General features: G+C 41.5%; 2 protein-coding genes across 2 annotated transcripts; one reads left to right on the top strand and one right to left on the bottom strand.

The window, feature by feature from the left end:
* Nucleotides 1-716: 716 nt before the first annotated feature.
* SGTB (small glutamine rich tetratricopeptide repeat co-chaperone beta) lies at nt 717-32,204 on the bottom strand. The gene is made up of 11 exons (XM_060235902.1): nt 31,972-32,204; nt 22,944-23,064; nt 16,033-16,136; nt 13,194-13,263; nt 11,075-11,174; nt 7,375-7,479; nt 4,815-4,953; nt 4,663-4,725; nt 4,283-4,320; nt 3,658-3,741; nt 717-1,078 (listed from the first exon to the last, which is right to left on the bottom strand). Exons 1-11 carry the CDS (start codon nt 32,053-32,055, stop codon nt 967-969), a joined length of 1,020 nt encoding a protein of 339 aa, XP_060091885.1. The 5' UTR covers nt 32,056-32,204; the 3' UTR covers nt 717-966.
* On the top strand, nt 32,187-95,511 carry NLN (neurolysin). The gene is made up of 13 exons (XM_060235901.1): nt 32,187-32,403; nt 45,387-45,643; nt 47,799-47,947; nt 65,028-65,135; nt 67,117-67,219; nt 68,311-68,471; nt 70,262-70,397; nt 73,027-73,393; nt 78,323-78,524; nt 79,545-79,731; nt 89,147-89,275; nt 91,203-91,339; nt 95,077-95,511. The coding sequence occupies exons 1-13, from the start codon at nt 32,222-32,224 to the stop codon at nt 95,206-95,208; spliced, it is 2,250 nt and encodes a 749-aa protein (XP_060091884.1). The 5' UTR covers nt 32,187-32,221; the 3' UTR covers nt 95,209-95,511.
* Nucleotides 95,512-121,896: the final 26,385 nt, after the last annotated feature.

Here is a 121,896-nt window from a genome sequence, read left to right as displayed (position 1 = left end):
TTTTCCATCAGCCATACACACCAAGCTGCTCTGGTACTGTGAATCCTCCAGTGTTCAATCACATTAAAATACGATCTGCCACTTTCTTGCCATTTTCTCGACCCCACTCCTGACATACAGCAGAGCAGAGTCTTTTTAACATCTGCAACAGCTGTAGGGAAACCAGGCCATGCACTCCCTGAATGACACAAGCTATTGCTTCTCTCAAGTAGCTCACTCTTTGAAAATGCAGTTGGCAGTCTATACTCACCAAACCTCTTTGGCTATATCCATCTCCAGACTCTGCACAACTTCACCTTTCCTATCTAGCACTGACCCACTCCACACCCAGTACCTGTTTGCTGAAACACACCTTCCCCACATCTCTCCTATGATATCTCAAGCTGAGGTAACTCCACCACACGTATTCCTTTTTCCTTCACAAGTAGTCACTATAAAGTGATAATTCACTTTGGGGGGGAAAGACAGAGTTGAGCCTTTATAGGCTCATTTCCAATAAGGCATGCACAATTGTTAGTATTTCCCATAGACTTGCATAGGGCTAGTCCTCTGATCTGAGAGAGGCTGCCTTATAGCACATTAAACAATTTCTGTACAAGATTACATGGTCCATCGGCACTATCTGCTCTACTCCTCTCCCACTTGGTGATCTTGGTGTATCAACAAAATCCACTCTCTCCAAGAGAGAATGAACCATCGTCCACTTGCTATGAAAATGCTCCCATGTACATAGAGATTTTAATAAGTCACCAGCTCTATTTATATTCCATTTACAAAGGCATTGATATACATACATGATATGTTCAGATCTGTGTGCAATGAATCTGTTTTCAACAGACAATAAGGAATACACACAAAATATTTCCTGTCTCATGTCTGAGAAGAATTACAATGGTGATATTTGCTACAAGCTACAGTATGCCTTTTGGAGTTAGTAGAACAATGTTCTAACACGTGCCTCTTAAATCAGGAGTGTTCCTCTGTGCTGCCACTGAAAGATCTGCTTCTGACGTGGTTTCGTAGCTGCTCTATAAGTTCTGGGTTTTGCTGCTGTATTTGCTGTGCAAACTGCTGTCCCCTGTAAAGTATTTTTTATAAAGATCAGTAAACAAGAGGAAAACCTATAGTGTACAGTACTCAAAACATGGGAAACCAAGTTCTTAACTAAAGCAAGGCCTTGGGTCCAAAGCACCTAAAGGACTATCTCCATCTGGCTCTACAGCTGTTCTCTCAAGAGCTCTCAGCCCCACCTCACAGGGTATCTGTTGTGGAATGGAGGGGAAGGGGAGGGAACGGAGATTGTAAGCCGTTCTGAGACTCCGAATGAAGGGCGGGGTATAAATTCTCCTCCTTCATCTGTCTGTTCCTGCCCATGCTCATCTGAGGGCAGTTTGCTATAGAAACCCAAACTAACAAGTACACATTCAGAGAGAATCTGAGCAATGGCCTGTTTGGCTGCCACCTTCAAACTGTGGTACTCACTGGCTGAACACAGAACAGTTTGACCCCACTGTTGCATGTCTACTGGTGTCCACTGAAGACCTATCTATTCCAAAGCCCTCTGAGTAAACATTTGATCCTTGGATTTCAGTTTTAACTGTTACAATTATGAAACCTCACAAAGGTTGTAATCAGGAGTCATTTTGTAGAAAAATAGGTGGTGGAGCCCATCCAGGGATTGTTATGCAGCTGCACATACTATTCAATGGACAAGGAGGTGGAACTCTCTGAAAGGTTCAGGAGCTGTGCTCCTGTGAGCTCCCACTGAATCTGAGGCCTGGTTGTAATTAATTGTTTTTAATGTTTTGTGAACTGCCTTGGGCTTGTCTGGCATGGAAAAGTAGCATGTCAGTATAATAAAGCAAAGAGCTGAAGTCTTTCTCTGTCACTGATCATGAGAGGCCCCAAACTACCCCTAGCCAGAGAAGACAAACATTTACAAAAGTGACCCTTACTGTGAAGGAAAACCGTTGGATAGCAAAGGCAAATGTCCACCAGTGAAAGTAGCAAAATAGTAAATAGAAATGCAGATGACTCCATATTACAGCCCAGGAAAAATGCATAGAACATTTTTTTCCCTTTAAAAAATCGTGAAATTTCAAGACATTATCTCATTTTAATCCTTGCTTAGCACATAGGAGAGCTTCCTGTAGGCTCCTATGCTTTTAATGTACATTATACATTTTACAAAACGTATACCCCTTTCCTGCAATCGTAAGGGCTACCAAGGTGGCTAACAAATTAAAACAAATAAAAAACCACAACTTTAAAATCAACTTTTAAAATGTAAAAACTTTATTCCATGACTCATTACTTGAGAGCAAATGAATCTTTTTTTTGCTGTTTGAAGGGGGAAGTGGTGAATTGCTTTTTGTAAATTAAGAGTGTCCTGCTGACTCACAAACAAAGGATTTTGTTTATAGGCAGTATCACAGCTTGGCTTTTTTGCTGCCTTTTTAAAAAATTCATTATATTTGTATGTTGCCCTCCTTCCAAAGAGCTGAAAGCAGTTTTTAGCCTCAGAACAAGCCTGTGAGGCTGAAAAGAAGGCCCAAGGCCACTCACACTGAGCAAACCCTGTACTTTACTAATGTTATTAATAACTAGTAGATTTTTTTAAAATCCCACCCTTGCTCCAAGGAGCTCAGGACAGCATGAGGGAAGGGCTGTGGCTCAGTGGCACAGCATCCACTTGTCATGCGAAAGGTCCCATGTTCAATCCCTGGCATCTCCAGTAAGAAGATCATACAGTAGGTGATGTGAAAGACCTCCACCTGAGGCTGTGAAGAGCTGCTGTCTGAGTAGACAACACTGACCGTGGTGGACCAATTATTTGATACTGTATAAGGTAGCTTCATGTGTTTATGTATTCCCATTCTCTGTGCTGTCCTCACAATCCACTCTGAGGGTAGGTTAGGCTGTGAGAATGTGTGAATTGTGACTGGCCCGAGAGAACCCAGCAAGATTCATGGGAAAATGGGAGTGTGAACCTGGGTCTTCCAGATCCTAGTCAGTCATAACAGGGTAACATGGACACAGTCACCAGTCACAGGCATACACTGTCAAAACAGATTCTTTTTGGAAAGATGCCACACACTGCCAGGTGAGCTGTGCAGTCAAAACACACCTGCAGTGTGAGCAGTTCCCTGCTACTTGGGTAAGGAGAAAAGAACAACCCACATTACCCTAGTTGAAGGCTTAGAACAAGGGCCTAAAATGTACAGCAGTGATAAGGTTGGCAATTCTGATCAGCCAGTTTGTTGGCACATTCTTTTCCCCACCAGGTCAAGTGCGGGGGGGGGGGGGCAGGGATGTGATAGGCTCTACTTTTTGTGATTCCTTCTCTCCCAAGAGAGTCGCCAGTGGAAACCAATTGTGACCACAATGCGTCAAAGACTCCCATTTGCAAGGTGGAGATATCAGAGCAAAAAGTAGCTAAGTTCCCCTTTCGCAGACCAACCACCTACTTCCGCAACATCTTTTGCTCCCAACCAGGAAAGATACAGAGATGCAATCCTCCTTTTTTCCTTCTAAGCAAGCATTCCTGTAGTTTTTGATCAATGTTGCCCCACCACCCCAAAGGCCACAACATGGCCACTTTTAAAACAACAGTTTCCACAAACAGTAGCCTCCAAAGGCAGTATGTAACATACTTACGCATGTATGAGGCTTGACAAATCTGTGAGGCCACCAACACCAGCAGCAGGGCCCCCAATAGCATTTGACATCATACCAGACATCCTATGAAATAGATATTGCAAAGTAATATAGAGATTTTCTTAATGATAATTGCTCTTTACTGTATTATAAGCACTGAAATGCAAGTAAACTTAAGGGTCACCATAGCTAAATTACAGGAGAAAGGAGAATTCAAGAATACCATTCACTTAATTTTTTCCCCGGTGCAAAACTGGAAATTGCACAACAGACAGCTGTCCTCTTGTGCTACCTTCATGAACTGCAGTGGGATTTATACCTAAGAATTTCCCAATGCATTAGGTTGCATAATAAAACACTGGCTCAAGCTTGGTTTGCGTTGTATGTTGTTCTCCTAGATCCCAGCCTAAACTCAGAAAATAGTCTATTTCTCCCCCGCCCCTCCACTACCATACTATCTACCCTTGGTGGGCAAATCAAAAAGCGTTAACTAACATTCAAACTCCAGGATTCTAACACTGAAAAAAAATGAATACTCAGGCCCACATGGTGGTCAATGTTCTCAGAATAACTTAATACTTTGGTATGCACAAAACTATGAATTCCATGTACCGTATATACTTACAGTTGTTGAACTTGTGGATTCTGCATTAAACTTGCTGCCTGAAATAGAGGAGATGAGTTGTAACACAACCAGTGTTTCACTGGACCATTTTGACCACTCTCTGGCAGCATTATGGGGAAAGGGTTACATTTTAATGTACCATAAAATTAACTATTTGCTACAAAAATGTTTTCCAAATATATTGTTATAGTACAACACTGTCAATTAAAATATACTGTGGGACCTGGACAATATTAAAAACAAAGATTATTAGATCAACAGTACTGCTCAAAATCATCATATAGGTGAAGAGAAAGGATGGGTTTGGAGCTAACATAAAACAGTTGCTCAAACAAGATATGAAACAGATGTAGCAAATAATGCATTTTAAATGCACTCACCATACTAATGAAGGCAGGGTTGTTTATCAAGCTTGCCATATCAAAACTCAATCCAGTTCCAGTCTGAAATCAAAGAATGTACATCAACTACCTTAAATGTTTTGAGTTACTAAATTGTCTGAATAGTGAAACAGATGTTAAGGATAACTTACAGGACTGGCCACATCTCTTAATTTTTGCTCAGCTACTTTCAGATTCGATTTATATGAGTCGTTTTCTGGATCAAGGTCCAGTGCTTTTTGGTAACTGTTGATTGCTTCTTGGTATTTGTTCATTGATGTCAGAGCCAATCTAAAAATGAATAAAGGCAGCCAACATGAGTACAAAGTAAGTCTCTCCTTTTCTCTTCTGATCTAATTAACATTAGTTTAAATGAAACATTTTAATCTCAGTTACAGTATTTGCTTACTATTGGGGTGGAGACAAAGCTTCTTGTAATGTGTTGTAATCACACAATAAACTGGCAGTCTGCAGCATCTGATCAAGTGGTAAGGACAATTTTTAATCACACATCTGCACCCAGTCTGAGAGCTATAGTAAAATTTGACACCCCTTGGCAGAATGCTATCAATATTGGCCATGTGGTTACATGCATGCACCATGGTAAGCTTTTTAGTCTGTAAATTTCAAGGGGAAATTACAACACAAAATTGTTCAGAACAGTGAATCCCACCCCCTGGGGCTGAATAGGGACAAAGGATTCTTATCTCCCTACAGGTGCTAATTTTTCTGCCCCCAAGCATTTCTCTCTGCTCTAATCAAGCTAATAGCAATATTTTTGCATCATTTCCAACACCCTCCCATCTTCTGATTAGGATAAAAGAACCAGCCATGTTTGACAAAAGGCGCTTTGACTATCCAAAGTTTATACTCTGAAACTCTTGTTGGTCTCTTTCATGCTTTTAGGCCTAGTGCAGCCTAGAAGGCAGGGAGAAGGCTACACTGGAGTTACTGGTGGGCCTACATCTCCCAGGATCCCTTCTGTCCCTCTGATTGGATGAAAGCAGTTTTGGAGGGAAAACTGGCCAAGGAGGGGTGGGACCTTGGAGGAAAGCATAAAGGACAAGCCACAGACAGGGTGTGTTCAGGGAGGCCCTGAACCCTTTGGCACCCTAGGCAAGGCTAACTACTTGTGCTCCTGCCTTGTCTTAGGTCGCTGCAGACAGGTCTCTCTATTCTATCATATGGACTCATATGCCCCTGGTGCCCACACCTTTTGGAAACTCTGAGAGACCCACATAGAGGGAACAGAAAATAGTAATGAAGGTAAGTTTTGTTTCAGAAGCATTTAAGTGGGCTTGTAGTGGTTTCTTTTCTTGTCCGGTCCTGCTCTGCTAAGGCCATATTGTATTGAACGTAATTATATGAAAATGGTTTTCAAAGCACAAAGGATTTCCTAGGCTTTTGGAAATATACTTTATATTTCAGCATCAGTGGCTTCTACAGACAACTAATTGGACTTCCCTGTTGGCCAGAGAAATTACTATTGTAAGTCCAGTTATAGAAAGGGAAGTGAATTGAAAATACAAATAAAATAACATGCATTTATTCTTGTATATAAATCATTTGGATTCACACAACATAGTTTTAACAGTCAAAGAGCAAAATTAAATTGCTAGGGCTTAAAGTTGTGTTAAAATGCATGAAGCAGCATTAGGAATTCGGTTCTAAGTCATGGAAGATCCTGACAGCGAAGTCCTAAACAGAGTTGTACCTTCCTTCATCCCTTGACTTCAATATTTGTTCTGCGAATAGTAGTTTGACCTAAAGAATGTTTAATTGAAATATAGACTACTGTGCCAAAGAAAGACAATCTCCATTTCTTTGGATCACAGAAATTAACAATACATTCTTACTCAACAAATATGCTTCTCTGTTCTAATTGTAACTGTAATGGTACATTAAGCACTCTAAAATCCAAATGCGTTTTTATTACATCCCAGTAACAGTTGAAAAACTGGCAGAGTTATGAGGAATCTTGAATCTTGATTTCCAAAAGATGGTTGCTATTGCTGCTGTATCATTCTGACCAGAATATTAACTACAGCTTGATTCCTCAAGACTGAGCTTTTGAGAGTTGGTGTATAAGAAAAGACACTTACAGAATGACTAAAACTCATAGGCTGTTGCTAAGAGATCAGCAGTTCTCATGTTCTAAGATATGGTGAGACAGTTTTATATCTCCAACATTTAACTGTTTTAAAACAATACACTTAAATCAGTTAGGTTTTATTCTGATCATAATTGTAATCCATTCAGAAGCAGGAAAAAAAAGATGATTATGATGACGACAACGACGATATTGGATTTATATTGAATCTCAGAATAACAGAGCAGCTTACAGTCTCCTTTACCTTCCTTACCCACAACAGACACCCTGTGAGGTAGGTAGAGCTCTCCCAGAAGCTGCCTTTTCAAGGACAGCTCTGCAAGAGCTATGGCTAACCCAAGGCCATTTCAGCAGCTGCAAATGGAGGAGTGGAGAATCAAACCCAGTTCTCCCAGATAAGAGTCCATGCACTTAACTACTACACCAAACTGGTTAGAACCTGAGTCAAATATTCACAGGATGTTATCTTGGCCCATATTTTCATCAGAAGGAACAGAAACTTCGCTACAGACACAGTAGTTTTGGGGTCAGACCCTGCCAATAGGATTTTGAAAGTCTTCTGCTGCATTTAAATCTGTTATTCAGACAACTGGCTCACTTACCCCATTCTCCCATATGCTTTGCTGTATTTTGGATCTATTGCTATTGCTCTTTCACAGTCTTTTATTGCTTCATTGTAGTTGTTCAGTTTGCTCTGAGCAGCAGCTCTGAAGTATGAAAAAGAACTGAGCTAGAAAACATGAATATCAACAACATGGGGAGGGATCACGACTTGGTGGAAGAGCATTTGCTTTGCGTGCAGAAGGTCAATCCCCAGCATCTCCAGTGGACAGTGAAGGACAGGTAGCTGTGCTGCTGGCTGCTCCACAGGTCTGCCATAAAGTGCATGATCCACATTGGTCTTGACCAATCTCCACCAGAAAGCGGTGCATGGAAGGCAAGACTCGCCAGCTCAAGGTCCTCTACAAGGGGATGTAATACCACAGAGCAATGTAGCGCAGCAGCAGGTGAAAGGCCACATCCTTAATGATCGACCAAGGTTGGCCATCCACAGCAACCAGCTCACCAACAAGGCTAGTGGGCCTTCCCCCTGGCCCTTCTGCTTGGCTGCACCCACTTCCCCATGAGAATGACCTCCAGGAGGATGGCCTGGCAGGAGGTTCCACACCTACCCACAGCACCCTCAGTGTGAGCCTTTTTGCTTGAAGGGGCCTTCCCTTCCTCCACCCCCTCTCCTCACTGAGACAAAGCAGGCCTCTTCTTCCCCCTCCTGGGCACCACTCTTTGCTCTTGAGGCAAGAGACTTGGGTGTGCCCTCTGAAGGTACCTGTGGAGAGTGGATGATGGTAAGTATTGGGGGTTCAAGCCCCTCCAGATCTGGCGATCTTATACACAGGAGTCAATGGGGAGGGTGCAGAAATGCTCCAAAAGTGTGCCCTGGAAATAGAGACCCAAAATTGGGGCAGGTTGGAGGCTCAGCTGCTCTGGTGTGATGCTGGACTGGGAGGACTGAGAGAGGGGGTGGACTCAATGTGGGAGCAGCCCCAAGGAGTTGGGATGTGGGGAGGGGCTGGATGTTTCCCCACCACTCCCTAATTCACCACTCTCAGATTTCTTTTCCACAAATAGTTTTATCAGCTGCTCTGGTTTTGGCAGCACTATTTATTTATTTATTTATTTTGTGATTTCTATCCCGCCCTTCCCAACAAGTGGCTCAGGGCGGGTTACAACATAGGAGTCTAACATAAATAGGAATTAAGTGTAAAACATTTAAATTCAAACATTAGACCATTTAAAACATTAAAACATTTAAAACATTTAAACAGTTAAAACATTTAAAACATTTAAAACATTTAGAGGCAGCGAACATCCAATATAACTGCGCGCAGTTTCTTATACTAGCTAGTCATAGGCCAGCCGGAAGAGGGTTGTTTTACAGGCCCTGCGGAACTGGGTAAGGTCCCGCAGGGCCCTCACCTCTTCCGGCAGCTGGTTCCACCAGGAGGGGGCCATAGTAGAAAAGGCCCGGTCCCTTGTCGATTTTAAGCGGACTTCCTTTGGCCCGGGGATGACTAGGAGATTTTGTGTTCCCGATCTCAGCACTCTCTGGGGAACGTGTGGGGAGAGACGGTCCTTCAGGTAGGCAGGTCCTAGGCCATATAGGGCTTTAAAGGTAATAACTAGCACCTTGTACCAGACTCGGTAAACTATCGGCAGCCAGTGCAGGTCCCGGAGCCCCGGCCGGATGTGCTCCCTTCTTGGGAGCCCTAACAACAGCCGGGCCGCGGCATTCTGCACTAGCTGTAGCTTTCGGGTTCGGCACAAGGGCAGCCCCATGTAGAGAGCATTGCAGTAGTCCAACCTCGAGGTGACCGTGGCATGGATCACTGTTGCTAGATCGTCACGTTCCAGGAAGGGGGCCAGCTGCCTTGCCCGCCTAAGGTGAAAAAATGCGGACTTGGCAGTGGCTGCTATCTGAGCCTCCATCGTTAAGGAGGACTCCAATAGTACCCCCAGGCTTTTGACCTTGTCCGCCGCTATCATCGGCGCACCCTCAAAGGCTGGTAGGGGGATTTCCCTCCCCGGGCCCCGACGACCCAAGCAAAGGACCTCTGTCTTCGCTGGATTTAGCCTCAGCCCGCTCAGTCTGAGCCACCCAGCCACTTCCTGTAATGCCCGGTCTAGGTTTTCTGGGGCGGAGACTGGTCGGCCGTCCATAAGTAGATAGAGCTGGGTGTCATCAGCATACTGGTGACAGCCCAGCCCATACCTTCGAGCAATCTGGGCAAGGGGTCGCATATAGATGTTGAATAACATTGGGGAGAGAACCGCCCCCTGAGGCACTCCGCAGTCAAGCGGCCTCTGGGATAGTTCGCCCCCAATCGCGACCCTTTGTCCCCGACCTTCGAGGAAAGAGGAAAGCCACTGTAAAGCCAGCCCCTGAATCCCCGCGTCCTCTACCTCCAATTCCATCCCCAAGAACACATTGGACAACAGAGGTTCTGCCTTTGAGCCTCCTGGTAACATGCCAGTACAGCTGGGCACTGGTGAACTGGCAGGATGGGCTTGTTCTACAGAGATGGGGGCCCATGGGATGGGGGGGGTGGATTTCTTCACCCCACAACGAGCACCCTTGTCCCCCACTCTCACCCTGATGGCACAGAGGTGTGTTGACAATTAGGCAAGAGAATGGGCCCTCATCCGAGGAACCCACTGGCTGAGCCCCCCCTGCCTGGCTGTATCGGGGACAGGTGGAGGCTCACTCAGAGCCCTGAGTAAGCAGGCACCAAACGTACCCATGACTTTCAGTTTCCTTTCCTCTCTGCCTCTTACTTCTTCTCTGCCTAACTGCTTGCTGCCAAGTAAAAAAAGCTGTGTGAGAGCTGGGGTATATATACATTCTGCTCCCATAGAGCAGAATGGGACCTCTCTTGTTGGCAGCCAGAGCTGCCTCTCAAGCTTTAGAGGGCCACTAAGGGCAGTGTTTCCAGGGCTGCAGAAGTCCATCCCTGCCCCAACAATTAATCCATCAGTGCCAGAATGTCTGGCTCACAAATCAGCACCATGAACCTCCATTAAAAACAAGGTGAACTTATGAACTGAGGTCTCACGAACAATGAACCAAGTTCAAAATTAGGTTCGTGCCCATCCTTACTCCTGAGTCCTAACTATGCTTTCTTGGAAGTTGTCCCAACAATTTTAATTAGACTATTTCCTGGCTGGTCCAAAGGTAGTGGGTTGTTCACAGTCAGTTACAGATTGATCTCCTATGAGACTATTTCCAAGCAGACAGATTCAGCACTGCAGCCCTAGTCCCAGTGAAACGGGCAAAACTAGTTTCACAAATCTGACCACTACAGGAGTAACAGGACAGGCTAGAAAGAGAAAGGGAAGCAAACAAGGAAATGCCACAGGACTCCAGTGACTGAACCAGGATCAGAACTTGGTGTGTTTTTACTCTAGCCTTCCTTAAAGAACTATTGGAAAGATTACAAGATAAATACACATGAAGTGCTTTGAACACCAAATACTAGTACATGCTAGAATTATTATCAGGGGTGGAATTCTAGCAGGAGCTCCTTTGCATATTAGGCCACACACCCCTGTTGCAGCCAATCCTCCAAGAGCTTACCAAAAAAGCCTTGTAAGCTCTTGGAGGATTAGCTACATCAGGGGTATGTGGCGTAATATGCAAAGGAGCTCCTGCTAGAATTCCACCCCTGATTGTTAGGCATGCTAGCTGTGAGCTGAGAGCAGAAATTAGAGAAGAAAAACTTTTCAAGATATTAGATACTTATTTACCTGTTACAATAATAGACTGCATTATTGGGATCCAGTTCTATAGCTTGATTGTAACAATCCACTGCAGCTCCATAATTTTCTTCCTTCATGTGATTATTACCTGAAATAAACAGCAGCAATAAACCTGTGTTTAATTAAGAAGAATGAATGTCAACTGTGCATGAATGCCAAGCATCTCTGTAAACTACACTTCATAAAGCAATGATGCAGCAACTGCTACCTTTCATGATTAACTTTTCATAAACACAATTTGGCAATTTAGCATGAGCCAAGTGGCACTGCACATGCTCTATCATGCAATTGTATTTGCTGCAAAATAATACATCACATAAATTTTGCTTGCTAAATGCAAGAGATCTGCTCTGCTATTTTGACCACCAAGGCAATGGCTTGGGTGGAATTAGCAAGCCAGTACAGTTTCGGTAAACGACATTCTAATAATATGGATCTGCGCTAGTTGAGATGCACATGAGCCACAAGGAAATATTAAGTTTTAATGTGTTTAATAAATATCATAATATATTGATGGATTGAGATGCATCACTAGACCTCACCCCAGTGCCTCAAATCTGTAAACTAAGAATAGCATTTATGACCTGCTAGACAGGCATGAAGCAAAAGTAGTCAACCACACAAATAACCATTCATCATAAATGTTAAGAATAACAATCACAGTGCTTGGACCCAGAAACTCTCTTCCACTATGAGAAGAGCCTTGTCCAGAATAAGGAGCTTTGTCATGAGAGCAAGATTTTCGCTGTTAGAGGAAAACTCTTCACTTAATGAAAGAGACCCACTGGATACAACCCAACAATCACTACTGCCACTGGTAAGGTACTACACTAAACTGGTAACAACTATACAAGTGAATTCAATTGCATGGAAGCCATTTTGAATATAGAAAATAAAGATATGTCTAGGAACCTCCCCCTGTATGAACCTCTAACCCAACTTCATTTGGCTCACCAATCTCTTCTTTTACTGCTTTCACTCAAGTACTGCCCACTCAAGAGCATGCTCCATTGTCACCCTGACCTGGATAGCCCAGACAAACCCAATGTAGTCAGACCTTGGAAGCTAAGCAGGGTCGACTTTGTTACTTCTTGGTTTGGGAGTCTGCCCTTGAAATACCCAGTCTGGAGACAGGAGCAGTAGTAGTCAGTCACCAGAGGATGACATGACTTCCAGGTGTAGACACAAACACACAAAAAATACAGAGAGAGCATTCGCCACTGTTGTTCCCATCTCACAGAATAGGTTTCCAGAAATAATCCTGAAGGCCCTGCCTCCCTCTGCCTTTCCAAAAGCCTATAAGATTGCCAGCAGTTTCTGCTGACAGCTTAGAATACAATTGCAATGGCTGTATTTTTATACTTATATTAATTAAACTGTTTTAAACTTGCAATAAGTTTGCTGTGCAAATCTGAACTTGCTTGCTAAAATGTGCTTCCGTCCTGAGGTTTAAGGAAGGATAGCATATAAATCTTTTTTATTAGTAAACAGGCACTCTATAAATATGGAGTGAGACTGAAGGATATAAAGGACTGATGGCTGAAACTGAGTCTGCTAGCAGAATAAAAGAGGCAAGAATACTGGACAGTTAAAAATGACAGTCTGTGGAAGAGAGAAACACACTAAAGTCAACATATGAAGAGATGTCTAAAGACAACAACCAGCCTGGTATTCCACAGGGCCACCTGACAATCGCACACTATCCTAATTCCTATATTTCATTAAAGGTAAAATATACAAATATTTTCATGACCAATAATCTGGGCCACGGAAGCTATGGCCTTAAATTCATATACCTAAGACAAGGAATACTAAGGGTGCAATCCTACATGCACTTCCATAGGGATTAAGATCACTGACCTAAATGTCTATTGCATCTTAGTAAAAACACGTAAGATTGCACTGTTTTTGGTTTTGCTCAGCTTCTTAAATTTCCTCCAGATCAACCATCACACTAATCTCTTTCAAAACACAGCATCTACTATTCTGCAATGTAGTTTTCTACTGGACCAGAAGGTCATCCATGCAAGAGCCATGTTTTAATACAGGCATCAACTGTAAAAGCTATGATAGAATTAAACTGGTTCCTTTTTTTCTTTATGCATACCTTCATCCTTCAGCTGGTCAGCTTTCTCAATATCCTCTGGCAAAGAATCTGAGAGAGGCAGTATCTCATTCTGTATGAATTTTGAAAAAGACAAGTCTCATTTCTGGATAAGCGTTCCAGATTTACCTTATCTCTGTCATCACACTAAAACAGAAATTTGGCCACAATTAGCTATTATAGAATGAACATAAATTTTGGAATGTAGAAATCGGTGGATACGAACCCTTTCATTAAGTGTATCTCTGAACTGAAAAAGAAGCCAGTCAAAACAACACTGTGACATGTTAGTTTTCCAATGTTAGTTTCCCCCTCTTTAATTATACATATTTTAAAAAGAAAACCAAACCCTGTGTCCAACTCTTGGACATGCAAGTGCAGTGGTCCATGCTGGATTGCGACACATAAGTCAAGTTTGATGTTATTAATTACCTATATGGGAGTTTGGAAGGGCTGAATCCAGATTGTTTTCTCCCAAACCAGCAATCAGCACAGTCAAGTCAAGGTATTTGTTTGCTAGATCTACATATACCCATTCTGGCTTGTAACCTAGTGCCATGTGCAAGGAACCTATGGTTTGGGACTAGGCTCAGCGTTATCTAAGTAACATGCAACAAGAAGGACTATGCCTCAGAAAATCTGCGATTCATCATACAAATCTAGCAAAAGCAGTTTACAATAAAGAAGTTAGGACAGATACATTATTTGATTATAAATAAACACATTACTAAAAACTCAACATCAGCACCCTTTGAAATACTTAAGTATGATCATTTTCAGTTTAATAAAAACAAGCTACGATGTATCAGAGATTCAGAAAAATCAAAATATTTTTGAATCATCACACATTCAATTTGCAAAGCTAAAAGATTGAACATTTACTCTTGCCATTCAGAATGACTTATTAAAGCTGAGAGCCCTAGTAAAAAAATTACAACCAATAAAATCCACTACATTCTAAAAACTGGATAGGGTAGTCTTAAAATTCAAACTTTTATTTGGTTATAAGAGTTCTGAGATTTTTACACATGTTCCTTTTGCATGAGTGGTATATATCACTCATGGCAGAGGAAGGGAGCTCTATGTTTGTCAACCAGACTGCTATATACTAGCCTGACTGCAAAGGGGTAGCCATTTATATACCAGCATGCATGCATTGTCCTGCAACAGGCATTCATTTTGCAGCACGGTGCAACCACCTGCTGCAACATGTTTTTCTCCACATATGTTTGACACAATCCTACCCACTTTGGGCACTCAGTCAATCTATTCTAGATCACAAACACACAAAGAGTTTCTGACACATGACACATTCCATGGCTATTACAATGCCAGCGCAGTGCAGCTCAGCTAAAATACTATCTCCACTTGCCATCCTCCAATTTCATCTTTCTACCCTTAAACAATTAGGTTTCTTTAGAATTATGGATTATCCCACCTAACAATTCAACAACCTAATTTAAAAAAAAAAACCCCACAAATAACCAATACTCATCTTCCTTTTGCCCCTGTTCCATCTTTCAGGAAAAATCTGGTTGTTGTTGTTTTAAACCAACATTACCATACCGGACTATTTTGACTTTGCTTATCATGTACAGTACTTTCAAAGACCATAACACTAACTCCTGCAACGTCTGCAGACAGCTGTTGTGGATGAGGCAAGAAATCTGTTATCCCACTGCAATATCAAAAATACCATGCCGAACTAGCGGGGGTATTCTATTGGCACTTGGAACACGCATAAATGTTTAAGAACTGGACACCAGACAGTAAATAGAGGTCAAGATCTAAAACAAAGAATGACAAGGGACAAGATCTAAAGACTGCTTAAGTTCAAACATGGGCTTGGCAAAAGCTCAATGGAATTTTTTGCCTTTGAACACCTGAGTCGCATAACACACAACAAACTTCCCACAGCAGAGATGTCAAACATGTGGCCTGGGGGCTGAATCAGGTCCCCAAGGGCTCCTATCAGGCCCCCAAGCAACTGGCTATCATCTGCTTCCTTCTTCATTACAGCTTGCTTTGCAAGGCTTGCTCAATCATACAGGAGTTATAGAGCAAAACCTCTACTTTTCTCAATTGGCTGAGGCTCTTCCCTTGGTGTGGAAGGGGAAAGGCTGAGCTTGTTCTTTCAGGCTCTCTCAATCACACAGCAGAGATACTGAGTTAAGTCTGTCTGCTTTCTATTGGCTGAGGCTCCTCCCCGCAGTCCCCTGGGGAAGGAAGGAAAGAACCAGAGCTTCCTTTGCCCTGTTCCCTGGATCCCATGGGAGATATACAAAGAAAATACCTTTAAGACCAAAAAGTACATGCTTTAAGCATGTTTTAAGTTTTTAAAAAAATATATTTAATTGTGTTTGTCTGTGTCCTTTATAAAGTTTATATCTCTGCTACTACCGAATCTTAAATAGGTATACACATGGCTGGCCCAACAAGGCCCTGCCCAACCTGACATGGCCTGGCCCAACAAGGTCTCATTTTTTTTTTCAAGGTCTCATTTATGTCAGATCCAGCCCTCATAACAAATGAGTTCAGCACCCCTCCACTACAGTTTCAAAAGCACTTTGCTGTGCAGTGTGAGGATGGCTATTCAGGATAATCATTTCTCAGAAACTGGGCTCACTATTCATTCCTGTGTTCTATGGATTCCAGTCCTAGGCAACCTGAAGCAGCACCTTACACATCTAGGCTACCATCAAAACTAGTTCTAAAAGAATTACCATTTTATGTGGTGCTTAAGCTTTTCTATTAGACATACCAAACATCCTCACAAAACTGCAAGGCTCTCTTAAAAATATTTTTAAGTTGTAACACAGATATGTGCTAATTCATTGCTTACCTTATGACAACAGTCTACAAACATGTCTGTCAAGCGCACAGGTACCGCAAGATGAGAATCTTCCACACTGATTTTAAAAACTGTTTCCAAACACTGAATTGCCACTGTGAAAAAATAATGAACATTATTACTTTAAAAAAAAAAGGAGATCCTCTATTCTTGAACCCAGGGATGGCTCACCCACTATTTATTTATTTTATTGGATTTATATCCTACCTGCCCCACCAAAGCAGGCTCAGGGCAGCATTTGCCTAGGCCACAAGGAGGGGGGCACCGAATTGGGCTCCCCACCATGCCCAAGAAATTTGCCTAAGTTTGTCTCTCCCCCCCCCCGCCCCTCCCTTCCCTTCCACAGCACTGTGCTCTGCCCCCCCCTCCCCCCGTGTGAACAGAGGAGCGCAACAATGAAGCTCGGGCCTACCTGCTTCAACAGGGCCCAGGCTTCTTTTAAGTTCTTTGAAGAGCATGTTGGAAGAGGTTCGCTCCCCCCTCACTTCCCATTCCGGAAGTGAGGGGAGAGAACTTAGAAAAAGTCTGGGCCCCGTCAAAGTGGGTAGGGTCGAGCCTCATAGCAGCACTCCTCTGATTGCACCAGGGAAGCGGGTGATGGAGCGCGGCTGTGGTGCTGCAGAAGGAAAGAAGGCAGATGTTGGCGGGGGGGGGGCGGCAGGCAGGGAGCTTGCCTGGGGCACCATAGGCCTTAGTACCAGCATGCATAAATGCTCTTATTGTTTCATGACACTAAGTACCAACGTGAACAGTTCTCTGTAGGCCTTTTTTTTTTTTAAGCAGGAATGAGTTCCTGCTGGGCTTTTTCTGCAAAAAAAAGCCCTCGTTCTCTGAAACAAATAAACAAAACCACCTATGGGAAGGTTGGATACACCTCAATCAGTATGCTATTTTGAGGGCAAGTGTGAATTTGTGCTTCTTTGGTGTACTTCAGCTGGACAAAACAGTGCAGTTCTTTATACCACATCTCTCTTCAAGCACTAAACCTTCTCCCTAAGCAATCTGCCCCTGCTATAGAACAAAGTTCAAGTCCAGGGGCAGCTTTAATACCAACAAAGTTTTATTCAAGGTGTAAGTTTTCATGTGCACACATGCTTCTTCAGATACACTGAAACAGAAGTTACCAGTCCATACATGTGGGCAGAGGTTGAACAGCAAATTAGCATACAATATAATAAAGATGTTTAACAGATTCAAGGACCAAACTGGAATAACAAGCTTATATTATATGGCTACCACTTGTTTGGGTTTAATTCCAGTGGGAAATAAATATCTCAAAATTGGCTATTGATAGGCTGATGTGCCCTTCTTAACTGTGGAATGCTACCTTTACCGTGTAAACTTTAGAAACTTCCATAAGAAAGAACAAAAAATGCATTACAGATTTAAAAACCAGATTGCTATTTCTAGGTCCAAAACCATGAAATACTTTGGTTCCAGTTAAGGTGATCAAGCTTGTTTCCTGGTAAATTATAAAAACAACCCTCTAATCCAAGGTGTACACTAAATATTAACTTTTATGTATTAGTTTTTATCTTGAGTGAGAGGGAACAACTAGCAGTGGTATCTTCTGTGTATCAAATTGTAATAGAATCCAAAAGTCAATTGTTAAATGTAGCATAAAGCCTTTTATAGCACTTTAATCCCAGATAAAGAGGCATTTGCCACTGGTCATTTGCCACTTTTCCTGCTTCAGCTGCAGTCTATGAAGGAAAAGACAGATTCATGTTTGTCCACAAGTGTGTCTCCAGAAGAATGTGACTTGATACAAAGCATCATATTCTGCAAGCTTGTGTGTTTCCTCGTCTTCTGTGCCCAGTCTGGATGACAAGCAAACTACGGTTTACTCAAACAAGGAAGGAATTAGTACGTGCAAAGGGAGAAAAAAGGATAAGGAACAAGATATTTGAACTTGCCTTTACTCATACTTGACAGGGAGAAAAGTGTTTGGAAAACATCCAGCAAACAAGTACCACAGATCCTTACATATTTGCAAACACAGTGGTTATCATGGAAACAAGTAGGATAAGAGACAAATAGACATTTGTCTTTTTCGTAACATATGAAGAATGTTCTGAGCTTCCTACAGACCAGTGGAAACACTCAAGAGTAAGCTGTATTAGTTATTTGTAAAGCACTGCAATACTTAATCCAATTTTGAGCCACCTGGCTTTCGAAAGTCATCATAAATTAGTCTGCCAAGTCACAGATTCTTCTGCATGCCTGGAACTGCCCAAAGACTTATTATTTCTTGCCACTATTAGGACTCAAAACCTGACAACTGATAACCTGAGGGAATGTTAGGCAGGGATTCAGTTTGTGCAACACCATTATATCTATACAAATTAGAGAACTAGCCAGGGCAAGATCAGGTCCAATTATATGCCCCAACTTCTATGAAAGATTCTGGGTTTGAGCAAGGACTTGAATCAAGACTATGACTCACTTTTATTAAGTGAGAAGTCTTACTCTGGACCAAAACTCCTCACTTAGCAGATGACAGCTATAAAATCCAACTCCAGGGGTGCGTACACACACACTAAATAACATGCTTTGAAACTGGATTTTTACTATGTAAGAATGGCAAACTTCACTTGCAAACCATTACCATATGAAAGCACCCTGGGGCTGTGATCACACATGCTAAATAATACAGTTTCAGTTCACTTTCAATGCACTTTAAACTGGATTTTGACAGTCAAATCGAGTTGGAAAGTGCATTGAAAGTGGATTGAAACTGCATTATTTCGCATGTGGGATCACAGCCCAAGTCTTTAAGTCCAGCACTGTCCATTATACCATGCAGGGATATACCCAAACAGGCTCTTGCAGCTGAAAGGTACATCTCCACTGGGCAAGACAAATCAATATTTTAGAAAGAAAAAGTTTTCAAAGCACTGGGAAGCCTGTCTATTCATAGCATAGACCATTTCTGCTAATATACTGTTTCAATCACTCATGGATTTTTTTTTCCACTTTACATAACATGAACATTTTGATGTAACATACGCATGTGACTGTCAAAAAACAAATATGCTACCAGTGAAGCTTTTTAATACCAAGATGCAGACTTTCCAAAATATTTCTGACCTTTCTAGGACAAGCCAACTGCGTCAGTTTTCTGCTCATAAACTATTCTGAAACTCTAGAGCAGTCTAAAACAAACACTAGTTTGAAAGAAAAGATCTATATAAGTTTCTCTCACTTCCAAAAATCTTTCAAAATTAAGAAAATGGCTTTGCAAAGTATCACAGTTAATATAAAGTTACAGTGTAGCGTACAGGTATACATTTGGCTATATCTGAGCTGGAAAAATAGCCAGCAAATACCTTATCAGTATTTTCCAGCTATTCTTTCAGCCAAATATAGATTTGGGTACTTTTTAAAGCTGTTCAAAATACCCAGGCTCCCAAATCCTGAAAATATTCGCGTTTTTTGGGACCGCTAGATAGTCAAAATTAAAGGGTATGCATAAGTTCAAGCTAATCGTGTTAGAATAAGTAGCAAGGATGACAAGTCTTGGGATGGATTCAGCTCATCCAATGCTGTACAACTGCAACCACAAGCCTGCAAATGGTCAAGGCATAGTAGCAATTACTATTCTAGTTCACTGAAGCAGGGATGAACAAGAGTGGTAGTTGTGTATCTCCTCCCCAGTAGCTTCAGAAGCAGAATGCTGGGAAGAGGGATTCTTTTTTTCTCAATTGTCTTTGTGGATTGCAAGAAGTGATAGTGATGGGGAGAAAAGAATGCAGGATCCCACCCCATTTTGTAAGAGGGCAGGGGGAACTTTCCCTATAGAATATATATATACAGGGCTTTTTTTGAGCAGGAATGCACAGGAACGCAGTTCCGGCTGGTTTGGTGTCAGGGGCTGTAGCCTAATATACAAATGAATTCCTGCTGGGCCTTTTCTATTAAAAAGCTCTATGTGGAACAATGGTGCCATCAGGGGGTGTGACCAAATATGCAAATGAGTTCCTGCTGGGCTTGCTCTACCAAAAAAAAGATGGAAGATAGAGGGAGGGAGGGAGAAAGAGATGGATAGATAGATGGCTGATAGATAGACAGACAGAGAGTATATTGTACCTGGAAAATATTGGTATTCTCCAATATTCCCAAATTCCAATACCAGTTTGGTATTCGGATTCAGGATTTTTCAGAAATCCCATTTGTTTTTGTTCCATTATACCTATGGGACCATTATAGTCAATGGTTTCCATTGCGTATAATGGGGAAATTTATCCAGGGATATCTGGAGCTCAGGGGGCTATTTTTTTAGGTAGGGGCAGCAAATTTTGCAGTATAGGTGCTGGAGCCTCTAATCAAACCCCCTCCCAAGTTACAAAAAGACTCGGTCAGGTTGTCCAGTCAACTACAAACCTTCTCAGTCCCTCGACAAGGCACTTCATTCCGACTACTTTACCGAGTGAAGTGTGTAAAGATATCATAATTAATTGTTTCTATCCAAACCCTGGTTTATACTCTAGATCAGGCCCCTGGAGGGCTCCTATCAGGCCCACAAGCAACTCACTGTCATCTGCTTCCTTCTCTCTCTCTTGCTTCCTTCTGCATCACAGCTTGCTTTGCCAGGCTTGCTCAATCGCACAGGAGCTACAGAGCAAAACCTGTTTTCTCCAATGGCTGATTAGCACATGAGCAACTTATGTACAAAGGCTCGCAATGCCCAGCCATTTCATGTTTTCCCCTGGATCTTAGGTTCAAAGCTTTGACCATGAGATTTCTGTAATGAATGTCAATAAATCAAAGGTAGATTTGCAACTTACAGACACATACTTGAACAACACCTGAACAGCATACTCAAGATTGCTACAGCACAGACATTGTTTCCAGATTTTGATGCAATAATTCAAAGTAAGAGGTATGTTATCAGAGACCGTTAAATAAAATACTTAAAGTGTGCTAATCTTTTAAGCATTTTATTTTAAGCATTATTTTAAGCTTTTAAGCATTATTTTAAATTTTTAAAAAATCTTTGTTTGTCTGAGCCCTTTAGAAATTTATATCTTTGATACCTGGCATAACATTTTATGGCACACATGGCGTGGCCTGACAAGGTCTCATTTATGTCAGATCCTGCCCTCATAACAAATGAGTGACACCCCTGCTCTATAGCGCTGCCATGTCTGCTCAATATTGCATCCAACTCAAATCCAAAATCTGTTTATAGAGATGTTAGTCAAACAGCAGATAAACACATTCCTACAGCTGTATTCATTCCTACTTCCTATATACGACCTATATACATCTCTTCCCATACCAATGGTTCTTTTAAAGAAACATACACACATCTACACCACAAGCACGTACAGTGGATCTTCTGCAGGGGGTTTCCTCATTCATTCTATGGAGCTGCCACTCTTCAATAATGAATGGGGAAGCTCTTATAAGGCAAGAGGCAAAACCACAATTCATACTTACATTCTGGGAAAAAATACTTAGCACTTGATTGATTGTCAAGTTTTAGTTACATAACAAAAACACTATTGCAAGAATCATCTCAATTCTCTCAAAATGACATCAGCTAATAACCCCTTCATGAAACTACGTTTAGAATATTGCAGAATTAATTTTAGCTTTCTAAGCATGGCAATAAAAAAGGTGAAATTGAGGCCTCCAGCATCTCACTCACAAATTTAGCAAATACCTGAGTATCCTAAGGGGAGATACAGAACATCTGTTATCTACAGCCTGACAATCCAAGTCATCTTTACACATTGCTGGAAGAGACAAAGCTCTAATGTCTATGATAAATCAATGTCTTTTTCTACAACATATGAAAAGCTTTCACTCTTCTGGAGGAAAAAAGTGTTTCTGGATAAATAAGAGCCCAAGATTTTCTGCAAGACGAGCCATGGTAGCAGTGACAAGATTGTTCTTTTCTGTAGCATGTGAAATGGCCCTTCAGATAATGCTGAATTCCAGTCAAAGAGCACTTGAAATGTAGAATGCAGAAGCCTTATAAACATGAGTATCACCTTATCTACTGTAGTTATTATCAAAGAACAGCTGTCTTCAAAATTTTGATCTTCAGGGAATCTTTTTCACATTCACTAGCCTGATGAGGAGCCCTGTACATTATAGAAGTTTCTGGGTCATGTTCCAGAGTGATCACGTGGTTCATGAGAAGGATTGGCCAGGCCTAGCCTCACAAAATACAGTCCTAAGTGGTGACTGTAAAGGCAATCCAGTAAGGAAAACCTCTGGCATATTCCAATCTGTAAGTAATAAGCTTGAGAAAAGCCACCAGGAAAGAATGTTTCTCTCAAAACAGCCTATACCTTGTGTCAAGATGATGATGATATGGTTTGGAGGACACAGATAGCTATAGACACATGCCCTGTAATAACCTTGTTCCTCTGGGGAGTAAATAAAAAAGCACACTTCCTTTCCCTAACTGGAACAGCAAGTGAGAAAGCTGTGCCTTGTTGGCTACTAGAAATAATTTTTGTTTACCCAAATCTCACAACTATGCAAGGACTCTTCCTGCCTGGTGGACCTCATTATGACATCACATGAACTAAGTACCCCTGAAAGCACTAAAATACTATCCTGTGACTACACATTACTGATCCTCTGTGCAAGGAACGCTGCATAAGTATCCAAGGAATCCCTAAGTACATTGTTTGAAAGCCACTATTGTTAAAGAAAACAAGGAAAGGAAAGGAAAAGTTCCCTGTGCAAGCACCAATCGTTTCCGACTCTGGGGTGAGGTTGCTTTCACAACATTTTCACGGCAGACTTTTTAGGGGATGGTTTGCCATTGCCTTCCCCAGTCATCTAAACAAGATTACTAATGCCTCTCTCTTGCTTTTCACATAATTAATGCTATACAAAGCTAGTACTTTCATCGGACATCACACTCATCAATCACCACCAACCTTCCAGGCTTTCTTGTTCATCTGAAGTGAATGTATCCATCTGACTCTGTTCACGCAAGAAATTGATGACCGAGTATACAAGGCGTTGGACAGATGACATTTTCAAGTTTGTAGAGCTCTCCTGAATCAAGAAAGTAGAATAATCCAATTAATCTGAAGAAATTCCAAAAAACCCAGTAAAATTGGGGAAGGGGGATTTCCCAAATGTCATTCACACTCTGTAAATAAAAATTAGTCTAAGAGGCGCAACTAGATTTTAAAAATATTATTTCTGACACATAGTTATTCAGCCGTAAGCAATTATTTCATGCTTAAAACCCATTGCAAATGTTTGTAAGTCACAGCCTTTACTTCTTCAAAAAGGAATACATCAAGGGCATTAAACTGAATGCATAACAGTTAATTATGGATATGGACAGAGTTCCTTTGTAACAGACAGTACAGCTCTGATTATCCCAACAATAAATAAAAATGTAATTAAAGAATACTGTGTCACTAGCCAAGCTGTTTTCCCATCACTGTCCCTCTCTCAGATGCAAGATGGGAGTGCAGTGGCAACCACTGCTTTAAATAACTCTTTCCCCCTTTTAGGGAAGGGGATGTGTTAAGTGAGTTTGAATCATGTGATAAGACTATTTTCCACTGACAGGAAGTTTCCCTGTTCTGGGAGTTCTTTTCCCTCACGGTTTCAAGCTTCTAGAAGTGTCACCAGTTCGAACAGCCTACCAAGAATGAAAGAACTAAGCGGAGAAAATCTTGACCAGTAATCTGCACAGAGAAGCCACTTGGACTTCAACTTGCCTCCAAGTGTGTGATTGTTAAACTGAAAAGTGAAAAAGGCAGTGTGATAATTGGTTAAGTCTCTTGAATGAGAAGGAATGGATTGCTCATAAAGCAATTGTTGGATAGCTTTCTAAGCCTTTGTGCTTATTCTGCTTCTGATATCTTTACAACCCCTTTGCCCATGATCTCTGGATTTTTCTGCCCCTGTTTTGATCCTACTGTTTATCATGCATAGAAGATAATCTGCTGTGTTGGCAGTGGCACTCAGCCCTGCCTGGAATTCTGAATGTGTGCTGTTATCTGTATTGCAGAAGCATTAATTTGGCTAGCAGGTAATGTGGTACAACAGTTGCTAACCATGGTGCTGTTCTGTAAAAACAGGCTCTTTTTCTTAGATTATTTCATTTGCTTTTGGATCTTATTCCCTTCCTCCATTAAACTCTTCTCCCCAATCTCCCAAATGTGGAACTTTTTTATGGTTACAGTCTGTGCAGGGGCAGACAACATACTTCTTTCAGAGAGCCTGGTTGTGTCACTTTTGGTGGGGGGTAGCCAGGAGCCACAGTGAGCCTGGCAGGATGGAAAATGAAAAGGAAGGAGTGGCTTCCCCTATTGCCAGTCCTGGAGAGGTGGCCATCTGGCGTCAGGAGTTTGGGAGTGGCAGCTTTAAGAGGCTCCCAGAGGCCAGCAGAAGGTGAGTTTCACAGTTCCCCAACTCCTCACACTGCTGGGCCTGCTGTGGCTCATTGCCTTGCTGGGTGGTAGTTAATTGCTGGTGGGTGGGTGGACCTACCTCCCCACCTCCCTACTGTTCCTACTACCAGCCCAGTGCTTACAAGTATGCTAATTCTTCCCCCCTCTTTGTCATCACCACCCTGTTACACCTCAACTAACCTTTTATTGGGGAATCTTAATATTTCTTAGCTCAAAATGGTGAGTCTACGAGATATGAGGTGAGCAAGGATCTCTGTCAATGTTTACAGAGATAGACCACTGAAAATCCTTTGGTTAATAATGGATTTTATTATAGGTATAGGTTTTAAAATAGTTACATCCCAATCAAACAATTTCAAGCATACAAGAGGAATACAGTGGTTAGCTGAACAAGTATGGATGGCGGGAGAGGTGATACAATACCTAGATCTTGCAGAGTAGGCTCAGTCAGAGGAAACACAAGGCCTCTGGAGGGAGATTTCTCTTGAGAAGGGAGGGAGGAGAGGATGGAGGAATTCTCTTTTTTCCCAACCCTGACAGGTGGGATTGCCTGTTTTCTAGGGTAAATTACGTCACATCAAGCGATTCAATTGCCCAATAAGGAAGCAGAGTGTCACACCAATGGAAAATCAGAGGGTCATATGTGGAATATCCAATCAGATATCATTGTGTCATAGACCCATACCAATAGAGGAATTTTAATTACACTGGCCAAATGACTTTTTATGGCCCTGTTTTTCCAAACTGATTCCTTTGAAGCTCCCCAAAAGTGATAGATTTCTCCCTTAATGTCAAATATGGATAGGCATCCATCAAGTGTTCAGGAGATTGGTTGACTTTGATAGCTTTAGTAGTAATTAAAGAAAAACAGAAATCTTGTTAAAAGTCAGATTCTCTGGCAGAAATGTGAGACCAGTTTACAGGTATACCACACATTCACAACAAGATGGCCACTTAACCTTTAGCCTTTGTGTTTCTGCTGTCTTGCCCTGAAGAATAACAGAACATATATATACAAGCCATTTATTTGTGTTGCAGGAGTCTTGGTAACCCTTATTTTTTATGTTTTGATAACAGGACTTAAAAGGTTGCCAAAAGAAGTGAAGGAACTTTTACAGCTCTGCCCACTACGTGTCCCTCTCTGGGCCTGGAATTCTTCATTTCCAGGAGCAGAAAGATGGATGCTCCTTAGCCATTCAGCATTGGCCACCATGTCTGTCCAGCCTGTGAACCAGACTTGACATCATTCCAGCCTGCCTGGGGCCTAGAACTGGATTTTTCTCCCTTATGTGCAAGAAATACCATTCCAATTCAAATGGGCATTGCTGGGTCATATTAATATTCTAGGGTTACATTGCTATATCACATTCCAGGGGTGCATGGCTTGGGAATCAGTACAGGGGTGTCTTTCTGGATATCAACCCCATCCCACAAGTTTCTTGCCGGTCCCCACTTCCTTCCTTCCTTCCATCCATCCATCCATGTGTGTGCGTCTATATGTATACATATATTTGTGTGTGCATGTGTATGGATGGATGGATGTGTGTGTATACACACATACATGAGTGTGGGTGTGTAAATATGTGTGTGGGTGTATGCATGTTACTATATGTTTGTGAATATATTTCTATACACACATCTCACAAACACAAATACACACATATACTATATGTATATGTGCACACACATATCACACACACACAGATATATATGTGTGTGTGTTTGTGTGTGTATTCCCCTCCAGTACAAATTGTTTCCCTCTTTAATTAGGGTGGGATAAGATGCCCTCCCTTTCTCAAAGCAGAGGAAACTTTCACAGAGTCAGTCCAAGATTCATTTCCCACTGAGAACAAGAGCATCTTAGAAATGTATGATTCTACCAAGCTGAGGAAAGGAACGTCACCATGCCTGATAATCTTCTGATAAAAGAGGCCCAGTGGACTGGCCCTGGGTAGGAGACATTTCCTGTAAAGGCAAGCTTCCAGCAGCCACAGAGGTATTGATGGGTAGAATACCTCTCATATAATGGAAGATACTGGAGCAGATTTTAAAGGGATCAATCTACAAGCATCTAAAGGACAACTTGGTGATCCAGTGATTTGTCCCCAACAGGTACTGCCAAACCAACCTCATTTCCTTCTTTGATCGAGTGATGAACTTACTGCTGATGTTTTAGTAAAGCTTTTGGCAGGGTTCCCCATGATGTTCTGCTGGGTAAACTAGAGGACTGTGGACTGCACTCTAGGATAGTTAGGTAAATAGGGAATTGGCTGGAGAACTGTGCTCAAAGGGAAGTTATCAATGGCATTTCATCTGAATGGAGGGAGGTGTCCAGTGGGGTGGCACAGGTTTCCATTCTGGGCCCAGTACTTTTCAATATTTTTATCAATGATCTGGATAAGGGTGTGGAGAGGCTACTCATTAAATTTGCAGATGACACTGGAATTGCGGATGGATGTGAAAAAGAAGCAATTTAAGGATACGTGCTGAGTTCTACATCTCAGTAACAAAAATGAGAAACACACATACTGGTTGGGGGATACACTTCTGGGTAGCAGTGTGTGTGAACAAGATTTTGGGGTACAAGTGGACTGTAAGTTAAATAGCAGCCAGTGTGATGCAGCAACAAAAAAAAGCTAATGCTATCTTGGGGTATATCATAGCCTATCAGAGGCATAACATCCAAATCGCAAGATGTCATAGTTCCGTTGTACACTGCATTGGTCAGTACACACCTGGAGTATTGTGTGCAGTTCTGGAGACCTCAGTTCAAGAAGGATGTGGACAGAATGGAGTGGGTGCAGAGGAAAGCAACAAGGGTGGTGGTGGTCACAAGCATAGCCACCTTCAAGAGGGGGTTAGATAAAAATATGGAACAGAGGTCCATCAGTGGCTCTTAGCCACAGTGTGTATATGTGTATGTATATATATAATTTTTTTGGCCACTGTGTGACACAGAGTGTTGGACTGGATGGGCCATTGGCCTGATCTAACATGGCTTCTCTTATGTTCTTACGTTCTTAAGGGTGATCAGGGGTCTGGAATAGATACCAAGGCCTATGAGGAAAGGCTGAGGGACTTGAGAATGTTCATTCTGGAGAAGAGGAGGTTGAGGGGGAACAATAACTGCTCTCTTTAAGAATTTGAAGGGCTGTCACTTAGAGGAGGGCAGGGAGTTGTTCCTGTTAGTGGCAGAGGATAGGACTCGCAATAATGGGTTTAAATTAAGGGTGGGAAGGTACCAGCTAGATATGAGGAAAAACTTTTTTGCAGTAATCGTTGTTCAACAGTGGAATCCACTACCAAGGGAGGTGATAAGCTCCCCCTCGCTGGCAGTCTTTAAGCAGCGGCTGGACAAACACTTGTCACAGATGCTCTAGGCTGATCCTGCATTGTGCAGGAGGTTGGACTAGATGGCCTGTATGCCCCCTTCCAACTCTATGATTCTACAATTTTAGGTAAAGGGCCTTTGGCACAACCTCCACTTATGGAATTGATAGGCTGCTTGGAAAAGTAAAGTTGAGAGAGCAAAAATTTCACCGCCCTTTTTGAGAGGAAATTTCCTTAGGCTTGGCCTTGAGACTACTCTCCACAGTCCAATTAGTGAGTTCAGTGGTTCAAGGGGCATGGCGCAGTGGTAGAGTATCTACCTGGCATGCAGAAGGTCCCACGTTCAATCCCCAGCACCTCCAGTAAAGATCATGTTGATGGCTGCAACCTGAGACCCAGGAGAGTTGCTGCCAATCTAAGTAGACAATACTGACACTGATAGACTAAGGATCTGATTCAGTATGAGGCAGTTCCATGAGTCTTGGTTGACTCTTCTGAGAATCATATTAATAGGAGTCAAGTTACTTATGAACCACTGCTTCTTCCACTGAGGTCACCTCCTCCACCCTATTCAACAGTTAAAGAAAACAAGGAGCCTGGGGGTCTGCATAAAAGGTACTGATTCTTGTCGACACAGGGAATTGTCTGGTCCTCTGCCTGATCTGGAACTAGGTAGCCAATCTTGGTATTTTCTGCTAGAAGGAGGGAGAAATCAAGAAAGGGCAAAGCATGATACTGGGATCAGCCCCAGCTGTGCCCTTTAGAGGAGGCTGGCACTGTGCCACCCTGTACAATGTAGATTCCTCCACCTGGCTCTCCAGGGTTGTCTACCTACATGTAGGCTGGCACAATTGCTGAAATGCTGCAAAGCACGCTTTTGCCCTTAGGCCTCCTGGAATGTGTGCCTCCTGGAGACATGATGCCATAGGCAATCCAATCTCACATTGCTCTCCCTTGTTATAGGGATTTTCCTGCCAAAAATAAACCTCTTCCTCCCTATCTTGCCCATGCTGCCATTCAACCTGGCATCCTCCACCATTCTTCCCCAGCCTGTTTCCTACCATACATCTGTGGTGGAAGGGCCATGGTGGCTGTTCTGAGGAAAGGTCTTTGTTACTCTGTCACTCCAACTACCCTGGTGCAGTTTCTAACACAGAGCCTGAACATCTACCATCTTGTGATGCAGGAGGTTTTCCCACCAAAATTGGTAGCTGTTGAAATGGCCTCCTCCAAAGTGCAGTTGAGTCATATGGTTGATCTTTCCCACTGCTTCAGTTCATGCATGGTGTCCCACTCTTCTGTGGGTTATCCCACGACTGCATTGGGGAGAAATCCATGCCTCCTAATTTGAGAAGGAACAAATTATTCTTAGACGTGAAGTTGTTTGAGATTTTATCAACGTCCTTCATCACCTCCACTGTCTAAGCCATGCAACTCCACAGAAAGCAGGGGTGGGGGTGGGAAAAGGATAAGAGGAAATCAGGAAGTATCCATAGTTGCAAGTTGTAGGAGCCTAGTTATGCAGCTCCTGTAAAAAGGCTGCAATAAGGCAGGAAATGAACTAAGTAATGAGACACCACCCCTAGAGAGAGGAAGTTTGAAATTAAGACCTGCCTCCTTTACTTGATTGGTGGGAATCACTCATGCTGATGCCCCACCCCCACAGCAAAAAGAGCCACTATGCTCATGTTCAGAGATCATATTTGTGTAAACTGACGCTACATGAAAGGAAGTTCTGGTCCTAAGACTTGGTGCAACCTGAATCAAATGACATATATTCTTGGGTTAAATTTAAAAAATTGATTCCTTTGGAGGAATAATTTGTTCAGGCTGAGAGGCAGAGAAACGAGGTTAGGTTTCTAGTGCCATTAAAATTGCTTGAATCAAGAGGGAAGTGGAGATGTCATGTGGTATTTGTTTCTACTCACTTCTTTACTAGAGCTGAGTGTTAAGGAGCAAAAGCAGTCATTCTCAGACAAGAAGATAATCTGAGATTATCAAAGGCTAGGTTCAAAATCTTCACACATTAATCTAGGTCTGCCACTCTCCACCGCGCGGTATCTGGATGCTCATTTTTGCAGAGTTTCCGAAAACCTGTGGATCCAATCCACAGAACTTGCAGTGGGAAAATCATCCCATTTCGCAGCGACTTTGATGCTAATGTGAAAACAGTTCGGCGCGGGGCTGCACGTAAAGCGACCTCACAAAAGAGACCCTGGTGTGAAATCCGCGAAAATGATCAGGAAAGAATGGCTCCTCAGATAAACGGTAGCAAACGCTAAATGCGAAATCGGTCAAAGATTAGTAGCTGTGTTAGTCTGTTTGTAGCTGCAGAAAGTAGCACCTTAAAGACTAACAACATTCGTGGCAGGAATGAGCTTTTGTGAGTCACTGCTCACTTCTTATCCAGAATGTGGCTGAGATCAGTTACATTTATTTATCAGCTGCTAGCTTATGTTTTGTCAAAGTTTTTCCCCTTTCACTTCTTTTTTTCAGCACATTCTTCAGTAAAGTCTGAAATTACTAAACTACCTCCGTATTGCATATAGGAAGATAATGATGAGAGACAACAGGCTGGCCAAAATGACCATTAGGTATATGAATGAGATGCAATTGCTAGAGATATCCTGGCTCATACTCCTGCAGTGTAATCCTAAATAGATCACACCCTTCTTAACTCAATAACTTCCAGTGGACAGAAAAGAATGCAGTTATGTTTATGATGGCACTTTTCATTGCCATATTATACAAACTTTAGAATTGTTAAATCCATTCTTCCCCTTGTTTTCACCACATTTTGAACAAAAGGACAAAAATTGTAAAACAGGGTTCAAAAAAACATGAAGTCTGATTGTTTGAACCCCCTATAAAATCAACTTCCTGGCTTGCAGTTCAAACTTAGCTGCCGTATTACATGCATGCAACTGTCTGGGCCCTCTGACTGGCAAAGTTTATTCACACAATATACAAGCATATCAGGCGGAAAGGGGGGTTAATTCGCATCTACCACTACTGTAGGAGCAACATGCCACATGATTTTGTGTTCACGTTCAAAATAATTTCATTTTTAAAAAATCATTACATAACAATCTAGGAATCTGTATTCCAGACTTAAGAATGATAGGATAATGATCTTTTAATTCCTTTGTAAAAATGCTGCCTTCTCCTTAGCCCTGCATTTTAGCGTGAAAACTAGAACATGACCTCAATGCAAACTTGTGATTCGTGATATGGTGCTGACTCAGAGCTTCATTTGCATTCAGCATTTTTTCTGAAATTATATAACTTTTTGCAAATATTTCAGTCTCACTTCTCAGGCTGCCACATTTCCTTACAATCCTTTTTCCATTTGCATCTGGAAAATAAAAGCTCTTTATTGTCAATGCTGAAAATTCTAACATGTTTTGATTTTCACAATTCAGCTGATGCTGAACATCTCAATGAGCTACAAAAAACTCTCAAGTAATGGAAGATTAAAGTGGTGCCATAGATCAAGACATATATTTTGTTTTAATGGTGGCAAGAGCCCTCTGGAGGCAAATGCTAGAGAGCAGATAATTCAGAGTACCCCTGCCGTAATATTTTACATTTCTCATATGATGTTATATAACTAGCCTATGCTATAATTTCAAACACCACTGTTTGGGATTGCTTTTTGATAGGTATTTATTCCAGATTTCATCCACATTTACGCTATAAACTACAATTAGCAGCTTAACAGTTTTAAGGATTAGAGTACTTAAACCGAATGTAATCACGTTTATTTAAATACACACGCACGGGAGAAATCCTAACACACGCCTAGCTCGGGCACCTGGCCAGAATAGCCCATCTCGAGCATCTTCTCCACAACTCAAAGGTGTCCACCCTGACTTATGAATGAGTCAGACCAGATCTAAAAGGGGGAGGCGGGAGGAATCATGACCCTCCTGACGGGGGACCGAGGGTCAGCAGTTTCCCGAAAGAGAAGAAAAGGAAGCCCTTTGACCTACCAAGTGGCTGGCACAAGAAGAATATTCTGCATCCTTCAGCCTTTGCGATACACACAAACAGCTAAAAGAGCTGCTCCATTCCCTTTCCCTATGGAAAGGCGGCGGCGGCGGCAGCGGCAGCAGCCTCTGCGGTGGAACAACCCAAGCTTTCGCGTTGCTCTGCAACGGGCACCATCCATGCAAAGAAGAAGGGCGGCCGTTAGCCTTACCGTGCAAAAGAAGACGAGGAAGAAAAGCGGAGCGAAGCGGCGGATACCTGTTTTCTTCCTTTCCTTGGCCTGGTCCTCCACCATCCGTCGAAGCGCCGTCACCGCTCGCTACGCTCTGGCTGACTGCACAAACTTATCGCCTTCGAGTCCCCAGCTCGCTCCCGCAGCGCCGTTCTCGTTCGTGCGAAAACGCGGGAGGGAGCGAGGCTGAAGGGGGCGCGAGCGCGCCAAGCCTGCCTGGCGGAAGTGGATGCGCCGCCGTGGCGGTTCGCGGGTTCAGCGATTGTGCGCGTGCGAGGCAGAGAACCGCTGCGGGACGGCGGGCACGTGTGGCACAACCCTGAGCAGGTGGATTGGCGAGGCTGTTCTTCTCGTCCTCCTCCAGCTCTCCATGCTGTCCTTGGGCGGCTTTGCGGGCCGAAGCTTTTGCAGGTATTCGGTGCTTTTCTCACCTGAAAGGAACGAGGCGACTGGGGGAGGGAGAGGAGCCTGTGGCTCTAAAGGGCTGCGGAGGGAAGCTGGCCGCATCTTTCCTCGGTTGCACACTGCAGTCTCTTTTGTTTGCAAGCCCTGGAGGGGGAAAAAGCACTAATGCCGAGACTAGGCCTTCCGTTTTGGGTGTAAAACCACTTCGCATGTATCCATTTCTACTTCAAATGCCTTCCTCGCTCCAGACGATGAAAAATGTTGACTGCTTTCTTACACCGCTTTTAACATCCGGTTTTTCTCCATAACATTATAATTGCCGAAGAAGGAACCTCCACCTTATTCATTCCGTTAACCTTTATATCCATAGGCATTAGGCTTAAATCGTCGTCAACCAATGGAGATTCTGCCCCTTCTATTTTCTCTTATTTACATGCAACAGTTGTAAGGTTCTAGTATACAGGTGTGGGGGGAACTCCCAGAAATGTAAGGAGATGTATTAGATATGTATTTATTGTGACATACTGATGTAGGTAATTGCAGTTTCTAATGGATGCTTCTATTTATGGGTTATGATCAGGGCTTTTTTGAGCAGGAATGCACAGGAACGCAGTTCCGGTTGGCTTGGCAACAGAGTGTGTGGCCTAATATGTAAATGAGCTTATACGGGGCTTTTTCTACAAAAAGACCTGTGCCAAACAATGGTGATGTCAGGGGGCATGGCCTACTATGAAAATGAGTTCCTGCTGTGCTTTTTCTACGAAAAAGGCCCTGGTTGTGTTGATTATAATAGCTGTAAACTTCTGGATTTAATAGATCAATGGAAGCATTGGGTTGGATGATATATATGGCTTTTGTGGTTAATTACTGTAGGGGTTATTGAGGAAATTTGTTTTCCAGAGAACTGTGTTTGCAAACTTGGCTGAATCCACACATTACTCCACATGGTGCTGTTGTACTGATGCAATAATTTGCAACTGGACTGTCATGTCCACGCAAGAAAGTCCAGTTGAGAGTTGCTGCTGTAGAGCAACATTAGTACAGATGTCTTACAGTGCGTGGATGCAGTCTAGTAGTTCAGAGAGAGGCTACTTTGTGTGAAGTAAGCATAGAAACAATTATACACAAATTTTGAAAATGCAAAACTAATGTGCATGATTGGTGAAACCGTTATTAAAATAAATGGCCAAGAATTTCATGTAAAGGAGGGTTAGGTAAAGTAGGTGAGGCCGAAATAATTAGCTATTATATTGAGAGAATTAAGCATGCAAGAGGTTGCCTTTGAGCTTCCAAAGATACTAATTTCTACCTTGAACCAACAATATACCCATGCAATCAGCTATCGTGGTCCAGTGAAAAGAAGAGGAGATTGGATTTATACCCCACCTTTCACTTGGAGTCTCAGAGTAGCTTACAGTCTCTTTTCCCTTCACATTCCACAACCGACAACCTGTGAGGTGGGTGGAGCTGAGAAAGCTCTTTAAAGAGCTGCTCTTGATAGAATAACTTTGAGAGAACTTGTGACTGACTTAAGGTGCATGTGGTGGAGTGCATATCAAACCCAGGTCTCCCAGATTAGAGTCCACACTCTTAACCACTACACCAAACTGACTCTCTAGCAGTCCAGATGGACAGTTAAACTTCATCCAGAGATGAACTGTGTACAATTGAATTGTTTCAGGAAGGCATTTCTATAAATATAATAGGGCTATATTATAAAAGAATGGTTCAGGAAGGTGCTTCACAAAGGTAAAGAGAGTATGGACTATACAACTATGTATAAGATGTATTAACTATTGGATGTATGTATTATTCTGTTACTGCATTATATTCAACTGATGTAATAACATTTTTTCTGGATTGTATCTGCACTGTGTATCATGCGTAATATGCTATGGTTGTTCAGATTTCTATAATACTAGTACATTGATTATTAGATGTCTTATGTTGATTGTATTGATTTACACCGTGTAGTCTGCCTTGAGACTCAGTGAGAAAGGTGGGTTATAAATAAAGTAAGTAATCAAAGGAAAGGGATTTTTCCAAACGTGCCTTTCTTTCTGTATCTCCCTCCATCTTTTTAAAGGTCTCCACTAAAGAGCAATGTGCTGTTGAGAATTATGTATTGTAGGATATGACGTAGGGGAGTGTAGTACTTCTAGCAAATACGTAGGTCTTGTTTATTAGATGAAGTGTAATTGTAATATTTAATTTTTAACCACTTATAGCTGTAGCAAATAGGTCCTATAAAATAATAAAGGTTATATAATGGGCCAGTATAATGGTCCCATGTGCATGCTGTATTTCTCAGACAGCCCTCTGCTTGGGCTGCCCTTTCTTAGACTTGCATTCAGCCCATTTTGCTTCAACTGCACTGGCTTCTAGTTGGTTTCTGGGTCAGATTCAAGAAGTTGGTGTGGACCTTTAAAGCCTTAAATGGTCTGAAACCTTAAGGGTCACCTCTCCTATTATGACCCCCACGGTGTCTTTGTTCAGCCACACATGGGCTGTTGGTGGTGCCTGGCCCTCAATTTGCCTTTCTGAGTGCAACAAGGGTGGGGGGCTTTTCCCTTGTGATCCTGACCTGGTAGAATGCTCTGTCTGAGGAGACCCATGCCCTGCAGGACTTTCCTGCATTCCGCAGGGCATGTAAGTCAGAATTATCCCACCAAGCATTCCAGTAATGTAAATCTGGAAAACTCCACTAACATCATGCTGGATTTTTCTGTGTTAAATTAATTGGGTTTTGATTTGATTCGAACTATGGTATTATTGTTACTATATTATCATGCTGTAAGGCACCCCAAGCACCATTCTAATAAAATGTAATAAAAATAAATATATTTGTTAGGATTGTCCATCTGGGCATAGTGGTTAAAGTGTTGGACTAGGATCTGGGAAATTTAAGTTTGAATTTGCACTCTGTCAGGGAAGCTTGCAAGATGACCTTGGGCCAATCACACACACTCAGCCTAACCTACCTCACAGGGTTGTTGTGGAAGAGAGAACAATGTAAGCTGCCTTGGGCCCTCATTGGGGAGGAAGACAGGATATAAATAAAGTAAATAAATACATAAATTGTGTTTTAAGCTGCCTTGAATCCACAGAAATAAGGTGGGATAGGAATATTTAATTAAATAAAGTAATACATTCCTGTGTGTAGTTCATTTTTCCAGTGAGCTACATGTTTTAGCAGTGGGATTTTGAAATCTTATTTCACCAACAGCTAACCCATTAATTTCATTGGCATACCTGCTTCTTAAGAACAAATGTTATATATCTGATACATCAGGAATTGGCAGACTTCTTATAGAACAATTTATAGACATTTAGGGAATCCCTAGAGGTTGCCTCTTAATGAAAAATTCACCTTCATAAGAGGTATAAATAATATATTGTTACTGGTTGTACAGAAACATAAGTCAGCATCTTCTGCATTGTTTCTCCTATCAAGTCATATGAACAGTTGCTTTTTGGTAATGATTGCTAGAGACAATGTTAATGTTAAATGTTTGTGCATAAATGCCGCTTAGACCATTTAAGACAAGCAGGTGGAAGAGCAGCAGATGAGCTCATAGGAGGATAACAGTAATGTCTCCGACATATGCATATTGGTTAATTACATGTGGCTCATATGCAGAAAATTCCAATGAGGTAACTGTGTTAGCCTGTTGTAGCAATACAAGCTAGAAGTCCAGTGGCACCATAAAGACTGACAACATTTATTCCATTATGAGCTTTTGTGAGTTTGAGCTAATTTCTCTAGATGCTATGAAAAGGAAATATTTATTTATTTATTACTTTCAATTTATATCCCGCCCTCTCCGCAAGCGGACTCAGGGCGGTTTACAACATCATAAAATACAATCAATCCAATAAAACATATAAAACCATAATTTACTTATATCAATTTTAAAACCAATCTATAGCGCTGTTTCAGTACAGTATAGGCGGTATTGAATTCTCGACTGTGATCGCCAGCATTCTATAAGATGTCCGGTGGCAGCCCTTTTTCAGTCAAACAGCAAAGGCCTGTTTAAATAGTTCGGTCTTACAGGCCCTGCGGAATGCAGACAAATCCCGCAGGGCCCTTATGGCTTCTGGAAGGGTGTTCCAAAGTTCTGGTGCTGCCACTGAAATAGCCCTGGATCTCGTCACACACAGCCTGGCTTCTTTTGGGCCAGGGGCAAACAACAGATTTTTTGTCCCTGATTACAGTGCTCTCTGGGGGATATATGGGGAAAGGCGGTCCCGTAGATAGGCAGGTCCCTGACCATAAAGGGCTTTGAAGGTTAATACCAACACCTTGAAGCGAACTCGGAACACAACAGGCAACCAGTGCAGCTCCCTCAGCACTGGCTGAATGTGCTCCCATCGTGGCAGCCCCATTAACAGCCGTGCCTCAGCATTCTGCACTAGTTGTAGTCTCCGGGTTAGCATCGAGGGTAGCCCCATGTAGAGAGCATTACAGTGATCTATTCTTGAGGTGACCGTAGCATGGATTACCGTCGCTAAGTCGTTGCGCTCCAAGTAAGGGGCCAGCTGCCGCGCCTGCCGAAGATGAAAAAAGGCAGATCTAACAGTGGCTGCTACCTGGGCCTCCATTGTAAGGGAGGACTCAAGAAGCACGCCTAAGCTCTTGACCTTAGGGGCCGGTATTAGTGGTACCCCGTCAAGGGCCGGCAGCTGGATCTCTCCCCCCGGACCGCCTTGACCCAGGTAGAGAACCTCCGTCTTCGTCGGATTCAATTTCAGCCGACTCAGTCTGAGCCAAGAAGCCATGGCTTGTAGCGCCAGGTCTAGATTTTCCAGGGTACAGTCAGACTGGCCACCCATCAATAGATAGAGCTGGGTGTCATCCGCATATTGATGGCAACCCAGTTCGTACCTCCTGACAATCTGGGCAAGGGGGCGCATATAGATATTAAATAGCATCAGGGATAGGACCGCTCCCTGCGGCACCCCACAACTAAAAGAGTGCCTCTGGGATGCTTCCTCCCCTATCACCACCCTTTGTCCCCGATCTTGGAGAAAGGAGGTCAGCCACTGTAAGGCAGATCCCTGAATCCCCACATCGGCAAGGCGGCTAGTCAGTAGCTGATGGTCAACCGTGTCAAAAGCGGCTGACAGATCTAATAACAACAGCACCGCAGAGCCTCCCTGATCCAGATGTCGCATGAGGTCATCTATGAGAGCGACCAGAACTGTCTCCGTCCCGGACTGGAATGGATCCAGTGCGGAAGTGTCCTCCAGGAATCCCTGCAGCTGAGTTGCCACCGCCCGCTCTTTGACCTTACCCAAAAAGGGAAGGTTTGACACCGGCCGATAGTTCGCCAATATGGCCGGGTCTGCTGATGGTTTTTTTAAGAGGGGGCGGACCACTGCCTCTTTAAGAGGTGTGGGAAAGATCCTTTCAATCATGGACCTGTTGATAATGCCCTGTAGTGGTTCACGCAGCCACATTTGGCTAGCCTTTATAAGCCAAGACGGGCACGGGTCCTACAGGTTGTAGGGCGCACAGCTGCAAGGATCCTGTCGACTTCCTCCAGACTGAGTGGACTGAAAGAGTCCAGAATTGGACCAGAAGACGTGCTCAGTGCCCCAAGTTCCTCTACTGTATTAATTATGGCGGGTAAGTCGTGTCGGAGCGACGAGACCTTATCTGCGAAAAAGCTCGCAAAAGCCTCACAGCCTATTTCCAATTCTCTAATGTTTTGTTTGCCCTGCGGCAGTTCTGTTAATGACCGAATTATACTAAACAATTGTGCTGGGCGTGAGGTCGCAGATGCGATTCTGGACGCAAAGTGGTCCTTCTTTGCAGTCCGAACAGCCATCTCATAGGTCCGCGTAAATGACCTATATGATGTTCTTGTAGCTTCGTCACGAGCATGGCGCCTCTAGTCGTCTTAATCGTCGCTTCATTGATCGCAACTCCGGGGTATACCACGGAGCGGATCGTGATCGAGGATGAAGAAGACGCCGGGGAGCGATTCAGATACACAGCATCTGAAGAAGTGAGCTCTGTTTCTTGAAAGCCCATACTAGAATAAATGTCGTTAAGGTACCATAAGGCTTCTGTGAACTTCCTTCAGAATCAGCTGTATTTACCTGAGGTCTGTATTATCTCAGCCTCAGAGTGTGATCCTGTCTCTGGTTTTTCCCTTCTGGGCAAGGGATAAGATCACTACAAAAACCATAATTAATTTGTGCCAGCACTGGATGGTGCTGCTAGCATAATCCCTGAGCTGATGAGATGCTACACAAGGAGAAGATTTGGCAGAGTTGGGAGTGTCATGGCTGGTGGAGGGGGAAAACAAAGCTTTCATAGTCTGAAATTATTCCTGATAATGATGTAAAATCCACCCTTAATAATGCATAAAATCATACCAACAAAAGATGCGAGTGCTCCTGACAAGGGCTCTCCCAATACTTCCTTTGGATAGGATTTCCACTAAACCATCAAACATGGCATATCACCAGGGCAAGAGAGACAGATCCAAATGAAGTACTGGGATTAGAGTATTAGGCTAGGACTGGGAAAACCAGGTTCAAATTCCCTGTTTGCCATGGAAGCTTGCTAGGTGGCCTTGGACCAATCACATACTCTAAGCCTTAACGTCTCTCACATGGTGGTTGTGAAAATAAAATGGAAGAGAAGGGGGACTGTGTAAGCTACTTTGGGCCCCCATTTCTGAAAAAGACAGGGCACAAATGAAGCAGAAAAATAGATATCAGAATACATGCTTTTGCCTGTTCCATTCTTTGTGGTATCACAGACAAACAAGTGCCCAGTTGGGACATTTCGAACAGCACAGAATTTTGGCAAAGATGTGAAACTGTGTAGTTGGCCTTGACTGATTGTGCCAAAGTATGATGTAAAGACTGCAGCTACAAACATTCACCAGGAACATAAGAACATAAGAGAAGCCATGTTAGATCAGGCCAAATATACACACACACACACACACACACTGTGGCTAATAGCCACTGATGGACCTCTGCTCCATATTTTTATCTAACCCCTTCTTGAAGGTGGCTATGCTTGTGGACGCCACCACCTCCTGTGGCAGTGAATTCCACATGTTAATCACCCTTTGGGTGAAAAAGTACTTCCTTTTATCCGTTTTAACCTGTCTGCTCAGCAATTTCATCGAATGCCCACGAGTTCTTGTATTGTGAGAAAGGGAGAAAAGTACCGTATTTTTCGCTCCATAAGACGCACCTGAGCATAAGACGCACCTAGTTTTTAGAGCCGTTTGTGTGAATTTAGAGGCATTTGTGTGAATTTTTTGCAGTATTCGCTCCTTAAGACGCACACACTTTTCCCTCCACATTTTTTGGGGAAAAAGTGAGTCTTATGGTGCAAAAAATACTACTTCTTTCTCTACTTTCTCCATCCCATGCATTATCTTGTAAACTTCTATCATGTCACCCCTCAGTCGACGTTTCTCCAAGCTAAAGAGCCCTAAGCGTTTCAACCTTTCTTCATAGGGAAGGTGTTCCAGCCCTTTAATCATTTTAGTTGCCCTTTTCTGAACTTTCTCCAATGCTATAATATCCTTTTTGAGGTGCGGCGACCAGAACTGCACACAGTACTCCAAATGAGACCGCACCATCGATTTATACAGAGGCATTATGATACTGGCTGATTTGTTTTCAATTCCCTTCCTAATAATTCCCAGCATGGCGTTGGCCTTTTTTATTGCAAACGCACACTGTCTTGACATTTTCAGTGAATTATCTACCATGACCCCAAGATCTCTCTCTTGGTCTGTCTCTGCCAGTTCACACCCCATCAACTTGTATTTGTAGCTGGGATTCTTGGCCCCAATGTGCATTACTTTGCACTTGGCCACATTGAACCGCATCTGCCACGTTGACGCCCACTCACCCAGCCTCAACAGATCCCTTTGGAGTTCCTCACAATCCTCTCTGGGTCTCACCACCCTGAACAATTTAGTGTCATCCGCAAATTTGGCCACTTCACTGCTCACTCCCAACTCTAAATCATTTATGAACAAGTTAAAGAGGATGGGACCCAGTACCGAGCCCTGCGGCACCCCACTGCTTACCGTCCTCCACTGCGAAGACTGGCCATTTATACTCACTCTCTGCTTCCTATTACTCAGCCAGTTTTTGATCCACAAGAGGACCTGTCCTTTTACTCCATGACTCTCAAGCTTTCTAAGGAGCCTTTGATGAGGAACTTTATCAAAAGCTTTCTGGAAGTCAAGGTAAACAACATCTATCGGGTCTCCTTTGTCCACATGTTTGTTCACCCCCTCAAAGAAATGTAACAGGTTAGTGAGGCAAGATCTTCCCTTGCAGAACCCATGCTGAGTCTTCCTCAATAACCCGTGTTCATCAATGTGCCTACTCATTCTGTCCTTGATAATGGTTTCTACCAACTTTCCCGGTATTGAAGTCAGACTGACTGGCCTGTAATTTCCCGGATCTCCTCTGGAACCCTTTTTAAAGATGGGGGTGACATTTGCTACCTTCCAGTCCTCAGGAACGGAGGCAGATTTCAATGAAAGATTACAGATTTTTGTTAGAAGATCCACAAGTTCAACTTTGAGTTCTTTCAGAACTCTCGGATGTATGCCATCCGGACCCGGTGACTTATTAGTTTTTAATTTGTCTATCAGTTGTAGGACCTCCTCTTTTGTCACCTCAATCTGACTCAGGTCTTTCAACACCCCTTCCAATATTAGTGGTTCTGGGGCGGGCAAACACTTCTCATCTTCCACGGTGAAGACGGAGGCAAAAAATGCATTCAGCTTCTCAGCCATTTCCCCATCCTCCTTCAGTAATCCTTTTACCCCATGGTCATCCAAGGGCCCCACTGCTTCCCTGGCTGGTTTCCTACTTCTAATATATTTGAATAAATTTTTATTGTTGGTCTTTATGTTTTTTGCAATATGCTCCTCATAGTCCCTTTTTGCCTGCCTGATCACAGTCTTGCATTTGATTTGCCACTGTCTGTGTTCCCTTTTATTAATCTCACTTGGACTGGTTTTCCACCGCTTAAAGGAGTCCTTCTTACCTTTTACAGCTTCCATTACTTTGTTTGTTAACCATGCTGGCCTTTTCTTATACCTGTTTGTGCCTTTCCTAACTTGTGGTATGTATTTTATCTGAGCTTCTAGGATTATAGTTTTAAATAGTCTCCAAGCTTCCCCAAGGGTTTTGACCGTATTTACCTTTCCTTTCAGTTTCCTCCTCACATGCCTTCTCATCTCAGAGAATTTACCCCTTTTAAAGTTAAATGTGGTTGTGGCGGTCTTTTTGGGCAACTCCCTATTTATACAAATGGTGAAATCAATAACATTATGGTCACTGTTCCCAAGCGGTGCAATCACTTTTACGTCTCTCACCAAGTCTTGGGCATTACTTAGGACCAGATCCAGGATCGCCCCACCCCTGGTAGTTTCTGAGACCATCTGCTCCATAGCACAGTCATTGAGAGCATCAAGAAACTCAATCTCTTTCTCTCGACCAGAACACATATTGACCCAATCAATCTGCAGGTAGTTAAAATCACCTATTACGACACAGTTTTTACGTTTAGCCGCTATCTTTAATCCCTCCATCATATTATAATCGTCCTCTCTCTTTTGATTTGGTGGGCGATAAACTCCCATAGTTAAATTTCCTTTTGGGCCCTCTATTTCAACCCAAAGCATTTCTAAAAGGGAATCTAATTCTCTGACCTCAGTCTTACTGGACCGTATATCCTCTCTGACATACAGAGCCACCCCACCTCCAACCCTTCCCTCCCTATCCTTCCGATATAACTTATATCCAGGAATCACCGTGTCCCACTGATTCTCCTCATTCCACCAAGTTTCTGAAATTCCCACAATGTCTATGTTTTCTCCCAACACTAAACATTCCAATTCACCAATTTTACTTTGGACACTTCTAGCATTTGCATACAAACATTTATAATTTCCCAAGCAAGCTAGGCCCGCCACCTCTCTCCTGCCGCCTCGAGACTCTAGCAGACAGTCCATACTGTTTGTCACCATCACAGTGGACAACTCTGATCCGTTACTCGGTAGAAAAATAGAAGCCAACCCTTCATCTCTTTGAGACGAGTCCTCCCGAACCAGAGACATTCCATCTCCTGTCGGCTTTCCCCCAAGATTTAGTTTAAAAACTGCTCTGCCACCTTTTTGATTTTAAGCGCCAGCAGCCTGGTTCCATCCGGAGACAAGTGGAGACCGTCTCTTTTGTACAGCTCCGGCTTGTTCCAGAAAGCATCCCAGTGCCTAACAAACTTAAACCCTTCCTCCTTACACCATCGTCTCATCCACACATTGAGACTTCTAATTTGCGCCTGTCTCTCCTGCCCTGCACGTGGAACAGGTAGCACTTCCGAGAAGGCCACCTTGGAGGTCCTGGCCTTAAGTCTCCCACCTAGCAGCCTAAATTTCTCCTCCAGGACCTCACGACTGCATTTCCCCACATCGTTGGTGCCAACATGCACCATGACCACAGGCTCCTCCCCAGCACTGTCTATCAGCCTATCTACTACACGCGTAATGTCCGCTACCTTCGCACCAGGCAGGCAAGTCACCATACGGTCAATACGCGGTTTTGCCACCCAGCTGTCTACTTGCCTAAGGATCGAATCACCAACTACCAAGACCCCCCCCTCCCCCCCTGCCCAGGGATGGTTCCTTGGCGCGAAAGGATACCCGCTCACCAACCGAAGAAGAGGTCCCTTCTGAGGGCGCATTCCCCTTATCCTCAGCAAGGTGCCCTGTTCCCTCTAGACCCTCACGCTCTCTGGCAGCAACGGGGCTGCCACATTCAGAGAGGGGCTCATCTAATACACCCCCAAGAGTCTTCCCCAATTGCCTAACTGACCGTCTCTGCTTCTCCAGGGCAGTCACCTCGGCCTCAAGGGTACGAACTCGTTCCCTGAGGACCAGGAGCTCCTTGCATCGAGCACACACCCAAGACTTCTGTCCTGTGGGCAGATAGTCATACATGTGACACTCAGTGCAAAACACTGGAAAGCCCCCACCCCCCTGCTGGCATTCTACCTTCATGATATATATATTAAATATACAGTCCTCTTTAAATGCTGTTGTTTACGTGGCTCCCCTTCTGGAAGGTCAACTTACCTTATTGGGAGAACAAGGAAATCAGGGATCTGGGTTCCTGGTCCTTAGGAAGCCCCCAGGCAAAGAGCCACAGGCCAAGAGCCCTTTAGCTCTCGCCCTTCGGCTCGCGCCTTTGGCAAGGCGCAGCTTAAAATGCAAAGAGGGTGGAGCAGACCACTCCTAAGCAATCATCAACAATTACTCTCAATCAATCAATCAATCACTTTCACCTTTAGCCCACTCACCCAAACGTACAGCAGTTCCCCAGCTATCACAACTCAGCCTTTTCAGCAGTCACCCAAGCCTCAGAATGAAGTCTTTCAAAACGCAGAAATTCTTAGCAACTTCTCCAGCTGTCTCAGCTTATCAGAGCTGCTCTGCTCTGTTCTGTTCCTCTCAGGCCTCTCTGAGATGTGCTCAGCCTTTGGCAAGGCGCAGCTTAAAATGCAAAGAGGGTGGAGCAGACCACTCCTAAGCAATCATCAACAATTACTCTCAATCAATCAATCAATCACTTTCACCTTTAGCCCACTCACCCAAACGTACAGCAGTTCCCCAGCTATCACAACTCAGCCTTTTCAGCAGTCACCCAAGCCTCAGAATGAAGTCTTTCAAAACGCAGAAATTCTTAGCAACTTCTCCAGCTGTCTCAGCTTATCAGAGCTCACGCCCCTTCATTCTTAGCCTGGCCTTTATTCTGTTTCTGGCGAAAAGATTACTTGCAGACTGCATTTAGGCTGCTGTGGACTTCAGATACTTTGTCTGAGGGGCATCTAGGAGGTTGTGGTTGCAGGTGTCATTAGCTGCCCTCCTGACCACAGGACTGTAGAGGGCTCTTACGTGGAAGGCTCTGGGGCTCTCTTGGGAGAGGGCTTGTACATTCCAATAGGAAGGGGATGATGTCTTAGCATCCCTCCCATTACCACATAGTTTTCAGTATATTCCACAGAAGGTTACTTTGATAAGGCTAGGGCAGTTGCTATGATTGCTGTGGAAGTGGCTTTTGGGATTGTTATGTTAACTTGTTTCAATTGGTATTTTTTATTTTGTTTATTTTGTATAAATGATTGTTACTTTTACATAATGGGGAATTTGCATTGGCCTTTCCATCTGTTTGCATTTTACAATATTTGTCTTCACTTGCTGTTTTGCATAATGGAAGACTACTTTGTTAAGGAAACAGTTCAGTTGTTTTACTTCTAACTGCATAGTTTGTACTGATTATCAGTAAAGTTTCTAGAATCTAGAGGTCTATTTTTGAGATTAAAATTTCAGCTGTGCTTTAAATTACAGGATTATCACAGTGACCTAAATCCTAAAAATGGTTGTCATAAATATGTTTAATTGAAATCTGTGGTTGGAGTTCTCATTAGTAGGACTCTTTATTCTGGAGCATTAGATGCGGTTTCATTAGAATGATTGTTTATTTAGCCCTTGTGTGTGTTTTTTTATGGGAAAAAGAAGGGAGCAGTATCTGCTGAATGCTTCAAAGCAAATTAACTTTGATAAAACATATTACAAGAAATGGAGGGAGCAGAAAAATTACCTCCCTCCGCACCAGGACAGAACCTCTCCCATCTGTTTATTGCTCCCGTAAATACTTTCCCCACCCTTTATTATCACTGCTCTTGAGCCTTTCCTTGATCCACAGTGTTCCTCTGGCTGTGCTTCCAAGTCTATGCTACCTCTTTCCCCGTATCTGTGACCCAGTCATTATGAAGATGCTCCAAATTTGCAAAGCTGTACCCATGACTAGCTGCCATCTTCCTGTATTCTCCTTCAGTTGTACAATTGGTTGTGTCACTTCCACTTCTCTCCCCTCTGGGCCTTCTGTCATAAATCACACTTTTTCTGTTTTTGTATTTTTATTTGCAGAGCGGGTTGCCGCAGAATTTTATCCAGAATGACTTTAGGAACAGATATTACTACCAATCTCAAGACCTCATCCTGTGTTGCAGCAGACCAAAATGTATTGAAATGGGACCTGCAGCCAGACCAGATTAAAATGAGGACTGAAGAGCTTATCAGGAAAACAAAGCAAGTATATGACAGTGTTGGGATGCTTGATATGGAAAAGGTCACATATGAAAACACTGTTCAGGCTTTAGCAGATATAGAAGTGGAATATTCAGGTAAATATGGCATGTCTAATATTAGTCTCCATTTGCACCTGGAGGAGAAGATATTAGAAGCTAAACTTGTGAGATTTGAATTTATGTACAGCTGCTTGGAGCTGAATATAATAATAGCTGCAGTTCCATGATGTTACATAGTATGTGATTTAATTTCAGCTGTGTAAGTTTGGGCTCTGCAGCAGGGAGCTGAAGCTGGGGCTCTAGAGACAAATGTGGAACCAAATACGGAATTTTACAGAAGAAATTAAAATCTTTTAAGTTAAGGTGTATTGGAGGTTCGCATGAGATGCTATAATGCTGTTTGATTTAATTGTTGTCATTACTTATTGGGAGACCTCATAGGTGCCACTTCCTAATGAACAACTTGCAGCAACCAGAGTGTGAGTTGTGCAGAAACCATTTGGTTTTATTAATATTACTAATTATTAATGGGTTTCTTTTATTTATTAAATTTCTGATTCATCCATACCCTACTACTGCAGGGTTCTGGGTGATGTACAACAGTAAATAAAATATGGAAGACTATAAGATAAAATATGAAGAAAACACTTAATACAAGAGGTTTAAAAGAATCCAGATGGTGCCCTGACCTAGATAGTCCAGGCAAGACCAATCTCGTTGGATCTCAGAAGCTATCAGAGTCAACTCTGGCAAGTACTTGGATGGGAGACCTCTTGGAATATCAGGATTTGGGAGTAGGCTTTATTAAGCCATCTCCCTGAATATCCTCCAATCCCCCAGTAGCAGTCAGTCACCAGAGGTCACCAAGATTTCCAGGTGTGCATGCGCACACACACACACACATACATGCACATGTAAAAATATACAGAAAGTACTGAATGAAAGAAACCAGATGGTGAGCTACACATTACTTGCCATTCTAAATTGCCTTGTCTCCTCATAGGCAGAGAAGGAGGCGGAACAAATACATCTGGAGAGAATGCCAACCAGAATGAAAACCATTGCTGTCCTCAGCTAAAGACCTGGCAGAACATCTCTGCCTTATAGGCCCTGTGGAATTGCATAAGATTAATAACTATTGATTAAGTTTATAGTGTAAGTTGTGCAAATAGGGTCTCTGTTGATTTCTTGTTCTGAATTTTGACATAATATAGCTGTTTAATTACAGAAAGTTGTTGACCGCTGTTCTTTAGGTTAGACTGGAATCTGAATTCTCAGTTCTATGTGTGTATACAGGATGCATGGAACATTCTCAGCCCAGTTTATCTGCTATGATGTATAATTTGACAACCTAGATCATGTTTTTGTTACCTTTCTTGGGAACAGAGACCAGTCTTGAAATGTGGAAGCACTGACTGAAGTTTCAGAAAGTGGAAGCATTTAAAATTAAGCTAAGAACATGTAGATGAGGGAAACCTAGAATTACAACATGCTCAGCTAGGATGTTTAGCAGGTGTCCTTGAGTCTCTTAGCTTAACCACAATCACAGGATTGTTAATATAAAAATATGCTGCCTTGAACACTTTGGAGGAAGTATAGGATACTAATGTGATAAATAATAAATACAGACGTTCATATTTTCAGTTGTGTTCATTAGTTAAATTAGTGATTCCATGTAAAAGGTCTGAAAATAACTCCCAGCAGGTGGAGATATTTCTCCTTGCCATGATTCATAATTAGTAGGTGATTCTGTAAATGAATGGTATGTATTAGTGGATAGGAGTTGGGGGTGGGGAGTAAATGGTCTGTTTTGTTCATGTTTAGTGAGAGTTTGGAGCACACCAATTTCTGTTTCTGTAATCCAATTCTGTAATTTCATGATCTGCTTCTTAAATCTTTTGATAGTTTTATTTATTGCCTCTAGTTTTCAAGAGGCATATAAAATGTTCACCTATTTGTATAATATCTTTTGCACAAAGAGCATTTTTGTAAACTTTTTTTTAAAATACCTGCTGTTCTTTGTACTTATTTTTGGAAAGATCTTTACTGTCTCCATTAATTATAGCATACTATCAACTTCAGTTTATGTTACCTTGAATTCATAGAAAACATTCAAACTGGTATATGAGGAGCTCCCTGGAAAAGGTTTCTTTTGAACTTCGGAAAATCTCTTTCATTAACTGGGTTAAGGTGGGCTCATTTCTACTGTTGCTGCTTAGTGCATTTGCTATTTTTTTTTTCTTTTTAATAGTGGAAAGAAGCATGTTGGATTTCCCACAGCATGTTTCACCTGACAAAGAAGTGCGTGCAGCAAGCACGTATGCTGATAAAAGGCTTTCTCATTTTGATGTTGAGATGAGCATGAGAGAAGACGTATTCCAAAGGATTGTCCATTTACAGGTAAGCAATAAGGAAAATAATTAGCCATGGATAGTAATCTGGATCTCATCAGTGTCTCAAAGTAGATCTTCTGACATGTTAGAAGAAAGGTGGGATATAATTATATATAGTTCCTGTTTATTTATGGAGGTTAGGTCCATGAGTTGCTATTAGCCAAGATGAGTAAAGGAATCTTCTATGTGCAGAAGAGGGAAAACCTCTGAAACCCAATGCTAGGAGGCAACATCAGGGGAAGACCTTGGCTTCTTTGCCCTGTTCGTTGACCCTCCAGGGCAACTGGTTGGCCTCTGTGTAAAGGAGGATGCTGGACTAGATGGACCACCGGTATGATCCAGGGCTTTTCTTTTGTGTTCTTATGTATTGGGGAAATTTGCGCACATTTAGGTAATAACATTGTGTTGTATATTTCTCCTACTGAGCAACATTCATTTTACATGCTCAGTGGTGAAATATTTGCTTGGCATGCAGAAGGTTCCAGGTTCAATCTGTATGTCTCCAGTGAAAAGGACCAGGTAGCAGGTAATAACAAAGGTCTGTGCCTGAGATTCTAGAGATCTACTACCAGACCGAGTAAACAATACTGATCTTCATGGACAAGTGATCTGATTCAGTATAAGGCAGCTACATGGGATTATGTGCACATGAAATGCATTTTTACTGTCATTCCCCCTTATCTGTGCTTTCTTCTCTAGCAGTTACATACATAAATGATACTTAAAAGTGTGTCTCCATGTTTCATAACACACATAACATAGCACATGTGCTCCCATTACTCCCCAAAATCAAACATTATTCTAACACACGGAGGCTTGAATTTGGGCATGTAGTTCCAAATTTATTTTCCCCAGCATCATCTTAGTTGTTGATGTATGTTATTTGCCACTAATATTAAAGTGCCTGTTCTTTGCTAAACATTGTTCTGTGGTGAATACAGAGGGCAGTATCCTATGTAAGCCTGGAGGAAGTTCTTATGATGAAAGCAAAGCCACCTAAGTTGGTAGGAGACTTCTTAGGCTAGAGGAGGGCTTCAAGTTTTGCATAATGAAGTTGTAGGATACAGGGTATTGTTGGCAGGCTTACAATTTATTGAGCTGCATGGCTTTGGAATATTTTGTTTAAGTTACTGCAGATGTACCTTTTGTACTTTTTTACGTAATGCATTTTCTACACAGGAAACTGATTATTTTGCATGCATTACTTTTTGGTTTTCTTGCAGCATTTTGTCACCCTTAGACTGTTATAGTTTTTGTTTTTTAATTTTTTACATTTCCTTAAACGTTTATCAGGTCCAAGTCTTATGTAAGGTTCTCTACTGTGTAACCATTTTTAGAATATTAACCAATCATCAGGTTGCTTCTAGTCTTGATGACGGCAAGTCACATTTGTGATACTACTTCACTGTTCATTGGGGCCATCACCTTTACAACCCTTGGCCAGGATGCCTTCATTTAAAATGGATGATCTTCAGTAGCAGTTACTCAGTTGCCTAGAGGTACTTTCCCAAAATGTAATTTAATGCCTGTTCCTATCAGTGTGCTGATGATTAAATGGAGGTCTACAGCTTAGCCTCTGCGAGTACTTCGGCCTGTCTCTTTTTGAATTAACACCTTATTATTCTTTTGCAAGTATACATTGAGAGAAAAATAGAACCTTCACGAGTGAAGAGATAGGGTCAAGATTTTGCCACTGTTTGCCTATCATGCTGTATATCTTGTGGGCTCAAGCTAAAGGACTTTGAGCAGAGCTCTGTTTTTGGAAAGGGCCCTTTCTCACTTCCCTCTCTAGCCACAGCTCTCCCTTAAAATGTGCCTCTTGCAGTCAGTAAACTCTTTGCAACAGCATGCTTTTCTTCTCATGGAAGAGAAGTTCGGAATCCAGTTTCCTGGGGTTTCTTAATCCAGGTCATACAGATGCAGTAGTTAGAAGAGTCGAGTGCTGTTGTCACCCATTTTTCTATATACATCTAAGTACACAACTAGTGATTTGAAGGCTGTTTTGTATTTGATGGTATGCTCTCTGCTATTTTGAGAATGATGCACTGATGATTATTTTTGTCTGACCTTTTGCTCTATGCATCAACAACTATCCTTTTAATTACAATAGATACAATACATCCACAATTCCTTGCCCCTTTCATTTATGACCACATATTACAAATTCATCTGTAGGTCTGATTAATGCAAAAATCACATAACAATTGGCATTGTGACTAGATTACAAAAGCAGTTTGTGTGTGGGCTTGAGGTGGGGAATGAGAAATATGGAGAATATTATTACCAAAGAGGCAGAAGGAGTAATTAGACTACCCTCAAGGAGAGGCAGCCTGAGTTTCAATTCCTCATTACAATGCCATTCCCAGAGTGGGTGACTAGCTAGATAATGGATATTATTTCACTGAAGACAATACCATGAGATAGAACCAAGCTTGATGTGAAACTCTGACTGAGGAAAAACTGGAAGTGGTTACCTCACTTCCTGCCTGAAGTAAATCCAGGACTGGCCATTCAGAGTGTTTCTGGCATACAGAACAAGAATTGTGAACGAGTCCTCGCCTGCAGTCTGCCTAGTTGCCTCCTTCCACCTTTGGGGGGTTTTTTATCATTGACTCTACTGCCTTACCAGGTACACTCTTAATCCAATTAAGAATATGTTGTAAAAAAAACACCAACAACTTCATTTCCAGTTATTGCTGGATTTTCTACTGTTTAGAATAAATTCTGAGTTATTGTGAAGGATAAATCCACCAAGAGAATTTGAATATTTAATGTATCTGCAATATTACATAACATAATTTCATGTGGGCATGTACACAAGCTAGCAAGGGCATGTTTAGAAATGCTCTGATGTTTCCCACCCACATAACCTCCTGGGGAGGAGAAAATGGTGTTTTACACCTCTGCGTGTATTCCAGCTCACACCGTTCACGTGCGTTCTTGTTAAATTACATTTATCATTAATAAAAAGATCAGACATAATCCTACAAAAGAATGGGTTGCATCCATCTGGCTATTCAGCTGATGAATAAGGGGAGGTAATTCTGGGGATTTTAGGACATGTATAGGCAGAAGTCACAATGGTTGTGATTGTAGTATGGAATTAAATGCTGGCTGAATCCAACCCAATGCCCAATTGAAGCTGTTAGTATAGACCATTAAAGCCCAATACGACTTGGGGCCAGAATAGCTAGGGAAACTGCCTACTCCTATATGAATATACTTTACCACTCCCATCATCTTTGGTGGGTCTGTTTCAGGTGCCTCTGCCATCTGAGGCTAGACAGGTAGCAACCCAAGAAAAGGTTTTTGCTGTGGTGTCAAAACTTTGAAACTCCTTCCACAGATAGATTTGTCTGACTCCCTATGTTGTTTGCTTCTGCCACCAGGGAAAGACTTTGTTATTTTGTTTGATGTTCCTTCATTAACATAAGAACATAAGAGAAGCCATGTTGGATCAGGCCAATGGCCCATCCAGTCCAACACTCTGTGTCACACAGTGGCCAATTTTTATATATATATATATATATATATATATATGCATATACACACACTGTGGCTAATAGCCACCAATGGACCTTTGCTCCATATTTTTATCTAACCCCCTCTTGAAGCTGGCTATGCTTGTAGCTGCTACCACCTCCTGTGGCAGTGAATTCCACATGTTAATCATCCTTTAGGTGAAGAAGTATCTCCTTTTATCCATTCTAACCTGACTGCTCAGCAATTTCATTGAATGCCCACGAGTTCTTGTATTGTGAGAAAGGTAGAAAAGTACTTCTTTCTCTACCTTCTTCACTCTTATTAGCACTAATATTTAAGGTCATTTATTTTCGACCATCATCTAGTTTCTGACTAACCAAACTAAAGACACTTTATTGGGAAGTAAAGTTCATTTTCTTCAGTGAACCAGGTTTCAGTAGTCACCCAAGCATTCTTATGGCTTATTTTAGAGACCCATTGTATTTGAGATTTACCAGAAGGCTCTGTCTCTTCTTCCTAGTCTCAGTTGTGGCCTTGTGTTCAAAAAGTTGTTGGTAACTTAAATCTTTACCCTCAGCTTGCTAGAGGTAAAGTGTAGATGACTGGGGAAGGCAATGGCAAACCACCCTGTAAAAAGTCTGCCAAGAAAACATCCTGATGTGACGTCACCCCATGAATTGATAATGTTGCTTGCATAGGGGACTACCTTTATAACTTAAATATATTGGTACTATGTGTTGAATATACGTTTCATAAAAAAGAAAATCTTTTTAAAAGTCTTTATATGCAGATCTTACAATGATGCCTTGTATGTGTAAAGTGCGGTATGGTTCTCAAGGCAAGAGATGTTAAGAGATGGCTTTGTCTTCCTCTGCCAAGTATTTGGTAGTCTCTATGCACTAAAACTGCTTAGCTTCCAATATCTGATGAGATTTGGTTGTACTATACCATTCCCCATCCCCAAGGATGCCTTATGAAGTGATATTTCCTGAAGAATGTGACATGGGGTTTGAAAGTTTTAAATTGCCACGTTCTGAGCTGCTCAATAAACTGCTGGTTTAAACATTGTCTTTCACATCTCTTCAGTTAAACTCGTATCCAAGTATAAGCATAAAAGTTGCAGCCTGCTTTAACCAAATTTGTCTTTACTCAAAAAGCGCCTTTTATATCTGAATGCTGTTTGATAAAGCATCATATGAAATTCTTCTGTTTGCTGTGGAAAAGCCCAGTGTGCCTGAATAGCTAGCAGATTTCAATCTTCAGTTCAGCAAAGCAAACACAATGTAAAAATAACACAACAGTAAAAGGATAGTAACTAACAATACAGTAGCTAATAAAAAAGCTGCCAGGATATAAAATCAGCATTAAAATAATAGAAAAGCAATACCCAGCAGCATAAAACAGCAAATATGATTTTTGTAGAGAATGTTGAAAACAGCCCTCAAGCTACAGGCAGGCCATAAAAACAACCAAAAAGGATGGGATAACCCTTCCATTAAAAATCTGGGTAAAGCAAAATGTTTTGGCCTGGTATCTAAATGACAGTAAGCTGGATACTGACAGTAAGCTGGATATTGGTTTCAGGGAATAAAGGATAGGGAATAGAAAGGGATAGAAAGTAAGATTACAAATTAGTCTTAGTCTGTATAAAAAATACCTTCAAAGAATACAAGTCTATATCTGCAATACTTTCTTAAAATACATAAATTGTCACATATTATCTCTAAACTGTGCATCATCAACATTTTGATATTTTATATTATAAATCTTTTTGTTAAAATATCTATTGAAATTGACAATTCCAATAAAGGCAATCTTGTAATACAGAGTACAGAAAAAAAGGAGATATAAGTTCATACCAGAGAATCGTAAGAGTCTTGAGAGTCTAGCCAGGCATAAAATTTCATCCAATATTTTCTTGCTTCTTCCTTAGATTTCCCAGCCAACAGCTGGGATAAAAAGTCCAGCTCTGCTGTTTCCAGAATTTTTCTCACCAAGTCCATTCTTATGGGGATTTCCTGAGATTTCCATCTCTGCGCCAAGAGAATCTTGGCTGTTGTGTTGAAATGTGCCAACAAATGTCTCATTTCTTTGGAATAGTCCTCAGGAAATATATTCAATAAAAATAGTTCTGGTTTGAATTGAATCTGTGTCTTCATAATCTTCTGTAATAATTCGTGAACCATTTTCCAGTAGTCCTTCACCATCTCACATGTCCACCACATATGATAAAAAGAACCAACCTGTTTAGTACATTTCCAACATTTGTTAGAAATATTAATAAATCTTACACAATTTCTGTGGAGTCAAGTACCATCTATAAAACATCTTATGTAAGTTTTCTTTAAAAGTTACTGACCTAGTTAATTTAACATTGAACTTCCACAATCTCTCCCATTCTTCTAATGTAATGTTATAACCCAAATTTTTCATCCATTGGACCATACAATCTTTTACAACTTTATCTTGCGTCTTCATCTGTAGTAAATATGCATATCATTTAGAGATTAGCTTTTCTTGAGGGCCTATAAAGATTTTGTCAAATGGGTATTGTTCTGTGTTAAAGCCTGTCATCTTGTCTTCGGCATACCTAGATTCAACTTGCATTCTCAACCACCAAATCATTTTAATGTCTGTGTTTTCCAACTCCTCTCTAGTTTTCAGCTGATTGTCTTTCCCCAACAGGTCATCATATCTATAACTCTGATTAGGTTTTAAGAGATTTGGATGAGTAAATGCTTCCACTGGGGAGACCCATCTTGGAATTTTTTGGTAAATTCTCATTTTTAACCATGACCATGTAAGATACAAAGATTTCTGAATCCAGTGGTTCTTAAAATAGGAATGTCCTTCAAGTCTTTGATACCATAGATACGAGTGCCAACCCATAGTAAGATCATGTCCCTTTAACAACAGTTGTCTCTTGTCATTCAATAACATCCAGTCTCTTACCCACAAAAGCACAGAAGCTTTGTAATACAATTGCCAGTCTGGGAGGCCCATACCTGCTCTTGATTTGGAGTCTTGCAATGTCTTTAGTTTGATTCTAGGTTTTTTGCCTTGCCAAACATACTTGGAGTCCATCTTATTCAATTCTTGAAAAAAACCACTATTTAGAAATATTGGAATAGTTTGATATAAAAATAATAACCTTGGAAGGATATTCATCTTAAGGCTATTCTTCCCATTAATGATAAGTTCAAATCATGCCATTTTTCCAAATCTTTTAAGTAGTTTATCATAATTGTCTATTTTTAAACTGCTGCACTTATTTGAGATAAGTACCCCTAGATATTTGGTTCTTTTCTCATACAAAAACGCTGATTTTTGTTAAAGAGATTGGATTTGTTCCATTGTCATATTCTTTGTTAAGAATTTTGTTTTGTGGTAATTGATCTTCAGTCCTGCCCAGTAACCAAATTGAGTAATCTTGTTTATAAGACAGTCTGTTGGTTGCTCTAGTATAAAAACTAGATCATCTGTGAAAGCTCTCAATTTGTATTGTTCACATTTTATCACCCCTCCCTTGATACTTGTGTCTTCTCTTATCTGATTATTCAATATCTCTAGACAGTCTGTTGGTTGCTCTAGTATAAAAACTAGATCATCTGCGAAAGCTCTCAATTTGAATTGTTCACATTTTATCACCGCTCCCTTGATACTTGTGTCTTCTCTTATCTGATTATTCAATATCTCTAGAGATAAAATAAAAAGTAGTGGTGACAGTGGACAGCCTTGTCTTGTACCCTTTTGAATATTAATTGCTTCTGTTAATTCACCATTCACTGTCACCCTTGCTCTTTGAAAAGAGTCTATTGCTTCTTCTGCTCTCAAGAAATTTTCACCACATTTCATACCTTTCAGTTGCTGTAACATAAATTACAAACGAACATTATCGAAGGCCTTCTCAGCATCCAAGCAGATTAATGCCAGTTGTTTCTCTGGATGAGTTTCATAATATTCCAAGATATTACAAACTGTTCTGACATTATCTTTCAAGTATCTTCTAGGAAGGAATCCAGCCTGGTCTTGACTGTAGAAATTTCTTCAATCATTGTTCCAATATTGCAGCAAAGATTTTATAATCCTCATTTAAAAGAGAGATTGGGCGATAATTTTTAATATCATTCAAAACCACATCTTCTTTTGGGATTAAGGATATTGTAGCTTCTTGCCACGAAGCTGGTATTTGGCCTTCATCTTGAATCTTTTTAAGGAGACACTTAAATGGTAACAGTAAAGACTCCTCATAGGCTTTGTAGAATTCCGCAGGCAGTCCATCGAGGCCCTGGGCTTTGCCATTCTTTTGCGATGCCATTGCATCTCCAACTTCTTATTGTTATTGGTTCATTTAAATTTTTTTGCTGTTCCTCTGTAAATTTGTTAATATTATTTTGGTTAATGTAATCTTCTAAATCTGTCTTGTGAACTTGCTTATCTTCATATAATTTTTTATAGAACTGTTCCACAATTTGACATATCTCTTGTTTTTGAGCTTTCTCTTTATTATTCTCATCTTTCAAGACCAATATTATTCTTTTGGCATTCTCTTTTCTCATCCAATAGGCCAACCACCTTCCAGGCTTATTGGCATGCTCAAAAAAAAATTGTCTGGCATTTCCAATTTTATCTCCATCTCCTCCATGAGTAACAAGTTCAATTGGTGTTGTATTTCTTTCACCTTATTTTGGAACTCGTGTCTTGTTGGTTGTTTCTTTAAATTCTTTTCAGCTTCTCCAGATTATGACATTGGTTTTTGAGAGTTTTCAGCTCTTTCTTTTCTTGACACTATATCTAATTGCAAGGCCCCTAAAGTATGCTTTAGCAGTATCCCAAACTACTTGCATCTTTACATCTTGCATTACGTTCTGTTTGGAAAAGGATTCCATTTCAACAGATTCTTTGAGAAAGTTTTTATCTTTCAAAATTGAGGTATTTAACTTCCGTGATCTTCTCATTTGCATACCGTTGAACTTTATCATTACAGGGCTATGGTCTGAGATAACTCTTGTTTGGATTTCTGTCTCAACTAAATCTTTGACCAAATTTGTAGAAAGACAGCACATATAAATTCTTGACCACGTTTGGTGACTAGGAGAGTACATAAGAACATAAGAGAAGCCATGTTGGATCAGGCCAATGGCCCATCCAGTCCAACACTCTGTGTCACACAGTGGCCAAAAAACCTACACACATATATATACACAATGTGGCTAATAGCCACTGATGGACCTCTGCTCCATATTTTTATCTAACCCCCTCTTGAAGCTGGCTATGCTTGTAGCCGCCGCCACCTCCTGTGGCAGTGAATTCCACATGTTAATCACCCTTTGGAAGAAGTACTTCCTTTTATCCATTTCAACCCGACTGCTCAGCAATTTCATCGAATGCCCACAAGTTCTTGTATTGTGAGGGAGAGAGAAAAGTACTTCTTTCTCTACTTTGTCCATCCCATGCATAATCTTGTAAACCTCTATCATGTCACCACGCAGTCAACGTTTCTCCAAGCTAAAGAGCCCCAAGCGTTTCAACCTTTCTTCATTGGGAAAGTGTTCCAACCCTTTAATCATTCTAGTTGCCCTTTTCTGGACTTTTTCCAATGCTATAATATCCTTTTTGAGGTGTGGTGATCAGAATTGCACACAGTATTCCAAATGAGGCTGCACCATTGATTTATACAGGGGCATTATGATACTGGCTGATTTCAGTTCCCTTCCTAATAATTCCCAGCATGGCATTGGCCTTTTTTATTGCAATTGCACACTGTCTTGACGTTTTCAGTGAGTTATCTACCACGACCCCAAGATCTCTCTCTTGGTCAGTCTCTGCCAGTTCACACCCCATCGACTTGTATTTGTAGCTGGGATTTTTGGCCCCAATGTCATTACTTTGCACTTGGCCGCATTAAACCTCATCTGCCACGTTGACGCCCACTCACCCAGCCTCAACAGATCCCTTTAGAGTGCCTCACAATCCTCTCTGGTTCTCACCACCCTGAACAATTTAGTGTCATCTTCAAACTTGGCCACTTCACTGCTCATTCCCAACTCCAAATCATTAATGAACAAGTTAAAGAGCATGGGACCTGTACTGAGCCCTGCGGCACCCCACTGCTTACCGTCCTCCACTGCGAAGACTGCCCATTTATACTCACTCTCTGCTTCCTATTAATTAGCCAGTTTTTGATCCACAAGAGGACCTGTCCTTTTACTCCATGACTCTCGAGCTTACTAAGGAGCCTTTGATGAGGAACTTTATCAAAAGCTTTCTGGAAGTCAAGGTAAACAACATCTATTGGGTCTCCTTTGTCCACATGTTTGTTCACCCCCTCAAAGAACTGTAACAGGTTAGTGAGGCAAGATCTCCCCTTACAGAACCCATGCTGAGTCTTTCTCAGTAACTCTTGTTCATCAATGTGCCTACTCATTCTGTCCTTGATAATGGTTTCTACCAACTTTCCCGGTATTGAAGTCAGACTGACTGGCCTGTAATTTCCCAGATCTCCTCTGGAATCCTTTTTAACAATGGGGGTGACATTTGCTACCTTCCAGTCATCAGGAATGGAGAGGGATTTCAATGAAAGATTACATATTTTTGTCAGATGATCCACAAGTTCAGCTTTGAGTTCTTTCAGAACTCTTGGATGTATGCCATCCAGACCAGGTGACTTATTAGTTTTTAATTTGTCTATCAGTTGTAGGACCTCCTCTCTTGTCATCTCAATCTGACTCAGGTCTTTCAACACCCCTTCCAAAATTAGTGGTTCTTGGGCGGGCAAAAAGTTCTCGTCTTCCACAGTGAAGACGGAGGCAAAAAATTCATTTAGCTTCTCAGCCATTTCCCCATCCTCCTTCAGTAATCCTTTTACCCCATGGTCATCCAAGGGCCCCACTGCCTCCCTGGCTGGTTTCCTGCTTCTAATATATTTGAAGAAATTTTTATTGTTGGTCTTTATGTTTTTTGCAATATGCTCCTCATAGTCCCTTTTTGCCTGCCTGATCAGTCTTGGATTTGATTTGCCACAGCCTGTGTTCCCTTTTATTCATCTCACTTGGACTAGCTTTCCACCGCTTAAATCAGTCCTTCTTACCTTTTACAGCTTCCATTACTTTGTTTGTTAACCATGCAGGCCTTTTCTTATACCTGTTTGTGCCTTTCCTAACTTGTGGTATATATTTTATCTGAGCTTCTAGGATTGTAGTTTTAAATAGCCTCCAAGCTTCCCCAAGGGTTATGACTGTATTTACCTTTCCTTTCAGTTTCCTCTTCACATGCCTCCTCATCTCATAGAATTTACCCCTTTTAAAGTTAAATGTGGTTGTGCCGGTCTTTTGGGGCAACTCTCTATTTATACAAATGGTGAAATCAATATCGTTATGGTCACTTCTCCCAAGCGGTGCGATCACTTTTAAATCTCTCACGAAGTCTTGGGCATTACTTAGGACCAAATCCAGGATTGCCCCACCCCTGGTAGGTTCTGTAACCATCTGCTCCGTAGCACAGTCATTGAGAGCATCTAGAAACTCAATCTCTTTCTCTTGACCCGAACACATATTGACCGAATCAATCTGCGGGTAGTTAAAATCACCTATTACGACACAGTTTTTACATTTAGCCACTATCTTTAATCCTTCCATCATATTTTAATCATCCTCTATCTTTTGATTTGGTGGGCGATAACAAACTCCCATAGTCCATGGGGAGGGACGGTGGCTCAGTGGTAGAGCATCTGCTTGGGAAGCAGAAGGTCCCAGGTTCAATCCCTGGCATCTCCAAGAAAGGGTCCAGGCAAATAGGTGTGAAAAACCTCAGCTTGAGACCCTGGAGAGCCACTGCCAGTCTGAGAAGACAATACTGACTTTGATGGAACAAAGGTCTGATTCAGTATAAGGCAGCTTCATATGTTCATATGTTCATATGTTAAATTTCCTTTTGGGCCCTCTATTTCGACCCAAAGCATTTCTAGAAGGGAATCTAATTCTTTGACCTCAGTCTTACTGGACTGTATACCCTTTCTGACATACAGAGCCACCCCACCTCCAACCCTTCCCTCCCTTTCCTTCCGATATAACTTATATCCATGAATCACCGTGCCCCACTGATTATCCTCATTCTACTAAGTTTCTGAAATTCCCACAATGTCTATGTTTTCCCCCAACACTAAACATTCCAACTCACCAATTTTACTTCGAACACTTCTAGCATTTGTATACAAACATCTATAATTTCCTAGGCAAGTAAGGCCCGCAACCTTCCTCCTGCCGCCTCGAGACTTTGGCAGACACTCCATACTGTTCGTCACCATCTCAGTGGACAACTCTGATCCATTACCCGGTAGAAAAGTAACAGCTAACCCCTCATCTCTTTGAGATGAGTCCTTCCGAACCAGAGGCATTTAATCTCCTGTCAGCTTTCCCCCAACATTTAGTTTAAAAACTGCTCTGCCACCTTTTTGATTTTAAGCGCCAGCAGCCTGGTTCAATCTGGGGACAAGTGGAGACCTTCTCTTTTGTACAGCTTCAACTTGTTCCAGAAGGCTTCCCAGTGCCTAACAAACTTAAACCCTTCCTCCTTACACCATCGTCTCATCCACACATTGAGACTTCTAATTTGCGCCTGTCTCTCCAGCCCTGCATGTGGAACAGGTAGCACTTCTGAGAAGGCTACATTGGAGGTCCTGGCCTTAAGTTTCCCGCCTAGCAGCCTAAATGTTTCCTCCAGGACCTCACGACTGCATTTCCCCACATCGTTGGTGCCAACATGCACCACGACCACTGGCTCCTCCGCAGCACTGTCTATCAGCCTGTCTACTACACACGTAATGTCCGCTACCTTTGCACCAGGCATGCAAGTCACTATACGGTCAGTATGCAGTTTTGCCACCCAGCTGTCTACTTGCCTAAGGATCGAATCACCAACTACCAAGACCCACCCCTTCTCCCTGCCCAGGGATGGTTCATTGGCGCGAAAGGGTTCCCGCTCACCAACTGAAGAAGACGTCTTTTCTGAGGGCGCATTCCCCTTATCCTCAGCACGGTGCTGTGTTCCCTCTTGACCTCTCGACCCTTATGCTCCCTGGCAGGAACGGGGCTGCCACGTTCGGAGCGGGGCTCATCTAATACGTCCCCGAGAGTCTTCACCGAGTGCCTAACTGACCGTGTCTGCTTCTCCATGTCAGTCACCTCGGCCTCAAGGGTACAAACTAGTTCCCTGAGGACCAGGAGCTCCTTGCATCGACAACACACCCATGTGACACTCAGTGCAAAACACTGGAAAGCCCCCACCCCCCTTGCTGGCATTCTGCTTTCATGATAGCTTTTTAAAAATATATACAGTCCCCCTTAAATCTTGTTTGTTTATGTGGCTCCCGTTCTGGAGGGTCAACTTACCTTATTGGGAGCACAAGGAAATTAGGGATCTGGGTTCCTGGTCCTTACAGAGTCCTCTCGCCCTTCAGCTCACGCCAAAGGCTTGCGCCTCTGGCAAGGCTCAGCTTAATAATGCAAAGAGGGTGGGGAACACAGCCACTCCTAATCAATTAGCAACAATCACTTTCAATCATCTTCACCTTCAGCCCACTCAAACCAAACCACAAACTCAGAATTTTCAGCAGTCACCCAAACTCAGAAATTCTCAGCAACTTCCCCAGCTTATATCACTTATTCTCTGCTCTCTCTCAGAGCTTCTCTGCTCTCTCTGTCTTTAGAATTTGGGTATCTTGTTCTCCATACGTCAACCAAATACAATTCTTCTGCTAGCTTCCAAAAACTAATAGGCAATTGAAGACTTTTACTTTTAGTCTGTTTATGTGGTTTTTTGTCCAGTTGTCTATCAGAAACTGCACTAAAATCTCTTATTAGACAGTATTCCGCATATTCCAAATTTGATACTTTAAGATGTAAATCTTGAAAAAAATTATCTTGTTGATCATTTGGGGCATAAATATTTGCCAGTAGGATTTTTTTGTTATCCACTGTAATTTCCACTAATAGGGTTCTTCCTTCTTCAGAGGCATACTGCGGTTGTGGGTTGAATTTATCCTTAATATATATTGCCACTCCTCTTCTTTTTATTCATATCTGTTGCTGTAAATAAGCTACCAAGTTTCTTATTTTTCAAAAGATGTTGGTCTTTTGTTAAAATATGGGTTTCTTGTAAGCAAATTATATCCATTTCCAATTTTGTCAAATATCTAGAGGTCTTCCTCCTTTTGACAGGAGAATTGAGTCCATTCATATTAACAGAAATTATCGAAGCCATTATAGATTTGTCTTATCACTATCTTTTTTAGTCTGCTGTCTTGTCTGGTATCTCCATGGTTCATATGGATTCTATTCACCAGACCTTTCTTCTTCCTCTTCATTGTCCTTCTTTTGCTACCCCTCTTCTTCCTTCACTCTGTCCAGAAAGTTCTGGGGTTTGAAAATGGAATTTATCCTATACCTATTCTCCTGATAGGTAAAGAGAAGGCCTTCAGGCATTAGCCATGTATAGGGTATTTCTCTTTCTCTCAGGAAGCCTGTTTAAGCTTGGTATTCTCTCCTCTTTTGTCTCACTGGCCATGGTACCTCTCAAGATTTTCACCATATTTCCAGCTATCAACATAGGTTTGTCTCTTGCTTGCTTCAAAATGTCATCTCTGATCCTCTTCTTGTAAGCTTCAAGTGGACTTCATTGGGTAGTTTATTCCATCTTGTGAAGCTTGATGGTGCTCGTCTAACTTGATCAAACTTTTTTCCCACCCTTTGAGAAGTCACCTGTAGAATTTCAGCCAAGGCTTCACAATATTTTCTGCAAATCTTCAGTTTTCTCTTCTGGTATGTTTTGAAACCTCAGCATATAGGCAGCTGTGTCTATTTCCAACTGCAAGAGTCTGGAATCATGTATGTTCTGTTCTTTTCCAAGTTGTTCCACCTTTTGTGTATTATCTGTCACCTGGGCATCTAATACTTTTAAGACTTCATTGGTCTCTGCTGTCTGTTTGCTGTTCTCCAAAAGCTCTTGTTTGATTTCTACCATCTGTTCTCCAATATTATCTACTTTAGTAATCAACTGTGCTATGGCAGTTAGAAGAGTGTTTTGCATCTCTTTCATATCTATCTGCATGGTTGTAAACTTCCCTGGGCCAGAGAAAGAACTGGGTGAAGGAACTGGTGGTTTTCCTTCTCGATTTTATTTTTTTACTGTTTCTTTAAAACCAGTCGCAGCTTTATTTTCCATTCTTATTAAAGTAAATGCACTCACAATCACCAGGTCTGTATGCTGCCTCTTCAGAGTTTGTTTTGGAACTCAATATTCCTGTTTATAACAGATAAACGATACTCGGCAGTGTTGTTATGGAAAGATTTTAAAAATAATAGCTTTTTTTTTTATTTCTATCCCGCCCTCCCCGCCTAGGCGGCTCAGGGCGGCTAACAACAGCTCATACGTTAACATAAATAATAAAACTTTGGATTTAACAATTAAAATTAAACAGCCTTCTCGTTTCTATCAATAATTTGCTGTACCCAAAACAATATTAAAACTAGTAGTAAACAGAGGTTTTTTAGAACAACACCCTTTGTACCACCTAGCCAAAACAATTCAACTCACTAAAACAAAAACAATTCACTATAGTCAGTCTTAAACCAAAGTTAACTCAATTGAAATCCAAGTCACTGCAGGATCATCCGACTGCTTCAAGGTATAAATTTGTAATTCAGGGCTGAAGCCTTATTTCTAATCCACAGGTGAGATCCAAAATTAAAAATTAAACAAATAGCCCAAGAGAAAAAAAAATAAAAAACACAAGTTGGACCAGATACTCCCAAAAAGGAAAAAAAAATAAGGAAGACTCCAAATTTGATGAGTAGAAAGAGGAAAAGTAGAAAAATATATCCAAAGCCAAAAATATTCAAACTATATTCGAAGTATTGCAGTCTAAGCTTCAGATTGTTTCTTAAGCCAACTGTCCTTCACATCCATATATGCTTTCCCAAAATCAAATCTTTTTCTAGAAAAAAGTTAAGACAAATCAGTCAAGTTCAGCCATCAAGTCTCTTCTAAGTTTAAGAATTAGTGTGTTTCTTCTGATGCAGAAATTCTAAGGATCACCAAGATAGGCAGAAACTTTTAGAAGCCTTGAAAGAGAAGGAGAGAGAGTTCCCCCCCCTTCTCTATTTTTGCCTCCAATTAAGTTCCGCTTCAACCCCAGTTCTCCCTGTTTTTCCTGCTTATCAAAAGCTATGCCTCGTACAGCAAAAAAGAGAGTAAACTCACAATCATAATAGTGAAGATGCAGCTTGTCAGCTAGAATGCAGAGTCGCTTGAATCAAAGCAGGGAATAGGAAAGTTCAGCGGTTGACCCTCGAGCCATTTAAAAATGGCGATTGGGACTGTGATGCTTGGAGCAAGCTGGGATCGGGGGGACAGCCGCCTCCGCTGTCACCCCCGCTCGACCTCCCTACCTTCCAGGACCCTTCCTGGGTCCCAGAGTCGAGTCACCCCTTGTGAGGGACCCCTCAGCAGTCTGATGCAGAAGCGGCTCTGGACGCACCAGTCGCCGAAAACGGAAGTTGGGGAAGGACATTCTAAAGGGAAGTGCCGCCACTAAGAAAATTCTGCCTAATCTGCCTCATTTTGCATTGGGAAAAGAACCAGTCTATTGGATGGTATGAGAGAAGGTGACCCCAGCCTCAAGCCATTTAAGGTTTTAAATTTTATTTTTAAGCATTTTAAATTATGTCCAGAAACAAACTAGCACCCAGTGCAGATTCTTCTCTATCCAGCCACTAACAGTAGGCCAGCTGCTGTGTTTTGAACTAGTGGAAGTTTCCAGTTGGTCTTAAAAGGCAACCTAACACAAAGTACAATGTAGTAATCTAACATTGTGATCAGTGTTGGTCTGGGTGAGTCATTCCTTTCAAGAAACAGTTATAGGTGAAATAAATATAGGTGAAATAAAAGAAGAATCACTGAAGTTTGGTGCTACGCAGTCCCAACCCAGTCAGCCTGTCCAGAAGAATGCTTCGTTTTTTTCTGTATCTTTAATTACTGAAGGAATCAATAGGAACATACTCTTCCTATTACTGCCCCAGCAAAGATTGTCAGGGTTCCAATGTCATTTCCATCCCAAGCCCACTCCTGAATCCCAATTGAAATTGGTCTACATATAACATTTCCTCAAGGCAATTTAAAGTTGCATACCCACTGCACATCTGAGCACCTTGCATAGCAATGGAATATTGATCTGTAGATGGATTTAATAGCTTCATGTTTTTCTGAACTAAGGAGTACTTAATTCCAATCTTGCTTCCGCCATGTGCTAAGTGGTCTTAAACCTTAGCTCCATATCTTTACAGGATTGTTGTGACGAGATAATTGATGTGACATTCTTTGAAGGCTTTGAAGTGCTGTATACTTCTGTTAACTGACTGTAAAAGATGCTGCTGTGGAGTTGAATTTTGCTCCCCACATCATTCGATAGTGTAGAAAACCATATTTCTGCATTTCTGTTGTGCAGAAGAACTCAAGTAATAAATACTTACTGCTGCTTGTAGTGCTCAATAAGCTTTATAACATGATAATACAAAATAGGTAATTGTTATCATGATTTTATGTTTCAGCAAACATGTGACATTGGGTCTTTAAAGCCTGAAGCCAAAAGATACTTAGAGAAGTCAGTGAAAATGAGTGAAAGGAATGGACTTCATCTTCCTCCAGAAGTACAGAATGTGAGTTTGGCATCTTTCGGAAATGAGAAACATGTTTTTTACATGCTTATTGTGTTCCCATTTTAAATGAGACCATCCTATGTAGTTAGTAGTAGATAGAAAGTCGAAATGATAAAATGAGATTTTCAAGTGTTGGTATTTGGTAATAATATTTCAGGACTATTGACTTTTGGTGGGAGGGGTTAATTTTCTGTTTCTAGAAAGTTTTGCAAGTTGATGTTGACAAACCACCAGAAGCCATGGTTTGGATCGTAAGCAGCATGAATAGAGTCATGGTAGGGGGAGGCACTTTACCACCTCTACCCTCTCACTTCAGACTTTTGTGCTCTCCCCAATGCTTGCTCTTGGAGGTCAGCGGATCTGAAGGAACAGAGCAGAAGGCAAACTGGGAGTCTGCAGCAAAAATCTCCCTTTCCTCCCAGGCAGGCAGAAAACATTTTTAGGAACATTTTAACAAGTCTGCTTACTTTGACACCTGGGTAGCTGAGTACCTAGCCTGTGTAATGGTGGGTTTCAGGTCATGGTGACTGTATTCAAGTACCACTCATTTGTACTCAGTGAAACACTCTCCTCTCCCAGTTGCTCTGCAGTAGTCATGCATGTAATTGGGAAAGCTGTCATTTTCCTTTTATTCTTCGTCCAAAATCAGCCATTACTTAGAAATTCTAATCAGTGTTCACTTTTGCTGCTCTAAGAGCTACTGTTGTAAGTTTCTACATAGTTGAGAATAGAAGTAATAGGAAAATATTAGAAAGTTGTGGTGGGAAAGTCACATTTCACGTTGAAGAAACTGTTTTTTGAAGTTTCTTCTGCAGATGTTACTTTTCCATCTGCATTCTAAATGAAGTGTTTCAAATAAGTTGTAAAATGTATTGATTTCCACTGGCTTCATATCTTTCTGCAAATTACATGAGTTGAATCCCAGTTCCCAAAAATGGAAGCGGTTCACAGAAACAGCATGTTATCTTCTTTCTCTACCCACAGAAGACACCACATCTCCCAAAAGCCTCTGCTGAGCAATTTGCCATGTGAGCAGGGACCACTGCAGAAAGGAGGGAAAAATCAAAGGCTTGCCCTATTTGCACAAGATGTAGAGCAGTAATTTTACCTCATTTACCCCTTTCCTGCGTTTCCCTCATGGCATATTCTTGTGGGGGTGGATCTGACTTTAATAGAGGCTGGGGGAGGGGAAGTTGGGAAGAACTGCTTCTGCAGTTGGCTTCTGTTTGCAGAGACTATGATCTATCCCTGGGGTGTCAAATATGTGGCCCAGGGGCCACATCAAGCCCCTGGAGGGCTCTTATCAAGTCCCCAAGCAACTGGCTGTCTTCTGCTTCCTTCTCCCACTCTTGCTTCCTTCTGCATCTCAACTTGCTTTACAAGGCTTGCTCAATCACACAGGAACTACAGAGCAAAATCTCAATTATCTCCATTGGTTGAGGCTCCTCCCTCTCCTGGTCCCCTGGGGAGGAAGGGAAAGAGCCAGAGCTTCCTTTGTCCAGTTCTCTGGATCCCATGGAAGAGATACAAAGAAAGCACCTTTAAGATTTTGCTAATGTTTTAAGCATGTTTTATTTTAAGGTGATTGTTTTTTTAAAAAAATCTTTAATCGTATTTGTGTCTTTTAAAAATGTATATCTCTATCTTAATGTATATCCTATCTTAATGTATATCCTATCTTAAATAGGTACACACATGGCCTGGCCCAACATGGCCTGGCCGGACATGGCCCAGCCTGGCCCAACAAGGTCTCATTTATGTCAGATCCAGCCCTCATAACAAATGAGTTTGACACCCCTGATCTAGCCTTTATATTCTTTGCATGTTTTGATTCCTTTTATCTTTTAAAGTCTTTTTAATAAATAGCACTTTTAAAATATAGTGAGATTGGGAACAAAACCATACAAATAAAACATTTCCTATGAAACACTTATGTTGTAGCATGCAATGTTTGGATTTTTAAAACTACCTCCATTTTCAGGAAATTAAGATAATAAAGCAGAAAGTGAGTGAGCTGTGCATAGACTTCAACAAAAATCTTAATGAAGAAAACACGTTTCTGGTATTTTCTCAAGATGAACTTTGTGAGTATATGTATTTAGAATTGGTGTAGATAAATTATGCATATAAATTGGGCAAAGAGCTTGATAAACATGGATATGCCCTATTAATGTATACAGGGCTGGCCACCAGTAGCTCTCCAGATGTTTTTTGCCTACAACTCCCATCAGCCCCTGCCATTGGCCATGCTGGCTGGAGCTGATGGGAGTTGTAGGCAAAAAACATCTGGAGAGCTACCGTTGGCCACCCCGATGTATAAGATTTTTATAACCTGACTTGTTTGCTAGCAATCTGCTGAGTCATGCTGGCTTGAGGGCTAAGACTCACACCTGGAGCTCCCTTTATTGGGAAGGCTGACAGAACTTAGAGGAGCATAGTTCTACAGCAGCTTTCATTATGGAACCTAGCTGTCAGTATACTTGCAGCCAGGATAAGGTTACCTAATCACACCATTCCCTAGTTCTCCTTGGGTGTGGTTCTTCTACAATGGCACTCCAAACATAAACATACAGCAAACAAGTTAAAGCAAGTGTACAACTAACACACTCTGCCGTAATATTGAACTTCTAGATATATTTGGGCACTGAGTCGATATAATAAACGTCGTCTCTCCAGAATTGTGGTTGCATTTTTGCCATTTTTCTCTCAGGTTCTCCTGGTTGTCTCTCGACATTCAGTTTTTCTCCATGGGTAGTATCTTCCCTTCTGAGCTGCTCTGTCTTCTTTGGAATATTTCCTTAAGGATGCTAAGTGTCTTCATTGCCCAAGAATTTTAAACTTGGAAATATATGTTATTACCCTAAAATTTCAACATCTTAAATTCCTGTTACTCAGAATTATTATATTTGGAAATGTTAAATTTTTTTATAATTGATTAACATGTATTTGTACTGTAAATAAGTAAAATGTTTATATAAGTAAGTAAGAACATATACTTATAAATATATAAGTATGTAAGTAAGAAACATAACTTTAGGGTTGTTATTCTTTTGACAATACAAGCAAGTTGGTAATTAAGTAATCTCAATGATAGCCACTTGAGGGCATGTTTTATATTTTAAAGAAGTGTCTGCTGATATTTTTATATTAAATCCTGTAAAAATATGTTTCCTAGGCGCTCTTCCGGATGATTTTATTGGTAGTTTAGAGAAGATTGAAACAGACAGATATAAAGTTACCTTAAAATATCCTCACTATTTTCCTGTTCTGAAGAAGTGCTGTGTTCCATCCACCAGACAAAAGATGGAAAGATCTTTTAACTCAAGGTGCAAAGAGGTATGAGAGATCTGCCCCTTCCATAATCAAAGGAAGAAAAAAGAGAGAGCAGAACTAAGTAAACTAGATGTAGGACTGCCTGTGACTGAGAATAAAGTACATGGTGTATATGTATGTATGTATGTATTCTTTTATTGCAGATTTATTCTGAGATATGTCCAAAAAGTCCAGGGCTGTGACCAATGCTATAAAAGTTCAAGAGAAATTTATTATTGTAATTGATGTGGCATTATTCCCATTTTGGACTTATGTCTAAAAAGCTGAGGGCAAGTGAACACTGGAGTTACCCAAATCCTTGGAGTAGCAAAATCCACTTGCAAACAGTTATTGTGTGAAGAGCACCCACTGTATCTTACCACTGAATGCAGATTTTAACATGGATCTCCTTCAAAGTCCAACATCATCCTACTACACTACGTTTGACTCTCCAGTGGGTAGAATGATGCCCCAGAGTTCAGTCTTTGGTATCTTCCCTCCTGCAGGGATTTTAGGATGCAGTGCTAGAAGAACCTCTTCATTTGACCATGGGGAGAAGCTGCCAGTCAGCATTAGGAATGCTGGTTGAACTGTAAAGCAGCATGATAAATAGGAACAAAACACATCCCTAACCCTTTTAGTAGTTCAGTTTTATTAGCTGTCAGACGTTGGAGCTCAAAGTAAACGGACCATCATTTGTTGCAAAAGCATGGCGTTTATTTGATATCTCAAAGTTCTGGGTAGGCCGTTATTGGAACTGATAGCAAGTATTGAAACATACATGGGTTTTAAGGCCTTACATCAAAGCACTTCTAAACAATCCTACATTCTCACACTCTAGCGCTACAAGTAACACTTTCCCTTCTTCTTATGCTCCCTTTCTCACGGAGAAGCCCTGCTGGCTCTCCTTGACACTTACTATCTTCATAGAGCTGTTGCTTTGTTAGTGTTATGCAGAGGAATTCACAGCATGGGTTAGTAACATTTCTAAGACTGTTTGATATGCAAGGTCTTTTGCTTCACAGTTAGTAACAAGAGTCCAAAATGGAGTTAGTCATGTCAAGGCACAGGCTACAGGATACATTCAGCATAATAATACAGTAATGCTCTCCAATGTCTGACATTAGCATTCTAAAGATTTTTCTTGATGGCACCATTAAGAACTAACTTTAAGTTGATTGCCCAGTTGTTAATTGAACATGCAGATTTAAAAAAGGTTAATGTAATGATGGAAGTTAATTAAAAGATTAAGGAGTAAGACTGGCGCTAAGTTAGGTCAAAACCCATAATAAATTTTTGCATAATAGCACATGTCCCAAGGCTTTGTGTGTTTTCCGGTACTATGCCTTGCCCTTATTCTGCTGAACATTATTTTAATGAATTTTGTTTAACTCAGTTTTATCTCAAGAAGCAAAAGTTCATAAAGATCACTAGTGGCTCATGTTTTGGAGTAAGTCTTTCGGCAGAAGAGTGAAAAGACTTCAGCAAAAGACTTTTAGCCTCCAGCTCACACATTTTTGTCTTAGCTCAGGAAGGATGACCCCAGAGCACAATAATTTATGCACAACTTTAAAGCCAATAGCTCACAAAGTAGAATTTTTGCTCACACAACTCTGCAATTTAGAGGGAACATTGCTACTAACCCTAGAATTTAATCCAGGTATGAGGGGATTAATTTTCTATCATTTTTAACACACTGAGAAGATGAGCATTCAGCATATTTCATTTAAAATCTGTGTTGTTGCTGCTGCTGCTTAAAGCAGGCTTTGGTTTATTCTTAATAGGAAATAACAAACCTTTCATTGTTTCCCTAGGAGAATGCTAAAATTCTTCAGGAGTTGCTACCTTTGAGGGCAAAATTAGCAGAACTTCTAGGATACAGTACGCATGCCAACTTTGTACTGGAGCTAAACACCGCAAAGATCACAGATAATGTAACAGCATTTTTAGGTCTGTTTTATTTATTACAAATATTAAATAAATTATTTGGTCCTTTGGAAGTGTTTATTGTGAAAGCAAATTAGAAAGATTTTAAGCGTGGGGGGGATTTACTGTTTTATACTTGTAAACAACAGCTGCCATATGGTGGCAAGTCTGTATTGACCCAACTGAGAGAGAGCAGTGGTTTCATAAGGTCTGCTCTGGTGGATGTTTGCCTGACAGAAATTGAGAAAGACCAAATGGTAATCCAAGAACTGGTGGAAAAGCAGCACCCAGAAAAGCTGATGAGGTACATTTGGCTTTGTACTAACAGTCCAAGACTGGATAGGAGTTCCTCCAGGTGAAACTGCGAATACCTTAGAGTTGAGGGCATGGCTCCAACTGAGGTGAGCATGAGGGAGGCAGCAGGCAACACATACTTGGGAAGGACTCAGAAGGGGCCGTCAGGCATATTTGGGGACAGGGAAGTGAGGAAGAGTGATGTAACCATTCCTTCCATGAGAGCTAGAGGTTATGTTGTTACCTCACGTGGAACAATAAAGAACTCAGCTGGAGAACTGATGCAACTCTCTAGCTTCCTGTGTGGTCCTTCTCTTCTCACCTGATTGGTACAGAATGACATCCACTCCCCAGCCTGCTTCATTTGGCTCTGTTGACTCCCAACAGTGACATTTACACTTGTAGAGAATGAAAGAACACTTTAATATGTATGAGAATTTAAGATTACATAATAGCTTAAAAACCATGTTAATTATAAAGAACAGTAGCTAAGCAGTTAGAACATGTAGTTAACATACCAGCATCTTGAATATTGTAAATCCGGTGCACCTTTAAAAAACTTAAAAGCAGAAATTAAGAGCCCTGCTGTATCAAGCTAATTGCCTTCTGTCTGTCTGTTGAATCCTGTTTTCCATTGCGGCAAGCCTGATGCTGTAATTGATGCCTTAACATACTGCATTCAACAGGCAACATCTGGCATTCAGATATATACTGCTTTTCAACACAGAGGCTATTTAGTCATAGGTTTATAAATGTCCAGTCCTCTTTTAATGCCCTTTAAGGTAGGGTCTCTCACTGCATCTTGAGTGACAGAGTGCAACAAGTTAATCATGCATTGTGTGAAGATACACTTCCTTTGTCTTTCCTAAAACTGTGGGCCATCTACTTTATTGGGCACCCCTGGACCCAAGTGTTTTGAAAGAGGTGGAATTATCTAACCACTTTCTCTGCTTCATGTATAACTTTATACTCATTTGTCATACCCCATTTAGTCATCACTTTTCTAAACTGGAAAGCCCAAAATTTTTTCACCATTCCTCACAGGAAAAATACTCCTCAAACATTTTGGCTGTTTTTTTCTGTATCATTTCCAGTATTTTATATTTTTTTTAGATGGAGGCAACTAGAACCACAAACTGTATTCCAGATGCAGTTGCACAATAGATCTAGGAAAGTTCATTGCAATAATGACCTTTTATTTTTAGTCCCCTTGTTTAACATAACATTTATCCTCTTTCACCACAACCAAATAGTGATTCTACATTTTCATTTTGCTATTCGCCATGACCTCCAAGATCTTTTCCTGATTAAATCACCACAAGTTCAGTCCTTCTCAGTGAGTCTATGGTCAGGATGCTTTGTCCCAGTATGCATCACTTTACACTTACATCACATCCAATTTGCCATGTTGTTGCCCACCTACTCTGGTTGGAGAAATCATGTTGGAGCTCATCATCGGCTTTTTACTGTCTTCAATAACTTGGTGCCATCTGCAAAACGGGACACTTCACTGTTAATCCCTGATTCCAGTTAATTAATTAGCATCAGTTAGAAAGATGGGAACCACTTTCAAATTAAAGACTTGTACCACTCCAGGAATGTACTTCCCTCCTTTATTGTGGAAAAAACGATTTATGGCATTTACACAAGGTTTTGCTTTATTGAGCGCTGTTCTAAATTGGGAGGTCCAAGATATCGCTGCTGATCAATTACTTCCCCTTGTACAAGAAATGTCAGTTTATCCTTGCTCTCTGTTTCCTGTTACACAACAAGTTACTGAACCACAGAATAACCCATCTTCTTAAACCCATGATTGCTAAGTTTATTTAGGTACCTTTGATGACGACTTTGTTGGAATTCTAAATATATATCTGGCACATGACTCTTATCTGAGTTTTGCAACCATCCAGTTGTAAATGGGAATATGCGTTATTGGACTGGGAACTCCAAGGGTATAAAAATGTTTCCTTGATCTATCAATCCCCTTTCCATATGAAAATATATGTGCTACAAGGATATTATCAGCCTGATTGTTTACAGCCCCTTGTGACTTTGGCTAAAGTAAATTATACTGAGCATTCTTGTATTTAATTGAGTTGTTTTAATAAATTTATTGCAAGTCTTTTAATTAAGGAGGAATTCCTTGGATATATTAAGTATTAATTTGGTATTGCTGTCCCAAAACAAGCTTTTTACTTATTCAGCATCTACAATGTACATTACCTATATCTGATTTTTTTCTTGGATTTTCATTTATCTTGTGATATAGTTATGAATGAACTGGTTAAATACAAGATGTTCTGTAATAACATAATGCATGGAGCTAAGTAAGTTGGCATATTAATTGCTTCATTTTCAGATTATCTGAGCAACAAGCTGAAGCTTCTGGGTGAAGAGGAGAGGACATTTATTTTAGACCTGAAGAAAAAGGAGTGTGAAGAACGAGGCTTTGAATATGATGGGAGAATCAATGCATGGGATCTGCATTATTATATGAACCAGACGGAAGAGCTCAAGTACTCAGTGGATCAAGAGAAACTGAAGGAATACTTCCCTATTGAAGCAGTCACTGAAGGGCTACTGAACATATACCAGCAGCTGCTTGGGCTTGTCTTTGAACAAGTAGACAATCCCCATGTTTGGCATGAGAGTGTTACTCTTTACTCAGTGAAAGACAGTTCAACAGGAGAAATTTTAGGACAGTTCTACTTGGACCTATATCCAAGGTACTTATACAGTTTGTAGCTACTATAATCTTTTTTCTATTATGATTAAGATGAAGCTGAGTTTTAATGGTTGTGGGAGTGGGTGCAGTATTAAAGCTCTGAGGACCTGACCTGGCATGCAGTTCCTTGTGCTCACTCATCATTTTCCCTCAAGGAACCATTCTGGCAAATGTATTGTATTTGTCATCAGCATTCAGCAATGGTTTATATTAACACTGCTTCCTATTATTACTAGAATTTATTCCTGGGCACAAGGTAGAAGCTAAAAATATCATAAATCCCAGTAACTGCATGTTCCTAATATTTATTTGTTTCATGTTTGCAACATGCCTTTACAACACCTGGCATGAAGCTTAAGGTGTATCCAGCCCTTTTTTGGTGAAATTGAATAGGCACTTGGGCACAAGGAATTCCTAAATCTCCTCAGGCAACCCTTCCAACTTTCATTGTGGATTAGAAACTCAGGTGCTGTGATTGTGATTTAGGGGACTGTGTTATTGCTCATTCAGTCTCCACCTTGAAAACAGGATTGCAAATATCATGAAACCTGACCTTTGCCTTGATGAAAGGCTTGCAGCTTCAGTTCCTTTTGAGAATACACAGATCTAAATTAAGAGGAAGGGGTATTATTTCCTTGTTCTTCAGAGGCATTTTATTCCGAGCATGTTTACTGAGAAGACACTGAATTCAGAGTGTGTAGGATTACGCAACCTTAGTATAATCTTAGTACTTTCTGTAATTAATGTAGTAGGAAATCACTTCAGTTAAATGTTCTGTTGGTCTTCTTCCTGGGTCAATTCTGATATAATAGCAAATTATACATTGGCTATTGAAAGTGAACTTGCAGGCTCCATTTTCCTTGATATCTCATCCATTTTTTAGTTTGCGCTAAACATAGTTTGCTGTGATATCTAAATTGAAAGCATGTGCTTGGCAGCCATTTTGAGGGTGGCACCAGTGCACCACCAGCCCCTATCAAAATTCCAAAGGCACCCACAGCCTCCAAGAGGTTGGAGATCCCCTGGGATAGATTAAGAACTCTTGGGAGAAACTTAGTCTTGTAGCCTTGACAGTCTTCCCCTTTGTGTGTAAACTATATCTATAAAAATGTACTGCAATCTGGAAACAATAGATATGATTCACAAAGAGGGCCAAACTGGGTAATTAGAAACTTTTTTGTATCTAAAGCTCAACGGGAAGCAATGTTCACAAAGTAATTGCAACTCTAAATTAAGGGTAAACCACAAGAACAATGTTCTTCTTCCACATATCTATACTGGGCCTGTCAACCAGACATGCTCTGGAGCTTAATTCCCAGGCTCATGGACCCAATTCAGGTTGGAACTGTGGCACAAGAGGGCTTAACCTTCCCCACAACCATTTCCTCAATTTAACATGGCATCAGGGATCCTTTTGGGGATACTTACAGGCAGCACATTAGTACATATAGGTTTGCACAGTAGGACAAATAATGTCTACCTGAGGCCATTTCAGGTCCAGAAACAGTGTAGGGGGGAGGTCAAGTCTCCTCTCTTTACATTCTCAATCTGAAGTGGGCCCACATGTGCTTGAGAATTAAATTTCAAACTTGAAACTCCCAGAGTGTATCTGATCAACATGGTTGGGACTAAAACTCAGGGGACATAAGGGTTGTGCAACAGGTAGTTAGCCTCCCAGGATGTAAGTAGATGCAAGGATGTAAGGATGCAAGCAGTTCCTGAAAGCAGTCAGGATCAGTGCAACAGTGGGCCTCTGGAAACAAATTTCACAGCATGCTGTTCTAAAGAACAATCCCCTCCATAACCCAAAAGATTTCCCATAAATCTTTTTATTCTGTTCACAAGCATGGCTGAAAAATTAAGCTAGGCTGACTTCTTAAAGCTATTTTACCAAACACACTGCAATTTATTTTAGTTAGTTATAAACATTTATATGCCATCTTTCCCCTGGTTCAAGGTGACTTGCAATAATAATTTTGCCATATTTTGCTATGTTACCCTTAGCTGTTAATTTGATTTTAATATGGTCATTGACCAGCACAAATCAGAAAAAAATTACAAAAGCTGAAAAACAAAGCTTAAAATACTTACAAAATATTCAGATATCACATACATAACAGTAGGAAATAGGGTATGCAAAATAGCAATTAAAATTTAGCTTCAGAACATAATATATCTTTGCGAACTTTAGATGCAATTGAAAAGAACCTTGCACAACCTTTGATCTGTGGGTTCACTCCCATTAGAAACTTCCTAGTGACCTCAAAATTAGAAATACTGGAATAGCCCTGAAATCTACTTATTAAGGGACTAATTAACCTTGCCCGTATCTCCTGGTAAAATTGGCATGAGAAGAGAACATGTTCAACAGTTTCGATGGACCCTGCTCCACAAGGGCAGGCCCTCTCATTCTTAGGGATATTTCTATACCTTCTAAACTGCTGAGGGGAGTGCATGCCATCTAGCTAGGGAAAAGGTCCTACAGAAAGGGGATTCCAGGGATGAGAGATACACTGCTGGTGCTACAATGAATCTAGAATTATCTGGTGCCAGAGAATTTGGCACTTCACTGAGATCTCATCGCCGTTCGGTATCGAGCACCCCCTGTCTGGTGATGGCTTTTGCTGCTTCAAACCTATATCTAGGAGAGAGTGTGGGGAAAGACCTAGACCCATCAATTTATGGTAGACCGCTGTTAACCAAGAAGATCGAAAGCTATATTACCTGTAGCTGTAATTTAGCACAGTATTGAATGCATTTTTTTTGCCCACAATCACAAGCAGCCTCATTTGTTAGCCTCATCTAGAAATTGTTTTCTTTATGTGACTTAGTACCTTCCTTCTCAGCTGTGTAATGGCTTTAAGTTCCATTAAGCATTTTAACACACCAATTGTGGCTGCCCAGTTCTAGTAAAGGCTATAACCTTTCAAATTCTAGAAATAATATTATTAAATGAGTTAATTAAACCTCTTTATTTTCATGGTTCCTTTCCATTCTAAAGACTACTTTTAGTACTAAGGTTGGGCTGCAGTCTTGTGTTAAACTTCTACAGCTAATGAGATCCAGGAACTATGGAGGAATTTGTTTCTTGACCACAGACTAAGAAACAATAACCCACAATAATCCCATTTAACTATGTGATATAATGCCACCAGGGCTTTTTTTGTAGCAGGAACTTCTTTGCATATTAGGCCACATACCCCTGATGTAGCCAATTCTCCAAGAGTTTACAGGGCTGTACTCATGGCCTACTGTAAACTCTTGGAGGATTGGCTACATCAGGGGTGTGTGGCCTAATATGCAAAAGAGTTCCTGCTACAAAAAAAAGCCCTAAATGCCACAGTTATGCATCTTCTGAATGACAGCTGATATAAAAGAAAATGGAACTGATTTCATATAATCAATGAATGTTGTGCATGTAATCAATTATGCTCATACCTTTTGTATAGGGACAGGACATAAAAGCCCTAGATAAAATCTGTATGCCTTGTATCTTGTACTGAATACACGACAGCTAAATTCCGCATTCTTTAAACCAGAATTATCGCCACACACCTAAGATTCCATACTCGGAGTAATGCCAATTTAGTATTCTAACATCATCTGAAAGAATGTATTGGACAGGCTGGGACAAAAATCCATTATTTAATCACTTTAATTTTATAAACAGTGGTAACAATAAAATGACCGATCAGCTATATGTATGTAATCTGGCATATATGCCTTAGGCGTGTGCTTTTCAGATGTTTTACTTCAAAGTAGATTGATTTAACAAAGCAAATGCCAGACTTTGTTTGAAAATAACTTATTTGAAACTGTTCCAAAAGCTGTGAAATCCAGAACTTTAATGAAGTGTGTCTGACCAAACACAATTCAAACCCCATTTCCCTCAGATAATGGATACAAATACCTGGTTTTCAAAAGCCACTTTCAGACATTCTTTCCCAAGGGTTTATTATGTGTTTGCTGATTGATATGCTGATTCATCATGCCGGATGTTTGCAAGCCAAATGTCTGCTCTTTTCATCCCCTCACTAATAATTTTATTCAAAACTATGAGAAGGATATGCATTAGGTACCCATCTTCAAAGTGGTACAGCCATTGCTGCTTTCAAAGAGAGAGACAGAAAGGAATAAAATATGTACTTTATTCTTTTGTTCAAGTGACAAAGAGCTCTAGCAGTGTAGCATTTTTGTGCCATCACAAAAGAAAAACTAGTATAAAGTGTTTTGATGAGAAATATTTAGGCCCAAATTTAGACAGTAACTTCTGCCTCCAGTTATTTCACATTAAAAAGTCTCTTTTTAAAAATCAGATACTTGGGTATAGATGGAGTATAGGGACAAGACATAAAAGCCCAAGATAAAGTCTGTATGCCAAAGGGTGTAGCAGGATGTAATATAGTTCTTTCTGTGGACTACAGAAGGTATTAAATGGAACCTAGTTTTAGTGCATTGGGATGGTCAAGAATATTGTGGCATAAACAATAAATGGGTGAGACAAGTGCATGTCATTTGAACCTATCCGTGTAATCCAAAGGCTACCATGCCTCTTTTCCCTTAGAAACTCTCTGAAAGGTAAAAAGCTAAAGCTTCAGAGGATAATCACCTTGACTATGAATGGTTTACAGTAAAACAGACACTCAGAAGCAGCCAGAGTTATCCCTTTAGTTGTATGTCTAAACTGCAGGAGGGGAAATGTTCTTTGACTCCCAAGTGCCATAGCTGTTACAACACTGTAGGAAACTATTTTCCTGTTTTTAGCTCTTCCAAGAAAATGATGAGCCTTTTTCTAATACACACACACATACACGCGCATGCATATGTGAGTGTGTGTGTGTGTGTATATATATATGCAGCACCAAACAGTTCATCTTCTTTTTGTGTGGTACTTCTGTAAAGGATGGTTTTGACCTGTTTGCTTACTCAGAGAAGGAAAATATGGGCATGCTGCATGCTTTGGTCTCCAGCCTGGCTGCCTGCTCTCTCATGGCAACAGAATGATGTCGGTAGCAGCTCTGGTAACCAACTTCACAAAAGCGACAGTGGACCGCCCATCACTTCTACGACATGGTGAGGTGAAAACTTATTTCCATGAGTTTGGACATGTAATGCATCAGATATGTGCACAGGTTAGTAGGCATTTTAACATTCAAGAACAGAATGGTAAATTTAGTAATCGGTGGCTTGGATCCTGCAAAGCATTCCCACTAACAAAATGGTTGAAGGAGTGATTTTGGGTGATTCCACCCTCCCACTGTTGCTTTCCAGTGCTCCCCCTTGCTGTTTCTTGGAATCCCCTGTTTCCCCAAAAGCAGCATTTCAGGGGGGTATTTTGGGCTGCAGAGGGAGACAAGGAAGTTATGGTCTGCCAACAACTGTCAGCAGAGATTTTCAGGTTCCAAACCACCATATAAGTTATATGTTTAAAATAAACCAAGTATCAACAGTAGAATGCAACAAGCTTAAATGTGTTTTATTTCCCAACAGTTGAACTGTTATTTGTTTCCAACATAATGGTTGATTTGGTTGGAAACCCCACCCCCCCACACCCCCATTTAGGACATTGTGCCTTATATATTAGAATTTAAGAAGTAACCACAAGGGTCTGATGTCATTGGCAAATATAGTCACTTTCACAGATGTGCTTTTCATTCCTGGTGACTTTAGGCATTAATAATCCCAGGTTTCTTGGTCTTTTAGCTAAAATCAAGTATGTGTGATTAATCCCAGTTTTATTATCTTGGATGCTGGCTCTTTTTGACTCAAAAGAATTATATAGAGGGGGTTTTGTATGTAAATATATATGGTAAAATGTGATGCAGTTTAACATTGAACTTCTGAATAATTCTGTGTGTATGTTATGTTGATAGGAAACTCCTAAGGTATGTGTGTGTATCTATATATGCTCTCTCTCTCTGGTAGCTCAACATAGGGTATTCTCAACACCTTCCTGCTACCACCCTCCTCTCCTCATGTCACCTGAGTGATTGATTGTGTGTGATTTCCTGTACTGTTTAAAGATTGCTGAGGAACAAGAAGGAAAAGAGTGCCTCACTTTATGTCACTGTAGAATAGGCCATGCATATATGTTGTATCTTCCTTTGGATTTCACTCTGAATTCATTATTTGTGTTTTTTCATCTTTGGCAGACTGACTTTGCTAGGTTTAGTGGAACTAATGTGGAAACGGATTTTGTAGAAGTACCTTCCCAAATGTTTGAGAACTGGGTATGGGAGAAAGAACCTTTGAAACAAATGTCAAGACATTATAAAGATGGAAGCCGTGTCCCAGATGATCTCCTTGAAAAACTGGTTGCTTCTAGGCTAGCCAACACAGGTATTACGTCTTTTTTTGGTAGGGGGAATTTTTTTTTAATTTGGTGTTTGTGTGGGTGTACAAGAATTAAATAACTGGCATGAAATAAAAGGATACATCATTAGAAATGCTAGCAGATGTTTTGACATTTTAATTGTTTAATCATAAGAGGGTGGAGTCTTAAATCTGTTGAGAATCCTGCCTAAGATCTAAAATATGATTAATGAATGTCAAGTTCCAACTCAATTCCTAGAGAACAACTGTTTCCTACTGAGCTCAGAGATAAGCTCTGTTGAAACTCTTAGAGAAGGCTCTCTCAGGTTCAGTAATTGTTCGATCATATCCTTCTTGATTTCTTCCTCTTCCTCCCAGAAACTGACACTGTGATTGAAATCTTTGGCGGTTCATGCATTGCTGCTGTGACTAGATCCAAACACATTTCTGATTTTTTAAAATCATAATTTTGGCCACTTATTTGAGACTCCAAATGACTGGTGCTAGAACACTAGACTTCTTCAATGTGATAGCAAAACGATAGCAATAGTAATACAAGATTAACATGACAAATATTTGGTGGATGTACTTAAACTATAAAATGTGAAGTGAGCCATGTTTCTTATGGCCATTTCAAGAGATGCCATTAATCATATTCCCTTATGATTCAGAACTAAAAACATAATGATTTTGTATTTTAAAGTATACATTGCCTTGATGTTCTTTGTAGAACAAAAAGCTTGTGGAGAATGTGAATTCTTGCCTCATAAGGTTCAAAACAGCCACTTTCAAAGCACATTCTTGTCAACCAGAATAGAAACTGCAGATTTTTGTTGATTTGTATTTTAAGTCTGTTTTGCAATGTTTTTGTACAGTGTCTTCTGGAACCTAGTGACCACAAGACATGGTTGCCTATTCTTTGTACTTTCTTAGCTAGCTTAATATATCAAATGATAGTCTATTGCTGGTGTGTGCGTATGTGTGATTGGTTTTTGTTTAACTGTTTAACTCCTTTTTCTTTTATGCAGTGGTATACCAAGGTGGAGGGAGGGCAGTCCATCCTGGGCATAGCTTAAGGAAGGCTTTTGAAGGAGGCCTTCAAAGACAGCATCATCCTGCTGACTTCAGCCAAACGTCTTCCCTTTTGTTCTTGTATTGCAGTTTTGTATTGTATTGCAGTTCTAACTGCAGCCACTAGGGGTGCAGGAATTCTGAGCATAGCAAAAACTCATCGACTGGCTAAGCTCCCTTTTCGCTAAGACTCAAGCAAACTTCATTTCGCACTGGTAGCTGCTATAGTAATTGCCAGAGTGCAGGTCATTTTCTCCAATAGTCTCTCCCTTTCCTTGCACCCAGCTCAGCCAGATCTTGCAAAACAGTAGTTAGGATGTTGCAGCAAGATAAAACAACCTTTCCCTCTCTTGATTTATCTCCCTCTTTTCTAAGGTTCTTATTCATTTCTGTCTCCCTTCGCTTAATTTTTTCTGTGTTTCCACCCCCTCCCCCTTTATTTTCTTTCTTGGTCTCAAGACCTTCTCATCCCTATCCTGCTTGGTGACAGAATGTATTTAAGAGTAATATAGTAAAAAACCTTTGTTGGTATTATGCTGGGTACTCTGTACATTGCACTGGTTCTTCTGGGGTATAAAAATGCCCCCCCCCTTCATTTTCTTCTGCAGAGATTCTCTGGTTTGACTTTAGTCCTTTGAAACAATGGAGGATGGGGGCACCTTTTTTGGTGGATAGTATGTTTCTTAACATCCAGGCTGGTTAACCACCACTATTTTGTGATGCTTTGGCTAGTGTTAGTAGAAGCTAGTACCAGCAGTCATTTTGTAGAAAAATAGGTGGTGGAGCTCATCCAGGGATTGTTATGCAGCTGCACCTACTATTCAGTGGACAAGGAGGTGGAACTCTCAGAAAGGTTCAGGAGCTGTTCTCCTGTGAGCTCCCACTGAATCTGAAACCTGGCTAGTACAAAGGCAGACAAAGGTAACTACAAAGGCACTCAAAAATGCCTTGTAGATGTTTGGAATGGTCATCTCTTGGTCTTCAAATTGACAAACAGAAGCCCTTCCATGTGCCTGCTCAGAGCACAAGTGGTGTGTTGGATTTTTCCCCTCATCAAGTCACAGCTGACTTACATTTACCCTGCAGGGTTTTCAAGGCAAGAGCTGTTTGGAGGTGGTTTGCCTTCAGGCCCGTAGCCAGAAAATTTTATTTTAGGGGGGGATCATTATTTAATTATGATGTGCTATGAATATAGGCACTCAGCCTGGAATGCCACCCTCAAAATGGTCTCCTTGTAATCTCCAAGTGACATGCAGGGGAAGGGTGGCTTTTTTGCTTTGCACAGTTGGGAAGAGAAGCTGGGGAGGCTACCCTCTACAGATACAGAGATTGACTCCTCCCACCTTGCTGAGCCCAGTTTAAAGTGAAAGCAAAATTGTTGCCAGCACCAATTCATTATCACTATTTTACAATAATTTTAAAATTCTGTGATGCCCCAAACCACTGTGGGCCAGTGTTCCCTCTAAGCTGAGTTAGCATGAGCTAGCTTACAGATTTTTAGCCTCCAGCTCACACATTTTTGTCTTAGCTCAGGAAGGATAGCCCCAGAGCACAATAATTTATGCAGCAGCTCACAACTTTAAAACCAGTAGTTCACACAGTGGAATTTTTGCTCACAAGACCCTGCAGCTTAGAGGGCTTGTGGTACAGAACTCTTCCCTCTCCCCCACCCCAAGTGTTTGTAAGGGCCAAAACAGCCCAGTAGGCGCTCTGAAGGCAAAGTACAGAGGCTGCTGCCACTGCCATCCACCCCCTCTGTTTCCAGCCACCTTTGAACATTCCCCATCCAGGCTAAAATAGAGCACCCCCCCCCCCCCAAAAAAGCTTATAAATGTGGCACAGTACCACTGATCAGAGATATCCATGACTGGCATGAGCTAGCAAGCTAAAGAGGGAAAAGGACTGTATCACATGCTTCAGAGCACAGCAAGAGCAACTACTGTGCCCGGGAAGCAAAGTACCATGGGAAAGCCTGGGAGAGAGGCAGGAGGAGTTTAAGAAACTCTCTCCCTCATTGACAGAGCCCAGGAGGAAGATGGGAGGAGGGAACAATAATCTCTCCTTCACTGGCAAAGCCTGGGAGGAAGGAGGGAAAGAAACACCCATTCTCATTGGCAGAAGACTTTTGGCAGATTTCTCAACAACCCTAGTTCTGATTGGAGGGACATGAGAAATGACTGATGGGGCCCCGCACCTTTGTACACCGCTGTGGCTATGGGCCTGTTTGTCTTTGCATGCCTCCAAATTGGCCCTGCTTAGCTTCTGATGTGATCAGACTATCTGGGGTTATCTAGGTCAGGGCTAAAGATAAAGGTAGTCCCCTGTGCAAGCACTCGTTTTTGACTCTGGAGTGACGTTTTCACAAGAGCCCTGTGGTGCAGAGTGGTAAAGCTGCAGTACTGCAGTTGGAGCCCTCTGCTCACAACCTGAGTTCGATCCCAGCGGAAGCTGTTTCAGGTAGCCGGCTCCAGGTTGACTTGGCCTTCCATCCTTCCAAGGTCGGTAAAATGACTACCCAGCTTGCTGGGGGGAAAGTGTAGATGACTGAGAAAGGCAATGGCAAACCACCCCGTAAAAAGTCTGCTGTGAAAACATGAAAGGTCAGGACTAGGCTGAGAATAATGTGACAGGCCCAAGGTCACCCAGCAAACTTCCATGGCACAAGTGAGGGGCTGAACCTTGATTTCCTACTTCCTAGTCAAACACTTTAAACATTACACCATTCTGGCTGTCTCTCATGATGGAATGGCATGTTGAAATTTGATTTTTCTTTTTTTTACTGGCATGATTATATATATGGAGTTATATACAATAAATTTTTCACTATCTGCTTTTCTGGCTGTTTAATATAAAGTTTGTGTCCCATAGCACCTTTAAGACCAAACTTTGTTCTGTTGCTTTAGACCAACTACTTGCCTGAATCTATTTTCTGGCCATTATTATTATTCATTTTATTTTCTGATTATTAAAATAATTTTGTTAGATAGAGGAGCCCCAGCCTAACCCGATCTCAACAGATCTCAGAAGTTTAGTAGGGCCAATATGGAGGCAGGCAATAGCAAACCCACTTCTGAACGTCTCTTGCCTTGAAAACTCTGTGGCGTCACCCCAAGTCAGCTGTGACTTGATTGCAAAAAAAAAAAGAAGAAGACAAAGGGGTATTTAAAAATTATCCACCCTGCACACCAAATAGGCTAGTTATGCCACTGTTTTTATGTATGAATGGCCCCTGTTAAGCTACAGTTGGGAAGATTTCTGAAGAAAGCCTTTGATGGCTGGGAAAGGGAGGGAGCGTGCAAACCTTCAGGTCCACTCTAGATCGTCCCAAAGTACAATCTGAGGACCTATTCACATGGTACAAAGACATATGCTACTCAGAAAGCTTTTGGGTCAGACATGCACTTGGAGCTGCATACTGGAAAATCAATTCACAGGCATGAGGACATTGATTTGGACCATACACACATGGAGAAGGGGCTTCAGCCTTACATCCTCTGCAGATTTCCTAATTTGGAAGACCCTGGGGATATTGTTCACTCCATAGGAGAAACCTACATCTAGGCATCAAAGCATATATTTCTCAGTGGGCAAATAGATAATCCCTGGGGCCATTTCGGGACATAGTAACAGGGTGGGGGAAGCTGAGGCCTCTTCTGCTATGAACTAAGATTGTGTGCAATGGATTTAAATTCCCAGTCTGTCAAAAGTCCATTCAGACTTTGCAACGTGAATCAGCCCTGAGGAGAGATTGTCTGAAAGGGACCTGTTTCTGGTATAAAAGTTATATTTTCTATAGCATTGTTCATTAGTGCCTTCAGTTCCGTAAAATCTCCCATTTGCCTCATTTCCTGTTTGCTGTTGCCAAAGTAATTCCAATTTTGTTTTTATAATGGCACATATCTTATCAGATGAAAGTATTACATAACATAAAAAGGGTCCAGGCAAATAGGCATGAAAAACCTCAGCTTGAGACCCTGGAGAGCCGCTGCCAGTCTGAGTAGACAATACTGACTTTGATGGACCAAGGGTCTGATTCGGTATAAGGCGGCTTCATATGTCCATAACATATCTAAACCCACTTTCAACAAGTATGGCGATATATCCACAGTGCTCCAATGTATTTCTCTTTTAGGATAGTGTATCAGAATAATGCTTTTGTATTGACATACTCAAACAAGGGATATTGGCTGTTTATCTCATTACATATACTAAACCCATCTTTCACTATATTTTAATGCATTTTTCCTAATGGCAATCTAGAATGCTTTATATATTTATGTTACATGTTAAAAGGTAAATTAGTTGGACAGGAAAAACTTCTGGGAAAGAAATGCCTTCTTCTCCCTAAGAGGCGGAGAACATCTTGGGTATTTCCCACCATCCAATCAGGGAGGCAGGAATCTTAAAATCTTCCTCTTCCTGTGGCTGTGGGAACCACCCCTCTCTCAGTTTATTTCCTGCCTCGACAGGGAGAGCAAGTGTTTAGGTTCCTATCCCTTTCTGTGTAGTCTATGTAAAAAAAAAATCTTTCCTCTTTCTTTACCTTTTACTGTCTTCTTCTCTTTTAACTTCTGCACAACTATCCATTCCAGCCTTTCTTTAATATCTTTTTTCAGCTGATTCCCCCCCCCCCTCCTCCCCTCAATACCTGAGAGGAGCGGCGCCGCAACGGCTTTGGGCACACAAATCCAAGCCGCGGCACAAAGAGGAGCGTGGATGTCGCGTCGGGCGAAGGACGCCTTCATGGATGAAGACTCGGCCCCTAGAGCTTTGCACGGAGCCGAAAGGCCGCTTCCCGGAGCCAGCATGACCGCGGGGCTTGCCTCGGCTGCCGGCAACGTGCCCTGTAGGGGCAAAGCGCAGAGGAGCGGACGGAAGTGCCGCTGGTTGTCATCAGCCACGGAGGAGGCTTCCTCTTCAGGGCTCATTCCCAGCCCCGTCGGCCATTTTGACAAGCGCAAAAAGGCGCGAAAGGAGGCAGACCAGCAGTCTTGCAGCGTCCAGAGGCAAGGGCCCACCGATGGCAACCTCCAGGCGGGGAGGCCTATCTGCATATTCCGATTCTACCTGCACACCGCAGATTCCTTTGTTTTTGTGTGAACGGAGCCCACTACCAATTCAGAGCCCTACCATTCGGCCTCGCAACAGCACCGTGAGTGTTCACCAAGGTTTTAGTGAATCTGATTGCTCACCTCAGGCAGAAAGGAATACATGTGCACCCGTATCTCAACGACCTGTTGATAAGATCCTCGTCGAGGAAAATTGCAGAGCAGGATGTTCGAAGCACTATCAGTTGTCTGCAACAACACGGCTTTATAATCAATCTGCCCAAGAGTCATCTGTGCCCGACTCAGAGACTGGAGTACCTGGGCATGGTCATTGACACGAACCTGAGTTCTATTTTTCTTCCGGAAGACAAGATATTAAAGACCAAAAGGTTAGTGCAACAGGTGGTACAGGAGTCATCGTCGACTCTTCAGACTCTGGCAAGACTTATGTGCCTCCTGATCTCGAGCCTCGAGGCACTGCAGTGGGGTCGTTATCATACCAGACAGTTACAGATGTTTCTACGCCCCTATCAACTCCAGATAATGGAGAGGCGTCCCATGTCACTGACGGTCATCAAGGAGAGTCTTCTGTGGTGGACCAAGACCGTCAACCTGCGTCAGGGGAGAATCTACTTCATGGAGAGAGAGTTACAACTATTTTCAGACGCCAGCCTCTCAGGTTGGGGGTCGACCCTCAACGAGATCCCCACGCAGGGTCAGTGGACAACCAAGAAGTCGAGCCTCCCGATCAACCTCCTGGAACTACGGGCCATTCGCTTGGCTCTGCTGCACTTTCAAGACCAGGTGTCTGAACAGCATGTTCTTGTTCTAACGGACAATAGAGCAGCAAAAGCATACCTAAACAATCAAGGGGGGGTCCAAGTCCAGTTCTCTCCACAAGGAGGCTGGGAAGCTGTTCGAGTGGGCGGAGATTCACCTGAAGTCAGTAAGGGCAGAACATATCAAGGGGACTTACAATGTCAAGGCAGACTGGCTCAGTCGGGGGAGTGGTCTCTCAACAAGAACCTTTTCCCAAAGATAGTGGAACGCTTTGGCCTACCGATGTTGGATCTCTTTGCGTCCTATCAGAATCACCAACTGCCTCGGTTTTTCATGAGGTACTACCACAATCAGGCGGAGGCCACGGACGCTCTAACATCTCCCTGGCCACAAGACCTTCTGTATGCATTTCCTCCAATCCCAGTCATTCCGAGGGTTCTCAGAAAAATCAGTATGTTGGGGGCCGAGGTCATCCTGATTGCGCCCTGGTGGCCTTGACGTCCCTGGTTCTCATCAATTCAACAGATGTCAATAGCGGAACCATTTTATCTACCAACCTGGCCGGACATGCTATTGCAGGGCCTTGGTGTGGCACCCTCATCCAGAATGGCTGAGATTGACCGCCTGGAGGTTGAGAGGAAATTGTTGTTAGACCTGGGATATACAAGCAAAGTGACGAACACCATCCTAGCTTCCAGAAAGGAATCCACTACTCGGATTTATAACGTGTCATGGAAAGCTTTTCACAGGTGGTGCCGGAGAAAGAGTGTAGACCCACTACATCCCACGGTCCCAGAATTCTTCAATTCTTTCAGGACGGTCTTCAGTCGAGACTGAAGCCAGCTACCCTCAAGCGCCAGGTTGCAGCCTTGTCTTCAGTACTCCAACAAGTGGGCAGCGTAAATCTGACATCGCATCCTCATATCTGTCGTTTTCTTAGAGGGGCTTCTATGAGTTCTCCACCACAATCTCATCGCTTTCCTACCTGGCAGCTGAATCCAGTGCTCTCAGCTTTAACAAATCCTCCTTTTGAGCCCTTGATGTCTGTGCCTTTAAAGATGATGCGCATGAAAACTATCTTCCTGGTGGCGATAACATCGGCCAGAAGGGTCTCCGAAATTGGAGCTTTGTCGATTAAGCAAGAGCTATGCGTGTTCCACAAGGACAAAGTCGTTCTTTATCCAGACCCTACTTTTCAACCAAAGGTCTCGTCTAGGTTCCACCATAGCCAAGAAATCAATTTACCATCTTTTTGCCCGGATCCTAAGCATCCCAAGGAGCGCACGTGGCATACTCTGGACGTGCGTAGGGCACTCAAGGTTTACCTGGTTAGAACTGAATCTATTCGTAAGTCAGATTCCATGTTCATTAATATAACAGCGCCCAGATTGGGTCAGAAAATGTCCAAGTCGGCTATTAGTTACGCCATTAAGCCGTGTATAACGGAAGCATACAAGGCGTTACATCTCAAGGTGCTATCAGGGATCACGGCACATTTGACCAGAAGTGCAGCCACCAATGCAGCCTTCAATAAGAACACCTCTGTCGAGGAGGTGTGCAAAGCAGCTACGTGGTCGTCTATTTCCACCTTTATTCGCCACTACAAGCTGAATGCATACGTGTCGGCGGATGCAGCCTTTGGTAGATGAATCCTGCAACATGTGCTGCCTAAATAGGGTGACCCCACCCTGATTAACATACTGCTCTGGGAGCACCCAAGATGTCTTCCGCCTCTTAGGGAGAATGACCCTTGGCACTTACCATGAGGGGTCCTTCTCCTAAGAGGACAGGAGGACATCTTGCCCTCCCTTTTCTCCCCCTACCTTGGGCAGTCTGTTTTTTCTGTATCTCGTCTATCAACCTTCGTCTGAAGGGTCTGTTCTATGCTACTATCTGTGGCCTGTTGGCCTGTTGCTTACCATAAAGGGTTTTTTTTTGTTGGTCTTCCAGTCTAATGCCATGGTTACTGACCAACTGTTAGTTTTTTACCTTAGGAGTTTTTTAGGTACGATATTCTTCTTACTGCTGCTCGGAGTCACCCAAACTGAGAGAGGGGTGGTTCCCACAGCCACAGGGAGAGGAAGACGGTGGGAAACACCCAAGATGTCCTCCTGTCCTCTTAGGAGAAGGACCCCTCATGGTAAGCGCCAAGGGTCGTTTTTGACTCAGGTTTATTAGCAATAGAGTAATTAACAGGCATTCTCACATTCTGACATGTTACTGTTTTATGGTTTCCCACGCTAATGCAACCCAGATCAAAGGTTTTCTGAATTTGTTAATTTTACTATTCTGCTATTGAATTTTAACCTTGTACCACTATTCTAAACCTCACCAGCTATGTGTGGCTCTGCTTACTGTACCTCATTCCTTGTCTGAAGAAGTGTGCATGCACACCGAATCTTACGTTCTGAATAAAACTAAGTTGGTCTTAAAGGTGCAATTGACTCCTATTTTGTCCTAGGTAGGATTTGTAGCACTCACAACATGTTTCTAAGCTCCTTGTCCTGGTTGTTGACATTGTTTTGATCCTCTGATTTAACTAGGTCTCCTGACGCTTCGCCAGATTGTCTTGAGCAAAGTTGATCAGTCGGTTCATACAAAGTCTTCTGCTAATCCTGCTGAGGAATATGCCAAGTACTGTAATGACATTTTGGGAATACCAGCAACGCCAGGTATGGAAATGTTAAAACTTTTATTTATCCCTTGTTACTTTTATAAATGCGACAAAAGTTATTAGGGGGTTCTTTCTGGCAAGAATTGCAGTTAGTATTTAATACCATGACACTATGGTAAAATTAAACATTTCTTAAGTTTTGGCATTTAGGATTGCACTAATGATTTATTTTCAAGCGTAAATGTGTTGTATTGTTTCAGCAATATACAGTGCATCATTTGTAACAGTTAGCATATAACATCCCTTTGGAATCTTTCATTTTCTGTAAGCAAAATTGTGACTAATGCCCAATGCTTTTGAGAGAGCTGCAGACAGCAGCACCATATACACTTTTGCGTATGTATTTCAGTTCTTGCAGTCTGAAATGTATGGAAAAATAAACATTGAAAATAGAAAACAGACGTTGGGGTAAAAAATAGTGTATAAACAATCCCATACAGTCAAATAGAATAAGTAGAATATTTATATATCATGCATAACACTAAAAGCAGTGAAGTCTTCAGTTGCCTATTAATAGTATTAGAATATATTAAGTACAGAAATATAGGCTATAAACATATCCTTGAAAATGTGATTGCATTACATAAAAATCTTCATATTTTGGGGGAGTAAAATCTTAGAAGAAGAAGAATTGCAGATTTATACCCCACCCTTCTCTCTGAATCAGAGACTCCTACAATCTCCTATATCTTCTCCCCCCACAACAGACATCCTGTGAGGTGGGTGGGGCTGAGAGGGCTCTCACAGCAGCTGCCCTTTCAAGGACAACCTCTGTGATAGCTATGGCTGACCCAAGGCCATTTCAGCAGGTGCAAGTGGAGGAATGGGGAATCAAACCCAGTTCTCCCAGATAAGAGTCCACGCACTTAACCATTACACCAAACTGGCTTAAAGAAAGCAGTTGTGTCCCCAGTCAACCTCCTCTTCTCCAGAATGAACATCCCCAAGTCCCTCAGCCTTTCCTCATCGGGCTTGGTATGCAGGCCCCTGATCATCCTCATCACTCTCCTCCGTACCTGCTCCATTCTGTCCACATCCTTCTTGAAGTGAGACCTCCAGAATTTCGCACAATAGTCCACGTACAGCCTGACCAATGCAGTGTATAGTGGGACTATGTCATCTTGCGATTCGGATATTATGCCTTGATAGAGCCCAGGTTGGCATTAGCCTTTTTTGTCACTGCATCACACTGGCTTATGGTCCACCTGTACCCCAAGATCTTGTTCACACACACTTTTACCTAGAACCCCCCATCCAGTATGCATATCCCTCATTTTTGTTACCCAGATGTAGAACTTGACATTATCCTTGTTAAATTACATATTGTTCACATCCACCCACTTTTCCATTGTGTTCAGATCGTTGGATTCTATCTCTAACTTCTGGTGTATTTGCTGCTCTTCTCAATCTGGCGTCAATTGCAAATTTAATGAGTAGCCCTTTCCAGCTTCCTAGAGTCCATGCAGCTCCAGGAACTGATTGTTAATAATTCCCCCTTTTTAAAAAAATCTTTGTGAAAGGTCATTTGTGTTATTTCTTGATATTGTGTGATCTGGTTATTATTTTTTATTATTATTTCTGTTGGTTTGTAGTCTGCCCTTTCCCATGGTGAACTCAGGGTGGATTCCAACATAGTAAAACAATTAAACTAACAATAAGCAATCTAACAGATAAATAGTAAAACAATCAAACTGTTAAAACAGATTAAAAGACTAAAAGTAAAACAGCTAAGCCACAACTTAGAATTGCCCTGGTCGAGGCAAGCTGGACGTCCCTTGGGCCAGGGATGGTCAGGAGATGTTGACTGGTCAATCATAATGACCTCCGGGGCTCATACAGGGAGAGACGGTTATATGATTTGTAAGATTACCTAACTAAGGTTTTTGGTTTTATTTGCATCTGCATGTTGTTTTCTTCTCTTTAAGGTACAAATATGCCAGCCACGTTCGGGCATTTGGCAGGTGGATATGATGCCCAGTACTATGGGTACCTCTGGAGTGAAGTTTTCTCCGTGGACATTTTTTACAATTGCTTTAAACAAGAAGGGATAATGAATCCAAAGGTAGGAGAACTTACTTTGTGCTACCTAGCATGGATTGCATGTGTCAATTTGCTGATGTGAAGTCTGAAAAAGATGCCTTACTAGAAAAGGGCAGAATTGCCCTAACCTGGATAGCCCAGGCAAGCCTGATCTTATCAGATCTCAGAAGCTAAGGAGAGTCATCTCTGGCAAGTATTTGGATGGGAGACTTCCTTGGAATACCAAAGCCAGGAGGCAAGGGCAGGCTTTATTCAGCCACTTCTCTGAATATCCTCCATGCCCCCAGTGGGGGTCAGTCAGCAGAGGTCACCATGACATGTGTATCCCCCATCACACACAAACAAATATATAGAAAAAAAGAAAACAAAACTAGAAAATAGAAAAGGGCAGAACTGGCAAATTTGAGCACAGAAATAGGCATTTTGGCAGTATTGTGTCCAGTGAATGGCCTTATATATAGAAGAAGAAAAAAAGAAGAGATTGGGTTTATAGCCCACCGTTCACTACGGAGTCTCAGAGTGGCTTACACTCTCCTCCCCACAACAGACACCCTGTGAGGTAGGTGGGGCTGAGAGAGCTGTGACAGAAACTGCTCTTGAGAGGAACAGCTCTGTGAGAACTTGTGACTAACTCAAGGTCACATCAGCAGGTACATGTGGGGAATCAAGCCTGCTTCTCCCAGATAAGAGTCTGTGCACTTAACCACTACACCTAACTGGATTGGATCCAAACTAACATTTCCACAGGCACAAGGATTTCTGTCCATGGAGTACAATTTTCCTGCCCGCCCCCTCCTCCTGTGGCAGCCTGAAATGTTCTTCCCTCCCAAATCCTGTTCTCAGGGGGATCCCTCTCTCCCAAGCACAGGATTTGGGGAGGCATTTCAGGCTGCTATGGAAGCGGGACGATAACGGTCTGAGGGCAGAAGTCTTTGTGTTTGCAGAAATGTCTTGTGAAGGAAAATAACTATGTTTTTGTGATACATTTGATTTTAAATAGCATCAAGGAAATGTTAAATATATGGTTTAATACTTATTGGTTATTTTGAAAGTCCCAATGAATAGTTGTCTGCATGAAATACGACCTGATTCTTTTTTTTCTGACTGAATGGATGTGTTCACACTGGTGAAGTTGTGTGCTGTTGTTCTGTTCAGCTGAGCTTCAAGTTCTAATAATATGTAAGGCTGTTTCTGTTCTACACTTCTTTATCTGTTGTATTTTCATGTATTATCTATTAATTCATTTTTAAAAGCAAACAAATTTTCAGGCCATTCATAATGTATTTCAAAACACACATCATATGCAGAAATGTTGAGGTGGTTGAGCAACCATCTCCAGCATTTTCTTAATTGCAAATTTGTCAAATGACCAAACAGATCTAAGGCTAGAACCTCAGATAGTTGCGTTTAGAACAAGAATTAATTTTGAAAGTACTACTTTGCGTTATAAACAAACAAAAAACATTGGTCAACATAACTAGAAAGGCAGTTTGAAAATGTTAATAAATGTCACAACAGGCACCCAGTGCTACTTTTCATAACTTATTACCAAGCTGAAAAGCACTCATCTTACATAAGCATGACCTAGCTGATATTACGTGAACAGTAAACTTTCTCATTCCTCATTTGTTAATAAACTAGCCAGTAAGCTGCCAACAGCTAAAGTGTTGCATTGTATGAGATGCCTGCATAGGAGAGAAGTTAACAAATGACAGCTGCAAATAAGAGATGCAGGAAAAAACTTGGAGAGCTATATGGTTATATTCTATAAATAGACTTGGGCGAAATGTAGAATGCAGGAACAGCCAGCATCAGTTTGAAAACTTTTTATGGGACTAAACCAGGGGTAGCCAAACTGCAACTTGGGAGCCACATGCAGCTCTTTCACACATATAGTGCATCTCTTGAAGTCCCCAGCACTCGCTTGGCTCTTTAAATCACTTCACCAAGCCAGGCAGCATTGGGGGGGCTTGGAGAATGCATTTAAAATTAAAATTGCTTTTTTTCTACCTCCCTCTCCCTCTACTGTCTCTCTCATCTATTTTCTTTCTTTCCACCTTTTTTCCTTTGTCTTTCCCTCTCTTTCTCCCCTCCCTCCCTATCTAAAGTTAAATGTGTTCTCCAAATCCCATCCTATTGTTGCGCCAGTTGACCAGCTTGGCTGTGAAAAGGCATTTGTCTCTTTAAATCACTACATCAAGCTGGCTGGTATGGGGACAGGCAGGAGGCTTGGAGAACACATTTAAAGTTAAAGGTGCTTTCTTTCCACCTCTTCCTCTCACCTTCCTTCCCCTCATCTATTTGATTTCCACCTCTCTCTCTCTCCCCCCCATCTATTTGATTTGTTTCCATATTTCTTTCTCTCCCTTCCTTCCTTGCTTTCCCTTTCTTCCCCCTCTCTCCCCATCTGTTTCCTTTGTTTCTATCTCTCTTTCCTCCTCCCTCCCTCCCTTCCTATCTGTTTGCTTTCTTTCTATCTTTCTTTTCACCTTTCTCTTTTTCTCATTTGTTTCCAACTAGAGAATGGTTGCCAAAATATATCACCTCCAAGGAAAAGGTCAGGAAACATATAGTTCAATTTATTACCATCCAAGATCAGTTAAAAACTGAAATAAATAAAATGGTGTGCCAGCAACTCAAGGCTGCTTTTATTCTTGCCTGAAGCTCTCTCTCTCTGTATGTGTAATAATATATAATTGCACAGTGAATTGGACAGGAGTGTGGTTAGAGTCTTGGGAGCTGGCAGGAAAGAATGAGTGGCTGCAACCATGTATTGCAACTCTCAAACATCTGATGTTTATTCTCTGTGGCTCTTGTGTTAAGCAAGTTTTGCTACCACTAGACTAGACAGATCCCCATAAAAAGCTGGATATAGATTACAAATTATGAAACTCCATTGTGGCATGATGCTTGGCTCTAAGGATTATGTGTTTCTTTATGGAAGCAACTTCTCATGAGGACAAGTTAACTTGTGTATCATTCCTAAGGATTAGGTGAGTGGACATTTAGACAATAATGGCCTCTTAATAGGAAATGTAGATATGGAAATAGCATGGAGAAAGCAATCTTCTGCAGTAGTGTCTGAGATCCCTTCCCACCCTCTATACAATGTTTAAACAGTGTTCCAGGGATACAAAGCTTAGTCTTTTTATATACTTAAAATGAAGAACTGCATAAGGATTCATGGCCCCTTTCCCTTTCCTTTCCAGAGCTGCTATGTTCAGATGAATATGAACAGTGACTAAAAGAATAATACATTGTTTACTAAAGGAAAATATCTTAGACAGAAATTTGGCAACCAAGTAGGTTATATTTGGGTCACTGCGCTGTCTAGCATCAGATAGGGAATATTATCCCCTTGGAGTTTATTAAATGGAGAGCTTGTTAAAAGTGGTAAAAAGCTGACATTCCAATATTTTACGGATACATGCCTATGTAAACTGCCCAGAGAGACTTTCAGGTATGTTAGAAAAGGATTAAAAGAACAGTGGACCTGTTCTTGAGAAGATTACTCATTTTAAACATAAGATTGTGATAACTGACGGACATGGTGCTCCTTATGCAGAGTCCAGCACATGTTTAGCCCTCTTTAGTCTCACAAGTTTTGTAAACCTAGTTTGCTGGGAGCATGATAACCAAGGGCTAGAGTATGCAGAAGTACCTCCTGCTTCCATTCTGTGGAAATTTCCTGTATTTGTTATAGATTTAGAAAATTCACATAAACTTGAAATATTAGCCAACATTTTTATTTTCTTTTAGGCTGGTATGAAATACAGAAATCTTATCCTGAAGCCTGGAGGCTCATTAGATGGAATGGATATGCTCCAAAATTTTTTAGGTCGTAAGCCAAACCAAAAAGCTTTTTTACTGAGTAAAGGATTATATACTTAATAAAACTGTGGGCTCTTTGTAATTGGATGTCATCTGGGGAATCAATCTTGAAATGCCTGCTGATATTCTTGACCTGAAAGGTAAAATGATGAGTGTTTTTCACTAGACAGATCTAATTGCTTTTATAATGTTTTTATTCCTGGTTTTAAAAATTCATGGTTCTAAGCACTGCGCCCCCCCCCCCAACCATAGTGAAGTATGATGCAGAATTTCTTACTTTTAATCAGTAAGTTATTTGTGGATTGTGATGGAAAACATTGATGTAAAGAAAGAAAACCGATCAATAAATATAACATTGCACACTTTGTGGATTCTAACTATGAATAACAAACTGACTTGTCAGTCTACGGGGTAAAATGAATTGTTGACCCAGTCGTGTTTTTTTAAACTTCACTCAATGCACAGGTGCCATTTTGAGTCACTTGTCAAGCACTGACACACTTGGTTACTTCATTTGAAAATTTAGCATCCATAGAACAATAAACAAAAGCTGAAATTCAACAACAACAAAAAGATTGCCAAAAGTGGTCTAATTTCTACATCTTGCATCTTTAGAGAATGAAAGCCTGTATATGTAATCATAAATGGGGGCAGGAACAAAGTGTCCTTTTGTTACCTGGGTGGTCAGGGGTAGTGAATTGATATATACTACATGCAGCTGATAATTCCATATCTCAAGCCAACTTTACTATCCACATCTCCTCTCCTGCTGCTGTTCTGAGACTTACAGAAATTCTTTCGCCGCATGTTTTCACTGTGGTTCATTCCATGTAACCTCAGTGGTTCATAGTTATTCTGAAAAATGAATGGCCATGTGAGGCCAGGAGGCAACCGTAACCAGGCATTTTCTGCTTCCCTGGGCTGTAATTTTTGTCATACTGTCTTGATCAAAGATTTTTAAAGAATACAAAAAAAATGGTTGACAGCATATTTGGGGGATTAGGAACTCAGCATGTCAGTGAGACAAAAAATGGAAGGAAGGAAATAAAGAGAATGAAAGCATCAGTGGTTAATTTGCATATCCAAAGATATAGCTATGAGAAGGACCTATGGGTCACAGGCAGAGCATCTGCTTTGCATATAGAAGGTCCAAGGTTTGTTCCTCAGCATCTCCAGTGATGTATCAAAACACCTGAAACAATGGACAGATGCTGCTAATCCAAGTAGGCATTCTAGATCTTGGTAGATTAATGACCTGACTCAGTTTAAAGTGGCTTCATGTGTTAAAGCATATAAAAGTAAGCTTAATAATCAAATAGAAGCTAGATGCAGCATATCGTACCAGTATCAATTCAACAAAGGCATTCATTTGTTTTGTGATAGAGTGTTATGGTGGGCATCTGAGGACATGAGATATGAAAGAAAGGAAGCCAAGTGGTAACAACTAATCTGTTGTCTCATAGACTAAATTATCTAGTCTGAGTGTGAGATTATGAGGTTTGGCAGCCCAAATTTGTCAAGTGAATTTATTTTTTAAAAATTCTCTCAGGCTCCACACACAGATGGAGTATTGTGTCTCCACTTACTAAAACTATGTCCATTGCCAAGCAAGCCAAGGAGGAAGTCTCAATAGATAAATTGAATAGTTGTCAGTGTGTTTTAACAGAATTTACTTTGGGATCTTTGTTAGCAGGGCACTTTTTAATTGAACTACTTTTAAAATTAATCATAGCCCCACTAAACATGTGCCTAACTGAGCACACCTTTCCGCCCATTTTGACTAAATTCAGTAGATTGAATGGAGTTTGAGAGGAACTGTGTACTTAATATTTTCAGTTGTTACTGTTGCATATTATCATCTTGAATGTGTAATCTTGACTTCTGGTCCATATTTCCAATTCTAATTTATCCTGCAGGCCCTTGTCCCATGTTATCATGTAGGATGAGACATCAGCTTCTCTAAACTTTTAATATGATTGAAGGAGAGAGAATTTCCATTAGAAAGCTAATTTAGCCATTACCTTAAAACTCTTTGTTCAGTTTTCCTGGGTCTGTGCCAGTTCAGAATTCAAGAAAGCAGATCACACATCTTTGTTTAGGGTTTTTTTTTTTAAAAAAGGTTAAGGAGAAATTAGTTGAGAGCCCCTTTCCCTTATGTGTTTTCCAAAGCCAAGAAGTTCTTCATACAGTGGAGCATGCAGTTCCATACCTGTATTCTGAACAGCCCAAGAAGGACCATGTCATAGAGTTCTTCAACTTGATATGTAAAGGATATATGTCAGAAACAAGACTAATCTGTTGATAATTCTGACATTAATGCTTAAAGGAAGATTGAATGAATGAATCCTATGGTAATGTTAAAAGCTTATGATGGGAAAGAAGAGAAGGGTTGAAAAGTTAACATAAGAGAAGCCATGTTAGATCAGGCCAATGGCCCATCCAGTCCAACATACTGTGTCACACAGCGGCCAAATATACACACACACACACACACACACACTGTGGCTAATAGCCACTGATGGACCTCTGCTCCATATTTTTATCTAACCCCCTCTTGAAGGTGGCTATGCTTGTGGCCGCCACCACCTCCTGTGGCAGTGAATTCCACATGTTAATCACCCTTTGGGTGAAGAAGTACTTCCTTTTATCCGTTTTAACCTGTCTGCTCAGCAATTTCATCGAATGCCCACGAGTTAGTGGAGTACACTGGCAGTTGCCTTAAGGCTTGGGTTTGGAGAGGGAAGAATGATTAAATTCTGTTACTTTTCAAAGAAATCATAGGATCATAGCAATTTCTTGACATAGTCTGAACTTATAATTTAGACCAGGATCCTTTGTACATAGCCAATAAAGAACACTCACTGTAACATATTTACTGGCTTCACATTCAATTTCCTGTCTGCTACAGTGTGATTAAGAAAAGAGCCCTGCTGGATCGGACTAGTAATCCATCTAGTCCAGCATCCTTTCTCACTTAGTGGCTAACCAGTTCCTTTGGAGGCCCAACAACAGGGCATAGAGGACGAGACCTTCCCCTGATGGTGCCTGGATGGGGAGGCAGATCTTACACTTTTACAAAGAAGTCTCTTTACTTTTTATAGCCTCCTTGACTTGCGTTGTTAACCATGCAGACAGTCTTTTAGATTTGGCAGTGCACTTTGTAAAGTGTGGAATCCATTTTATCTGGGTTTCAGTTAGTGTAGTTTTAAGTACCTTCCAAACATCCTCTAGTGGGTCTGACTCTTTTGTGTTTCTCTTTCAGCTTCCTTTTAACTATTCTCATTTTTGTAAAGTTCCCTCTATCAAATTATTTTTGCAAGCCCTAGTCTCTTTTATCATATGCTCTTTAATCACACTGTCCATACATCTTCTCTTCCCCTTTTTATTACCTGGCAATTCAGCTGTTTAAAGTTTAACATTCTGTATTGTATCTAATCCAAAATGTCAAGATAAAAACAGCTGAGTGGATCCTTCTAGAACTATTCTCTCCCCCCCCCGCCCCCCCGCCGCCCAACTTTGCAGCAATTTCCCAAAGTTTCAGGCATAGGCCCTTGTTGCTGAGCCACCTAAATATTTTAACATAATAAAGGGCAGTTGCCCTACGACCTCCAATCTGGAATGTGTGCTGTGCAACTAAGCAGTGGCCTTCCTTTCTGGAGAGATGGCTCTAGTATAAAGGAGGAGGACCAAGTTGATAATGCATGTTCAAAATTAAGTTCTTCAGAATGCAAACACTTCCAAGAGAGGTTTCCTTTCTGAATTTGCTGGAAAGAAACTTCCACAGGAAGGAGACCTTTCTCTGGATAAAGAGTCTTAGGAGAGGTAGTTTTTTATTAGGGGAATGCTTAAATAAAATTGATGAGGCTGGCATTAGGAGGAAATTAGCCTTGGGGTTTTGTTGTTGCTTGTTTAAATTAAAGCTGGCTGTTGGGAATATTCTATGGTTGAAATGTTTCCAAAGTTAGTGCTTCTAGTACAGTAAATGGCAAGCTACCATTAATATCCCTTAAACTGTGATCCTGAGAATACTCCGCTCTATTAAAATGAATGGGAGTTAGACTCTGAACACTTTTGTTTAGGACTTAGTGTACGTGTTCATTACTTAATGGTTTATTTCCTTTTCCATTATCCCCCTAAGGTCTTTTCTTAACTACTGCTGAATAGTGTTGTTATAGCCTATATCAGAGGTGGCCAAACTTGCTCAACGTAAGAACCACAGAGAATAAATGTCAGATGTTTTGGAGCCACAAGGAAGGAAGGAAGGAAAATAGATGGAGGAAAGAGGGAGGGAGAAGCAGAAAGAAAGCAACTTCAAATGTGTTCTCCAAGCTGTTGGCTGGTTTGGCTTGGAGAAGTGATTTAAAAAGACAAATGCCTTTTCCAAGCTAGCCGATGAGGTGGGGCTTCAAGAGCCACACAATATGTGTGAAAGAGCCACATGTGGCTCCCAAACCACAGTTTGGCTAGCCCTGGCCCATATTCTTATAATAAAGATGGAGAAATAGCAGTTTGCCCCTTTATTCCAAACAGGACTGCACCTGCAAGCTGCCACGGAATACTGATAATTTGGAAGCCTGCATTTTCTCTTTTGTCTGTTAGGCTGAAAGGAAGGTTATCCACATGGAGCAGGAAAATATCTAAGCATAATTCCTTCACTGTGGTTCAGAGGTCTAGAAAACAGTTAACTAGTTTTTCCAAAGTTCTCTAATGCAGAAATGTCAGATATCCATCCTGTTGGCCAGAACTGGCCTGCCCAGGGCTTTAATCAGGCCCAGGGGCTCTCTTCTCCCTCCTCCTGTCCTCAGCCTTTGAAGCTCCCAGCATGCCAAAGTTCCCAGCTCCTTTGCAGGCTGAAGCAGGAAGCAATTCTGGGCTTGCAAAGCTGCGGAGAAAATGCAGAATGGACTTTTAGCAGGAAGACTTAGACAAAGGACTCAATATACTGAAAAGACTGGCTTCTGTTGCTTACTAGGTCTTTGTGCATGGTTGTTTTGTGGCATCACAATTTCATATATGCTTTTAGCAATTTCTCAAGGTTTTTCTTCAGACTGTTTTTCCAAACTGGCATCTAGACTGGGGAACACTGTACACATTGTTCGTTACATTTTATTTTTGTTATTTGTTTCTAGCAATCACTTGTTACAGCTTTATGTAAGTTTCCAATAGGCCACAAAAAATAATTTTTTTTGCTAGCTTTTTATTCATTGTAGTCTTTTTAGTATATGAAATGAACTGCAGCTGCAACTAACAATACTTAGAGTTCATAACTATAGAGAAGCCTACATAATGAATAGATACTGAACAATGATATAATAGTTATTTAATATTATAGAGAAAGTAAACATCTTGCAGTCTTCCTAGTTTTTCTTCATCCTCTACAACAACGGAGTGAAGTATATCCAACAAAGCTCTGGAATTTCCAATCAAGCTAATTTAGTTTTATCTGTATGGAAAAATCATCTTGGACCATCAGATAAGTTTGCAAACCTAAAGTCAAATAAAGTGGATTGCATGTCCAGGTTCTCATCTCAGAATCCACAAACAACACATTTATCAAGTCAGGGAAGACCCACAGAACACACTTCACTCAATCGTTTCCAGTGTTCAACATTGTTGGTTTCTTTCAGTATCTCCAAATAAATGTCAGCCAGTTTCTTCTTCAACATACGGCCATCAACCTTATGCAAAATAGGGTCAAGAAACTGATATCTTGTGGCAGTCAAAGAGCTTAAAAAATATAAAGGAGAGATTTTTTAAAGCCAGAGAAGACACTTTCCTACGTGCTGTTCCTGTATAAAAGAGCCTTTGTTGTCCAGTCATTCTTTGCATATGGAAAAGGTGCAGGAAGCTACACCATGGTGACCCCACTGTCTGAGTGTTTTATTAACCTCCAGTTGATGTAGGAGTGTAGTGTGCAGTGGAGTCCCTTGTGAATATTTCTTTCCTTTCTAAAACCATCTTCATGGAAACCTGAGTTTTATCTAAGTGCACCAATCTACAGTTACCCAGGGGCTGGAATGGCAGTGTATAAGATGTCTGTTCCAGGTACTGTTAAGTTTATCTCTGGAAAGTAATGTTATTGAGAAATATATGCCTGTCTGTTGCAGAAGAGCCTAATTTCTGTTTCCCTGACTGCAATTTTTTAAACTTAAAACATTTCCAAGGTGAATGCTGTGCAGAGATTGTATAATATAGTGGGTTCTACAGATCGATGAGGCGAGGTGGTAGTGAAACATCAGCGCTTTATTGATTTCAGCATAATAAATACTCAGTATAAGACTGAAGACTGGGCCAACAGGGCCAACTATATATACACGTCAGGGTTCCCACGTAAACACTCTATGGGTCCATTCAAACCAGCAGGGGGGCCGTGATTGGAGCAGGGCACAGATCCTGCTCCCCATTGTTCCCAAGTCCCCAAGCTCTGGTTGTCAGGCTCCAATGAGCCAGGCAGGAACTCCCAATTCAGTTCTCACTTGAGTCCACATACATAACAGATTGATTGTGTCATGAATGTGTATGTGTGCATGTGTAAAATAACTACATTCTTTCACACCTCTAAATAGTACCGAAGCCAGTAATAGGAGACAAATTAGCAGAATGTAATGAAAATTAGTTGAGAGATAAAAATATACCCTTCACCCAGATACTAGGATAGGATTACCAGAGGCAGAGAACAAGTTTAGCTTGCTCCACAATGATATCCTCGAGCTAGGCCACACATACCTTGATGTAGTCAAGCCTCCAACAGCTTATAGTAGGCTCTGCAAGAAGAGCTCTGTCAGCTCTTGGAGGATTTGCTGCATCAGGGGGATGTAGCCTAATACACAAAGGAGTTCCTGTGGGTACCAGCATTCAGGAGCTTTGGGGGAGGCAGGGACTGAAGGAGTTGGCATCACTCACCAGTTTTCACCTCTATTTTTGCTCCTTCTGCTTCATTAATTAACAGCAGGAGCCCACAGGTGGGCAACCTGAGCAAGCAATCAAAGCAGACAACCTGCCCTCCTTCCCCTTAGTTCAAACATACTTTCTTGTGGAACTCACGGCCAGCAAACAGCAGTGGCAGCTAGCCAGGCTTGTCAGATAGGTGGATGATAGGTCCATCAGTGGTTTTTAGCCATGGAGTTATGAGTTCCTTCTAGTCCTTGTGTTTTTTGCGGTTTCTGATTAAACTTCAAGACTAGGGGCCAGAATATTTGATATCCATGTGGCAGGACGTGGGTTCCTGATCTGACTCTTGGGTATACATTCAAGCAGGGACTGTACTTGTAAAAGCTCTCTGGTTTTCTATTTTGCTGCAAAGAGGGCCTGGAGGGGTGAGAGAGGCTTTATGTTTTCCCCCTGCAGCATTTTTGCCTCTGGAAATAATAATTTTTAATTTATATCCCGCCCTCCCCGCCAAAGCAGGCTCAGAAATGATGCTGGGGGACTCATTTACCCCTTTTTCTGGCACCGTGTGTCTCTTTTAGGGTATATGAAGCCAGGGGAGGAGGCAGAGGGCCCCCAGTGCCATTTCTAGTGGTGAAAATGCCACAGGAGGGAAGGCTAAACTTCCCCTGCATTCCATTAGCATCCATACTAAGAGCTTTTGAGAGTACCCTGCTTGAATGTATAACTGTGAGTCAGGTTGGGAACCCGTGTTCTTGCACATGGATTTTGTATTGTGTATTTTGGCCCTAGGCTAGACCTGCAGGCAACATCTCTGATCAGAGCTGGACAGTGAATCATAAAGCCCCAAAGGGGAGGATAGGGTTTCTCCTCTCAAAGGAATTGTCTGCTTGGCTTAATACCAACATGACTGGGAAAAGATTACCTCTCCATGCAAGGAAAGTGATCATAAGACTGAAAACTCTTAAGAGAGTTAAATTTGCCTTTTTCAGGAATGAGCAAATGAAGAGAAATCCCTTGTGAGATAAGCTCATTTCAGGCCAATGTGGCTCAAGATCTCTAAAATTTTATGGCTTTATTCAGGTTTTATTGTTCATAATTATAATCTTGTTGTTAACCACCATGAAGCTGGCTATCACAAAGGTGTGAGCCAGAGCCTTCTCCATCATGTTTATACAGACATTGTGATTCCTGGTTGGGATGCCAGGAACGCCTGGAGTTCCGACTTGCACACATCTACACGTGGGCATAAGCCATGCTACCAGCTTGCCACAAGGCCTCTAAGGGTTTAATGCCTCCCAATCACCAAGGCAGTGCCTCTATGAGCAGGCCCAAGACCGGCAAAAGGACTCCCAAGCTCGCTATCTTTCATGCGTCCCCGGCTCAGCAGGATGAGAGGTAGCGCATGGCCGCCGTGAGCTGTCCAGCTATGCAGTTTCAGTTCTCTGGATGGAAGCCATTTCCAGAGCTAACAGCATCAGCAATCGTCCTCCTGTACCTTTAGATGCCATGAGAATGAAGTGGGAGCCTCACGCACTAGTTGTACAATCCAGACATTTCCATAAAGCAATCAAGCTTATCCTGCCAGACATCCCAAACTATACATCTCACAAAAGACTGCCAGCCTAGATCGGAAGAAGACAAAGACCAAACCCAGAGACCAACACCATTATGTAGGTTGGGTTGTCACTTTAGATAACAATTTGGCCCTATATTGTCACTATAGATAACCTTGTTTAGCATAGGTAATCCCCTCATCTCCTGTAACTTTCCAAATGTCACCATGGAGCCTCCCTTTTTTCTGAGGTCATATACCACATGTCCTAGCATCATAGCCCACCTGACCCCCCCCAAGGGCACAAGGTAGTCCTTAAAAGGTCTAATCCATCATTCCTCAGGTGTGCATCTGACAGTCAACCTACCCTGCTGTATAGATTCACTTCCTAATCCTGATTGGTTTCCGACCCCCAATAGTGAGATATGCAGGCGGTGTCTTGCTCCCCCTTTCCTTTTTGTTGCTATTGGAGCTTCACCTTGAAGACTACAAGAGGTAAAATATCACCTTGTTTGTGTTACCCCTTATATGTACCCCTGTCTATTTCATATCTATTTTTCCTAGACCTGTACGAATGTTGAATGAATTTATTTACTTGTATGCTTGACTAGAAGAGTCCCGTGGCACAGAGTGGTAAAGCTGCAATACTGCAGTCCTAAGCTCTGCTCACGACCCAAGTTCAATCCCAGTGGAAACTGGGTTCAGGTAGCCAGCTCCAGGTTGACTCAGCCTTCCATCCTTCCGATGTCGGTAAAATGAGTACCCAGCTTGCTGGGGGGAAAGTGTAGATGACTGGGGAAGGCAATGGCAAACCGCCCTGTAAAAAGTCTGCTGTGAAAACGCTGTGAAAGCAACGTCACCCCAGAATCGGAAACAACTGGTGCTTGCCCAGGGGACTACCTTTACCTTGTTTATGCTTGACTAAGTTTTCTAATAAAAGCCGATATAGTTTATACCAATATTCTCATTATTTTGCGGGAAATTCTGGAGATCATCTCCTGTATGCATAGATTCTGTATCCCACTGAGCCATACTTGCCCACCGCTTAAATTCCCCAACCTCTCATTAAGAGCAATTTGGCTTACAAAGGGCAGTTAAAAATCCAAATAAATAAATAAACAAACTGTATGCCATTAAGCTAGGGAACGAGTTTAGTCAGGACATGTTAACTTACTGAGCCAGGCTGTGTGTGTGTATAGGTGTCTGAGGGTTCTGTTAGTATGTCAAAGTGAGACAGGATTTAACCAGTCAAATTCTGCCTAAGATTTTAAAGGGGCAGGCTGGAGACAGTTAGCCACTGACAGTATGTGGACTGTTGTATCAGGGTAAAAAAACCAAACCAGTACTCAGAATAGCCGCCTATATGGTAGATGCGCGGCTATTACCGAATATACGGCCAGCTCTCCAGCCCTGCCCCAAACAACATGGGAAGAGCTGGCCAAGCAGAACAAGCCTGCTGGTTCTGGGTCTCTCACCCAAGTGCCAGCTTCCCTGCCACAGAACACACAATCTACAGATGCCAGCTCTCCAGCCCTGCCCCCAAACAACACAACTCTCAAACAAGAGAAGCGGTGGACAGATCCAAACAACAACAACAGATCCAAACAGACCACTGAGAAACAACTGTTAAAAAGTGACCCTTTTTAACAATGAAAATTAGGCCAAACAGCCCACCCCCTCCACAAGAACCAGAACCAGAAGAGAAAAGGAACAACAGCAGCACAACACAGCAGCAACAAATCAAACACAGAATCCTTTTGAAACAGTAAAAAAACCTTGACTTTTAACAATGCAGGAACTTTACCAACCCCTCCCCCCCAAAAAACTTCACCCTAACCCCAAGAAATCCAAGCCACCCAAATCAGGAAAAGTAAAAGGACACTGCACTTTTAAAAGTCCTCTCACTAAAGTAAGATATGGGCAAATTAGCAAACCGCACCCCACCCCCAGCAGAACCCCCTATCCCGAACCCCAAATAATCTACCCAGTACTCACCCATCCAAATCTAGATAAGTAAAGGGACTCTGAGTCTTAAAAAGTCCTTTTACTAACTAAAATAAAAACAAGAACCCCAAGACTGCCTTACCTTAGACGTCTTCTCTTCTCCTAGCAGGTCAGGCAAGGCTGAGAGAGAGCAGCAGCAGCTGAGGCCAAGGACCAGTGCAGCACAATCTCTCTCACATACCAACACAGCAGTAATGGAATAGAGTCCAGCCAGGCAGACTCCTTTAAAAAGTTCTCTGGCCCTACACAGAGCAGTTTCAAAAAATACCACTACTCTGTGATTGGCCAGAGAACACTGTTTACTTGGATACCCAAGTAAACAAAAGAACAACAATGTTGGTTATGGTTGGGGAATTAGCCCAGCCATCAACTACACAACAGCTCTGCAAAGCATTCCTTTGTAATGCATTTTGCAAATGCATGCTTTGGATTGGTTGCTGGGGCTCCTCTCCCCCTCCCCCTCCCTCCCTGATCCCAGGGAAGCTATGGGAGAGGCGGGAAAAGGCTTCCAAAGTCAGGAAAGGAGGCAAGCAGCTTCCCTGAGGCTGCAGAAGGTCCTTTCCCGCCTTTTCCATGGAGTTCCATATACTTCCGAATCAGGGGTGATTTGGAGGTTTCTTTGATTCGGCCAAACCAAATGCACACCCCTAATGCGGACTCCAGGCTAATGTTGCCTTTCCAGGTCTGTCATACTTAGTATATCCGTGATAAGGTTTTGAGCAAATCAACTGCTTTTCTCCAAGGATTAAGGAATTCCTTTAAATAGTGTGAGGCTCAATGAGGTGGACAAGCTCTTGGACAGAAGGCAGGTGTGAAGCTGGATGTCCACAATTGCAATTATCACAGGCCAGGGAGGAGAAGTGAAAGAAATATACTTAATGCATTCCCTAAAACGAACAGACTTTACTAGTGTTCTATTTGGACTAGATCACATTCTGTGTCTTTTGCAGGACAAATGAATAAATGTGATAGCAAACTAGCTATTCATGAATTCCATGGTGCATTTGTGAAGGGAACTGTTGCATTATAACTATCGTATTAAGTCCAACCGCCATCTTTCTGTAACCCTTGATATTACTTGTCATTTTTTAAATAGTAAATGTTACATTTCTTCCATTTGTGATTTCTGATCATCTGTGAGCACACACTAGTACATCCATCTGTTCCCATGCTATCGTACAGAGTTGAAAGTTGCAAGAATCCTGTGCAAAGGACTGTTCAACAGCCATCTGCTTTCATGACGACATTCTTTGACATTTTCCTAGGAATATTCATGTGGATTTATACTGCAGTCCGAAAGGGTGTTCCCTGAGAGTAAACACCATTGATTAGCATGAGACTCCTCAGTAGACCTGCCTTGGATGGCTGTCCTAATTCATCCTTCTAAGCCTTAGACGAGCATGCATTTTATTAAACACAGAAAAGAACACATTTGTCTTAAAATGCCCACCCATTCATCCCCTCAATGTATTCAAAATTATATATGACCTGCAAATATGCTTTCATTGTTTCACAATACGGATAATGAGACAACAGTATTGGAAGTAGCACTAACAATATTAGGCACTATTATAAAAAAACCTGTCAGCCTTTGACCTTAAAATGGCAATTTTAGAGCTGCACTTATAGAGAAATTCTAGAGGAAATAATTGTGCTACTAGCAAAGTTTCTTGTGGTAACATAAAGACCTATTTTTGAGATACGTTCGTATGGACTAGAGCCTACTACATTTGGTCACGTATATAAAGTATTAGCTAGCAAATGTATAGCTGTGATCTATATGCAGAACATGGCAGAAGGAAAACTGGATTAGATTTAGATGAAAGTGGAATGAAAATTGATGGCAGGAACATTAACAATTTGAGATATACAGATGATGCCACATTACTGGCAGAAAATAGTGAAGACTTGAAACAGCTATTGATGAAAAAGCAGAAAGTGCCAAAACAGGATTACAGCTGAACATCTGGAAGACAGAAGTAATGACTGTGGAATTACACAGCCTTAAGTTTGATGATGAAGAAAATGAAGTTAAAGATATTCTATTTCTTGGCTCAATCATCAATCAAAAAGGAGTCTCACTGGGAAGGACTGCTATGAAGGAGCTAGAAAACATTCTTAAGTGTTAAGGCTGTGTTGCTGGTGACCAAGATCAAGATAATTCATATTGTAGTATTCCTCATTACTATGTATGAGTATGAAAGTTAGACAATGAAGAAAGTTGACAGAAAGAAAGTTGATTCATTTGAAATGTGTTGCTGAAGAAGAGTTTTATCATGGACTGCTAAAAAGAAAAATAAGTTGGGTACTAGATCAAATCAAGGCTGAACTCTCCTAGAAGCTAAAACAACCATAGAATCATAGAGTTGGAAGGGACTTCTAAGGTCATCTAGTCCAACCCCCTGCACAATGCAGGAAACTCACAAACACCTCCCCCTAAATTCACAGGATCTTCATTGCTGTCAGATGGTCATCTAGCCTCTGTTTAAAAACCTCCAAGGAAGAAGAGCCCACCACCTCCTGAGAAAGCCTGTTCCACTGAGGAATCGCTCTAACGGTCAGGAAGTTCTTCTTAACATTGAGCCGGAAACACTTTTGATTTAATTTCAACCCATTGGTTCTGGTCCTACCTTCTGGGGCCACAGAAGACAATTCCACACCATCCTCTATGTGACAGTTCTTCAAGTACTTGAAGATAGTAATCATATCACCTCTCAGCCACCTCCTCTCCAGCCTAAACATCCCCAGCTCCTTCAACCTTTCCTCATAGGACTTAGTCTCCAGACCCCTCACCATCTTCATTGCCCTCCTCTGGACCCGTTCCAGCTTGTCTATATCCTTCTTAAAATGTGGTGCCCAAAACTGAACACAATACTTCAGATGACATCTTACCAGAGCAGAGTAAAGCGATACCATCAAATCACATGATCTGGGCACTATACTTCTGTTGATACAGCCCAAAATTGTATTTGCCTTTTTAGCCACCACATCACACTGTTGACTCATGTTCAGTGTATGATCCACTAAGACCCCTAGATCCTTTTCGCACATACTACTGCTAAGACAAGTCTCCCCCATTCTGTAACCATGCATTGGATTTTTCCTACCTAAATGCAGAACTTTACATTTATCCCTGTTAAAATTCATTTTATTGGTTTTAGCCCAGTTTTCCAGCCTGTCAAGGTCATCCTGTATCTTGTTTCTGTCTTCTTCTGTGTTTGCAACCCCTCCCAATTTAGTATCATCTGCAAATTTAATAAACATTCCCTCTATTCCTTCATCCAAATCATTGATAATGATGTTGAACAAAACAGGTCCCAGGACAGATCCCTGAGGCACTCCACTTGTCACTCCTCTCCAGGAGGATGAGGAGCCATTCACAAGCACTCTTTGGATGCGATCTGTCAACCAGTTACAGATCCACCTAATGGTAACAGGATCCAAACCACATTTTACCAACTTGTCAACAAGGATAATATGTGGAACCTTATCAAAAGCCTTACTGAAATCAAGATAAATGATATCTACAGCATTCCCCCAATCCAGCAAGGTAGTCACTTTCTCAAAAAAAGAGATCAGATTAGTCTGACATGACTTGTTCTTGAGAAACCCATGCTGGCTCTTAGTAATCATGTCCATTCTTTCTAAATGTTCCAGGACTGACTGTTTGATGATTTGTTCTAAAACTTTTCCAGGTTTAGACGTCAAGCTGATGGGTGGGTAGTTACCTGAATCCTCTTTTTTCCCCTTCTTGAAGATGGGGACAACATTCGCCCACCTCCAATCTTCCGGCACCTCTCCTGTTCTCCAAGAGTTTTCAAAAATAATAGCCAGAGGCTCAGAAATTATATCTGCAAGCTCTTTTAGAACCCTTGGATGCAATTCATCTGGCCCTAAGGACTTAGTTTCATTTAAAGAAACTAGCTGTTTATGTACTATCCCTATGCTGATCCTAGGTTGGAACTTCATACCCTCCTTATATGTTCGGTTTTTGGCATGTTGAGCACCGTTCCCCTCAGAAGAGAAGACCAAGGAAAAGTAGGAATTGAGCAGTTCCGCCCTCTCTTCATTACCTGTTACAATTTCACTTTCTTGCCCTCACAATGGGCCTACCATGTCCTTGCTCTTTTTCTTACTCTGAACATAAGAAAAGAACCCTTTTTTGTTGTTTTAGCATCTTTGGCCAGCCTAAGCTCATACTGAACTTTAGCTTTCCTAACTTTTTTTCTACAAGCACTGGTGATTTGTTTATATTCATCCTTGGTTATAAGGCCCTCCTTCCAATTCTTAAAGGAGTCTTTTTTATTTCTCACATCTTTAGAGAGCTGTTTATGGAGCCACTTTGGCTTCTTTAGGCTTTTTCCATTTTTTCTTCTCATAGGAATCGTCTGTGATTGCGCTTCCAGTATTTCGCTTTTAAGAAACTCCCACCCCTCCTGAACCCCCTTCCTCCTAAGTATTTCTGACCATGGGATTTTACCCAGCATAGTTCTAAATTAATCAAAGTTTGCCTTTCTGAAGTCCAACCTGTAAGTCTGACTACGCATCGCTTTTCCCTTCTCTAAGACTGTAAATTCCAAAATCACATGGTCACTACTGCCCAGGGTACCCACTATTTCCACTTCTTCAATCAATTCTTCCTTGTTGGTGAGAATCAAATCCAAGATAGCAGATCCCCTTGTTTCCTTCTTCACTTTCTGGAACAGGAAGTTGTCAACAAGACAAGTCAGGAATCTATTTTTAGCAGAGTTGAACTTCCAACATGTCCGGGTAATTGAAATCTCCCATGAACACTGTATCCCTTCTCTTGGAGAACTTTGCAATCTCATCCAAGTCCTCTGCCTGACTTGGTGGTCTATAGCAGACCCCCACAATAATATCAGTGTTGTTTCTTACTCCTTTTATTTTTACCTAGAGACTCTCAACTGAGCTGCCATGCTCCAATTCACATATTTCCCGACAAGTATACACCTCCTTCACATATACTGCTACACCTCCGCCCTTTCTCATTTGCCTGTCCCTTTTAAATAAGTTGTACCCCTGAATCCTAATATTCCAGTTGTGAGTGTCATCCCACCATGTTTCAGTAAGGCCTATTATGTCATAGTCTCCTTCCTTTATTAGGACTTCCAGTTCCTCCTGTTTGTTTCCAAACTGAGGCTAACGTACTTTGGTCACAATACAAGAAGACAATGCACACAAACCTTATACCCAGAATTAAACTTCATTGGTCTTAAAGGTGCCACTAGATTTAAACCACAGTAATGCTAGGAAAAGCTGAAGGCAGCAGGAAAAGAGAAAAACCCAACATGCCACTGGAGTCTCTGGGGTCACCTATTTTCTGCCTGACATGAGGCATGGATTTTCTGTTCTACCTGTTGTGCCATCTATGTTTTATTACTGATGGGTTTTTATATTGTAAACTGCTCTGAGCCCACTAGTGAGATAGGCAGGGTAAATAAAATAAAATAATATGAGATGGATTGACTCAATCAAGGAAGCCACAGCCGTCATTTTGCAAGACCTGAGCAGAGCAGTTAATGATAGGACATATAATTCGTAGGGTTGCCATAAGTCAAAAGTGACTTGAAGACGCTTGATGCATGTACATTTATCCTGTGAAATAAATTTGTGTCCCTGACACTCACATAGATGAGACTTATTCTAATGTTGTGAATAAGTTTATATATTATAGGATTATTCAAGAATGACACTACTTAATGAAAGTCATTACATTCCCTGCACATAATTTAAAAGCATGTACAGGGTTGGCAAACATTTAATGAGGTCATGGTTAGCTGAGAATCTAGAAGACTTCAATTGCAAAGGTGATTTCTGTGGCTTAGCCAGGTTACTGTCTCTGTACTATAAATATGCATGTTTTGAGGCCACTTCCTCTTCTGTAGGCTTTTGCAGCATGAGTAGAGAAGCAATACTGCAAAGGCAGCCCTCAGTTTTGCAGGCTTACTGATGATTTGAACTATTTTGTAAATCGTTAGATCTATGCTGGCTTTATTGAAGATAAAAAATATGGAAGTGTCACTTTTCTCATTTACCTTCTCATTATGAAGCTGTTTCATAGCAAATATGCTATTATGTTCTTGTTAATATGAGAGAGCTATAATGCTAAGTGTGAAAGTGAATGCTTTCATCAGGTATAAGTCGTTTGGCAGGAACACGCAAGTTGAGCCAAAGTCCATTACTGTGTTTACAATTGTTCATTTAGAACAAATGGGTCACAGATTAAGAACTGCTTTTTCACTGGTTCTTTTAACCATCAAAAAGTCCATGCTGGCCATGATTGCCAACTCCAGGTTTGGAAATTTGGGGGTGAGCCTGGGGAGACTGGGATTTGAGGAGAGATTTCAGTAGGGCATAATGCCACACAGTCCACCCTTGAAAGTAGCAATTTTCTCCAGGGAAACTGATCTTTGTTATCTGGAGGTGTTGTAATTCCAGGAGATTGCCACACCCCATCGCCACATAGCAACCCTATGGGAACTACACGGTCAAAATCTGTGTGTGACAGGGGTTATAATAAAGAGATGGATCATATCAGAGCGAGCAAAAAATTAGGGTAGGTTCAACCTTATGTTACAAATATGCACAGCTATATTTGGACTGAGGGAAAACCTTGAAGATTAATCTTCTAGTTAAGAAATTGACTTATATGGGAGATGTTACTACAGTATGTTCAATGCTGACAGAACATTATTATGAAACGATGACTCAGGGACTCCTCTGACTCAGAAAATGACAACTCAGATAACTCCCTCTTGAATATCCAAAATTTGGAGGAATGACAGCAAGAAGGCTGAGTATATCTTGTTTTTTTGGCTTTGTTAGCAGTACAAGACTATTCTAGTTACAAGTTTAATATATGCTTAATATTTTAAAGCTAGATCCCAAAGATTCTCTTCACATTCTGAAAAAATGTGGTCCTCAAGAATAAATGCTCCTGTTACATATTCTGAGGGTAGCAGGATGGTTTATCTCAGATACTGGAAAAAGGAATAAAATATGTAACTGATAAATCAGTTAAATATTTTATGAGATTTAGATACTTTAAATAAAATTACTTGCTATTCAAGATAGGGGAACTGGAAATGGTTCAGATGATGTTGAAACTTTAATTACAAGGATTTGGGGAAGCACTGTTACCTCTAATTATGAGCTAGTTGTCTTAGATATTACTCATTTCAATGCATGTTAACCCTTCTGATATATTATCTTTTGTTGGTTCTGCAAGCATTTGGGATTTTCCTTTTCTTCATATTATAGCTATTTCAACTTGAATTAAATTTAATAATCAACATTATACAAATTAACACTGTACAATTCGGTAGAGATGATCCTCCTGAATTGTCTTTTTTTTTGTACATGTACTTAAATCTTCAAAAGAAGTGTTCCAACAAATTTTGTGGGATATCATTTGAGAGTGATAAAGTCATCTTAGGATGCACATCAAACAGTTTGTGAGGTTATTGCCTGTCAATGAGGAAAAGCACTTCTCTTTCACTAACAAGGCAAATTGGTATGACTTGTCATACAGCTGTTTTACTGTGCAGCTTAATGTCTGGAAAAGCACCTAACAGCCTATAGTCTTGCTCTTGATTTTTAGTTAGATGTGCCTGTAGCATGTGGCTTCCTCAGTAATTGAATAATTGCAAGACTTCAGGCTAGAATTTCTTAAATGGCTCTTCCCTTATTTCCTGCAATAAACCCATGCAATTAGCAAGAACATACTTCTGGAATGCACACTTCCTTTAGTAGATTATTACTTTTTTGTTTCAAGGTCTCTAATTTATTTAAAGAGGTGTAAGGTCTACAGAACAGACTGGGTGTTTTGAATCATACTGAATTACAGTAGGCCCCTCTCTGTAAAAGTTTTATGTCCCATCCGTTAGCATGCTGCTTCTTTAGGATTAATCATGCCCTGTGGCGCAAAGTAGTAAGCTGCAGTATTTCAGTTCAAGCTCTGCTCACGACCTGAGTTCAATCTCGGCAGAAGCTGGGTTCAGGTAGCCAGCTCAAGGTTGACTCAGCCTTCCAACCTTCTGAGGTCAGTAAAATGAGTACCCAGCTTGCTGGTGGTAAAGTGTAAATGACTGGAGAAGGCAATGGCAAACCACCCTGTAAAAAGTCTGCTGTGAAAACGTCGTGATGCAACGTCACCCCAGAGTCAGAAACGACTGGTGCTTGCACAGGGGACTACCTTTACTTTTATCATGCACTGAACTTAATCCTTTGCAGCTTTGTTCAGCTGATGCTTATGGCAATATAATATATCCACCGAACTAACTGGTAGCAGGGTTGTGTCCTCAGTTTGGTTCCTACCAACATAGTTTACAATTTAATGAAGCTTCAGGTACACAGGAAGTTGTACTGGTCAGGCAGCAGCTCTTCAGGGTCTCAGGTAGAGATTTTTCACATCACTATCTGGTACTTTTTAAACCAGATATGCTAGGTATTGAGCATGAGACAAAAACATGTTCTGCCACTGACCCTCATTATGCTGTGGTGATACTTCCTGTCATTTGCTACAGTTCATTTTAGTTGATTTTTATCCTGCTCTTTCTCTGAGGAGCTGGAAATAGTGCAGAATCATATCCCCTTATCCATTTTATGCTCATAACAATCCTGTGAGGTTAGGCTGAGAAAGTGCAATGTCCATGGGGCAGGGATAGCACATCTGCTTGACTTGCAGAAGTTTCCAAGTTCAATCCTTGGAACCTCCAGTTTGGAATCAGGTAGTCGGTGATGTGAAAGACCTCTAGCAGATAAAATATTAATAGAAATTTTATGTGCAGCAGCCCAATTAATAATAGCTAGGACATGAAAGAATACTAAACCCATTTTGCTTGCTTGCTGACTGGATTCATAAAAATATGCGATTTATGCATGTTTTAGAAAATAACAAACTCATTATTACAGAAAGATACTGGATAGTTATGAATCAAACCTTTTTTTGACATGGTTTCCTTTCTTACAATGTCTGTCTTCTAGAGACAATTTTCAAATCTCTAGATTTGATAACTAGTGTTATAAGCATTGCATTTAGTAAACTCTGATGCATTTGTTGTTTGTATTATTTACTGTATCCTGCTGGCACTTTTTGTGCTATTCTTATTTTGATATAATCAATATTTTGCATATTGTTGTTTATTCTGACACTTCAGTAAAAAATTATTTAAAGTTAAAAAAGACCTCTAGTAGAGACACTGGAAAGCCACTACCAGTCGGAGTAGACAGTACTGACTTTGATGGACCAGTGGTCTGATTCATTATAAGGCAGTTTCATGGTACCAGGTGGCCCAAGGTCACCCAGTAAGCTTTGTAGCACAATGGTGATTTAAACCTGAGTCTTCTAGATCCTAGTCCAACACTTTAACCACTACACCAAACTGGTTTGCCAGAGATTTTATACAGTCTTTGTACTGCCATGGAATGATGTCTATAGAAGGACTGGAAAATGTCCCTATCTATTCGCTGTTTTATATTCATACCATTTGTAAGATGGATCCCACTTTCTACTCCAGCTTGCTCAGTGCGAGTGAGGTGCTGTGAATATGAGACAGTCAGGGAAGAATGATATTCTTTATGCAATAGGAGCCAATGTACTACATGAAGGAAAGGAAACTATTTCAATCATCTGTGATGTTTTCACCCCTTTCTTGGTCCGGATGATTTGAGAAGATGACAACTGACATGGTATTGCATGGGCCTGGAAGATTACCTTGGCCATCAGAATAGTCAGTGCAAGCATGCTAGAAGAAAAAATGGTGTGGAATTGATCTGCCCAGTCTGATTGCAACATGTGAGTTAAGAACCTTACATAGAAGGCAGGGTTTAATTTGGCCAGAGATATAAATGATGGAATATCTGAACTGCCAAGATATTTTCATTTTTTGAAATTACATTTTGTTGGCTCCAGTGATCCATGCATTCAAGGATCATAGATCCTATCCACATTAACACCTCCCAGCAGTCCTTTTTGACTCCTGCGGTCGTGGGACCCACATAGCCCTATTCTGTGTGGGTTGAGGGACTGTGCTGAGGGGACAATAAAACTGCCTTTCCTCCCCTCATCATTGCATCTTGACTGATAAAAAGGGCATTTTAATTCCCTTCCCTCTCCACACTGGTAGTCCAGTTAGATCTTCCAACCCCAACAATAAGCTTTTCCAGGTTTGTAACCCCATCACAGCCATATGTGCTTTGTGTGCTATTCTCTGTGCCTTTCATTGGCTGTTTCCACTCTGGTCAGGACTGTAACAGTGTACAAAAAGGGGATTAGTCTCAGCTTCCCCCCCCACCCCCAGTGCTGTTATCGAAAACAGAAATGGTTCTGGAAAGAAACTATTTGGCCCATCATGAGAGACAATATATTCTTCTGCATTAGGCCACATAACCCCACTGTACCACTTCTTTTCAGGGTAGCAACACTGGGATTAAGGCAAAAGCTCCTGCATGCCATTGCAGTCACCACTGGAGTGGAAGCAGTTTGCACACATGGAAAAGAAGAGAAGATGCAAGTACCATGCAGGTTTGGTGCAAAGGCCCCTTCACTTCAAACCGTATGAATGCCATCTCATGGAAATTGATCTTTGTGCTTTTAGAGGCCTTGTATATCCAGCGGACAAACATAGCTTGGAGACCTCTTTCTCTGGGAATACAGTACCCTCTATAGGCCAGTGGACAAGATATTTAAATAGCAGGGTTAAACAAAGGGATCTATTTTCAATATTAGTCTAGACTGCATTAATGAACTTTATAAAAAATAGTTTTGACAGCATGCTGTTCCTCATCACTTAATAACAACAGCCAAGACAGAGCATTACTTCTTTGTAGGCGTAAGCCCTAGCACTTCCTTTTTAGAAGCTGAGTGCTAGGATTTGCTTAGCTATTCTTAGCCATAGTGGCAGCTAGAAAAAAACAGGGATTCAAATATCCACTCAGTGGCCAGTGCAGCAAAATTGAAGACATGCTTGGTTATAAGACTAACCTACAGATGTTCATAACATGCAGCAAGGATGGATATAAACAAATAACCAGAGCTTGTACAGAGAGAGTTAGGAAAGCTAAAGCTCAGTATGAGTTTAGGCTAGGGAGAATGCTAAAAACAACCAAAAAACGTTCAAAGTGAGAAAAAGACCAAGGGCATGGTAGGTTCCTTGCAGGGACAGGAAAGTGAAATTGAAACATGTGATGAAGCGAGGGCAGAATTGCTCAATTCCTACTTTTCTTCAGTCTTTTCTTGCAAGGGAAATGATGCTCAAACTGGCAAAATCAAAATATATTATGGGGGAAGGGATCTGTAGCCTAGGATGGGGTAATACATAAACACCTAGTTTCTTTAAATGAAACAAAGTCCTTGGGGCCAGATGAACTGCATCCAAGGGTACTAAAAGAACTTGCGGATGTAATTTCTGAGCCTCTGGCCGTTATTTTTGAGAATTTTTGGAGAAAAGGTGAGGTGCCTGAAGATTGGAGGCAAGCAAATGTCCCCATCTTCAAGTAGGGGGGAAAGAAGGATCTGAGTAACTACCAACCTGTCAGCTTGGCATCTATACCTGGAAAAGTTTTAGAACAAATAATCAAACAGTCAGTCCTTAAGCATTTAGAAAAGGTAGTTGTTATTACTAAGAGCCAGCATGGGTTTCTCAAGAATAAGTCATGTCAGACTAACCTTATCTGTCTTTTTAAAAAAAAAGTTATTACCTTGCTGGATCAGGAGAATGATGTAGACATAGTTTGTCTTTATTTCAGTAAGGCTATGTATAAGGTTCCACATAATATTTTTTTTTACAAATTGGTAAAATGTAGATTGGACTGTATTACTGTATTATAGTTGATCACACCCAAAGAGTGCTTGTGAATGGTTCCTTGGTTCCTCTTGAAGAGGAGTGACAAGTGAAGTGCCTCAAGGGTCTGTGCTGGGAACTGGTTTTTAAAATATCTTTATAAATGATTTGGATGAAGGAATAGAGAGAATGCTTATTAAATTTAAGGAAGCCCCGTGGCACAGAATGGTAAAGCTGCAGTACTGCATTCGAAGCTCTGCTCATGACCTGAGTTTGATCCCAGCAGAAACTGGGCTCAGGTGGCCGGCTCAAGGTTGACTCAGTCTTCCATCCTTCCGGTCAGTAAAATGAGTACCCAGCTTGCTGGGGGGAAAGTGAAGATGACTGGAGAAGGCAATGGTAAACCATCCCATAAAAAAATCTGCCATGAAAATGTTGTGATGCGACATCACCCCAGAGTTGGAAATTACTGGTGCTTGCACAGGGGGACTACCTTTTACTCTATTAAATTTACAGGCGATACTAAATTGAGATGTGTAGCAAATACAGTAGAAAACAGGATACAGCATGATATTGACAGGCTGGAAAACTGGGCTAAAACAAATAAAATTAATTTTAACGGAGATCAATGTAAAGTTCTGCATTTAGGTAGGAGAAATCCAATGCATAATTATAGGATGGGGAAGACTTGTCTTGGCAGTGGTATGTGTGAAAAGGATCTAGGGGTCTTAGTGGTTCACACACCAAACATCTGACTTTCAGTGGTCATTTTGTTCAGTCAAGAAAACAAATATTCCAGAAAGAAGGCCCACATTAGATATGACAGGATATAGATATAGCCTATTGCTATAAACATAAGCCTGCCTTGTTACATAAAAGCATGGGGAGTTCCATTTTTAGATTTTAAAAGGGCTTGGAGTAGTGGTGGTAGGGTCTTACTGCTACATTCTGTCCCTACATATCCTTGTGTTCTCAGCCACTCCTTGCAGCAAAAATAAGAATCTGAGCAACACCACCCTTCTATAAACAATGTTACAGTTGGACTGAGAGAGCATTTTTATTGAAAGATAATGTATACCATAATTTAACTAGAGAAACTACTATTTTCCCAACATTTTTATAATATGGGCGTATAGCACTTGCCTTTGGAACCCCTTTTCCTGTGTTTTTTTAAAAAACTATTACTACCCCCTTGTGTCTGTCCAGTCATAAATATCTCTAGTTTCCTTCATTCTAAATATAAATCAAGACCAGCTGACATAGTAAACTTTGTGTACTCTGAAGGAAGGGTCATAGCTCAGTGAGAGAATGCCTGTTTTGCATATGCAATGCCAGTGACTCAGACTCTGTCCTTTCTGGTTGAAGAAGCTGAGGTAACTGGGCTGGAACAGCCTTTGAAGAATCACTGCCATTTAAAGGAGACAGCATGAGTGACATGTCATATACCAATGGCCTCAACCAATATGAGGTTATTTTTTTTTGGGGGGGGCGCCATTTCCCCAATCTTACATAATTCTTCAAGGTATCAGTAATATACAGGCAAACCATGAGGATTCTCTGGTGCTTATCCAAACCAGTTGGGTTTTTTTGTAGTTCAGTGAAGTAAATCAAATATAATTCCAAGGAAATTTATTTGAGATGCAGTGAGATCATGTTGGGATGGTGTGAGGTTTTGCATATTCTCATAGTCTAACTAATTGTCATGCATGGGCAGGGAAGGAATTCACCTAAAGCTCAGATTGGTATAAAGTCAAACTAGACATTATGTGGGAGTTCATGTGTAATGAGGACTAAATGTGTGGTCTATTAGTTTTTACAACAACAAAAAACCATGCAGGTGACTCAGGGAAGCTGATCCTTGACCTAATTGCCTTTTATTCTGACATAGAGTTGTGCTGGGAGAAATATGGTCAAATAATAATAATAATAACAACAACAACAACAACAACATTTTATTTATATCCCGCCCTCCCCACCGAAGCAAGCTCAGGGCGGCTAACAACATAATCAGTCTGTACAATGAGCTATACAACAAATTTTAAAATCAACATTCAACTTAAAACATTCCAATTTAAAATTAACATTTCTGGTGCTATTCTATTAGATGCAAGTATGTATGATGGCGGAATCACTTAAGACAAGTCCATCAGTCATTCAGTCAGGTAAAGGCCATCCTAAAGAGGAAGGTCTTGCAGGCCCTGAGGAACTGTTCAAGGCTCCGCAGGGCCCGCACTTCTTCCAGGAGCTGGTTCCACAGATGTGGAGCTGTAATGGAGAAGGCCCATGTACGAGTATTCTTTAATTTTGCCTCCTTCAGCCCGGAGATAGTCAGTTGGTTCTTCCCCACTGACCTCAGAGCTCTCTGGGGTTCATATGGGGAGAGACGGTCCTTCAGGTAGGCAGGTCCTCGACCGTATAGGGCTTTAAAGGTAATAACCAGCACTCTGTAGCGAACCCGGTATACAAATGGAGCATAGTAAGGTAGAAAGATGACAGCAGGATTTTGTTTACCTCACCAGTGTGCTCTGTTGAGTGGGAAGGTGACACACCACTCCCATTTTCAGTGTGAATAGGTGAACACATGGCTAGATAGAGGTGGATACTCTGTCAAGTCTAGAAGGTCTTTTACTGAATGTGGTTTAAGTTAGCATTTCCCTTACTGCAGAAGTCTTCTGGAGATCTTGTTCTATTGTAAGCACATTGAACTGCATACCTGTTCCCTCTGAAGTTGTTTTGCCAACCTCCAGGAGGGGGGTGAAGATCTCCCAGAATTACAACTGAACTCATTTGTTTATTATGTATGTATTTAAAACATTCCACTTCTCCAGGAGAAAATGGCAGCTTTGGAAGGTGGACTACATGGCCTTATTCCATACCATAGTCCCTCCCCCCCCCCAAAAAAAATCCAATAATTGTTGGACTGGCACCCCCCCTTCTCCCCCCTCCAAGGGGGATTCTCTGCTCCCAATACCTTGAAAGCTAAATTGTTGCACACTACAAAAGATGTTATCGGGTAGTGAACTGTATCCGATACCGAACAATAATCGGAATTATTGATTTTATATGTATTTTATGTTAATGTACATCGCCTAGAGCATCGCATCAGCCAGGATAAGGCAATCCACAAATCCAATTAATAATAACAACAATTCTCCCATGCTTTACCTTCAAATGTCCAGGTATTTCTGAATCTCAACTCTACTTACAAGGCTGAATAAGCAAGAGTTAGTATAGTGTAGTAAATAGAAGTGTTAGGTTTGGAAAAAGAAAACAAAAGTAAGAAGCACCTTCACAAACCATGGGCCAAATATCCTAACTTTGTGAAAAGTAATTGTGAGAACCCCCTCTTATGTATTCCCATCCTCCTTGGAAGTAGAGCAGGAAAGAAATATAAAGGCCAAATGACATAGAGCTTTTTCACACAGCCTAAGTATTCCGGTATAGCAGCTGGCCAGTTACTGAACAGTAACGGGTTTCTGCTGGCATTTCAGACAGACCCGATTCAGTAACTGGCTGCTACCGGAATACTCTCACCTTTTCACACACTCCCGCGGCTGTCCCGGTAGTGAGGCGTGCCTGAGTCGTCACAAACAAAGAGCAGCTTCTTCCACTTTTCAACCCCTCCTCCCGGGTTGAAATCGCTATGGGGTGCTGTGTGAAATGTCCAGTATCTAACCCGGGAGCAGTTTTCGCGCCGTTTTTCGCCCGCCGGCGCGCGCGATCTCCGGCTTTTTTTTTTTTGGAACATCAGTTTAGATCGATATAGCGATATATCGCTATATCGACCTGTCAAAACAGCACCACCATAGGGATGGCTAGGCTCCGTTGAGATCCCTATGGTGGTGCTGTTTTGATAGGTCGATATAGCGATATATCGCTATATCGATCTAAACTGACGTTCTAAAAAAAAAAAAGCCGGAGATCGCGCGCGCCGGCGGGCGAAAAACGGCGCGAAACCGGCTGGCGCTGGTGGGAGCGAGATAAGAGCGGAACAGTGTGAAATGGCTCGCTTCAATCACGCTTCAATCACGGAACCCTACCAGGGAAAAAAACATGTGTATGAAAACTCCCATCGCTGTCTCGGATTACTGCAAGCGGCACAATACCGACTCCCTTCCGGTTTCCACCGGTAAGTGTGAAAAGGCCCATAGTCTGAATAGTTTGGACACAGATTGACTCAGTTTTGCACAGGATTCAGGCTGAAGAAATAAAGCCACTTTATTATCAGCATGATGATTCAAAATACATTACAAATCTAGAGAACTTCCTGTCACTTTATAAAACAAAACCACTAAGGCTATGCATCATTTTCCTTTACTTGTCTCCTTGCATCTGTCACTAAAAGACTGCTGTGCTTTTCTCAGTGGAGCTATGACTGCCACCTTTAAGATCTCAACAAAATTATTGGCAGGCAGAATGGAACTATTTCTGCCCTCCCTTAATCACAGCAGATAAACAAGATCTGTTCTGACTCAGTGGCCCTGGAACAAATGAAGA

The sequence above is a fragment of the Heteronotia binoei genome, chromosome 4, assembly GCF_032191835.1.
Source record: "Heteronotia binoei isolate CCM8104 ecotype False Entrance Well chromosome 4, APGP_CSIRO_Hbin_v1, whole genome shotgun sequence".
Classification (NCBI taxonomy): domain Eukaryota; kingdom Metazoa; phylum Chordata; class Lepidosauria; order Squamata; family Gekkonidae; genus Heteronotia; species Heteronotia binoei.
The sequence above is the reverse complement of the archived record's forward strand: the minus strand, read 5'-3'. Positions and strand labels throughout refer to the sequence as shown.

Bases quoted from the DNA above. Each gene is read 5' to 3' on its own strand.
- SGTB (XM_060235902.1), bottom strand. From the start codon at position 32,055: ATGGTGGAGGACCAGGCCAAGGAAAGGAAGAAAACAGGTATCCGCCGC. The intron at 4,954-7,374 runs GTAAGTGAGCCA...ATTCATTTTTAG, and splicing joins AAAGCATATGGGAGAATGGG to ATTGGCTCTGACATCAATGA. The intron at 3,742-4,282 runs GTAAGTATATAC...TCTATTTCATAG, and splicing joins AATCCACAAGTTCAACAACT to GATGTCTGGTATGATGTCAA.
- NLN (XM_060235901.1), top strand. From the start codon at position 32,222: ATGCGCCGCCGTGGCGGTTCGCGGGTTCAGCGATTGTGCGCGTGCGAG. The intron at 45,644-47,798 runs GTAAATATGGCA...TCTTTTTAATAG, and splicing joins TATAGAAGTGGAATATTCAG to TGGAAAGAAGCATGTTGGAT. The intron at 47,948-65,027 runs GTAAGCAATAAG...TTTATGTTTCAG, and splicing joins AAAGGATTGTCCATTTACAG to CAAACATGTGACATTGGGTC.